Here is a 144,179-nt window from a genome sequence, read left to right on the forward strand (position 1 = left end):
AGAGAGAGACACAGAGGGCGGGGGCGAGAGAGAGAGAGAGAGAGAGAGACAGAGGGCGGGGGCGAGAGAGAGAGAGAGAGAGAGAGAGACAGAGGGCGGGGGCGAGAGAGAGAGAGAGAGAGAGAGAGACACAGAGGGCGGGGGCGAGAGAGAGAGAGAGAGACAGAGGGCGGGGGCGAGAGAGAGAGACAGAGGGCGGGGACGAGAGAGAGAGAGAGAGAGACAGACAGAGGGCGGGGGCGAAAGAGAGAGAGAGAGAGAGAGAGAGAGACAGAGGGCGGGGGCGAGAGAGAGAGAGTGAGACAGAGGGCGGGGGCGAGAGAGAGAGAGAGAGACAGATAGAGGGCGGGGGCGAGAGAGAGAGAGAGAGACAGACAGAGGGCGGGGGCGAGAGAGAGAGAGAGAGACAGACAGAGGGCGGGGGCGAGAGAGAGAGAGAGAGAGAGAGAGAGACAGAGGGCGGGGGGCGAGAGAGAGAGACAGAGGGCGGGGGCGAGAGAGAGAGAGTGAGACAGAGGGCGGGGGCGAGAGAGAGAGAGAGACAGGGGAAGAGGGGCGAGAGAGAGAGAGAGAGACAGGGGAAGGGGGGCGAGAGAGAGAGAGAGAGAGAGAGAGACAGAGGGCGGGGGCGAGAGAGAGAGAGAGACAGGGGAAGGGGGGCGAGAGAGAGAGAGAGAGACAGGGGAAGGGGGGCGAGAGAGAGAGAGAGAGAGAGACAGAGGGCGGGGGCGAGAGAGAGAGAGAGAGACAGGGGAAGGGGGGCGAGAGAGAGAGAGAGAGACAGAGGGCGGGGGCGAGAGAGAGAGAGAGAGACAGAGGGCGGGGGCGAGAGAGAGAGAGTGAGACAGACAGAGGGCGGGGGCGAGAGAGAGAGAGAGAGTGAGACAGACAGAGGGCGGGGGCGAGAGAGAGAGACAGGGGAAGGGGGGCGAGAGAGAGAGAGACAGAGGGCGGGGGCGAGAGAGAGAGAGAGAGACAGGGGAAGGGGGGCGAGAGAGAGAGAGAGAGACAGGGGAAGGGGGGCGAGAGAGAGAGAGAGAGAGAGAGACAGAGGGCGGGGGCGAGAGAGAGAGAGAGAGACGGGGAAGGGGGGCGAGAGAGAGAGAGAGAGACAGGGGAAGGGGGCGAGAGAGAGAGAGAGAGACAGGGGAAGGGGGGCGAGAGAGAGAGAGAGAGAGACAGGGGAAGGGGGGCGAGAGAGAGAGAGAGAGACAGAGGGCGGGGGCGAGAGAGAGAGAGAGAGACAGGGGAAGGGGGGCGAGAGAGAGAGAGAGAGAGACAGGGGAAGGGGGGCGAGAGAGAGAGAGAGAGACAGAGGGCGGGGGCGAGAGAGAGAGAGAGAGACAGGGGAAGGGGGGCGAGAGAGAGAGAGAGAGACAGAGGGCGGGGGCGAGAGAGAGAGAGAGAGACGGGGAAGGGGGGGCGAGAGAGAGAGAGAGAGACAGGGGAAGGGGGCGAGAGAGAGAGAGAGAGAGACAGGGGAAGGGGGGCGAGAGAGAGAGAGAGAGACAGGGGAAGGGGGGCGAGAGAGAGAGAGAGAGACAGAGGGCGGGGGCGAGAGAGAGAGAGAGAGACAGAGGGCGGGGGCGAGAGAGAGAGAGTGAGACAGACAGAGGGCGGGGGCGAGAGAGAGAGAGAGAGTGAGACAGACAGAGGGCGGGGGCGAGAGAGAGAGAGAGAGACAGGGGAAGGGGGGCGAGAGAGAGAGAGACAGAGGGCGGGGGCGAGAGAGAGAGAGAGAGACAGGGGAAGGGGGGCGAGAGAGAGAGAGAGAGACAGGGGAAGGGGGGCGAGAGAGAGAGAGAGAGACAGAGGGCGGGGGCGAGAGAGAGAGAGAGAGACGGGGAAGGGGGGCGAGAGAGAGAGAGAGAGACAGGGGAAGGGGGCGAGAGAGAGAGAGAGAGACAGGGGAAGGGGGGCGAGAGAGAGAGAGAGAGAGACAGGGGAAGGGGGGCGAGAGAGAGAGAGAGAGACAGAGGGCGGGGGCGAGAGAGAGAGAGAGAGACAGGGGAAGGGGGGCGAGAGAGAGAGAGAGAGAGACAGGGGAAGGGGGGCGAGAGAGAGAGAGAGAGACAGAGGGCGGGGGCGAGAGAGAGAGAGAGAGACAGGGGAAGGGGGGCGAGAGAGAGAGAGAGAGACAGGGGAAGGGGGCGAGAGAGAGAGAGAGAGACAGGGGAAGGGGGGCGAGAGAGAGAGAGAGAGAGACAGGGGAAGGGGGGCGAGAGAGAGAGAGAGAGACAGAGGGCGGGGGCGAGAGAGAGAGAGAGAGACAGGGGAAGGGGGGCGAGAGAGAGAGAGAGAGAGACAGGGGAAGGGGGGCGAGAGAGAGAGAGAGAGACAGAGGGCGGGGGCGAGAGAGAGAGAGAGAGACAGGGGAAGGGGGGCGAGAGAGAGAGAGAGAGACAGAGGGCGGGGGCGAGAGAGAGAGAGAGAGACGGGGAAGGGGGGCGAGAGAGAGAGAGAGAGACAGGGGAAGGGGGCGAGAGAGAGAGAGAGAGAGACAGGGGAAGGGGGGCGAGAGAGAGAGAGAGAGAGAGACAGGGGAAGGGGGGCGAGAGAGAGAGAGAGAGAGACAGGGGAAGGGGGGCGAGAGAGAGAGAGAGAGACAGGGGAAGGGGGGCGAGAGAGAGAGAGAGAGACAGGGGAAGGGGGGCGAGAGAGAGAGAGAGACAGGGGAAGGGGGGCGAGAGAGAGAGAGAGAGACAGGGGAAGGGGGGGCGAGAGAGAGAGAGAGAGAGACAGGGGAAGGGGGGGCGAGAGAGAGAGAGAGAGAGACAGGGGAAGGGGGGGCGAGAGAGAGAGAGAGAGAGACAGGGGAAGGGGGGGCGAGAGAGAGAGAGAGAGAGACAGGGGAAGGGGGGCGAGAGAGAGAGAGAGAGAGACAGGGGAAGGGGGGCGAGAGAGAGAGAGAGAGACCGGGGAAGGGGGGCGAGAGAGAGAGAGAGAGAGACAGGGGAAGGGGGGCGAGAGAGAGAGAGAGAGACCGGGGAAGGGGGGCGAGAGAGCGCGCGACGGGGAAGGGGGGCGAGAGAGCGCGCGACGGGGAAGGGGGGCGAGAGAGCGCGCGACGGGGAAGGGGGGCGAGAGAGCGCGCGACGGGGAAGGGGGGCGAGAGAGCGCGCGACGGGGAAGGGGGGCGAGAGAGCGCGCGACGGGGAAGGGGGGCGAGAGAGCGCGCGACGGGGAAGGGGGGCGAGAGAGCGCGCGACGGGGAAGGGGGGCGAGAGAGCGCGCGACGGGGAAGGGGGGCGAGAGAGCGCGCGACGGGGAAGGGGGGCGAGAGAGCGCGCGACGGGGAAGGGGGGCGAGAGAGCGCGCGACGGGGAAGGGGGGCGAGAGAGCGCGCGACGGGGAAGGGGGGCGAGAGAGCGCGCGACGGGGAAGGGGGGCGAGAGAGCGCGCGACGGGGAAGGGGGGCGAGAGAGCGCGCGACGGGGAAGGGGGGCGAGAGAGCGCGCGACGGGGAAGGGGGGCGAGAGAGCGCGCGACGGGGAAGGGGGGCGAGAGAGCGCGCGACGGGGAAGGGGGGCGAGAGAGCGCGCGACGGGGAAGGGGGGCGAGAGAGCGCGCGACGGGGAAGGGGGGCGAGAGAGCGCGCGACGGGGAAGGGGGGCGAGAGAGCGCGCGACGGGGAAGGGGGGCGAGAGAGCGCGCGACGGGGAAGGGGGGAGAGAGTGCGCGCGACGGGGAAGGGGGGAGAGAGCGAGAGACGGGGGGGGGAGAAGAGAGCGAGAGACGGGGGGGGGGGAGAGCGAGCGGGGAGGGAGGCGGAGAGCCAGACCCGGGGTGGGGGGGGGGGGGACAGAGAGGGAAATTGAACATTGGTGTTTTAAAAAGGAATGAAGTTTGCAGCGTAGTATTTGCTAAAAGAGACATTGGCAGCTGCTGAATAACAATATAAGAAACTATGAAGTAAGGGGAGTTGGCCACTCAAGCCTCTCCATTATTCTATAACAGTAGGGCTGATCGGATTGCGACTTTCACTCTAGTTTCCTGCTGTCTGCAGAACTGTTGTATGTGGCTCCTAAAGGGTCGATAGTGAGGAATACAATCAGCAGCACCAAAAAAAGTGTCAGGCAGAAGAGCTTAGGATCCACAAAGAATGAGACTTAACAAGTGTTCCTTCTGTAAAAGTCTCTGCAATAACATCTCAAAGTGCACCATGTTAGGTGCTAACATGTAATGCACTATATCTTGCTAACTACAAAAAAGTAGGAAACTGTTTCCCTCCAACACACTAGATTGAACAGGCCCTGTAGTTTCCTATGGTAGCAGCAGTCCTCACTGTGAGGAGTGGCTCAGACAATGTAGAGAGCTGGAACATCTATACAACTTGCTAGCCAGCAGCAGAGATTTGATTTGGTTTGTTTGCCCTTGCTGCACGGTCAGCCATAGTGTGAAATCTTTAGATCCTGGCTGAAAGTTGCCTGCTCATACAGCCCAATCAGCAGCAGAGAGGGCTGAAGATTTCAGGATGCTCCAGAAGAAATCTCAGCAGCAAATCTCAAGAAGGAAGGTGACAACACCAGTCAATGGAGCAGGCACATGGTAACACGTTAGCACTGCTGCCTCAGCACACTAGGGATGCAAGTTCAATTCCTTGGGTGTCTGTGTGGGGATTACACATTCTTGCCATGTCTGCGTGGATTATCTCCAGTTTCCTCCTGCAGTCCTCAAACATGAAGATGAGGTGGATTGGCCATGCTAAATTGTCCATTGTGTCAAGGGATGTGCAGGCAAGGTGGGTTAGGCATGGAAAATAGTGTTACATGGGATAGGGCAAGGGACTGAGTGGGTGGGTGCTCTGAGGATATGATGGGCTGAATGACCTTTTCCCACAGAGCAGGGTTACTATTAAAGGTAAAAACATTTCAGACTCAGTGAAAGATGTGCAGCAACAGAAGAGTTAGGAATTCCTTACTGAAGGAGATTTAGTAATCTCAAAGCAGATACCGGCTGCATCTTGAGGCAGGTGGTTCACTGATGTCCCAAGTTGAAGCTCAGCAATGAGATGAACAGAGATTAGAGGGACAGTGAGTAAAGCTTAAAATCCCTGGTGAGTCAGGGGACACTTGAAACCTGCACAGTAATCTAGGCTGCATAAGAGAGTTTGCACATTCTCCCAGTGTCTGCGTGGGTTTCCTCTGGATGCTCTGGTTTCCTCCCACAGTCCAAAAGATGTGCAGGTCAGGTGAACTGGCCATTCAAAATTGCCCATAGTGTTAGGTGCATTAGTCAGAGGGAAATGGGTCTGGGTGGGTTACTCTTCGGAGGGTCAGTGTGTACTTGTTGGGCTGAAGGGCCTGTTTCCATACTGTAGGGAATCTAATCCAAACAAATTTTTTTAAAAACTTGCAGCTCAGATTGAGCATTACCACCATTGTGAGCATGCACACAGCATAAATAAAAAGGCCACAAAATAAATATTACTTTAAAAAGATCCAGAGACAGCATAAAGCCAGTAATTAAACAAAAAAAGCAACATACTGTTAATACTGGAAATCTGAAATAAAAATGAAATGATGGAGAAACGCAGCAGATCTGGCAGCTTCGGTGGAGAGAGAGTCAAAGATTTCCAGTGCAGTACGATTCTTCCTCATACAAATTATCAATCCAGATTAATCATTATTTTGTGGAAGGAGGGAAATATCGATGAGGAAATTGTTGGAACTATGAGCTAACAAGTCCGTGGGTCCTGACAGATTTCACCTGGGGCTTTAAAAGAAAGTGGCGAGTGAGATACTGATAGATAATTTTAATTTTCCCAAATTCCCTACATTCAGGGAAAATTTCATTTGATAGCAAAATAGCAAGCAAACTCCTTTATGGAAAATGTTTGGGGGGATACCAAGCATCAAACTAGAGGCCAGTTAGCCTACATCAAATCAGAGGGAACATGTTGGAAGCTATTGTTAAAGAATTTATAGGAGAGCACTTTGGTGGTTCATGGTAATCAGGTGGATTCAATATGGTTCCAAGAAAGGGAACCCATGTTCAACCAGTGTATTAAAATTCTTTTTGAAGTTGTACATGATTTAGATCAAGGGGAAATAGTGGATGCATTGTGCTTAGATTTCTAGAAAGCATTTGATAAAAGATCGCTAAGAAAGGTTATTGCACAAAATAAAAGTTTGTGTGGGTGGGTGGGGTTTAACATATTGGCACGAATAGGAAATTGGTGAGCTAACAGGAAAGAGTAAGCATCTCTGGGTAATTTTCAGATTGGCTCAATGTAATGAATGGTGGACTACAGGATTGGTGCCAAGGCCACGACTTTTTGCAATTTATGCAAGTGATTTAGATGATGGTACTGAAGGCATATTTGCTAAGTTTATTCATGACACAAAGATAGTTTTTAGTTTCCTCCCTGTCGAGAAGATACAAGATTATATTTAGGTAAGCGAGTGGGCATAATGTGGGAGAATATGAACTAGTCCATGTTGAAAACAATACAAAAAGTAATCTAAATGTTAAAAGAGACTGCAGAGAAATTTGATGTCCTCGTGCATCAATCACCAAAAAGGGTCGTTTACAAATATAGCAAGTAATTCAGAAAACTAATGAAACATTATAGCTTATTGAGGTGGGAACCTGAATGTAAAAGTAGGTAGTTATGCTTCAGTTATACAGGACATTGGTAAGAGCACATTCGGGAGTACAATCCCGAGAGCTGGTCTCTTTATTTAAGGAAGGATGTAAATACATTGGAAACAATTCAGAGGACATTTGAGATGAATACCTGCAATACGTCGTTATCTTAGGAGAAGGTTGGACAGATCTGTATCCTGTGGAGTTTTGAAAAAATTGTGATAACTTGATTGAAAAATAAAGATCTGGAGCTGTCCTGAAAAAGGGCGAACACGGAAAAGATGTGGGAGAAACCAGAACAAAGGGTCAGAATAAGGATTGCTCATTTAAAGACTGAGATGTAAGGAAGTATTTTCTCAAAGGGTTGTGATACTTGGGAACCCTGCTTCCACAGTATTTTGAGGAACAGAGTCTTGAAATATTTTTAAAAGGTAGAGGGAGAGAGATTCGTAATAAACAAGGGGATGAAAAGCTAGCAGGAGTAGATGGAAATGTGCAATTGAAGTTATGCTTAAAAATGACACCTTCAAACCAGGCCACTACGGGTTAATTGTTAAGAGTTAATTGATCATGGCAATGTACTAATTTTGATCAAGAACCCATTAGATACTTTCCACTATCAATACAGATCTTGCTGAATAGTGCAGCAGTTTCCTCTTGCTACTGAGATAGATCAGCATACAAACATAAGTTAGGAGCAAGCTCATGTAAATATTTCTTTTTGTCTTCCCAAGGAGTAACCTCAGGAACTGTAACACATCATGCCAAGCCAGAAGCAATGCTAAAATAGCAGAACAAAGGAAGTGAATATATTGGTTTTTACCAATACTGCAATTGCCAGGGAGTCCAAATCAACCTCCAAGTTGAAATAAAAATCTTTACATTCTTCAGCATAATTCTGCAGGCAGATGGAGAATAAAATCTGCTGACACAGACTGAAGACGTGGTGCAGATAATTCCATGGAAGTCAACATTGGGAAGGGAAAGTCATAAGCCGATGATTCAAAGCACCACTTGGCTCAGTGGTTAGCACTGCTACCTCACAGTGCCACAGACCCAGGTTTGATTCCTGCCTCGGGCCACTGTCTCTGTGGAGGTTGCACATTCTCCTAGTGTCTGTGTGGGTTTTCTCTGGGTGCTCCAGTTTCTTCCCAATCCAAAGATGTGCAGGTCAGGTGAATTAGCCATTAGTTAGGGGTAAGTGTAGGGGAATGGGTCGGAGTGTTACTCTTCGGAGGGCCGCCATCGGCTTGTTGGGCCAAATGGCCTGTTTCCACACTGTAGAGAATCTAATCTAATAAATTCAGCAACAAAGACGTTCCACAAAGGAGATCTGTGGTCCCCAGAGTTTAAAAAGGAACCTAATGACCTCAGACTGTCAGGAATAGAATCAGGGTCAATGATCTTCTACCCAGCAAACTACTCACCATCCAAGGTCCAAGAGAGAGTAGTAAAACCTCTTAATTGCTTGAATTGGCAAAGTCTGACACTGGGAGAAATGGAGTAATGGTGAATATGAATATTGTACACTTGTCTATAACTACAAAGATAATAGCTTTTGGTGGAGGGGTCAGAGATGTATGTGGGTCTGAAAGGGTTAATACCGAGGATTGGTATAAGCACGAGCCATTGTAATGAGGTCAAACGGAATTGTGGGCCACACAGATTTGTATCTAGAAGGGTCAAGAGCTAAGAAATGGTCTTCCTCAAAGTCTGGAACAATGTCCATCATATCAAAATAATCTGTGATTACTGATATACAATGGAGCATGCGGTGTTAAATAAAGAGGCTCTCCTAGCTCGAACAGGAAGTGATTTCCTCCACCACGTTAGACCATAGAAGCCTGGGAGTTTCCTACGAGAGGTCAGTAGCAGCAAACCAACTGCTCAGAGTGTAATAAGTTGGGCATGCCCATTCAAAATATAAAGGATCTTCATCTTCAGTGTTCAGTCACTTGTCTATACACCATAAGTGGCAAATGGAAAATAAAAGAGAAAGGTTTAAGAACCTTACAGAAAAAAAAACCCTCATGGCAGTCCTGGGGGCTCATGGAAGAATTAGCAAGTTAATGATAAAAAGCATCTGTTAGGGCATGCTTCAATTAATGAGTTAGCACCTCACTGTAGATGGGCTCTACTCGGAGAACTTGCTTTCCTACAGGTCTTGGTCAGTCAGAAATCTGTCTGCAATATACTCTGTTCCTGCATCCACTTAATTAAAATAGACTACAAATATTGAGGTCGTTGCACCACTAATTCACTAGTTCCCTATTATGAAACCATTGCCAAAAAGTGTGGCGCTGGAAAAGCACAGTCGGTCAGGCAGCATCCAAGGAGCAGGAGAATCGACGTTTTGGGCATAAGCCCTGCATCAGGAATGTATTAGAGGGGGAAAGGAGGGCTGAGAGATTGAGTCATAGAGTCAAAGAGATATACAGCACAGAAACAGACCCTTCGGCCCAACTTGTCCAAGCTGACCAGATATACCAACCTAATCTAGTCCCAGTTGCCAGCACATGGCCCATATCCCTCCAAACCCTTCCTAATCATAGACCCATCCAGATGCCTTTTAAAATGCTGCGATTGTACCTCCAGCACATCCTCTGGCAGCTCATTCCATACACACACCACCCTCTGTGAAAAAGTTGCCCCTTAGGTCTCTTTTATATCCTTTCCCTCTCACCCCAAACCTATGCCCTCTAGTTCTGGACTCACCCACCCCAAGGAAAAGACTGCCTATTTACCCTATCCATGCAAATGATTTTTAAACCTCTCAGCCTCTGATGCTCCAGGGAAAACAGCCCCAGCCTGTTCAGCCTCTCCCTGAAGCTCAAATCCTCCAAGCCTGGCAACATCCTTGTAAATCTTTTCTGAATCCTTTCAAGTTTCAGTACATCCTTCCGATAGGAAGGAGACCACAAGTGCACACAATATTCCAACAGTGGCCCAGCCAATGTCCTGTACAGCCGCAACATGACCTCCCAACTCCTATACTCAATGCTCTGACCAATAATGGAAAGCATACCAAACGCCTTCTTCACTATCCTATCTACCTGTGACTCTATTTTCAAGCAGCGATCAACCTGCACTCCAAGGTCTCTTTGTTCAGCAACACTCCCTAGGACCTTACCATTAAGTGTATAAGTCCTGCTAACATTTGCTTTGCCAATTGATCTAAATTAAACTCCATCTGCCACTTCGCAGCCCCATGACCCATCTGGTCAAGATCCTGTTGTAATCTGAGGTAACCCTCTTTGCTGTCCACTACACCTCCAATTTTGGTGTTATCAGCAAACTTACTAACTATACCTCTTATGCTCACATCCAAATCATTTATATAAATGACGAAAAGTAGTGGACCCAGCACCAATCCTTGTGGCACTCCACTGGTCACAGGCCTCCAGTCTGAAAAACAACCCTCCACCACCACCACCCTCTGTCTTCTACCTTTGAGCCAGTTCTGTATCCATTTGGCTAGTTCTCGCTGTATTCCATGAGATCTAACCTTGCTAACCAGTCTCCCATGGGTCCCTTGTCGAACGCCTTACTGAAGTCCATATAGATCATGTCCACCACTCTGCCTTCATCAATCCTCTTTGTTACTTTTTCAAAAAACTCAGTCAAGTTCCTGATACGTGATTTCCCACGCACAAAGCCATACTGACTATCGATAATCAGTCCTTGCCTTTTCAAATACTTGTAAATCCTGTCTCTCAGGATTCCCTCCACTGATGTCAGGCTCACCGGTCTAAAGTTCCCTGGTTTGTCCTTACCATCTTTCTTAAATAATGGTACCACATTAGATTAGATTAGATTCCCTACAATATGGGAACAGGCCATTTGGCCCAAGTCCACACCGACCCTCTGAAGAGTAACCCATCCAGATCCATTCCCGTACCCTATATTTACCCCATCTAATGTACCTAACACTATGGGCAATTTAGCATGACCAATTCACCTGACCTGCACACCGTTGGATTGTGGCAGGAAACCAGAACACCCGGAGGAAACCCACGCAGACATGGGGAGGATGTGCAAATTCCACACAGTCGCCTGAGACTGGAATCAAACCGGAGTCTCTGGCACTGAGAGACAGCAGTGATGACCACTTAGCCATCATGCCGCCTATTAGCCAACCTCCAGTTTTCTGCCACCTCACCTGTGACTATCGATGATACAAATATCACAGCAAGGTGCAATGCAATCACTTCTTTAGCTTCCCACAGAGTTCTCGGGTACACCTGATCAGGTCCTGGGATTTATCCACCTTTGTGTTTCAAGACATCCAGCACTTCCTTCCCTGTAATACAGACATTTTTCAAGATGTCACCATCTATTTCCCCACACTCCATGTCCTCCACATCCTTCTCCACAGCAAACACTGATGCAAAATACTCATTTAGTATCTCCCCCATCTCCTGCAGCTCCACACAAAGACTGCCTTGCTGATCTTTGAGGAGCCCTATTTGAGTTACCCTTTTGTCCTTAATGTATTTGTAATAACCCTTTGGATTCTCCTTAACCCTATTTGCCAAAGCTATCTCATGTCCTCTTTTTGCCCTCCTGATGTCCCCATTAAATATACTCCTACTGTCTTTATTCTCAAAGGATTCACTCAGTCTTAGCCGGTCTACACCTGACATATGCTTCCTTCTTTTTCTTAACCAAAACCTCAATTTCTCTTGTCATCCAGCATTTCCTACATCTACCAACCTTTCCTTTCACCCTGACAAGAATATACCGTCTTTGGCCTCTCGTTATCTCATTTCTGAAGACTTCCCATTTTCCAGCTGACCCTTTACCTGCACCCAATCAAAATTCCCTTTCCGCTAATTTAGAACTTCAACTGCTAGATTTGGTATACCCTTTTCCATCACTACTTTAAAACTAATAGAATTATAGTCACTGGCCCCAAAGTGCTCCCCCACTGTCACCTCAGTCACCTGCCCTGCCCTGCCTTATTTCCCAAGAGGAGGTCAAGTTTTGCACCTTCTCCAGCAGGTACATCCACATACTGACTCAAAATTTTTTTATGAGTCACAGATGTACAGCACAGAAACAGACCCTTCAATCCAACCAGTCCATGCCGACCAGATATCCCAATCCAATCTAGTCCCACTTACCAGTACCCGGTCCATATCCCTCTAAACCCTTCCTATTCATATACCCACCCAAATGCCTTTTAAATGTTGCAATTGTACTAGCCTCCACCAATTCTTCTAGCAGCTCATTCCATACACGTACCACCCTCTGCATGAAAACATTGCCCCTTAGGTCTCATATCTTTCCCCTCTCACTCTAAACCTATGCCCTCTAGTTCTGGACTCCACCACCCCAGGGAAAAAACGTCTATTTATCCTATCCATGCCGCTCATGATTTTATAAACCTCTATAAAAGGTCACCCCTCAGCCTTTGATGTTCCAGGGAAAACAGCCCCAGCCTGTTCAGCCTCTCCCTACTGGTCAAATCCTCCAACCCTGGCAACATCCTTGTACACTCTTAACAAATTCCTCTCCATCTAAGCCCTTAGCACTATGGCAGTCCCAGTCTATGTTTGAAAAGTTAAAATCCCCTACCATAACCACCCTATTATTCTCATAGATAACAGAAATCTCGTTACAAATTTGTTTCTCAATTTCCAAATGACTATTAGTGGGTCTATAATACAATTCCAATAAGGTGATCATTACGGAGAGTCAGGGGACAGAGTTGAGTATGGTAGCCATTACAAAAGAGGAAGTGCTAGAAAAACTAAATGGTCTAAAAATCGAAAAATCTCCTGGCCCAGATGGGCTACATCCTAGAGCTCAGAAAGAGGTGGCTGAGGAAATAGCGGAGGCGCTGACTGTGATCCTTCAAAAATCACTGGAGTCAGGGAGGCCCAGATAATTGGAAAATTGCTGTTGTAACCCCCTTGTTGAAGAATGGATCAAGACAAAAGATGGAAAATTATAGGCCGATTAGCCTAACCTCGATTGTAAGCAAAAATTCTATAATCCATCATTAAGGATGAGATTTCTAAAGTCTTGGACGTGCAGGATCAGATTAGAACAAGTCAGCATGGATTTAACAAGAGGTCGTGCCTGACAAACCTGCTAGAATTCTTTCAAAAGGTAACAAGTAGGTTAGACCCAGTGGATATTATCTATCTAGACTTCTAAAAGCCCTTTGATAAAGTGCCTCATGGGACACAGCTGAGTAAGGTGAGGGCCCATGGTATTCGAGGTGAGCTACTGGCATGGATTGGGGATTGGCTGTCTGACAGAAGGCAGAAAGTTGGGATAAAAGGTTCTTTTTCGGAATGGCAGCCAGTGACAAGCGGGGTTCCACAAGGTTCAGTGTTGGGGCCGCAGCTGTTCACTTTATATATTAATGATCTGGATGAAGAGACGGGGGTATTCTGGTGAAGTTCACCGATGATATGATGGGCAGACAGGTAGTACTGAGGAGGTGGGGAGGCTGCAGAAAGATTTAGACAGTTTATGAGAGTGACCCACGAAATGGCTGATGAAATTCAAATGTGAGCAAGTGCGAGGTCTTGCACTTCGGAAAAAAAGAATACATGCATGGACTATTTTTTAAAACGGTGAGAAAATTCATAAAGCCAAAGGACAAAAGGACCTGGGAGTGCTAGTCCAGGATATTCTAAAGGTTGGTTTGCAGGTAGAGTCTGCGATTAAGAAATCAAATGTAATGTTGTCATTTATCTCAAGAGAGTTGGAATATAAAAGCAGCGACGTGCTTCTGAGTCTTTATAAAGCTCTAGTTAGGCCCCATTTAGAATACGGTGTCCAATTTTGGGCCCCACACCTCAGGAAGGATATACTGACACTGGAGCATGTCCAGCAGAGATTCACATGGATGATCCCTGGAATGGTAGGCCTAACATATGATGATTGGCTGAGGATCCTGGGATTGTATTCATTAGAGTTTAGAAAGTTATGGAGAGATCTAATAGAAACTTACAAGATAATGCACGGCTTAGAAAGGGTGGACGCTGGGAAGTTGTTTCCATCAGGCGGGGAGACAGGACCCATGGACACAGCCTTAAAATTAGAGGGGGTCAATTTAGAACAGAAATGAGGACATTTCTTCTGCCACAAGTGGTGGGCCTTTGGAATTCATTGCCATGGAGTGCAGTGGAGGCCAGGACATTAAATGCCTTCAAGGCAGAGATTGATAAATTCTTGATTTTGCAAGGAATTTATGGATACCGGGAGAGTGCGGGTAAGTGGAATCGAAACACCCATCAGCCATGATTATATGGCAGAGTGGACTCAACGGGTCAAATGGTCTTGCTTCCACTCCTGTCTCTTATGGTCTTATCATCCCTTTCTTATTTCTCAGTTCCACCCTAATAACTTCCCTGGATATGTTTCCGGGAATATCGTCCCTAAGTACAGCTAAAGTGCTATCCCTTATCAAAAACGCCACTATCCTTTCCTCCTACCTCCTTTGCTATTTTTTGTATCCTGGAACATTAAGCCCTGGCCATCCCTGAGCCATGTTTCTGTAACTGCTATGATATCATAGTCTCATGTCCCTAACCATGCCCGGAGTTCATTGGCCTTCCATGTTAGGCCTCTTGCATTGACATAAATGCAGTTTAATTTATCAGTGCTGCCTTGTTCCTGCCTGCACTGACTTGTTTCTTCTGGCGATGGTAGCTGGGAAGACGATAAAGTAGATGAAGGTCGGGCGGTGGTGGTGATAGGTAGGAAGGAAGATGGACAGTTCAAGAGGGTGGTGCCGAATTGGAGGGTTAGATCTGGGCTGTGTGTGTGTGTGTGTGTGTGTGTGTGGGGGGGGGGGGGGGGGGGGGTGGGGGGGGGGGAAGAAGGGGAGATGACGAAACTGGTGAAATCAACATCGATGCTGGTGTGGTTGAATGGTCCAAGGCGGAAGAGGGGGGGGGGGGGGGGGTTCTTCCTCCAGGCGTCGGGTGGCTTGGATTTGGCAGTGGAGCAGGCCCAGAACTTACATGCCCTTGGCACAGTGAGAGGGGGGGGGGTTGAAGTGGTTGGGCACAGGGCGATGGGGTTGTTTGGTGCATGTACCCCAGAGATGTTCCCTGAAACATTCGCGAGTTGGTGTCCTGCCTCCCCAATGTAGAGAAGACCACATTGAGAGCAACAGAATCATGTTGGCTCAGCTTGATTACAATCTTCTAAGTTGCTGTCTTAATAATGGATTCTAATACTTTCCTAATAAGACAAGAAATAGGAATAGGATTAGGTTGTGGCTGTAGGTTTGTTCACTGAGCTTGAAGGTTCATCTTCAGATATTTCGTCACCATTTTAGGTAACATAGTCAGTGAGCCGCCAAATGAAGCACTGGTGGTGTAGCCAGCTTTCCATTTATATGTTAGCTTCCTTGAGTTGGTGATATCGTCATTTCCTGTGGTGACATCATTCCTATGGTGATGTCATTTCCTGTTTTTTTCTCAGGGGGTGGTAAATGGGATTGGGCTGTTCAGCCCACAAGCCTGCTCCCCAGTTGTAGAGGATCACAGCTGATCAGACCTCATATTCATGTTCCTGCAATTTCTCTATAACCCTCGATTTCTTGACTAATTAAGAATCTATCACAGCCTTAAGGACTTTGCCCCATAGCGCTCTGTGGCAAAAAGTCCCAAAGACACTCAACCTTCAGAAAAAAAAAATTCTCATCTCAGTCTTAAATTAGTGCCCCTTAATTCTGAGACTGTCAAGTCCCTTAAAAATCCTTTGTCTCAGTGAGATCATCTCTCACTCTTTTAAATTCCAGTGAGTAGAATCCCAACCTGCTCAGCCTTAGGTCAAGGGACAAACGTACCATACTGCAGATCATCTTAGTGAATCACGTCTGTACTCCCTTCAATGAAATAATGTCTTTCCTTAAATAAGGGGACCAAAACTGCTCTCAGTACTCCAGATGTGTTCTCACCAGCACCTTGTGCAGTTGCAGTAAGATTTCCCTACTCTTATACTCTAGAGTCCTTGAAAATAAGGGCCAACATTCCATTAGCCTTCCTGATTACCTGCTCCACTTGTGTGCTAGCTTAGCTGTCTGTGTGTTGTGCACAAGTATTCCTAAGTCATTTAGTTATACAGCTTTCCTCCATAGGAGTAATACTGTTCATTTTGGGAGAGGGATAAAAGAACAACTTTACATTTTCCCACATTATGATTTTAGATTCCTTAGTGTGGAAACAGGCCCTTCGGCCCAAACAGTCCACACCGACCCTCTGAAGAGTAACCCACCCAGACCCATTTCCCTCTGACTAATGCACCTAACACTATGGGCAATTTAGCATGACCAATTCACCCGACCTGCACATCTTTGAACTTTGGGAGGAAATAGAGCACCCAGAGGAAACCCATGCAGGCACGGGGAGAATGTGCAAACTCCACACAGACAGTCACCCGAGGCTGGAATCGAACTGTAAATAAAACTGATAACTGTAAATAAAACAGTGCTTCCACTTCAAAAAGCTCTTCATTTGATGGAAAGCACTTTGACACTTTGGGGTTATGAGAGGCACTAGATCATTGCAAGTTCTTTCTTTCTATAGTGTGATGAGGGCTGATAATATTTAGATTTTTTTAGATTCCTTATACTTCATTGGTCAACTTTTTGCCTGTGTGTCAACATTTCTGTAAATGACTTATATCCCTTTTCTAGCTTGTCTTTCCACCTATTATGGTTTTTGCTATTTTGTCTACAATCTACTTCCTAGGAGCAAATATCACCAATGTTCAATCCTGACCCACCCGTGTCGATACTACAGTGAAGAAAGCACACCGATGCCTGTATTTCCTCAGAAGGGGAAGGAAATTTGTCATGTGCACAATGGCTCTTATCCATTTTTATAGATGCACCATAGAAAGCATCTAATCTGGATGCATCACAGCTTGGCATGGCAACTGCTCTGCCCAAGACTACAAGAAATTACAGGAAATCGTAAACACAGCCCAGTCCATCTTAAAAACAGCATTCCTTCCATTGACTTTGTCTTGAGACAGCAAGAAGTGTAGACAATAGCCAGGACATAATTAACGACATGCCCCACCCCGATTATACTCTCTTGCACCTTCCTCTGTCAGGTAGAAGATACCAAAGTTTGAATACCAATCGATTTAAGAACCGCTTCTTCCCCATGGTTATCAGACTTAGGAATGGCCCTCTCATATGTAGTAAGAGTTGATCTTTCTCTGTAGCTATAACACTATATTCTGCATTCTGTTCTATTACCCTGATGTACTTATTCAAGGTTTGATTCATTTGATTAGCATGCAAAACAACACTTGTCACTGTATCTTGTGACAATTATAAATCAAATCAAGCACATTCGCTTTGTTCCACCAAGTGATGAATATGTATGGTCAACAGTTGCAGTCCCCTGTAGAATCCCTTGAGTTTCAGGTTTTCAACTTGAAAACGCTTATCCCTACTTGCTGTCTCTATCCCGATTGCAGTCTAGGAACATTGCACCAACAGGAAGAACAGTGGTTAAGATAAATGTGACAGAAGAGACATGGCCTAATGCAACATTGAAAGACTGGCTCTCCACAGTAGGTGGTTCAAAGCTTGGAGCCTGCATTCAGATCAGGATCAGTGGTCAGTTTTAGTGGACTCCCTTCTCAAAATTATTGACAACAGTGCCCCCAGAAGGAGACAGTGTTTTCCACAAGTGAAATCCCAGCTAAAAACTTTCAGTTGTACTGCCTGAGACAACATGCGTTTTTAGCAAACATCTGCAATTGCTAAGTGCTAGTGGCTATAAGACAAAACAGCAGCATTAACTGTTTAATCCAGGCTGATGTACATCTGGCTGAGGACACCTCCAAATCGTTTCAACAACAGAGACGAGCTAAAATCTTTACTGGAGGAAAATCTGTAATATTACCTCAAGTTCCAAATACACACACAGTCTGTTAAAGGCAAGTTTAGTAACATGGCAATGTTAAAATTTCTTTCAAGTGATTCAATATTAAAATATTTAGGATAATAAAAGTAATAACTGATGCCACACAGATGTCTGAACATTGAAAAACATTCCCTTAGTGTTGTAAACGCGTTAGTGACAACTAACAGATCAGATCTTACACCCACAACACCATTTGGTACCTAGTTTCTATGCTGATTATTAAAGGAAATCTCCAGTTAGTGGCACTTCTTTATCTATAACTCTCCAACTTATGCGTGAATCCTTCCTTTTCAGGAGGTACAACTGAATTGGCTTCTGCCACCCATTCAGGTATTGCACTCAACATGAAACACAAGACATCGCCCCTTCTGGTTCTTCTTTTGGGAGTGGAATAAACAGGCAATGGGGTAAATCCACTACTGAAGCTTACTCCTTGACAAAAGGAAAAAGTGCCAATCAGGATTTGGTGTTCAAATCTAGATGAAAGTGTTGCTGTATGTGGCTTTAAGTGATTTGCATCAACAGTGACCAAGCTACTTTGTCTACAATGAGCAAGTTGGGAAACAAAGAAAGAAACTGTCCACCATTGGATAAGTAGAACTCCTTCTTTGGCAGTCTCCAGGATTGAGGATAACTTGCATCCACTCAGGTTGGGTGGTGCCTGTGGTGGCTGAATCATCCAATCCTGGAACTGCAGACTCCTTCTGCCACAGGGGTAAGACGGTGGTGTCGGAGGTGAGGGGATGGGGTTTTTACTGACCAAAACCTGAATTGGACTCTCTACAATGGCTACAAGAGCAGGTCAGAAGGGTAGGAAGACTGCTATAAGTAACTCACCTCCCAAATCCCCAAAACCATCTACAAGGCACAAGTCAGGAGTGTGATGGAATACTCGCCACTTGCCTGGAGGGATGCAGATTCAACAACATTCAAGCAACTTGAGACCACCTAGGACAAAGCAGCCCACTTGATTGGCACTGTATCCACTCCCTCCATCACGGACGCTCAGTAGCAGCAGAGTGTACTATCGACAAGATGCGCCGCAGAAATAAAAAAAAATGCTTAGACAGCACTTTCCATCTACAAAAGCTCAAGGGCAGCAGATACATGGCAATACCCTGCACCCCCAAGTTCCCCTTCAAGGCTACTCACCATCCTGACCAGGAAATATATCCGGGAGAAACATCATAGAATTCCCTCCCTAATGACATTATGGGTCTACCTACAGCACAAGGACAGGTTGCAGTTAAAAGGGAGCAGCTCACTAACTTCTCAATAAATGCAGGCCAGCCAACGATGCTCACATCTCCTGAGTAATTAAGCAACATCTGGGTTGGTTTGAATGTGGACAACTAAGGTAGACACTGAGTAGGGTCATTATCTTAGTGATACTGAACTAAGGTATATTCCAGTTGATAATGCTAATTAATTTTAAAATCTATACCTTTTCCCAGGTTAGAAAATCATATATAATTTGTGCCAGTCAGTCAGTTGTAGATTATCTTCATTTTGGATGTTTCCTTGTTTCCTCTACGAAAGCCATTCATAAAACTTTGAAGATCAAGACTGCACTTTGACCTGGTTTGTTCCAAGAACTCTTGTCCCAGCTTACCTTTCACCTCGTCAAGAGATGTACAGCACGAAAACAAACCCTTCCATCCAACTTTTCCATGCTGACCAGATATCCTAAATTAATCTAGTACCATTTGCCAGCACCTGGCCCAAAACCCTCTAAACCCTTCCTATTCATATATCCATCCAAATGCCTTTTAAATGCTGCAATTATACCAGCCTCCATCATTCCCTCTGGCAGCTCATTTCATACATGCATTAACTTCTGCTTAGACTGAACTCCCGATATCTAGATATACTTTAAACTAAACAGCAGAGGCAGTCAGCTGTGAAACTTCACTGCCTACTAGTGAATCATTGTTCTTCAGAAGTGTAGAATTTACTCAAAAAGGCAAGTTTAGGCAAAATACTTTCAATATGAATAGAAATAAAGGAGCTCACCTATCTTCAATATAGTCTATATTCCTGCATTTGAACAGATAGGGACAGAACAGACTGAACCTTCAGGGACTCTGCAGCCTCTGCTGAAAATGCAGCTCGTCTGAAATTTGTTGGAAAACTTTTCAAGTTAATGAGGAGGCTGTCTTTTTATGAAAGGTGTGACTTCATCCATTGTTCATTACCAAACAGCTCCCCATAATGGCCTCATTGGGAATTGCAACCTTGGGACGGGAAGACAGAGAGACGGAGAACTTCTCAAATCAATGTTGGATGTATTTTTTTTCTAAGAAATATAGACAAAATGTAAAGATACTTTTTAAAAAAAACCTCGAGTGGGTGTTGGGAACTGGAACTCTCAGCCTAAAAGAAAAAAAGTGGAGGAGGTGAAAACATTATAACATTTAAGATAGGGACAGAACAGACTGAACCTTCAGGGACTCTGCAGCCTCTGCTGAAAATGCAGCTCGTCTGAAATTTGATGGTGCTGAACATTTGAACTTCATAGCATACAAGGCTATGGGTCAAGTACTAGCAAATGGGATCAGCGTAGAGAGGAGTACTTGGTGTCTAGTATGGACACATTGGGTCTCTTTCCGTGCTTTAATACTCAGACCCTATTCCAACTCAGAATTCCTGAGGGAAATGGAGCTCCAATATAATTCTGGCAATAAATTCACAGATGGGTTTGCACGGATTTAGCACTTTCTACAATCTCAGGATGTCACAATCACAAACAGATGGATTTTTTTTTCTCTAAAAAATATAAAAACCTGTTTTTATGGGGCAGTGTCAAATAATATCAACACACTCCATCAGTGGAACATGAACTCACCCACTGAGGCTGAGCACAGATTTGGCACAACGAGTTACTCACTTGACTTGAATCAAAATCAGTACATTCGATAATGAAACCAGGGTCATCTATAATCACATTTCTGGACCGTATGGTCATTGTCATGTCGCAACACAAGTTCTCAGTCTCACTGAGAAGGAGATAGTGACACAATTGGGAAAAATGTTGGAATATGGTATCATTTAATCTGAACTGAAACGGTTTAGTGGATCAGTTTTTCTTCACCCTATCATGAGTGGATTAAGCATTGCCAAAGTCACCTTAAAAACAGCCACACAGATTAAGCATTTGTTAGAAGCAGTGTACCTCTTTCATGTACAACTCTGTCAGTCACATTACACTGGTATGCACACTAGCTGGTAACAATGCAAGTTGTCACTTAAAGGTCTAAGTGGAATGCTTCCCAATTTTTTTTCCTATTTCAACTCCACTTTAGTGCTTGATGCTGGAGACCTGTGAGGTTACAGGGGGGATGCGTGTGTTGTGAAGCTGGAGGATGGTGCAGGGCAGGAAGACACAAAAGGAAATGGTGCTCATGAGAGGATGCAGCACAAGGAGAAAAAAATACAAATGCCTTGGTAGGTTGAGGGTTTTGGTGTTGAGGGGTCTGGAGGCAAGGGGAGTCGAGCAGAATGAGGTAGGGGTCACGGAGTAAGCCAAAAAAAGGGGGTTGAAGCCATGGGATTTTTAAAGAAAGGAAACTCCTTTTCTTCCCATTCGGTGCTTTTAAAGGGAAGGATTTGGGCCTACACAATCATGAGACCACTCCCATGATTAAAAACTGATTTTAGGCAGGGTTAGCATTTTGTCAGAGCTCCCAGCAGGCATTGCTCTATGACACAACCTTTGGCTGCTGATAGTACTGGTAGTCAAGACCCTCATTTTGGGAAGCTCTGGTGATTATTGGAAGTCAATAATCACCAACAAGTTAGCCTTAAACTAGGAAGGTACAAATGGGCACAGTCACCAGACTCAAGTGGCTACTAATCTTAAACAGAACGCACATTACATTTGAATGGTCAAAAGTGATGGCAAAATGAAAGCGCATTTAAAATTATAAAAATTGGCTTACATCTGATTGAAGTCAACTTATTCAAACATTTTATGACTTACCTCAGGAGCAGTTGGGACTTGCATCCAGGTCTTCTGGCCCTGAAATTGGAACACCGCCACTATGCAACAAGAGCCCTAATTCAGCCACGTTGTGCTCGAATGGATTAGTCAGCTGTATACCTTTTTATTGTGCATAATTTAAACATTTGAATGAGTCATACCCAGCATACACAAAATTAGTAGCATAGTTTTCAGTCACTCATGGTCCAGATTAGTTAATTTCTGTTGGGTTTGGGAAATAACTTGCAATATTCTGCATCTATAAAAAGAAAACTATACATTTCCAAGTTTTTTCACGTTTGTTTTTGGAAATTATAATTCAATGAGCTAAAACAGAGTCAAAAAATGTAACTCCTGAATTGCATTTTGTACACCAATGTTTAGGCATTGACTATATGTACATGAACAAAGCCTTTCACACCAGTGACAAAGTAAGGTTAAAATAATTGCTGTAGATACAAGTTGTTTTGGAGCAATCTCCAGGAGGCCTGCATTTGTATAAATAAGGGAGAAAACTCATTAACTACCTGTCCTGTCTCTTTATAATGTCTATCATGTTTGATTCCATTTCTATTTTACAATCCACCACTCCTGGAACGATAGCTGGGAATTCACCAACATTCTTTGCAACTGCACTATCTTTGGAAGTCTGTTATACATCTATACAAACACTATGAGCCTTGAACTGTCCTACATTAAGTTTGACATTTGTTCCAGACAGGGCAGTTTTTGGGGTGCAAGTTAAAATCAGCATCTTGCTGTATGTAGTCTCAGCTATCTGGAGGTTTGCCTAACACTGTGGGAAGGCAGATCAGTCTGCCTGTATAAATGCCATTTTTTACTCTGATACTTCTATTGTGCCCATTCCCCCACTGAGGCTCATGCTTTATCACTCATTCTTACCTGCAACATTTTAGTCAGTCACCCACTCTATTCCTCTGCAACACTAAACCTGCATTGCTGCCTAATCACTCACCTCCCCATCTGCACCAAAAGTAATTACTGTCACCCACTTTCCTTTCCCTCAACATCTACTCCTCTCATATTCCAGGAGGTACAATCCACAATAGGGCAGAAAGATTTGAGATGGGTAGTAGGCTGTTCAGCATTCAGCTCTTCTCCCCACATGTGGGGAGCCTCGTGGTTGACTTGTGCCTAAGCCCTGGACTGGTTTGAAGGTTGCCCTTAACTTACTGTGCTGGGATATGCCAAACAAAGGCTTGACTTGAGGCCTGTTGATGTCTTTGACAAGCTTCCTTCCTTCATTTATCATTAAATGGCAGGGCAAACCAGAAATAATGCAAGCCTGGCATCTGTAAAGGGACATAAAAAGGTAACGCAGGGATGCTATGAGCTCCCTGGTGGATTCAAAGTGAGTGAAATGACAGCAAATGACAAGCTTACTCAAATGAAGTGGACGTGTGAAACCAAAAGAGAAAATGCTAGAAAATCTCAGCAGGTCTGACAGCATCTGTAAGGAGAGAAAAGAGCTGTCATTTCGAGTCTAACTGACCCTTTGTCAAAGCTGACGCAAGTCCGAATAGTGTTCTCGCTATAGCTTTTCTCTGATAGTTACTGCTGTACTTTACTGCACTTCAGGCAGAAGTGCACTGCAAGTGGATTGGAATGTGTCGAGTGGATTTTGAGAGGTAGCACATGGTGGATACCAATACCTACTGACGAAGGGGTCACGTTGCCATGGACTGTGTTTTAGGATGTTGGTGCTGGTGAATTTGTTACATACCTGCTCTGGTTTCTGTGTCAAAATTTCTCAATGTCTAGCTCATTTGGCACGCTTAGTAAGATTGAAAGTGGAGTATTAATGAGGTGAGTTAAGCAATCAATGAGTTTAACAAGCAATAATATCCCTTAAATGGCAATTCAAAGTTGTACATAAAGCGAGATGCTCCCAACAGAGTTCGACCTTGGGACTTCTTGTGTAATTCTTCCACAAATCTCACCATAGCCCAGTGCTCAGATTCAGCCCAATGTATTCTATCGGCATGGAAAGCTGATTTTGTCCAACACGTGCCTTTGGTGACTAATCACAAACACCACCACCATTCTCTCTTCAGTTTCTTGCATTATTGTAATCCTGGGGGCTTCAAAAGCCTTCTTGGTAATTTAGCAGTGGCCGCATTTGTTGTTGTGCGTGTGTGGGCACTAATTCCTATTCCCAAGTACTTTCACTAAGCTGAACACATGTTGAGAAACAATGGTTTCCCCTCCCCCCAGAGTGGAACTTCAATAGGGCTGTTTTCAGACTCCTGTCAAAACGGGCAAGAGATTGCATTTACTTCAATTGGCATCAACCACTTTGTAGTGAGACACAATAGCAGCACACAAGTTCCAGTCACCTCTAAAAATCACCAACGTTGCTGCTTCACATCAACACTGATAAAACAGAGGGGACTGGGAAGAAACTAAAAGGAAAAAGCGAAACAACAAAAGGCAGAAAAAAAATTAGTCATTTCAAAAATCTAAACTTTCTCTGACAGACAGATGTGGTCACACCAGGCTCTGCCATGTTCATAGTGTACAATGTGTTTATTTAAAAATACAAACGAGCACAGTTCATTGCAGTATGTTAAATTTACAGAAATAATCTGTAAAAAAAAAAGAAACCTGGTACACATCAGTCTGTGAATACTAGCCCATCAGTTAAAGCACATACTAAATAGTATTTTAGGCAGGAGGGAAAAAAAAATGTAAAATTTCTCCATTACAATTCAGACTGAATAAGCATCTTTTAATATATATTTATATATATATATATATAATGTTGGCCAGTTTCACAAGTACATGATAAATGTGCTACAACAGTTCAACAATGATTCATAGACATGGAACGGGAATACCTAACTGGATAGCTGAAGCACAGGAACGTGCTAGGATTGGCGTCCAAACAGGTCGTCAACACAGTGGCACACTGTGTAAACACTAAAAGGAACTCCAGTTTAAATTGTAAATTAAAAAGCCCGCATTCTTAAACCAAGCAGCTTAGTTCACGATTGGCTCAATAACTATACTGCTAAGACAGATCAGATCAAAACAGCAACCCATCTTCCCATCCCCTTCCCCAATCAGATCTAAAAGCCATGATAACTTTTAACATTTCATCTCCTATAAGAGAGGAATATTTTGTTACCACCACCCTTTTCCTACTATAATTACAAGTTACATTTTGGGCAAGCATGTCAGTGGGAGAAATTTAAAAAAAAAGGGCAGATAATAAATATTGTATCAGTTTTCAGAAATAGTTTAAAATGGAAGCAGATGGTCAATGAGATACAGCATGATACAGGTTAACCCACAGTTCCATAGCTCTAGTCGAGCCATTAGATAAGGAGTCCTAAAGTAGGACAGGCAGAGATTGTAAAGCAGAGGATAATCTTGTTGCAAATGCATTAAATTTTGTAAACACAGTTCTCTAAAAATCATGATGTGTTCCTGTACCTACTTTGCTCCAACTAGTTGCTTGGCCTCTGTTGAAAGGAGTGGATGGTGATTTAACACAACTTCCTGCTTCCCATCTACATCAAGTAGGCAGTGAAAGAAAATCACACACCACAAATTGGGTAACTCCAATTTCAGGCTTTTACAAAAAAAAAATCAACATCTCCAACGAAAAAAGCGGTCACTGCTTTAGGTACTCTTCAGAGTTCAAGTTATGGGCCATTGTTCCCAAAAGAAAATATCTTAGTAAATAAACAAGATTCATTGTCACCATGAGCCAAATATAACCCAGGTTGCATGCATGGAGCTGTAGCCCCAGTAGTATTTGTTCCCTATCAGTGGATAATAGTAGGGAAAGGAAAGGTAACAAGGTAAAGGAAGGGCATCTATAATTCAATTCAGTTTCAATTTCACTGCTTAGGTTTAATTGTAATTCAGATTAGTTAGAAGATGTTCACTGTGTCTTGATAAGCAAATGCATGGCTTTAAAGCGTTGGTGCAGACCATGGTGATGTACATTAGCAAAGCCCACATGATTTCTCCTCCTGTGTTACAGTTCAAAATGTTGTTGGATTATCCAGAGTCTTGGTCCTGAGCAATTAACACTTCCATCCAGTGTCAGCTTCAAGTATCGTTAGTTCACAAATACCATAAATGAAGATGCAAACTACAGCTTTCTCTACAGTACTCCAAAATAATTGTGCTTTACCTCAAACCCAAAAGATCATCAGTGTCCTCACCCGCATAGATTGTTTTCTCCACACAAGCTATCTCATGGCCTTTCAGTGAGGTTAGCTATCAGTGCAGAACTAGGAGTCATTTGGCAGCTGAGACTGTTTGTCCAGCAGGGAGCTGGTTCAACCTGTCCCAAATTTACTTCACGAGGCTCTCAAGATTAAAAACAAACTTTTGTCCCATCAGTCCAGGATAGGCCCGAGCTCAGGTCCAGATAGCCACATTGAATGTCAGAGAAAGTTTGAGGGGCCTACTCTTGCTCCTAATTCATGAGTTATGTAAAAAGGCAGTCATCTTAAATTGTATGCTTGACCTATCTGCATCCCTTCTGCCCTAGCTAATTTCTCAACTCAAAACCTCTTTAAAGCTATCGTGTGCAAGTAATTCTGTATAAAAAGCTGCTAAACCTGTAGAAAAAAGGGCTCTATTAAAGCTCAGCTTTAAAAACACCCAGTATTCTTAAATTGGGCAGATGAAACACTTCTAAAATTTTGAAATATGAAAATGTCGAAATCCAATACCTCATGGATGTGACACCACACCTGCTACCACAGACATCAGGAACCCACATCGGTAGAAAGCTCACAAAGTGACAGTGAACACTTGCTAGAGAAAGATATATGGAGAGAGCTGGGTGACCAAATGGAAGAAATCTACAGAACACATGATAGGTGTAGTCAGCTAGTTAGTTTTCTTTTGCTTCTGTTGATCTCAAAAGTTGAACAAGCACCACCTTATGTAGACATTTTTAAACCTTCTGGCTTTGACCAATCCTCCCTGCCCAATTAAAGAGAAGTTACATTGCCATAATTTCAGAGGAATAAAAATAAATAAGGACCTCAATTCTGTGTCAGTTACTGGGTCAGCTGTCCAGTTAGGCTATAATGATGTAGAGTTTTTAAAAATGGAAAAGTCACAAATACTGGAATTGTAGGCAAGTTCATTCTGGTACCCTTTCTCTCTCTCTCTCTCGCGCGCGTGCACTCTAACCTGAGTTGAAGCATTAAAAAGTTGCATGTTTCATAAAAACAAAAAAAAAAGGAAAACCATTCACAGTTAAAAAGGAAAAAAAAAATTCAACTTAAACCAGTGGACACATTTAAATCAAGTCCCCTTACTCTTTGGTGACAGGGCCTCTAAACTCGAGTTAACTTGTCTACTCCTGTTTCCCCAAGTCAAGCTGAAATGTTTTTTTAATTTTATAAATACAACAAAATACATATTCACAGCAATAAAGGCCTCATAAGATGTCCTTTTCTCAAAATGGTTCCAAATATCAGATATAATTTAGAGACAACTCAAATAGTTACTTGATGGAGTGCAAGGAGCCTTTTAAATGCACGACAAGGAAGAAAGTACTAATTTAACAGCACACCTTTTAAATTAATTACAATTGTTAATTAAAACAAGCTGTAGATACTTCCTCATCGATAAAAGGTCTAAAAGAAAATTAAACCTACAGCTTACAACTACATGAGCCCCAAAGGGCTTGAAGTTGCTGTTGGATGTTAGTTACTATCCAATAACTCTGTCTAAAAAGGATTTCATCTCAGTCACAGAAAAGGAAACCACTTTTTTTAAAAAAGGGTCAAGAAACAAGCACACACCAGACCAAAGAAAAAAGGTCACTGCTCATCAAATGCTCTGGAAGCTCTATCCAGTACCCCAGCCATTTTGTTTTGATTGCTAGCTACTCTAGCATGAGAGGTGCAGAAAATCAATGACATCAGTACAGTTTCACAGTTTTCAAGTAGTGCTTTGGGGGAGTTCTTGCTTCCCCTCCCTCCCTCAAAAAAAGGAATGTCTTTTTAAAAAAATCTTGATGGTCCATTTACAAACTTCAAAATTTAGAAACAGAAAAAGGTTAACATTTTAAAATTGCTTTTGACCAATTAAATGCTCAAAGACCGAATGGAACCAAGCCAATAGTAGCCATGACAAACATCTCTCTCCTGCTACATTCCACTAAAATAAATCACATTTAAAACTTGCAGGGCAATAACTGGAGATTGAAAGACCATAACTATTCAAAACACATGGCTCGCAAGGCACTAGTCATACAGCAACTGGAGCACTCATTCCCTCCCTCCCACCCACCCACCCCCCTACAAAGTTTAAAATATAAAAAAATCTTTGCATTTCAGTCAATCTTCTAGCTAGTGATCCAAAATTTATTCCAGCGGGAGTTCTTGCAAGCTCAATTTCTTAATCCCCATCTGATAACATTTTATTACTTGCAAGCAGAACCCATTCAAAACAAACAATTAAAAGGTGAATTTTAAAAACAAATTTCAGCATAAGCATTTAAACGGATCACAAGCAATTTTTAAAAAATGCATAATTAATTTACAGTGGTGAGGGAGAGAATGCAATACACATTCCCAGTGGCAGAGCAAGTTAGGTGCAGAAAGGGGCCACCACCATTTCATACAGTGTATTGCTCAATGCAACTGTGGAGGACAAACTGGGTACTTCGTCTGACTGGTCTGCAAATCTACGCAGTTCTTGGTTTTGCCTTCAGATCAAACCAAGGCAACATTCACCAGCTCAAGCCATAAATGCAATGCTTCCCACAGGCCTCAGTTCTCAACTGTCTTCCCCCCACAACATTGTCTATGGTCTCATAAAGAAGTCAGACATATCCCTTAAACAGGGGCAGAAGGGTAGTTGCCAGTGGAGAGCTCTTCAACTACAATTAGTTGAATCAACCAAATCTGGAATTTAATTCATTTCATCCCAAACCATAAACATTTGATGCCAGCTCTGCCACTGCTCCTTTCAAATGAAACACATCTTTATATAAAGAATCCTTTGTTAAAATTAAAACCTCTCTCATGTTAAACCCACGTATACAATCATTTCTGTTAAAAATCAAACCAAACCATTTGTTCGACCTGGATTCACATTCCAGTTTGTTGGTTGAGACCAGAGGTCAGTGACAAATGTTAAAAGATAAAAGCAAAAAACCCCAGAGAAACACAAGATAGTGAGCAGTCTCTAGTTCAGGCTGAACAGTCACCCGATTCTTCCCCATGGTTCAGCAGTGACCAGTTTTGAAGCAGGTGTACTCTGATTTTATTTTTAAAACAGGACTGCAGCTCTCAATTTAAAAAAAGTTATTGCAAGGTTCTAACAGTATAAATGCACCAATCTAATCAGTGCGAATATATATATATATTTGTTTTGCTTTTCTTCCTCTTAAAACAGTAGCTACGGAACCACAGTTTTTCCTTTTTCCTCATTAGATAAAAACGTATCTTCTCCAGCTCAAAGTGGCTTAGGCTGGGTCTCACTCAGCTTCAGCCACACCAATAGTTAAAATTCAAAGTCTTCATCGGCCATATCGATGGCCCAGGCAAACTTCTCACGTTGGGTTTTATTGTAGATCTTCTCGATTGGGATGCCCCATTTCTTACACCTATATTTTTTAAATTAAAAAAAAATGGAAAAGGAAAAATGCACAAGTAGAACAGTCAATAAACACTGGAACAGATACCCATCAGTTCTAAGTCAACCTATTTCACCCCCTGCATTTAACCATTTAATTTCAACCAGGATATTGATTGTCACCCAATACAGTCTGAAGGAATGCTTAAGATCTAATAGAATGAAGGAACAGGTAATAGATATATTAAAGAGTTAATTGGGTTTGAATTGCTTCTATAAACATTGAGTATATATATATCAGTAGGCTGAGAATTTTACAGTGTGGTAAACTGGAATACTGTTCTCACAAAGTGTGGATCTGAATTCTGTTTAAAGACAGTTATCCTTTGGAATATAATGCACTCTGAACAAAAGTTTTTAATCCATGGGTTCTATGCCCAAATTTAAAACATTCAATTCCTTCGGAAGGGTCACTAAACCTGAAATGTTAAGTTTGATTTCTCTCCACAGACACTGCCAGAACTGCTGAGCTTTTCCTGCAACCTGTTTTTGTTTCTGATTTCCAATGTTTGCAGTAATTTTGTTTTTTTAAAAAACAATTCAATTCCTTGTTCTTCTAAACCAAAAACAAACTAATGCTTTTCAATTTTTGCTTTCTTCAATCATAAAACTCTCAATGCAAACAAATTGCCCTTTTTCACTCTCGGAGTTCACTCTTTTGCACACTGGCTGAAAAGTATTTTTTTCTAGGAAAGCTGCCAATTTAATCATTAAATCCCTTCATACACAACTCATATGCCACTAACTCAAAATCCAAATTGTTCTTCTCTTATCTATATAGGTTGGGGAGCTTTGGTCCTGGTATGGAACTTCAAATAATTACGGCAGTACTGAGAAGGAAGAAAGAAAGACTGCTGCACAGTCAAACACCTGGTTTAAATCCAAAGTTCTGCCTGTTGATGTATCTTGATCAAGATTCAGGAAATTATAAATCAATATCAATTAAGATATCTAGAGCAACCTTGTCATAAGGTGCTTTGTGGACAAGATGGTTTTAAGAGTCCTGACACAGTGTAACATGCACTGTAAATAAATAGGAGCCCATTGACACCCTACCTGGATTTTCAGAAGGCATTTGATACGGTATTACTTGGAAGGTAATTACACAAAAGCAATAGCTCATATAGTAGGAAATAACATTAGTACAGACAGAAGACTGACAGACAGAACAGGGTTTTTGCTTGATTGTAAGGCTGTGTCAATAGCTTTCCTGGGATCCATGCTCGAATGTGAATTTTTTTTTGGGGGGGGGGGGGTAATAGTTGCAGCTTTTGCAGTTTACAAGAAAGATAAGTAAGGTAAGCTGCGAAGAAGAAGGAGGCAGATGAATAGAGGGGTTGAGTGAGTGGACAAAACTCTGGCAAATGGAGTATGTGGGAGAATAATGTAAAATTATTCACTTTGATAAGAATAAAGAACAAGCTTTAGATGTTCCAGGTGTCTCCAGTGTGAGTCACAAGAAGTTGGCATAAAGCCCAAGAAAGTAATTCAGAAGACCAATGGCATGCTATCCTTGACTATGAAAGGAATTTAACATAAAAAGGATTATGCTTCAGTTGTACAGTACCTCTTCAATACTGTGGAGAGTTTTGCTCTCCTTATTTAAACAACAATGTTAGTGAGTTGGAGGCATTCAGAAGAGATTCACTAGATTGATAGCTGGAATGTGGGTTGTCTTGTGAGACTAGGTGGGATAGGTTGGACTTGGTCCCACTGGAGTTCAGAAGAGTGCGGGGTGACTTGATTGCAGAATACAAGATCCTGAACAGACTCGAAGTACATATGAAAAGGATATTTCCTCTGGTCAGTGCCCAGTTCCACGGGACACTTAAAATTAGGATTTGATCTTTTAGGACAGAGATGAGGACTTTTTTTTTCCCCGAGGATCGTACCACTTTGGAACTCTGCACTAGAGGCAGAACCACTGAATAATTTTTAAGGCTGAGGTAGACTGCATTCCATATCTATTATAACTCCAGAATAGCTCTTAACCGACAGTGCTTTCCAGGTGCACAACAAGTCTTTAAAGGTGGTGCAGATGCATGTTGCCTCACAGGTCTCTTTACACCATTCTCCTCTCACCTTAAACCTATGCCCTCTAGTTTTGGACTCACCCATTCTAGAGAAAAGACCATTGCTATTCACCTTATCTAAGCAATTGAGTGTTAATTGTTAAGACAAAATTACCTGCAGTCTAGCCAGAGCCAAGGGAAATAAGAAACACAAATCAGTTTAAGTTGGGGGCGATAACCTTTTATTATTTTTCATCTTCAATAAAGCCCCTTTTAGGCCTTTTACCAACCCCTATTTTCTCAACAAGTTTGGGTTTCCATTTTCACTCTATTCGGGAGCCTATTCTTTAATCAATGACTCAAATTTCCTGATGAGCTTTTGATATTCTGTGGACAATTATTACAATGTTCTCTAATTAAGCATCTCAACGTTTGCCCTCTATAATCGTGACCTCTTCAGAAGCGCTGTTGCCATTAGATTAATTAAGTTCCATTCCTTCCCTTCACACTGGTCCTCATCGCTGTTCCAAAAGATCAAATCCTAACTTTAAGTGTCCCATAGCACTGACTAGAGGAAATATCCTTTCCACATGCACCTCAAGACTGTTCAGGGTCTTGTATTCTTCAATCAAGTCACCCCCACTTTTCTGAACTCCAGTGGGAACAAGCCCAACCTATCCCTCCTAGTCTCACAAGACAACCCCCCATATTCCAACTACCAATCTAGTACATCTCTTCTGAATGCCTCCAACTCATTAACATTGTTGTATACTGGTAACCAATTCATTGTCTGGAACCCAAATTTAAATTCTCATGCATGGTATAACAATCAGGGGATTTAACATCCCTGACTGAGAAGGAGTTCTGAAGGAAAGCACAAGAATTGGAATTTCAGGGTCTCAGAAAAGTCTTAAAATAATGACTGGTAGACAAAGCACATGCAGACTCGTGGCTGTGAATGTTCCAGAAAAATTTTCCTTGTTTGAATTTTGAATGCTTTACTACTTTGGAAAGATGGATAAATTCTCCTTGGGGAATTAAAGAAAAAGTTGCAAGAAAAGGTTACTTTGGATACTTTAGATTCTGTCTTAAATAAGGAACTGCCAAATCCCCCTGGGTAATAAAGGTTTGCTTCAGGACTTTTCCAAGATCATCAGCAAGTGAGAGCTGATTGAGGAGATAATTCTTTTTCCTTTAATTGTTAGTTAACCATGTCCATGTGTTTGTTTATTGTGGATAGACAACTGTTTACGCTCTGCTCTCTTACCACACCCTTCATTTGGTTTCACCCTGTACTTAAAGACAAAAAATCTTGTGTTGTTATGAAAGCTTCACTTGGGAGAGCCCAAGTGAGTCAAGTATGAAACAGAATCTCACTTACCAGGCAATGCTGATCCTAGGATCCAGGTAATTGAGTTTGGACGTCCCAAGAGCTATCTGCTTATTTTCTTCTCGGTCAGTAGCCTGAACTTCCAATTTCATTAGTTGATCTTCAAGCCGCTGGAGAGCCTTCTTCTTACTTTCCACAGATCTATGTAGAGAAATAAAGTAATATTAATGTTTATGAGGGGTTCTCTAACAAGACTTCATGAGAAAAAATAACAGTAGTAGAGTTATGTTTTTGCTGTATTAAAAGGCCAGAAAGTAACTCTCACATTTTAGAATTCAGCAGCACAGACACACATACACACACACCAGTAATTTATGGGCTGCTATTTTAATGGCGGGCCATCAAAATTGCAGAGCACAGGCCATCGAAGAGTCTGCATTCTCACATTTCATAACCCGCCTGATTACTGGATTGTCCGGAGTTCAACTTGAAAAGAGATGAAAACCATCTAAATCCATCTGTGGTTTAGTAGAAAGGGCACCCCGACAGGAATTTAATTGCATAACATTAGTTAGGTGCTTTGGGAAAAAAATTGTTAACATATCCCAAGATCATGAACGGCTCTATATAAATGCAAGTTTTTTTCTTTAATGATTCTGTGTAACCTGTAAGACATTATGGATTAAATTACATGACACGAAAAACTGAAGCCTGGATACCTTAAATTGATTATGCCTGTTGTATTAGTAGGAGGACAATGAATGCTTAGATAATTTATGCTGTAATGACGTACTGTGCATGATTGATTTAGATGTTAGATACTGAAACATTTTACTTTTTATTTGCTTGAAGTGTCAAAAATTTGTAGAGAGTGGTTCACATAGCACATGGGACCTTGGGCTTCATATAGGCACAAGTAAGGAGACTCAACTGAAATTGTTTTAAAACTAATTAGGCCACCACGAGTGTATTGCATTCAGTTCTAGTCAAGGAGGATGGGACAGCCTTTCTGAAGAGAGTGCAGAGGAAATTCACCACAGTGGTTTCTGGGTTGAGGGATTAGCTACAGAGATAGGGCTGGAGAAGCTGGAGTTGTGGCCTCACAGCAAAGGAGATTTGAGAGGTGTATAAGATTAGGACAGATTTGGATAAAATGCATATAGCAAGTCTGCCTTTCCATTGGCTAATGGTGCAAATGACTACAGGACATGGATTTAAGTTTATGGCAGAGATCAAAGAAAGAACCTTAGCACAGTAAGTGGTAACGAAATGGAATTTTTCTGCTAAGAGTGGCAGAAACAGAGACAAATTATTTCAAGAGGTAAGTCAGAGGGGCATGCAAGAGAGATAAAATTTATATAGGAGATACAGTGGCACAATGGGATGGACTGAAATTGTTCCAGTGGTGGCATGGGCTAAAATGGGATGCACGGCCTCGCTTTATACCTAGGATCAAATGAGCCTCAATGGAGTAACCAGAGTTACAACCTGACAATGGCAGCTAATTCAGCTTCACCCTTTGTGAAAAATAAAATTGTATAGACTGCTTACTTTCTACATTTTTCATCTTTTCTAACTTTATAGTCAGCTTTGGCACCCTTCAGCTCTCTCCTGGCTAGTCCAATTTGTTCTTTCTTTGCATCGATCTAAAAAACAAAACAAAAGAGAAAATATGAATTTGAAAACCAAAAACTGGATTTCTGAAATTAAATCAAAGAATTGACAAGGTATGTTGATAAAGGGACACTGTAAAAGCTTTTCATTCTGCACTCATCAGGACTGTATGACAAGAATACCAAATCCTGAACAGAATAATAATTCATATTGCATGAGAAGAGAGTGCTGACTGGTTGGAAAACAAATTTTACTTTGTAAGCGGTGTTGCAGCAGAGTTTGGTTAATTTCAAGAGTGGCTTAAATCTACTATTTTCAGACCTGAAAAATGCACACAATCTAACTCAGATTACCCTGGAAGGGCAAGGTGTCTAAAAAAAGAACGAGTCAAGCCCTTTCAAACTGTGACAATACAGCGGCAACATGAGAGGTATTCTCCACTGATGTGATGCTGTCATCAAGCCAAAAAGCCATTCAGCCTACCAGGCAAGTTATAAGGTAATGCAATGAATTTTAGCACTGGTGTGATGTCAAACACGTGAGCGACACATCATGTAGATCCATTAACAATATACACTATTAGATTGTTAAACAAAGAATAAGAAGTCTTCAGAAATGTACACCAAAAGGAGAGTTTAATACACACGAGAAAAGTCAGATGGGTGAAGGTAGCCTAGATCAGAGTTCATAGAATAGCACATCCTGGAACCAGTGATCTCAGCGAAGACACCTCTCAGTTTAGTGAACACAATGAGTAAATTTTACATTCATTTTGAGAGAGAAAAGCAGGCTCATGACTAGTATTTTAAAACTTAAATCAGTGCATGTATGAAAACATTAAAGCAAAGTTAGCCAAAGCTAGCCAAAATAGATGAAAGGATAGGTCAATAGAGCTGTGGTAGCAGACAGTTAAACGGATATTTCAGAATACAATTGGTTAAGTTCCAATAGAAAAGAAAATTTTCAAGGAAATATCACTCATGGTTTACTGAAAATGTTACAAAGTTGGTATCAGGCTGAAGGCTTATAATTATGCAAAAACTGGTGACAGGTCAGAAGAATAGACAAAATAAAAAAAAGTAAAGATTAATAAGAAGAGAAAAATTAAAAGAAGAAAAACAGCCACTTCCAAGAAAATAACTACCAGTTTCTATGAACATTCTAAAAAGTCAGATTAAACATTGTTAAATTCCCTCCTTAGTTTTATAGAAAACAATGGAAAATCAAAGACTTGAATTGAACAAGCATTTTGAAATGGTCTTCACCTTAGAGGATACAAATAACATCACAGAAATAACTGCAAATCTGGAAGTGGAAGGGAATGGAACTCTCGAAAAGTACAACTGAGAAAATTGTTGGACAGAGTGTGTATAGGTAGCATTAGTGGCTAGAGAGAAAATTGATACATTAGTTTTAATTTTCCAAAATTCTTTGAATTAAATATGATTCCACTAAAGTTGAAAATAGCAAATGTAACTCCTTTATTCAAAAAGGGGAGGGAGACAGAAAGTAGCTCCAAGCCAGTTAGCTTAAACGTGTTGTAGGGTATGTGTTAGAAACTAAGAAACTGTAGCAGGGCACTTAGAAATAAAAAGAAGTTAAACAGGCAGAGTCAATACCGTTTTGAAAGGGAAATCATAGTTAACCAATTTATTGAAGATCTTCAAAATAGTAACATATGGTTGAGATATGGGGAAAAACAGAGGATGTACTGTATTGGATTGCAAAAAGCTACAGGATAGTGTGCCACAAAGGCTATTGCAGAAAATAAAAGCTCACAGTAAGTCATAACATGGGAGCTATGAAGCAAAATGCAATTGGACAACAATCGGGCAAACTTAGGACAATGTGGAAAAATGTAAAATTATACATTTTGGCAAGAAGAATTTTTAAAAACCTCTAAAATGGCCAGAAACGGCAGAACTCCACAATGCAGGAGGATCTGGGTATGCTCATATGTGATTTGCAAAAGATTAATACGTGGGTACAGCAAGCATTAGGCAAGTTACTGTGATCATTTACTATGAGGGACACTGAATACGAAAGTAAGGAGATTATCTTTTAATTGTACAGGGCACTGATGAGACCACATTTGGATTCCTGTGTGGAGTACTGGCTTCCTTATTTGAAAGGAAAGCAACTGAATGGGAATCAATTCAAAAAAGGTATATTATTAAGACCAACATCCAGAATGTATGGATTATCTAACAAGAACAAGGTTGGATAGTCTAGGCTTGTATCCACTGCAATGCAGGAAAACAGGTGTTGACTTGATTACAACATTACACCCTTAAGAATGACATGGGAAGATGTATATCCTTGGAGAATCTGCCATACAAATATGTTTTTTCACAGAAGGCTGAAGATGTTCAGAATCCTCTTCCTCAAAAGGCAGTGGAACCAGAGCCTTTGAATATTTCAAAAGACCGAGGCAGATTTTTGATAAGCAAGGGGATAAAAGGTTATCATGTACACAAGAATATGAAGTTAATTAATTCAACCATGATCCTATGGAGTACTGAGCAAGGTCAATGGCTGAGTGGCCTATACCTACTACTAAATCATATGTTCTTATGTACAGTTCCAGGAATATTAAGTATATCATCCTGACTCTTGATATGCACATCATTGTATTGTTTGGCCACCAACTGACAAGAATCAGTTCTCACCAGACATCAACATAGTGAATTACTGGGATACTGATAGGAACAAGACTGTTTTCTTCTTTCTTGACCAGCTGGAGAGTCAATCGTGGTATGAAGTAAGGTCAGTTAACAGTGCAGGGCGAAATCAAACCTTATGGCTTTACAAAACTCCAGCTGGAAAGCAAGATCTTTGAAAACCTACTTTGTTATTTGCACAAGTTTTGGTATGGGAAAATAAAAGTTCATACTCACTTTGGTCTGCAGGTTTTGCATGGACTTTTCAAATGTTTTTGGAGGTGCCCGCTGATGGTTACAAAGGATAGCAACTGCTCTGTTGGCACGATTATAAGAAAGTATTTTCGCTGCAACATTTTCATCCGCTATAAACAGAGAATTTGGATATTAGTTGCTGTGCAGTCACTACAACGTAGAAGGAAGAATGTTGCTACTACAGTGCAATATATAATAAAAAAAATTGTCTGCAGTCATTTTTATCTCAATTCAATGTAGTCTGGGTCCCTTTCAACTTCGGTTATGTGTTACAGAAGTACATGACAGCGACAACAAAATACTCAACAATAGTACTACGGCAATAGCTGAGCCACTTCCCCCACACACTGAATTGTTTAATCAACTTTGGGTTTAACTTGGGCTGAGCAGCAAAATACAACAAAGGTCTGAAAAGTGAGACAATGTTACACAATTTTAACAATTTTTTATGATCTCTCATTAAAAGAAAATGGCTTTGTGTCACTTTAAAAAAAAAACAGGTGAAATTATTAGATTTCAAGTGGATAGACATTAGTTTTTATGTTTGCACAAACTAACTTCCAACACAATGTGGTGTGAACTTAAATTTTTTTATTGCTTGCAAAAGTCCATGACTTCAGTTATGTACATGCAAAGAAAAGCAATGGACTATAACAATGTTTCACAAACCATTATTCAATTCAACACTATATTTAATTCACTGCTACCTGCAAGGCCAATTTGACATCAGATGCTGACTTAGCCATGGATGCTCACTTTCCATGAACTATTAGTGGTCTGGAAACAGAACCTCCTTTATTCTCCTCCAGGACCCATTGAAGGAGCTGCAAAGGCTGAGTGTACTGACAATATTCTGACAAGGGTACTGAAAATGCCAAGCTGGTCTGGTACAGCTGTAACAACGACATTTACCTGACAATGTGAAAAATTGCCCAGGTGCACAAAACACAAGACAAATTCAACCTGACCAACTGCCACCCAAGTCTATTCTGGACCATCAGTGATGAAGGGATCATTGCTTAGCAATAACCTGCTCACTGACAGTCAGTCTGGGTTCTACCAGGACCACACAGCCCTTGACCCCATAACAGCTTTTGTTCAATTATAGGAACAGCACAGCTGAAATCCAGAAGAGAGGGGAGAGTAATTGCCCTCAACATGTGGTATCTGAGCCCTAGCAAAACTGGCGTCAATGTGAATCAGGGAGAAAACTATTCACTGGCTGGAATCAGACCTAGCACAAAAAGGAAATGGCTGTAGTTGTTTGAGGTCAGTCTTCTCAGCTTAAGGACATCTCTGCAGATGTTTCTCAGGATAAATATTCCTCTGGACTCTCCTTCACTTACACAAGGGGAAATGTTTTCCTTATCAATCCGATCAGAAAGGTTTATATACCACTGGAACAGGTGGAAGTTGAATCCAGATCTCCTCGCTCAGAGGCAGGACACCATCACTGTACCACAAGAATTTTCCATATCAACTTGTTCAGATTTTATTACACACCCCTGGAGCAGGTGGGACTTGAACTGAGGCCTCCTGGCTTAGAGGTAGGGATGTTACTATTGTGCCACAAGAGGCCCCAGGTCTAACCATTTTGAGCTGCTTCATCTATGACCTTCCCTCCAATGATAGTACATAGCACTGAACAATTTGCAACTCCTCAGACACTGAAATAGGGCCTAGACAAGAAACTTGGCTGAGAAGTAGTCATAATATTCATTTCACACAAACAGTAGGCAATGCCACCTCATACAAGAGAATCTAAACATTACCCTTCACATTCAATAGCATTACCAATGTTGAAGTCTCTACTATCAACACTGTTACCATTAATGGAAGTGGAACAACCACATCAACAGAAGAGCAGCTCAGTTAAGAGGAATCTTGCAATGTGTAATTCTTACCCTGCTCCCCCTGAAGCCTGTCCATCATCTAAAAAGGCTGAAAATGTGTTGCTGGAAAAGCGCAGCAGGTCAGGCAGCATCCAAGGAACAGGAGAATCGACATTTCGGGCATAAGCCCTTCTTCAGCCCTTCCTGAAGAAGGGCTTATGCCCGAAACGTCGATTCTCCTGTTCCTTGGATGCTGCCTGATCTGCTGCGCTTTTCCAGCAACACATCTTCAGCTGTAATCTCCAGCATCTGCAGTCCTCACTTTTTTCATCATCTAAAAAGGTACCAGTCAGGAGTGTCATGGAATACTCCCCGCTTTTCTGGATGAGTGCCACTCCAGGACTCTATTTAGACGCTAGTGAACGAAACTGCCACTAGATTGGCTGCAGCCCTAAATAAATACTAAAATCTGGTGTGTTTGAAGTACTTCAAACATTTTAAACATTCATTTCTGTTACAGTCAGATTCCCCATATTCCCTGATGACAGGAGATTCATTGAAGCTCCTCTCCCCAGCATCACAATCACTCTTCCCAAATCACCTCCACCCAACATACGTACTTTGCAGCTGCCATTATCAACTACACCCGCAACGTCGTCATTCAGCATTTTCTCTTCCCAAACCCTCACATAACAGATTTTCTATCCAACCCTCCACCCTTCTCTTGACACCCAAGTCAAACAGCAGACCCTCCTCTTGACCCCTAGCAAAACCAAGCCATGCTGAGACTTGTGCTCCACTCCTCCATCCTGTTCCAAGTCATCTGAATCTCTCCACTGGTGCCCCATCACCCCTTGTAATAGATCCTGCTAGAGTGAGGAATTACAGTTAAATCAAGGTTGGCACAAAGCAGAGTGGCATCTCCCCTGCGACATGCTCCCAGTACTTTACTGGAGGACATTATCCAGGTGGAGGTCTTGTCTCCCTCTTCTCAAAGTACTGAAGCAGAGACGGCAAAAAGTCAGGGAGAAAACAAAAAAAGATAGTAAATTCCGTATTTAAAACAGGAGTTTATCAAATGGAAATTTCTCATCCTTGGATTAAATAACCAAGCTGTGCTTTTGCAATTTAGGTCACTTGATTCCTCTGCAAGATTACTGATCTGGCATCATTTCAAAAAGATTCACTATTCTACATGTTAAACATCACCACCCATATTTGACTAGACAACGTTTGAACCTGGTTTTGTCACTTTAGGTTAAAACCAACAGTCAATCATTTTCTCCCCTTCCCAATTCTAACAGCAACATTACTGAACTAGATAGAATGGGTCAGGACGTAGTGAGCAACTCTGACCTCTGGCATGGTGTCAGCATAGACGGCAATGCAACTTATACTTACGGTTGGTCAGTTCCTTCAGTTGCTGCTGCAGGGTGATAGAAGCATTGTAGGTACGGAATACTTTAGCTGTAAGTCCGTCCATTAGTTCCTGGAGATGTTTGTTGAGGATTGAAGTCTATACAAAAAGAAAAACAATATAAAGGAGTCAGTAACAAGTATACAATAACATATTACTCAGAACTATTTGCACAACCTTTATGAACTCCACCGACAACCTCCACTTCCAAAAATGATTTCAGAAAATTTCTCGAATTTTGCCACTCTAGCAAGAGCAACTTGAAAACCATGTCCCATCACAGCCAGGAAGGTGCTTAAATCTGTACACTTTGTAGAAAAGAGAGGAATTGAACATTTAAAACAAAAAAAAAGTGAACACTCAGGATAAAAAGTTCAGCATGTATATCTAACAAAGACAGCATGAAGTCTCCAGATGACGACGAATTGGGTACATTTGTAGTTTTCAATTGCTATGTCATTGATTATGATCAGAAAATCTGCATTATGGATATTACTGAAGCCAGGTCAGTGAAAGCACTAAATGCAGCCCATGTATTTTTCCTTAAGGAGAAATGAGAGACTGGATGCACTTCAAACAACTGCCAATTGCACCACTAAACTTCAATTGGACATCAGAAAGGGAACAAACAACAACTAATATATCCTTCTCTCCTGGTCACACTTCTATTTCGTTCCTGCATTACTGCAATGACTATAATTTGAAAGTATTTCCTTGGTTGTAAAGTGAGTTGGAACAGCTTTAAAGTAGGAAAAGGCAGTTTACGACTAGTATTTCTCATAAAGAGGTCACCGACTACCCCAAAGCTGTTTTTTTGACCAGGGGCAATTATTGCTTTCGCATTAAAATTCTCATTCGAAATCCATCAACCTGATCTGAAAACGTACAACTTTCTTCCTCCTTTTAAGTCTGCACCACAAGACCTCCATTCCCTGTAGTTGAAGCAGTAGTTCTGGAATTAGAATCATGTGATGCTGAAGAGGCCCTTCAGTAATTGAGCCTGTACTGCGAAAGCTATAAAACTCCTATGGTCTTCAATGTTTTGACATTTCAAAGTGCTCATCTAAGTACTTTTAAAAAGGTTGCAAGTTTACATGGCTGAACTACCTCCCAGTCAGTGCACTGCAGACCCCACCACCCTTTATGAAAATATTTTCTTCAAATTCCCTCTAAACCTCCTGGCCTTTCACCTTAAAGTGCACCCTATGTTATTTACCCTTCAACTAGGGGCAACAGCTGCTATCCACATTATGCATGCTCTTAATCAGATCCCTCTCAGTCTTCTCTGCTCTAAAGAAAACAACCCAGCTTATCCAGTCAGACAACATCCTGGTGAATCTCCTCTGCATCCCCTCCAGTACAATCACAATCACATACTTCCTACATTATCAGGACCAGAACAGCACAGTACTCCAAACTACAGCCCAACTGAAGTCCTGTACAACTCCAACATAAGTTCCCTGATCTTAATCTGCACCTCAATTGATAAAGACAATGTCCTGTATGCCTTAACTATCATATTAACCCCTTGTAATGAAGGGACAAGAGACCTTTCTCTGTAGAAAGAGCTACATTTCTGTTAAGTTACACAGCATAAGAAATTGTGCAAGCCAGTAGAATGAGGGGAAAAACAAAGCAAAATATGCAATCCACCAATTTATGTTTTCCCTTGCGAGCATCAGCCATCTCAGCAGTACTACTTACATTGAGTCGGTCAAAAAGGTCATCTTCAGGTTGCTTATTCTCCATAAATAACTGAAGATTCTTGAACACCTAAAAGGGACAAGAATGAGGCATTGCACTTTCCCACCGAAACCAAGTCATTTCAAAAATCAAAACTTGCCAGACCAGCTCCCTCGGAAACCACCGAGGCACACTTTCCTTTCTATGCTTTCCTACTTAGTCACTTACAAGATTAAAGTAAACTTTACAGGATTCTTCAAATTCATATAAATTGATATTGTGCGACACTAGCTTTGATATGGCAGATTTTGCATTTAGGTAACACAGTTTATAATTCCATACAGTAATAATCATACACAACATGCATCCCACACAGCAAATTTCAGAAGAAAATCACTGAAGTTCATTTCAAGTTATGCAACACCAGCCAAAGTGCCATGGCAGAAATTAATTAAATACAGACTGTACTGTGCACTGCAGCACTGGGTGTACTATGGGGGCTGGTAAACAAACATGAAAGCCAAACCTTCAGGGCTACAAGTTTGCTTAAAAACAGACTGACAACACTCGAAAGATCAACCAGACGTAGTCAGGTCAACAACCCTTTTAACTGGCTTTAAAGCTTACATAATATTTGTAGGTATATACAAGATACATACCAAATGTTGAAACACACAAAATCAAGACCAACAACAGTGAATGACAAATAAGCTTCCTTCAGCCTAAAATGAAACCAAACTAAAAACAATTTTTCTAATTTCTCTCCACAGATGCTGCCAGACCTGCTGAGCTTTCCCAGTAATTTAATGGTTTGGTTTCTAATTTCTAACATTTGCAGTTCTTTCGGTTTCAAAAAAGAATTTCAGCTTCACCATAGAACAGTCTAGAGAACCATTTTCAGAGAATTGATTTGTGCCACTAATTTGGCACTGAGAGTGCTAAACATGAACCATTGAGAGTCAGAGGATATGACTAAGGGGCAATTTGCAGAAAATAGCTCCATACCAACCTAGCTGATGAAGACATTCCATCCATATGCAAATGTCTGAATGCCTATAGATATCAAGTCATTGCAATAATATCACCAGGGATCACTTAAATTCAGTCCCAAGTTGTATAATCTTGAAACTACAGATAGTGTACAAAAGTTTAAATAATAAAAGAATGCTTTCCCAAATGGCCCTTCGCCGCACCCCCAAGCCTGGCTCCTTTGTCAGCAGTATTGCATGAAGATGGCCAAATGAGATAACAGAGTAGCAGTGGGCCATTTAATTATCAAAGGCCTCACAATAGAGTGTAATTTTATTTCTCACCCAGTATTCCAAAGTTCGACTTGGAAATGCTGGACAACCATTAAGAGTGGGAGTCTAGCTCTGGTACCCATACAGCTACCTCACCACAAGTCAGTTAATTTGGCACAAACTCAGGCATGGTGGATGGATGAACCTTGGGACCTGGCTGAGCCTGGCTCAATTACACACTGTCACTGACAGTGAGCATATAGTGAAAGTAAATTGGGAAGAAAAATACAACAGCACCAAACCTTACCCTTTTCTCCACTGGCACTTTGTTGTAATATCGAATGGAGTCTTTACCCAAGAAGTCAAATTCAACTACATATTCCTGACCATCAAGCTCAACGTGCAGGTTTATGTGCTCTACTCGAAGCGAGCAGCAACCCACGGTGTCTGCAGTCTCACCTTCTTCTTTCTCATTCCCAGCTCTCAGAGCTAGCTATGAAGTGAGGAGAAAACAAAAAGAGCACAGCAACAGAATGACAGTTAATGATACACAAAAATGTTCCTGTACCTCACCTCATATACAATGATTCTGCAGTTATGAATGATTATGAGAAAACATCCAAAATGTTTCTTTACGACAGACTACACTTTGAAAATGTGCTTCAGTGGTGTACCATAGCTTTGGAACATCCTGAAACTGTGAAAACAATATGCAAATGCAACTTCTTCCTTTCACCTTTCTAAAATATTGAATATAAGCTAATTCTGAGACAGCACATAACACTTCATATACAGAGGTCTAAGGGGGAAAGAAGGGCTTGGTATTAGAGACATTGCAGATAGACAACATCAGTAAGCTAAGCTGACAACTGAGCAGAGGTAGACTGAAGAATGATTACAATGGCAGCTCCATTAAACTTTGCCCTTTCTTCCACGGTTATTTGTAGCAATGTCAGATCAAATCATTAACCATAAAGGCAAATTTAACTGTCTTTCTGCCCATCAAATTCAGGTGTACAGATTGATATTTCCTTTGAATAGAGCGATGATGCAGTAGGCCTGTTGCAGGAATCTAAAATTAAAGCATCAGGTTGTGGTTCACATGCCCTCCATCCCTACTACCCAATTCTACCTCCATAAGAATTGGCACCAGGCACGCAAGAATCTCACTGTTAATTTTATTTAATTATATGCAGTTTGTGGACAATAATCAAGTACTTGCATATGCTTTTATTAAAAAGAACAAATAGCATGTGTTCGGTTTAAGAGGCCTGTGCTGGTGATGCACAAGCTCTTATTAGTTAGATACACAAGAACTCTCTCTCCAAAGCTCATCTAACAACAATATGCTTTACTCACCTTGTCAATAAAATAAAGTGCAACAGCACGCTGCCGGACCTTCATCTCTTTTGACTTCCAGTCCTCCCTGTACTGCGCACGTATCTTGTCCACTAACTTCTTTAACGTCCGAGCAGTTTCATATTTTTGCCAATCCTTCTCACCCTATTTATGCAGAACAATCAGGCAGTTTTTGAAAGCTGTGGTGACAAGCGATGGCTCATTGGCTACTGATTGATATCCAAGGACCTAGGCCCTGGACAGTGATACCAAGTAGTGAAAAAGCTGCTCAAATTATAATTAAATGGCACGCTAACAAAAAGCAATGGCAACAGTATGGCTTCAAAACAGGCTATTCTTCTAATGGAAATGCCTTCTACCCAGATTACATACTGCCACTACATGTAACAAGGCAGGACATGATTTGGATTAACATTCTGAAATTTAAATTTCAACGGATTTATTTTTGAATCCACTGTCTTTTTGCTTGCTGACAAAAGACCTTCACACTATGACAACAACACTTATTGCAAGGATAAATTAAGTGGAGTGTACCAGAAGTGTAATGGCCAACAAAAGACAAAATAAGCTATCTGCATTTGCTGTTCATATTTCTACAGGAGTTGTTTGTCTTGCAAAATGCCAACATGCCCACCACCTATCATTACTAGCCAGCTTCACAGTTCAGCAGCAGCAATATTTTCCAGTTTGTGGCATTGATATTTACAAGATGAGGAAAGTTTGCCTCAGCATTCATGAATTTAATCTTGTGGAATGGCTAAACTCTGCAAAAATATAACTCTTAAAAGAATCACCTAATACAAGAGTTAATCATTACTCCCAGTCTCATGTGCTTGTGATACCTTAATTCTGGAGCTGGGGTTCAACATGATGTATTTGATGGAGCCCTGGATGTTCTCAGTCCATGACACTAGCCAAGTCACTTTGTTGTCATGTCGTACCTCCTTCCACTTCTGGCCTGCAGGGGGTGATGGAATCTTGGAGTCCCTGGAGATTAAAAAAAGAGAGGTTGGAAGTGGGGTGTTTAGACCACTCAGTTATTTGTCAACAAACTGCTGCCATAATTATCTTACTGCATGTTGAAACTTTATTGCTGGAACAGCACAGCAGGTCAGGCAGCATCCAGGGAACAGGAGATTCGACGTTTCGGGCACAGGCCCTTCTTCAGGAATGAGCAGAGAGTGTTCAGCAGGAGAAGATAAAAGGTAGGGAGGAGGGACTTGGAGGAGGGGCGTTGGAAATGTGATAGGTGGAAAGAGGTCAAGGTGAGGGTGATAGGTCGGAGTAGGATGGAGGCGGAGAGGTCAAGAAGAAGACTGCAGGTCAGGAAGGCGGTGCCGGGCTGGAGGGATCCGGCTGAGACAAGGTGGGGGGAGGGGGGATGAAGAAACTGGTGAAGTCCAAGTTCATCCCCTGCGGTTGGAGGGTTCCCAGTCGGAAGATAAGACGCTCCTCCTCCGACCGTCAGGTTGTTGTGGTTTGGCGGTGGATGAGTCCAATGACCTGCATATCCTCGGTGGAGTGGGAGGGGGAGTTGAAATGCTGTGCTACAGGTTGGTTGGGTTGGTTCGTCCGGGTGGCCCAGAGGTGCTCTCTGAATCGCTCCGCAAGTAGGCGGCCTGTCTCCCCAATATAGAGGAGTTTACACCGGCTGCAGCGAATGCAGTAGATGATGTGGGTGGAGGTGCAGGTGAATCTGTGGCGGATATGGAAGTTTCCTTTGGGGCCTTGGAGAGAAGTGAGGGGGGAGGTGTGGGCGCAAGTGTTGCACCTCCTGCGGTTGCAAGGGAAGGTGCCGGGAGTGGAGGTTGGGTCGGTGAGGGGTGTGGATCTGACAAGGGAGTCGCGGAGGGAGTGGTCTCTACGGAAAGCTGATAGGGGAGGGGAGGGAAATATATCCTTGGTGCTGGGGTCTGTTTGGAGGTGGCGGAAGTGACGGCGGATGATGCGCTGTACATGGAGATTGGTGGGGTGGTAGGTGAGGACCAGTGGGGTTCTGTCCTGGTGGCGGTTGGAGGGGCGGGGCTCAAGGGCGGAGGAGCGGGAAGTGGAGGAGATGCGGTGGAGGGCACCGTCGACCACGTCGGGGGGGAAATTGCGGTCCTTGAAGAAGGAGGCCATCTGTGTTGTACGTATTTTGAACTGGTCCTCCTGGGAGCAGATGCGGCGGAGACGAAGGAATTGGGAGAATGGGATGGCGTTTTTACAGGGGGCAGGATGGGAGGAGGTGTAGTCCAGGTAGCTGTGGGAGTCGGTTGGTTTGTAGTAGATGTCCGTGTTGATTCGGTCGCCTGAGATAGAAACAGAAAGGTCTAGGAAGGGGAGGGAGGAGTCCGAGACTGTCCAGGTGAATTTGAGGTTGGGGTGGAAGGTGTTAGTGTAGTGGATGAACTGTTCAACCTCCTCGTGGGAGCACGAGGTAGCGCCGATACAGTCATCAATGTAGCGAAGGAAAAGATGGGGGGTGGGGCCAGTGTAGTTGCGGAAGATGGATTGTTCCACATACCCTACGAAGAGGCAGGCATAGCTGGGAGGACCAGTTCAAAATACGTACAACACAGATGGCCTCCTTCTTCAAGGACCGCAATTTCCCCCCCGACGTGGTCGACGGTGCCCTCCACCGCATCTCCTCCACTTCCCGCTCCTCCGCCCTTGAGCCCCGCCCCTCCAACCGCCACCAGGACAGAACCCCACTGGTCCTCACCTACCACCCCACCAATCTCCATGTACAGCGCATCATCCGCCGTCACTTCCGCCACCTCCAAACAGACCCCAGCACCAAGGATATATTTCCCTCCCCTCCCCTATCAGCTTTCCGTAGAGACCACTCCCTCCGCGACTCCCTTGTCAGATCCACACCCCCCACCGACCCAACCTCCACTCCCGGCACCTTCCCTTGCAACCGCAGGAGGTGCAACACTTGCGCCCACACCTCCCCCCTCACTTCTCTCCAAGGCCCCAAAGGAAACTTCCATATCCGCCACAGATTCACCTGCACCTCCACCCACATCATCTACTGCATTCGCTGCAGCCGGTGTAAACTCCTCTATATTGGGGAGACAGGCCGCCTACTTGCGGAGCGATTCAGAGAGCACCTCTGGGCCACCCGGACGAACCAACCCAACCAACCTGTAGCACAGCATTTCAACTCCCCCTCCCACTCCACCGAGGATATGCAGGTCATTGGACTCATCCACCGCCAAACCACAACAACCCGACGGTCGGAGGAGGAGCGTCTTATCTTCCGACTGGGAACCCTCCAACCGCAGGGGATGAACTTGGACTTCACCAGTTTCTTCATCCCCCCTCCTTGTCTCAGCCGGATCCCTCCAGCCCGGCACCGCCTTCCTGACCTGCAGTCTTCTTCTTGACCTCTCCGCCTCCATCCTACTCCGACCTATCACCCTCACCTTGACCTCTTTCCACCTATCACATTTCCAACGCCCCTCCTCCAAGTCCCTCCTCCCTACCTTTTATCTTCTCCTGCTGAACACTCTCTGCTCATTCCTGAAGAAGGGCCTGTGCCCGAAACGTCGAATCTCCTGTTCCCTGGATGCTGCCTGACCTGCTGTGCTGTTCCAGCAATAAAGTTTCAACTTTGATCTCCCGCATCTGCAGACCTCACTTTCTCCTCTTACTGCATGTTAAAAATTACCATTATCTCTATTAATTCATGTATTGGGGTGTTAGTAAAAATGCTGTTAATAATAACATAAGCAAAAAAATGATGCTTTTCGGCTGACAACTATAGTTGTTTCTTCTAAATTCAGCCATAAACTTCCCCAATCTTATTCTGCAGCAGGGCAGCTCAGCTCCTCAAAGACTCCTGCATACTTTTATTGATTTAAATTCCTGTTCTCTGCTATCCAGAGCAGTATTTCCAAAACAATATATTAAAAAATGGTGAAAATCTCAAATTTGGTCAAGGATTCAAACTGGATGTTGTTTTCTGCTGTATTATGTGTTCTTCACCACTGGAGGGAAGCATCAACATTTATACAACAAGTAAAGACTGTGGAGGGTCTTTTCACTGCAAGCAGCAAGAAGCTAGCCAGTGTCTTCCTATCTGGGAGAATTATGATTGGCAACCAGAACTAGCCAGGAATACCCACCGAGCTTTTCAATGACCGCTCTCTCAGGAGAATCAGCTCAACAGTTAGCACCAAAGCTGATCTGAAATGCTAAGACCAGTCTTGGAAAATTACATAATATGCAATATTCAGAAATGAATAGTCCATTTTATTAATGTAGCCCTCTTTGCCCTACTCTATAAAAGGGGGTGTTTACCTCTTAGTCCAAGTGAGAAATGTTGTATTTCTGCCCATTAACCAACCAACTATGCCTTAAAAATGACTCAGCCTTGGGTTTGTACAACAAATTCTTGGTCTGATATTTTCCATAAAGTTACATAAATGTTGCTGTTAAATAAATGAGATCACTGTCTAACAGAAGTGAATTTAGTTATATTCTGACCAAAACTCAGAAATATCCCCTCACAGTTCCATCTTGTACATTTTAAAATTCTTTCACAGTTTGAGTCTCTCTGGCGTGGCCAGCATTTGTTGTCCATTCCTAAGTGCCCTCAAGACACTGAATTGTGTTCCTAAAGTCCACCTAATGCAAATAATCCCAAGTACTTCCTGTTCAGAGGGGAGTTCCAGGTTTTTGATCTCGTTACAGTGAACAAATGACAACGTAACTTTGACTTGTTTGGAGAAACCAGCTGTTTAGACTTACTCTAAAAGAATGACTAAATGTCAGGGGGGGAAAAAAAAAATCAATTGTAAAGCACTGTGGGACAATTTTGAGATTTTGAAAACACAAATATAAGACTTTGAATCGCCCCTGTGGTCATCTGACATGTACAAGGCTAGAAAGCAATTGTTGGTGACACAACAGATCTTTGTGTTCTCAACCAGAATCCAAGTTTCACAGCTGCAGGAAGTGAATTGAATTTATGAAAGAAAACACTGCCAGATTCAATCTGCCCCCTAGTGCAGGTAATGATGCTTCAGTCAAGGGTAGTTAACTCAGCACAGAACAGGATTGATTCATATACTCTGTTGATCTGTATGGTTTAGCCTCAATTGGGCTCGAACCATAACTTTTGGATGAGCAGTGAAGTCCTGTCACAACGGTACATGCTCAGGCTTCCACTCAGATACTCACTTACTACAGTTGATGATTATGTCCTGTGGCCTTATCCTTCTTTTCAGCATGCCCATCTTTGGGTGGTTACCACGGCCACGGAAGAGTCCTGGTGGCTCAATCCTGAAGTTCGCAATCCGCTCTTTGTGGTTGTCCATTATACAAAACCCGTACTCTTGTAGAAGCTTTTCATTTTCTTCTTTTAGTTTCTAGAAAACAATTGGGAGATTAATACTAATGCTACATTTCTTTACTGGTCTTTTTCCTGAACTAGGCAATTCTTTATATCTGAAGATCAAGAACAATTGTCAAGATAGACCATTTGAAGGTACCATGGTGAAGTCCAAAATCATCGACACAAAAAACTGTATACTTTCCAGCATTCCTCTTTAAGCAGGAAGGCAAATCCAAGGTGTACGTCTCTCTTCCTTAAAGTAGAGCTGAAATTAATTACAGCTGTCCTACTAGCACTCCATGAAATTGTCTAACACAAGAGGAATTAAACATGGTAGCATGCCACACACCAGAACTCAACTCATCTCCTCTAACAAACCTGTTTCTCTTCTTTGGACATCTGCTTTCGAGCCTCAGACTGGGCCTTGAAATATTGGTTTATTTCTTCAAAGTTGCACTTGTTGAGATCCGTTATGATTGCCTTTTCTTCAGGTTTCATTTCCTAGATCAAAGCAGAAACCTTAAATGAGAAACAAATTTGTGGTACAAGCGAAATAAAAAGAGTTTTCAAATATCAAAATCCATGAAAAAATAAACTAATCATAGATGCCTGATTCATCTTGGCAGATTTGAAGTGTGCCAAGGTGATATACACCAATCTAATAAGCAGCACAAACTTCAAGCAGCGTTACTAACTAGGCTCCAGTCTAAGCATCGACCACCACGGCGCGCCAAACCCATCCCAAACAGGATGTCAACTGGTACACCTTAGGTCATTTCTCATACTTTATTGAATCCTCTGATCTTGACCAAAATATTGGAGAGTACAGTAGTCATTTGGTGTACAACCATGTCAGAAAAAGAGTTCTGCTTATAAAGTATAATCTCTATAAGTAGAAAAATAATTCAAACCTCCTCTGTTGAAACTCTAACCAAACTGGGTGTCAGCTGCGGCTGCAGGTAGCAGTCAACTGAATCAGAAGTTGTCTATTTAAGTGTCAAATCAGGAACGTGAGCACACACACAAAAAAAAAAAATCACAAAAAAAAAACACAAACACAGACTGATACGCCAGTGCAGCACTTTGGGACTGTTGCACTGGCATTTTTCAGATTGCATTTTAACCTAAAGCCACATCTACAGCTTAGATGTAAGCACAGCCAGACGCTAAAGTCTAGGATTTCAATACTCCAAGACTGCTTTGAATAAATATCTCCCAAAATCCAAAGCTAGCCCTTTTGAACATACCTTCCGCCAGTCTTTGAAGAAATTCTTCCTAAAGATGTCTTTCGTAGTATACTCATGATCAAGCATTTTACCAAAGAATGTCGCAACCTCTTCAGACTGAGGGCTCAGCTTCATAGGTTTCCCTAAGAAGAAATGTTGAAATTATACACCAAAAGACTGGGAGGATGTATCCAACTGATAATATATTTTAAACACTGCTCCAATCGTTCTCAAGCTTAGTATCTTGAAATGTGGGGTTTTAACCACAAAAATTGAAACTTCATTACATAAAAAAAAAGGACATTCGATCTGCACTGAAACAAAGGAGAGCGTTGCTGAGGTGCCTGAATCAGTACCATGTACACTTTTAGGTTACATTTAGAACAACTCGATGCAGATTAAAAAGATGGGCAATGTTGTTCCAACATGCCCGTCTCATCTGCAGAAAAAGACAGCAGTGGTTACCAGACCAGCATTTCACTTTCAAAACCATAGGGATCTGTGTAAGCAATACTTCCAATTATGGTTTTAAAAAAAATTACAACTATCTTTCACATCCCCTGATCTCAACACTCATCGCCCTGTCCATTCACCTCCAAGATTTTAAATCTCTTCCAATCTACAGCCCCAAAGGTTGGTTCAGTTCTCTCCCAGTAATGGCCCCTTAAACAACTCTAATTTTAGATACTCCACCATTAGCAACTGCCCACAACTTTCAATTGCTTAAGACCAATTTTGGAACTACATGCTTAAACTTCTACATCTGTTTTCATCTTTAAGATGGTCCTTCAAGCTCACCACTTTAACTAAGCTTTTTGTCATCCTCATCTCATCTCGTGCCATATGGTGCAAATATTTTGCTTTGATCACATTCATGTAATGCATCTATTTAATGCAAGTTTTGTCAATATCGTGCTCTGAAGGTAACAAAAAAAGTGGTTCACAACCACTCTAATACTTTTGGTTGCCGCACAGATAGAGGCAAGAAATTGGAGGAAGCTTTCTTATATAGACTCCTGCCTGGTATGAACAGGATTGCTTATGCCCAAAGTTTGTTTGCTATAGAACCATATATTCAGTAATAAGGAAAAAGACTTGCATCCCAGCTGCTTTGGTTGGAAGGTCTAGAGGTGACGACCCCATTACAATTAAGAATTCCCTACACAATTAATACTCTATAAGCCTTTACACAAATCAGTGCACAATTTCAACTTGAATCTTTGTAAAAAAGTATTCCAACATCAGTACAGCTTCTACACAGCACTCACCTTCTTATTCTTCCTGTCAGAGCACATACATGTGCACACCAGATGTGAAAAGGGGAGTTCAGGAAGTACAATAACATGTCCATTGGCAGATGGGAGAAGAAAAAAATACAAAAGAAGAAAAAAAGTCTAGCTGCCTTAAATTTGCTTTAATGTGGTTCACATTGTAGAGCACAGAGCAGCAATGAGGCAATAAGGATCGGTGTCAAAAGCAATTTTGGCGTTTTAAAAAAGGTGTCGCCTTTCCTCTGTATTCACCCTGTACTGCTCCCGTGGCAGGAGTGTGTGAATAGGGATGGTGTCGAGGGAACCTTACCTTCTGTTCAAAAGCGTTGAGGTAATAAGTTTACTGTATCGTGGAATCAAGTTTGCGCTCAAATGATGGGCTATCAATTTACAGTAACAGAAAAACATTGGCGGATGTAAATCTCGTCTTACAAGCTGTAAAAACCTTTATATCTAGTTGGCTACAGATGCTATAACCTTCTACAATATTCATGTGCGGGATCACTGCTTTAAATTCACCAAGAGAATATTTATTACAATGTATTACAGCATTTTTAGTTAATGGTCCCAAAGTTAACATGTTAAAAGAAACTTTCCCAAAAGCAGAACTATACTGCTTAGCAGAAACTCAGATGTACAGCACATAAATAGACCTTTTGCTCCAACTTGTCCAGATATTCTAAATTAATCTAGTCCCGTTTGCCAGCATTTGGCCTATATCCCTCTAAACCCTTCCTGCTTATAAAACACAAGATGCCTTTTAAATTTTGTAAGTATACCAGCCTCTTCCACTTCCTCTGGCAACTCATTCCATACACACACCATCCGCTGCATGAAAACGTTGCCCCTCAGGTACCTTTTACAAATATGTTTCCCCTGTCACCATAAACCTATGCCCTATGCTTCTGGGCTCGCCTCTCCTGATAAAAAGACCTCTGCTATTCATCCTGTCCAGCCCCTCACGATCTTATAAACTTCTAGAAGGTCACCTCTCAGCGTCAAATGGATATACTAACACATGCCATCAGTACCTCTTGGCCCTGGGGACAGGATCCAAAACACAGGAAGAGCTGCTACCCTGGGTTTGAAAGAAGAATTTTCCATCCCTCAGTCATGGCCACTCAATGAACTGGGTTTGTACGAGTGGGCAAAGCTAAGAAGGTAGTAATGATAATCTTTTCTTTACAGTATAGTTTATGTCCAATCCTATAGGTATTACTTTGCCAAGTTTCATGGTGTAGATTTAACATTTGGAATGAAGATATATCTGACAGGCAACCAAAAAAAAAGGTTCTGGTTTATGGCACTGCATCACCAAATCAGCAAGGTCATGGATTCAAAAATCAGTATGGCAAATTGTGCATGATGAGATAAAATAATGAGCACAAAAGATTCAGAATTGTTTTAGAAGTCCAAGGAATTCAAAAGGAACCTGCTAACCTGCCAATTCAAACAAAGTAACAAACATTAATTTTATTCCACTCCAAGACGACAATACCTTTTTCAGTCTTTATTCCAAAGTGGCCACCCGCCCCTTACCTCACACCCTTCTCTGCTCACTCACAGAACAAATCCTTATGTGTTTTGTACTTGTGCCATGGATCTTTCTCTACTGCTAGAAAACAGGTTTCTATCACTGACAAATTTCTAATGTTTTCATCAGCTTGCTATGTCTCCATCTCCACTGGCCTCACGCACCCCAATGAATTGAGTCAACTTCAAACATGTCAATCAGCAGGCTACCTCAAACTGTATTATGTATGCACTCTCAATTTCTCCCACTGTTCACTAACTTCTCCTACTGCTGGAAGAATTTCAGGTATTCACTATATCCATTGCAGCTCCCTTCTTGTGCTATAGGGACAGAAACAGGCCATTTATTGAACGCACCATTCAATTCGATTATAGCTGATCTGAACCTTAACAGCATTTATCCACCTTAGCTCCAAATTCCTGGATATTCTTGCCCAACAATAAGTTAAGATGGAGTAATGTTGAAAATTCCAATAGATTTAACCTTCTGGGGAAAATAATTCCACATTCCAAATTGAATAGTTTCACTACTATCACAACCCCTCTGCCTTTGACCATCTTAAAATCACTGAGGCATTTTGTTCTGTATGAAGGGCAGCTATGTAAGTGAAATTTGTCGCATTATGATAAAAACAAACCAATGGCATTCAGCAAGTCCGAGTTACATGTCAGCCAGCTCATGCCAAGAAGCAGGAATGCACAGGAGCAACATATGGTGACTGAGTGATAAACTTTCCCACAAGCAATGTCAAAACTATGCATGATCCACCTCCCACCACCCCTCATTTCCCAATTTCAGCAGAACAGCACAAACCGCTGTGCATTCACCATGTTTTAAAGATGCTTGAGAGTTGTGCAGGGTGGGCACTGGAAGAGAGGAGAAAAGGGATAAGAGAAATGGAAGAATGCTTCTTGATGAATGGTCGTGAAATGGTTTAAAAATATTGCAAAGTGGAGGAAACAGAGTTGAATATTAGCTTACCACATGAAAGTGACACACCTTTCAACAGATAAAGGTCGATTCATACACCCTACAGCAACTGCGATACTTCTTGCTCATTGATAGAGTGACTCACCAAATCAGGCCTTTCCATGAACATGGCATGAAACAATTCAGATAAATTAGTGTGTTGGGAACAAAGCAGAGTCTGACATAGGTGAGTACTGAATGAGAGTAGATGCTGGTACAACCTGTGACCTCAATATTAAATCCCAGCAGTCATTTGTCTAACTACAGGTTATTCTCCCATTACACATGTTTATTAAACACGATTTGGTTGTAACATGATTTGTGGATTACAGACTTTTTAAAATATAAAGTGAACTCCTCATAAGAGTCAGATGTATAGCACGGAAACAGACCCTTTGGTCCAACCCGTCCATGCCGACCTGATATCCCAACCCAATCTAGTCCCATCTGCCAGCACCCGGCCCATATCTCTCAAAACCCTTCCTATTCATAACCCATCCAAATGCCTTTTCAATGTTGCTATTGTACTAGCTTCCACCACTTCCTCTGGAAGCTCATTCCATACATATATCCTATCCATGCCCCTCATGATTTTATAAACCTGTAAGGTCACTCCTCAGCCTCCGACACTCCAGGGAAAACAGTCCCAGCCTATTTAACTTCTCCTTATAACTCAAATCCTCCAGCCCTGCAACATCCTTGTAAATCTTTTCTGAACCCTTTCAAGGAAGGAGACCAGAATTGCATGGAAAATTCCAAAAGTGGCCTAACCAATGTCCTGTACAGCTGCAACATGACCTCCCAACTGTTTGCTATTATGCAATTTCATCCTGCACTAGCTGAATAGCAAAACTCAGTCTCATGATCTTGTGTTGGCAAAATGCAAATTCAGTGTGTGCAGCTAAATCAGAAATGCAATCAGTTCTGCAAGCCTTGAAACTGGGAACGGTAGTCTACCATTTAGAAGGAACTTTGTTTCCCAAACCGGGGAGAGAATCTCGAAGAGGACTGGACTTCCATATCGACTTCACGTGAGCAGCATTTCTGAAGAGCTTTGTGAAAGGTATAGTGCTGTAGTCAGTGAAGTGTTGAAGTGTTAAATTTACTGCATTATTTCATTAAAACGTGATTGAAAGATTTACTTGGATTGTGCTATCCTTTGTGTTAGGCTAACTACTATTTTTGTTCAAAGTTTGTGTGAAGATTTGTAGCTCGGGTGCTCGTTGTTGTGGTTCTGTTCGCCGAGCTGGAAGTTTTTGTTGCAAACGTTTCGTCCCCTGGCTAGGCGACATCATCAGTGCTTGGGAGCCTCCTGCGAAGCGCTTCTTTGATGTTTCCTCCGGTGTTTATAGTGGTCTGTCCCTGCCGCTTCCGGTTGTCAGTTTCAGCTGTCCGCTGTAGTGGTTGGTATATTGGGTCCAGGTCGATGTGTTTGTTGATGGAGTTTGTGGATGAATGCCATGCCTCTAGGAATTCCCTGGCTGTTCTCTGTCTGGCTTGCCCTATGATAGTAGTGTTGTCCCAGTCGAATTCATGTTGCTTGTTGTCTCCTTGTGTGGCTACTAAGGATAGCTGGTCGTGTCGTTTCGTGGCTAGTTGATGTTCATGTATGCGGATAGTTAGCTGTCTTCCTGTTTGTCCTATATAGTGTTTAGTGCAGTCCTTGCATGGTATTTTGTACACTACATTCGTCTTGCTCATGTTGGGTATCGGGTCCTTCGTTCTGGTGAGTTTTTGTTTCAATTTTTACTGATATTCTTGGTGATTCACCCCAACCCTGTTATTCCCACAGGTCCTATTATTTATATTGCACAATTTTCTGTAACACAGTGTTGCATGGGAAAGCAACTACCACATTATAGGAGAACCACCTGTAGTAATTTAGGAAACTTCAGGCAAAATCATTTCGAAGTGTTCAGCTGCTACTTAGCATCTTGCCTTTTGGACCATGATTAGTTTAACACAAATTGAGGTTTCAATTTAAAATCAAGCAACTATCTTGGGTTAATTGTTTCCCATTACCAAGATCATTATCTGCTCATGAAATTACCATTTTTTTAAAAAATACTCAACTTTGAAAAAGTGAACATGAAGTTCTCCCCTACTCAAGACTGTGGATTTCTCTTTAAAATGCAGGTGTGGCTCCTTCCTGAAAGGCTATAACTTTTAATGTCTCTTTAAACCTCCATGGGAATTAGGTGGGAACGTGCAACAAACCTCAATGTACCAGCCAAGCAAAAATGAAGATTTCAGCCCAACAATAGGGTTCCATGAGTTAGATAGTCAAGCTTATTGCAGCTGTACAGTGACTACAGGGCTGCAACTGCATGTAATGTGACAATAACATGCCTGGAAGGTCCCAGTGTGCCCCTCCTACTTTGTGGTTTATAACTTCACAGGGATAGCAACATAAAGAAGAAGCTGGGAACCAAGTAACACTGAGGAATCACCTATGGCTGCTGCAAGTACAACTGCCTTCACAACAAAAACAAGAGTCATACAGCACGGAAACAGAAACAGACCCTTCAGTCCAACCAGTCATCCCACACTAAACTAGCCCCACCTGCTTGCCCCTGGCCCATATCCCTCCAAACCTTTCCTATTCATGTATCCATCTGAATGTCTCTTACCTTTAAAAAGAATGAGTGCGATGCTGTTAGAACCAGACCATATACTGAGCGAGGTATTAAACTAGCTACCAACAGGAATGCAACACTGCTGTCTATCCAAAGGTAGAGACTTTCAAAACCAACAAGTTTCTCAATTCCCTTCAAGCGCAACCACTGCATTTTCATTTAGTTCCACGAGCCAAAACTGCTCATAAATGTTTATTAATTCAACTGTAAAAGATTTCTCAATTAGGATCTATTTTCTGAAAAGCTCAGACAAGTCACACGTGCTGATCATGGACTCCGAACAGTAAGTACACAATGAGAGACATCCATACTGTTTGGCATTAAATACAACATGGGGCCTCAATACATATCCTACTGTCAACGTTAGGAATGCTTCAGGTGTGTTTCAAGACTCCGTACGTCTAGTGAATAAGTTCACAGATGACAGTAATGGAATGAACAAAAGCGATTGCTCAGCTATGCAAAAATGAAGCCGGATTATTCCTTCAACTAGGTTTTGGCACTACCTTGACATCCTCATTTGGAAGCTGCATCAGAATTAAAGGCCAGGAGAGGGGATGATGCTTGAAGAAAACAAAAGCACCATCATTTAAAACAGACATAAGCAATTAAAAAAAAAGGTGGTGTTCTTGATGAACAAAGATAGTGGCCAACACTATCCATGGGATAGGAGAGATAATCAACAGACTAAGTCACGAGAGGAGGCAAAAATCAACCATTACCTGTAACGAAACAATGCTCTTTGAAGCTTCAATTACTATCCAGTCATTATTCTAGAAAGAAAGGGTATGGGCATTATTTAGAACTAAAACACAGGGGCGGTTACAACCAAATATACTGTGAATTGAAGTTTTATAAGTTGATAATCAAGCATGGTTGTAACGTTATCACCAACTGAATTAGTGACACTTTTGCTTAAACTCATTTTGTTGCTTCTTAGCCACTCCTTCATCCTCGTTTAGAGAGGTGCCAGTATGTACAAAACTGCAAGCTTACCATCATAATAGAAATGAACTTTATCTGGGAGTGGCTCATAGGGTGGAGCAAATACAGGTCCTTTATGTTCCAGGAATTTCCATTTCACACCATCGGTATAACGTTCTTCCTCCCACCTGCATTAGGGAGAGAAAAATCAGAATCAAGCACGTGATCTATCCAGCAATGCAGACCCCATCTAGCAGCCCTACATGAAGCAACAGTTAACTCGCAATCTAATTCTATTTCATTCACTGAAAAGGACCAGTGCAAAATTGCGGTTGGTAAAGAAATTATAGTTAGTTAACCTCCTTTCACAGTCCTACGCTCACTCCTTGCAATGTTCTCCAGCTGTGTGATAAAACACTTTAAACTTAAATGTGGTCAGAAACAAAATACACATCATTCTCCCCCTTACCAACTTAACTCGGGTGAATTTTTCTTAATTTATTAAGATTTTAGATTTAAAAAGGTGGAATAGAAGATCTCGACAGGGTGACAATTTAAAAGATAAAATGTGACCCAGAATGCACTGACTGACAAAGTGGTGAGTTTTAATAACTTTCATGGGAAAGGCAAAAAGCTACCATAATTCTGATGGAGGAGACATTAGATTAATGGTTTAGTTGGCTTTCCATAAAAATTGGAAAGCAGCCACACAGATGACAAAATAAAAAATTTTGTGCAATTATATCAATAAGGTGACGACAAGGCTACTGAGAAAAGCAGGACTACAGGCCAATTGGAAAGCTTAAAAAGCCAGTACAGCCAGAAGTCAGAACGGTCGCCTTCTGGGCTGCATAATTTTGTGATTCTAATACAGTGACAGCTTGTTGTACTGTCAAGATGTTGTATTTGCATTCTCCAAAAAACAAATTGGAAGAACTTTCAAGATCTCAACTGCAGCTTGGAGTAGAAGAACTCTTGACAGACCTACATCAAGCACAAGCAGAGATATGCTCAACAGATGCATTAGAGGTACTGGCAGAAAGCCAACTCAAACCATTGTACAGGGATTTTAAAAATTTCAAAAGCATGCCCTTTTATCCATTTGACATCAGAGTGAAGTTTGCAAAATATCAATGTAACACCAATGTAACATCAGTAGATTCATAAGACCAGCCTTAATTCCAACTGAAGTGGCATTAGATTAATACAGACTATAAAATAAATAGGAGCAGGCCACTCAACGCCATGAGCCTGCTCTGCTATTCAATAAGATCATAACTGATCTGACACTCCTCTCATCCACTTTCTAGCCCTTTCCTCATAACCCTCAATTCCCCATAATCTCTCAGCTTTAATTATACAAAAAAGGATTCTGTTCTTATAGCTCTGTGGCAAGGATCCCAAAGAGACTCAACGCTCAAAAGAAAATTCCTCCATCTCAGTTTTAACTTGGCATCCCTTTATTCTGAGACTATGTCCGGTGGTTTGACACTTTCACGAAGGGAAACATCCTTAGCACTTACGTGGCCAAGTCACTCAAGAAGCCTTTATGTTTCAATGAGGCCATTCACTCTTCTAAACTCCAGGGAGTAGAGTCACAACCTATTTAACCTTCGTTCACAACACAAATCCCTCCATTTCGGGAATCATCCAATAAGCCTTCTTTGAACTACATCCAACAAAATAATATTTTTCTTTAAATAAGGGGACCTAAACTGCAAGTAAGGTAAGGTAAAGCTTTAATAAACCTTTTAGAAATATTTCCCTTGAAAATTGGCAAGTGGCCACACAATTGGCACACTGAATAAATCAGCTAAATGCAATTCTATTCACAAAGTGTGGAAAGCCTAAATATTTCTCAACATTCATTTCCCTCACGTTGGTCACCAAAAATAAGCTGGGGAAGTTAAAACTGATAAAATAGACCATTTTATCCAGGAAAGAAATGTGGCAAAAGCTTCCCCCATGCAGATGCCTCCCGTGATTAAAGCAGCAAGATTATGGCATCACATCACATCAGCAATGCCTAGTGCATCAACACAGAAAGAGGTCACCAACATAGCTAAACAGAACAGTGACCTCAGTTCTAAAGAGCGAGCACTCAAACATTTTAATGCCACCGCCCCCCTCCCACCCCATCCCCTCAGCTCCAAAAGCAAACTGAAGTCTAGTTGTGTCTTTTTAAATACTAAAGCCAAGCTACTTCCTCCTGTTCATGGGATAATCACACCACAAATGGTTCAGTAAACGAAAACAAAACAAGAGGTGTGATTATAAATGGGAGCCTTCAGTAGAGGCAAAGTGTCCCAAGGCCTTTCACAGGAACTTAAACAATAACAACAGCAGAGCCAAAGGAGGAGGCACAAGGGCAGGTGATTCAGAGCTCATTTGTTTTCAAGGAGTATCTTAAAAAGGGAACAGTTTCTTCTAGTTATTTTCTGGATGTGAACAGCATTGATTTGCCCGTTCCCAATTTCCCCAAAAACTATGGTATTGAGTCACTTTATAGATTTCCACTGAGTGACTTCTTCAGCTACTCAGAAGGGAGAGAAGAGCCAATCATACTGAGAGGGGTCTTTAGGGAGGACACTCCAAAGTTTTGAATCCAGAAGGTAAAATTAAAAGTACAGCTATAAATAACAGGCGAGAGATGTACGGATTCAGAACTGAAGGAATGTCAAACTATTATTGAACGACAAACAATTTGGAGGGGTGATCACCTAGTGGTGCTATCAGTAGACTTTTAACTCAGAGACCCAGGTTTGAATCTTGCAATGAAATCTAGAATTAACAATCAAATGATACCATGACCACATTGCCAATTGTTATTTTAAAAAACAGCAGGTTCAGTAATGTCCTAACCTTGTTTCCCTTCATAGGTCTATCTAGCTGATTATGGATAGTCAACTGGCTTTGTGCGTGGGAAATCATGTCTCACAAACTTGATTGAGTTTTTTGAAGAAGTAACAAAGAGGATTGATGAGGGCAGAGCAGTAGATGTGATCTATATGGACTTCAGTAAGGTGTTCGACAAGGTTCCCCATGAAAGACTGATTAGCAAGGTTAGATCTCATGGAATACAGGGAGAACTAGCCATTTGGATACAGAACTGGCTCAAAGGTAGAAGACAGAGGGTGGTGGTGGAGGGTTCTTTTTCAGACTGGAGGCCTGTGACCAGTGGAGTGCTACAAGGATCGCTGCTGGGTCCTCTACTTTTTGTCATTTACATAAATGATTTGGATGCGAGCATAAGAGGTACAGTTAGTAAGTTTGCAGATGACACCAAAATTGGAGGTGTTGTGGACAGCGAAAAGGGTTACCTCAGATTACAACAGGATCTTGACCAGATGGGCCAATGGGCTGAGAAGTGGCAGATGGAGTTTAATTCAGATAAATGCGAGGTGCTGCATTTTGGGAAAGCAAATCTTAGCAGGACTTATACACTTAATGGTAAGGTCCTAGGGAGTGCTGCTGAACAAAGAGACCTTGGAGTGCAGGTTCATAGCTCATTGAAAGTGGGGTAGCAGGTAGATAGGATAGTGAAGGCAACGTTTGGTATGCTTTCCTTTATTGGTCAGAGTATTGAGTACAGGAGTTGGGAGGTCATGTTGCGGCTGTATAGCACATTGGTTAGGCCACTGTTGGAATATTGCGTGCAATTCTGGTCTCCTTCCTATTGGAAGGATGTTGTGAAACTTGAAAGGGTTCAGAAAAGATTTACAAGGATGCTGCCAGGGTTGAAGGATCTGAGATATAGCGAAAAGCTGAACAGGCTGGGGCTGTTTTCTCTGGAGCATCGGAGGCTGATGGGTGACCTTATAGAGGTTTACAAAATTAGGAGGGGCATGGTTAGGATAAATAGACAAAATCTTTTCCCTGGGATCGGGGAGTCCAGAACTAGAGGGCATAGGTTTAGGGTAAGAGGGGAAAGATATAAGAGAGACCTAAGGGGCAACTTTTTCACGCAGAAGGTGGTACGTGTATGGAATGAGTTGCCAGAAGATGTGGTGGAGGCTGGTACAATTGCAACATTTAAGAGGCATTTGGATGGGTATATGAATAGGAAGGGTTTGGAGGGATATGGGCCGGGTGCTGGCAGGTGGGACTAGATTAGGTTGGGATATCTGGTCGGCATGGACAGGTTGGACCGAAGGGTCTGTTTCCATGCTGTACATCTCTATGACTCTAGCTACATGTGACTCTAGATCCACAACAGTGTGGCTGATTCTAAACTGCCCTCTGGGCAACAAATGCTGGCCTAGCCAGTGACACCCACACAATGAATAAAACCAAAACTTGGACGGAATGAGGCTAAGGACAGATTGAACAAAATGAGATTTTAAAAATGCGACCACACTGGAAGCCATCAGTTAGCAGGCCTTGGTGCAACATAAGATGCGGTTTTGTTTATAGAATAAATAAAAACACTGGATCAGAACTGGCATGTGAAACTGCATGGAAGACAAGTGAAAAATCCTGACCACCAACCCTGAAACTAAGGAAGCCCTGATTAATATTGAGACCCAGGAAAATTTCACTGTATTTCTAAACTGGTTCCTATTACTACAGAGTAGGAGGGATAACACACTGATCCTAATTGTGAGAATAAATTGAACACACCAGACTTTTGTTGTGATCCATTCGATGGGCTATAATCTTGTGAAGAATAGAGTTCCAAGAATCAAGAGTAAGAAAGAAAAAGCAGATTCCAGGATTGAATTGGAACGCCAAAAAACTTGGAACAAAACAAACCCAGCGATCATTAAAGAGATTCATAAACAGGTATGTTCTAGGATCCTAAAACATGTACACAACACATATATTAATCCTGAATGTTGGTATCCACATTTTGTTTATTGTCACGTACTCAAAAGTAGAGTGAAAAATTTACAAGATGGTGCTGTAAGTGGCAACTTAAGTGCAGAATATGCCTAGGTAAATGTCCAAGTTAACAAACTGTGGTTGAACTCCACCCACAAAAACTGCACTTTAAGTGGATGATGCAGTCAGATTTGATCCCAATCAGACATTGGCACTACGGGTCATCAAATCTGTCTCCATTGCAAAGGATTCTAATTCTTCACTGAAGATCTAACCTTTGAAACCCAAAAGCGCTGCAACTCAGACTGCCTCATCCACTGTATACATTTTAGTAGTTCTCTTTTTTTTCCCCCCAAAGCCGGGCTCTTGCAGCAGCTTCTGGTATCCAGTCTCCATCACAATTTCTGCCTTTATCAAACAGCTTGTTTCCACTGAATCTTTCTAAGCTCAATTCTTCTCACTTGCATCAAGTAAATACTGTTGTGGGCTTCTTCCATCCCAATATCAGCTGCACTCAACAATCTAATGTATCCCAGTCTTTAGCCCAAATATTATTCCCACAGCACGCTGCCACCACTCCTTTGGGAATTTTCCAAGCTCAACTGGCCTAGAGATTGCCAATAGCAGCATCATATTGCACAGAGAAAACAGATAAATTGAAGCCACATTAGTTTTTCAAGCTCAACCCATCGCTAATGGCAACACAGTAGCAATCCTTAATCCAATGTTTGTGTTTAGTGCCCCTCATTTACAATATTTGACTTCAGATTAAAATTAATAGGTTCATTCTTTTAGCATTCACTGAATGCTTTTTAAACGGATTTAACTTTAGCTTCCAAAACAAAATTTTCATGACTGTTATTGCTGCAGGTAGTGTAGATATCACATCTCCAGCTCTCGAAGACAACAGCTGTTTCGGATCCTATGTTTCTAGCTGTTAACTTCTTAAAAGAAATATGATCTCAACTTATTTAATGTAACAGACTTCAATTGCTTTTCTGCTACTTAATTCTTAAAAGCTAAAAGTTGTGTTCCAACTAGAATACATGAACCATGAACTAGACACAACATAAACAACAATAAAGAATAAGTCTCAATAATGAATAGCCAGCTTACTTTTGATTTCATTCTTCTCATAGTTGAGATTTTGCTTTAAAAACAATGGCAAAATGAAAACATTTCCAACTTTCCAATAAGTATATCCACAGCAACAACTTTAACTGATTGCATATTCCTACAAATGATCTTTGCTTAGCCAAAGAAAATGGGTAAGCACAGAATCAGAGTGGAGTCGTAATATTTGATAGCAATGTGATTTGCCTCTTCAGTTATTTCACAATTTCCCCATCAAGCATCCAGTCATAGAAAAAAAAACTGGATTGGATGGCCATTCATCCTTGTTTGATTAAAGGGGCAAGGAGGAAAACAGCAGAAGCATAATTCAACAATCCACACGAGTTTAAAACAAAAAGTGTTCTAGGTAACCTCACCATTTCCATTTGTCCTCCTCCTCTTTCTTCTTCTTTTTTCCCTGCCCAGAACTTTCCACTTTAACTTTGGACTTTTTGTTCTTTATATCCTATCAAGAAAACAGAAGAGATTCAGTTATGCCATTACACTTCCAGAAGCCTACTGTTAATATATTTGCAGAATCATAAATTCCAACATCTACGCCTGTGGCTTATGATAAACATCTGTAGCATAGTGGAAACTTCAGTACCTGAAGTGGGAAACCACAGCCACTTATTATACAATACAGCAAGAATAGTGTCAAACGTAGTGTTTCAGTGATATCCTGAGAATGACAATTTTTGAAACTTACAATAGATTATTTGAAGTGCAGAATCTGTTGCTGGGGTAAATGTTATTTGCTTCTTCATTGCAGTGAACACTAGTTCAGGTTTGGAGGGATCAGGGAGAGGCAAGACTAAAAAAGGTGTTTAGAGTGAATGTGCATACATGCCCAATAAGTAATACAGGCATAAATGGACACGTTGAATGATGAAAGATGTGGTTGAAATAAAATGAACATTTCACGTTCTTAAGCTATAAAAAGTGTAAGGGAAAAATGGGGGTGGGAAGAAGGGAAGAGGACATTAGATACGATTGTCTGGCATAAGAAAAGGATAATGTACTGAAGTAAATTTGGTTAGAATTAATGAATGGCAGAGGAGCTACTGTAATTTGATGAATAGTATAGATCACCAATAGAAGAAAAGTAGATGCAGATCTGTTGGAAAATTTCAGAAAGACAAAAGGAAATTTAGAATAGTAATAATTGGGTTCTTCAATTATTTCCAAACACACACACATAGCAACTATGTGAGTGGAAAGCAGAAGGAATTCCTGAAAGTGTTCAGATGATCTCTTCAAACAATCAATTTCTAATGGAGTGATGAGGAAGGAAGTACCTAGTTTTAGGGAATGATGTGTAAAGTCAGTTGGAAAATATTTGAAATATCACCAGCACCAATTGTGAAGAGTCATATCAGGCTAGAGATGTTAACTTTTTCTCTCTCTCGCTCCCTCCACAGATCCTGCCAGACTGGAGTTTCTCCAATATTTGAATAAAATGAAAATACTTCAGATGCTGGAAAAAACAAATAAATTTGGAGAAAGGCAAATTCAGATCTCTCTAGATCTGTGGACAGAGAAACAGTTATGTTTGAAGTCTGATACAACTCATGGTTGTTTCTCCAGAACTTTCATCGTTATTTCAGTTTTCAAGCACCTGCAGTATATAGTATTTATTGGAGTCTCATTCTTCTCCCCCCCTTCCTGTGGGGTGAGGGAAGGAAGGAGAATGCAGAGATTAGTAGGTAATAAACAAGCTTGGTCACAATCCTATTACATACCAGAAGAAGGCCCTCTTGTGGTGGAAGATGGGGCAAGTTACAAAAGTAAATTCTTTGCACGGTCATCCCCCAGTATCCCCTCCAAGCTATGTTCACACAGACACCATAAGGTTCCACCTACTAACACTGATCACAGCTTTTACTTCTGCGAGGCCCATGCAGAAGCAAAAAAAAAACTAGGGGGATTATCGGTCTTTGCTGGAAAAAGGATTCTACCAATGTCACAGTAAAACCAAAACTAAAAATATTGTAGAGAATTTAGACAGACAAATATACAGCAATACTTAGGATCAGAAGCACACAAACTAGTGGTTGTTGATGGAAAACAAGAATGGAAAGTGCAAAAATTCTGGCCACGCTGGAGCACTAGTCAGCTCTGAAAACCAGTAGTTTGAACGGATTAAGTTTGGGGATGGAGTGGTGAAGAGGTGGAATGGATTTACAGACATGGTGTCAGTGGTGACAAACTAGAATTGTTTGCTTTTGATAAGAGTTAAGTAGTTTTGATAGATGATGCTTGGAATAAGGATACACATTCAAAGGCAGTAGTCAGAGTCATACAGCACGGTAACACATCCTTCAGTCCAATTTTTCCATGCCAACCAGATATCCCAATCTGACCTAGTCTCATTTGCCAACAATTGGCCTATATCCCTCTAAAAGGTTCGGATTCAATTGGAAACTGACATGTTTAAAAAAGGAATTGGCAAAGAAGAGTCAGATGTGACAAGAGGGGGATAAAAAAGCTACACAAAAGCATATGGAGTGCACTGAAAGAAATGGTGACAAGAAATTCAATAATAAAACTTGGATATATATATATATATATATATGTGTGTGTGTGTATATATATATATATATAGGAATTTTGAAGGATTTCAGGAAAGCAGGGGATGAGACAAACTAAAACCCTCTTTCAAAAGAAAATGCATGAAAGGCCAACTGGCTTTCCTCTGTGCTGCACCATTCCAAGCACAGGTCTCAACAAGCGGTAGTGACTTTGGTTGCGTAACTTAAGGCAGAACAGGTGAAAAAAATCTAACAATCAGGTATTCTTATTCTGATCAATGACAATGACCATCAATACCAAGATCAATAGACAGGCCCCTAGAAAGTAGAAATTCTAGCACAATACTGAGAGACAACTATACTGTTGAGGAATCAAACTCAAGGATGTAGGTTTCCTCACTGAGCTGGAAGGTTTATTTCCAGACGTTTTGTCACCTTACTAGGTAACATCTTTAGTGAGGTAAAAACAATGACTGCAGATGCTGGAAATCAGATTCTGGATCAGTGGTGCTGGAAGAGCACAGCAATTCAGGCAGCATCCGAGGACAGGATTTTGCCTGTCCTCGGATGCTGCCTGAACATCTTTAGTGAGCCTCAGGCGAAGCTTCACTGGAGGCCCGCTGAATATGTTACTTAGTATGGTGACAAAACGTCTGGAAATAAACCTTCCAGCTCAGTGAGCAAACCTACATCCAGAATCTCAACCTGAGCTCCAAATCTTCTCAAAACTCGCTAAGAATCAAACTCAAAATACTGCTCAAGTCAGGGAACAAGACTTTAATCCATTCTCTCTCAGTTAGTAACCATACCCAAGCTGGCTGCATGGCAATATGCATCACCAGCTGATTTTCTTTTAAAATAAAACAAACATTCCATGATAACTTTTCAACAAAAAGTTATGGAAGGTGAAGGGATACTCTATTACTTTAGAAAGAAATGAAGGAACACAGCATTTTATTGTGAGCAAAATGACCTCCAGCAACTGTTTCCTTCAATAAAGGCTGTTTTACTATGTAGACCATAAAATTGGAAACAATTACTTTCAATTCAAAAGTAATCCAAAAAAGAAACCCTCCATTAATAAACCCAATTTTATGAACATGTGCAAACTGTACTCCTTTTAAAATTCTCACTTCATTTATGCATTCTTAGTGCTAAATCAAAATCTTAAGTCATTTTTACACATATACATGCTCATTCCCAAGAGCTGTAACTAATATCACATCCACTCAAAGATCAGGATCCCCACAATGTTGTTGTTGTCTGAATGATCAATGTAGTAAATTCTTTAAAATCAAAGGGAATTTTCTCCTATGTGGAATGCTGTCAAATGTACTGTTTTGTCTGCAGTAGAGGCCCAGGTTCAAGTACCATCAGCTTCAGAGAGGTGTGATAACATCTTTGAACAGATTGAAACAAATTTGATTATTTTATTCTCTAACCAATACTAGTATCTTAAATTTCCTTAATCCCAAACCAGAAACCAAGATTTGAAGTTACTATCTCATTCACAAGTGCAAGAATTCACCAGAACCTGTGAAAGCTTTTCCAACACTTTAAGGACATGTTTCTGCTTTCATCTTCTTCTGTTACCTGACACCACCCCCCACCCCTTCACCATTGTCTCTCCATGAAATAAAGAAAACAAGTTACCTTACCATTTCAGATTTTCTTTTTTTGGCTTTCTTTACATCTTCTGATTTGATCTTCTTCGGTTTGAAATCAACACTAAGGCAGACAGACAGATTAAATTCAAGGAACCATATTTGTATTTCGCTACTACTGCCTGCAGTATAGGCTTAGCAACAAAGCTCAAGGTGTCAATGCAACAAAATCCTATATATTTATGTAGTGTCCTATTTGTTAGGCAGGGTAAAGCTACCATTCTTATTCTAATGTGCAGCTTACATTATACGATCATAGTCCAAAATACTGTGTCAATTTATACATAGCGCAACTATTCTGAATACTGTGAAGAATCAGGTCAGATGTAATTCATCTCCAGATGTTTTGTCTTGTGTACATGCTCTGCTCTTTCTTGCCACCTGTGCTTAAAAACAGCCATTCCTCTTATTTATTGCTACACACAAAGTTCTTCAGGTTTGCACCTGTATTCCTTCATAGCAATCTGACTGTGACTTATATTCTTCCAACACAGATGAAATGAGCATCATACCAATTGCTCTGTTCTATCCCCTCCCACTGGGGCTTTTACGTTTCTCCCAATGACTCCCTTTCCTGACCATCCCATTAGCTATAATAACCCTTTTAAATTTTCTACGCAGTACTTAACTTCAAATTTCACTGGCTGTGAAAGGGAAAACCCATGAGCACTCTACACAGTAACTTTCACAATTGTTCATGGCTACTCATGACTTACAGCGAACATCGACTCGCTTATCAAATATAACGTTTGCTGTAAAGAATAGCAGAGCTTGGGGAAGAAAAAGCTTACTCATCATCTTCACGGGGCCTCTTCATTGGCTTGTTTTCCACTTTAATGGATGGGATATAATCATCGTCTGGCTCTTGCTTTATACGAGGAGGGCTAAAGGAGGAGTGGGAGTAAAGAAAAAAAAATTTAAAAAAACTTTCAGTTGTTGTACAACTGAGTGGTGGATTTGATAGAATCCATTGCCTTAAGTAACAGCCCACCCTTGAGAAACATGACAGGCAGTTCCTAAAATGTAGGCGATGAAACACTGGAATTCAGAGGAATCTCATTTAACCTAGTGTAATTCCACAATTCCAGAAGGCTCCAGTACAGGACATTCACTGGCAGTTATATGGCACTCAACCAGGAGAGCCCAGAATAAATTTGAACAAAATGTACTGTTCAGACATCCTTGGAGCATATCCATTATCAAATGGAATAAGGCTTTCTTCAACTACACAATCTTATTTTTGGAGGGTAGAATTCAAAAAGTAGGAATTAAATAAAACAATGTTGAATGAGATTGCTAACCCTTCATTGCTCATCATCAACTGCAAATAGTTCCTCTTTGCAACTCACTCATTATTTCAAAAGTGTTTCCAAGGATTTCTGCCTTCTTTAAGCAAAGCACATTTAGCAGTGAACATGCATTCCAAAATGCTCAAGCCAAACACTTTTCCCATGACTAATGCCTGACAGATAAAAGGCATCATTACCTTGTGAAACCATTCTCCTTCTTTATTCTATCTCCAGAACCACTACTTGAAGAATGGATCTTATCCTTTTAAAGAAAGAAAACCATTACAAAGTGCACAGGTTACTGCAATTGTTCATAAATATTACTGACAGAATTTGGCCACTCAAAATCATCACTTATTATTCACCCCTTAATGCTAATCAGATACCTTAATTTTTGCAGTACGCACACAGGTTGCTTGCGGACTGTACGTTGGGGGCACAGTTTAATGGTGCTGGGATTCTAACTGGTACAAATCACAGAATGGGAGATGTTGAGTTGCCTTGGTGACTGGTGCAATAAATCCTGTAGATAAACATAATGCTACCACGGTAGAGGGGGTGGAAAATTGCAATTGGTGCTGGAAGGAGTGCTAAATCAGGCACACTGCTTTGTCTGTGATTGGGTCAAGCTTTAGTGTTGCAGGCACTGCTTGCCATTTGTCTGAATGAATGCAAGAGAAGACTGACCCACAGAAACATCCAGTCTGTAATGTCAATATTTGTGGCTGATTCTATCCAGTTTTGAATCAGTGGTGATCCAATGAATTTTGATGGGTGAAATTCAACAATGGCAACGTCACGATTGTTGATAGGTGATATAGATACTTGGTTGGAAATGATCAGTGGCTGGTATGTGTTGTGAACATCATTTGTCATCCTAATTTTGTCCTAAACTTGCTGCATACAAGTGCAGAACGCTTGGCTGTTAGCATGGTTAACAGTATGGAACACTTTCCATTTTTGACTTTACCACAAAGATGGTCACCGATGAAGCAGGTTGAGGACACTACCCTGAAGAACTCCAGTAATGGCAACATTTTGGAGAGGTGATGATTGGTCTCCAACAATGACAGCCATCAATCCTTCATGGTAGATATCAATTCCTCAGGTGGCAAAGCACTCTGTGCTGATATGCTAAATACTGGACAAAATTAAAAGTAAGTGATTTTTGTATTACATGTGTTAAAGTGATGAGACCCAACCAAAGTATCTACCAGGCATCCCTTTATCAGTGGCACTGCCATCATTGAATCTCACCCATTAACAATCGAGAGTCACCATGGACTAAAAACTGGACTGGACCAAAAATACTGAAACTACAAAAACTGATGAGAGGCTGGTACTTCCCAGAGTCATCCAACTCTGCTCGACTAAATGACTGTACAGCAACAACTCTAAGCTGGATACGATCACTGACAAAGCAGCACATTGGTTTGGCACTCGTCAAACCATGCATAATTATTCATTCACTCGTGGAAGGTTTTCCTAATGATTTGATTGATTCAAAAACTTTTCTAGGGCACTGTGATAACACATTTTTAAATACTGCCTGGGGTTTTCATCCACATGGCTCAAGGCTGCAACATAGTTGGACGTCTTGATGAACAAAATTTCCAATGAAGAGTTTTGTTTTTGGATTTGTTCATGGGGTGGCTAGGCTAGCATTTATTGCTTCGCTAATTGCCCAAGGGATAGCACGGTGGCTCAGTGGGTCACACTGCTACCTCACAGCACCACAGACCTGGGTTTGATTCCACCATCATGCGACTCTATGTGGATTTTGCACATGCCTCTTGCACCTGCATGGGTTTTCTCCAGATGCTCCAGTCCAAAGATCTACAGGTTAGTGGTACATGTTAAGCTTGCTCATAGTGTCCAAGGTGTGCAGGCTAGGTGGATTAGCCATGGGAAATGCAGGGTTAGAGGAACAAGTTAGGGGGTGGGACTGGGTGGGATGTTCGGAGGGTTGGCGTGGTCTCAATAGGTCTAATGGCCAGCTTCCACACTGTCAGGATTCTATGATTCACATTGTTATGGATCAGAAATTTCACACAGGCCAGATCAGGCTACGATAACAAATCTACTTCCCAAAAACATTAGTAAACTAGATGGATTCTTACAACAAATCAATAATGCATATATGGTCAAAGAGTTAGCATTTTATTCTAGATTTTTAATTGAATTCAAATTTTCACCATTTCTCAGAGGGATTTGAACAGATGTGCCGAGAATATTAGGCAAAGATTCTAGATTATTACTAAGCAAGTGCCACTTAACACCAGTAATGATTGCCTTCCGGCACTTGGTTGATAATGGAGAGTTGACTGACTGAGCAATGATTTGCCAGTTTGGACTTGTTCTACTTTTTGTGGACTGGGCACCTTTCAGTCTTGGTGCTTAAATACCAAAATGCAAGTGGACTGGAACATAGAGGCAAGATGCATAGCTCATTCGGAGCACAAGCCTTCAATGCGCAGCTATAAAATTGCATGCACTGACAGTGGTGCCTGGACATCACATCACATGCAAAGAACTGAACTTGGAGAGTTTGGGAGGCTGCCATAATGGGGCACCCACACAGCACTTCTAGCTTCCAACTTTCTTAGCATCATATTTTGGATTTGTGCCAAACTTCATCATCACTGAAGGTGGGGGAAGTTTAGGGATCCTCATTTTGTTACTGGTTTTAATTGTTCACTATTGATGATGGGATGTGGCAGTACGGTAGAACTTTGATCTGACCTATCAGTTGTGTAATTGCTGCTCATCCTAGCTAGAGTGGCACCTCATTTTTTAATATAGACTGATGCCGCCCTGGAAAGCTCTCAGAGACTCCTCATTAACCTTTGTTTAATCCTCTAATTTAAATGTGAGGCCTATGTCAGGTATTTGCCATATCTGGAGGACAAACATTGGTGGAACATGGTAGTTGATAACCCACAGTTCCTTATGAATGCCCAGATATAAAGGTGCAATGTCTGTTCTCACTCTGGACAAGTACCACATATCCTAATGACAGAGGGTAGCAAGTGTCAGAGTGTCTCTTCATAATGATACTGCTACTATTACTATCATGGACAGATGTGCAACAGGAAGACTGGGGAGTTTAACTTCAAATAAAAAGTATCGCAAAAAAAGTAGCTGAAATAAATGTAATTGGCTGATGGCCAGCTACCGCCAATTTCAATACCTTCTCCTCCTTCCTTTTCTCCTTGTCCTTATGTTTGTGTTTGTCAGAGCTCCCATCTCTATGTTTTACTTTGTCTTTTTCCCTTTCCTTATCTTTGTGTTTCTTCTCCGAAGAATCTTTGTGCTCACTGCAAGAGAGAGAAGCCTGTGACAGATAGAAACCTCACAAAAGGTCTGCATGTTATAGAAGGTGCATTGCTTCTAACAACTTTCTCCCTCTTCTCCACCACTAAAGAGTGACTGTACCCATAGCTCTCGGAAAGGATACAGATAATCAAAAATGCCATTAGGAACACACTACGTATCTGAGTTGCGCCTGCCTGCTCAGGTGGATATAAGAGGTCCCCTACCACTATTCTGAGAAAGTGCTAGGGAATTATCCCAAGTTTACTCGTCAAACAAACATCACAAGAGAGCCCCTGGATCACAATGGCAAAAGACTGTTAGGGGGTCTCAGCATTGCATGAAGGAATATACTGGCCTTGGAGGGATTCACATTAACTGCTCTACCAGGGTTAAAACAAAATAACAAGGGATTAAACAAACTAGTATTGTAATACTTTCAGTTTAAAAAAAAGGGTTGGTGTAGACTTAGTTGAAGCGCTCAAATGATCAAGCGGAACAAATGGAGTGGACAGAGCCTGAAGAAGAGAGCACAGCTTTCAGAAATGAAGTTAGGATAGAACAGATAGAATAGATACCCACTGATTACTAAAAAAGTTTAGAATACTAATCTACAACAGCAACTGATGCTATATCAAATTTTGTTTTAAAATGTATGAAGGGAGAGGAAGAAAAGGCATGGGCTCAGAATGGTACAAGTGTCTCAACAAGCTGAATAACCATTTCTGTTACTGCAGTACACCCAGCTATTTAATCACGTTAGCCACAATTGGCATTTCAGCTCCATATTACATTGATTTGTGGCCCAGATAAGCTGCTGCAGTCCACGTGGAGAACTGCTTAAGAGAACAGCAGTCATAATTTTTTAGTGGGTCAATGATAGCAGCATAAATTCAGGATTAACTCAGCTCAGTCAGCAGGTACTTGGGAATATAACCCAGCACCAATTTGCTACTTCTTGGAGAAACAAAATTGTCAAAGTCCACACATTAGCTCATTTCCACAAGGTTCAACTTGAGATAAAACAAACATATACAATTATAAAAACAACTGTACCTTGATGCTACTAAAGTATATAACCTACAATATATACCACTCCACTTTCCCCAATGCTTACTCAGCAGCATCGCTATAACCATTACCATGCGGTACAAAGGCAATAGGGGCATGGAAATACCATCCTTCCCATAAGATATAGGAGAGAAGTAGACAATTCAGCACATGGTTGGTGTTTCTCCCCTTTCACCCTATGGTGGCTCAGTGGTTAGTATTGATGCCTCACAGCACCAGGGACCTGGGTTCAATTCCCAGACTCAGATGACTGTCTGTGTGGAGTTTACACATTCCCCCCCATGTCTACGTGAGTTTCCTCCGGTGTCCTCCCACAATGCAAAGATGTGCAGGTTAGGTGAATTGATCATGCTAAACTGCCATAGTGTTCAGGGATGTGTAGGTTAGGTGCATTAGGCAAAATATACAGTGGGGGAATGGGTCTGGGTGGGTTACTCTTCAGAGGATTGTTGTAGACTTGTTGGGTCAAAGGGCCTATTTCCACACTGTAGGGATTCTAACCCTTGATCCCCTGCCAAAGATTCACAACACTGGCTGATGAAATACATCCTCATCTCTGTTCTAAAGGGGTCATCCCTTCGCACTGAGGCCATGCCCTCGGGTCCTACTCTCTCCTATAGTGGAATCAGCTTCTCCACGTGGGCTCTATCCAGGGCTCTCAACATTATGGGTCTCATTGAAACTTGGAGCGAGTACACACCCAGAGTCCTCAATTGCTCCAAACTAAATTTTTCCAAATTGGATCAGAGAATTAAAAATTCTTCAAATCAGACATTGTCCAATACCCCACTCAGTGCCATATGATCTGCAGCAATTCAAAAAGAAAAGTCACCTTCTCCACTAATGAGTACCAAGATATTGGTTTACTCATTGCGCTTACCTCCAAGAAGAATTAGAATAGAATTCAAGGCAGCTACACTGGATAGGTTAAAAAAAGTTAAAACTGTCCAACAGCACAGCGCTTGTTAACAAGTGGATTAGATTAGGGCTCTGGGTTTTAGTTGTTAGCAGGGGTCCACAAGGATCTCTTGGAGTCATTGGTGTTAATTTTCACTCAATGCAAGAGGTGATTTACTAGATTATTGATAGAATGCCAGATCTAATGCATTTAACAGAGGTTGCTTAACGTTGGACACTCATGAACACAACCTGAACAAAAAAAAACAAATTAAAATCTTTTCAAAATAGACTTTCCTCAACAGAAACTGAACTGTTCGTGACACTGATTTAGTTTTTTAGTTACCCAAACCTGTGCGGTTCTGCAGCAACTGTTGAATAATACTTAATCTCTTTCATGAATGATTCAAGAATTGTACTTGCAACTTACATGCAGCGGTAGCAATTCACACCATTAGAGGTAGAGTGAAAAACTCATTGTTGAAATGAGTATGCAACCAAATTCATAAGGCTGGAAATAACTAGACCATTGGCAGTGGGGTAATAGGGAAGGTGAGGGAAAATGTGAAGGGCGGGGGAAAAAAAGAAAAAAAAACAGAAAAGTTTTCTTTGTCATTCAGCATTTCTTGAACCTTTGTCCTCATCTCAATTAAAAATGGTCTAATTGTAAATGGGGTGGCTGTCTATCAGCATCATAAAGACCTGCTTAGTCAAAATTCATTGATATTTAAAAGTTCAAATACTGAATCAAGCTTTCAAAAAAGGATACCTAATACTCACTCAGCATGCTGCTGAGAAGTTTCACACAAGGCAATGCCCTCACTGCTAAGTACCTGAATTCAAAGGTATGTAAATTAACTGATCAAAGTATTTTTGTTGCCCCCAAAATTTCATCAAAGACTATAATCTACAGAAGATACTGGTTTTATAAAGAACTTCACTGCAAGATTGAAAAGTGGTTGCAGCATGTGAGTTTAAAATCAAACTCTGAATGAGTTAAAGCACGCAAGGCCGAGCCAGAAAAAAAGGTAATATAGGCAGACTGTCTTGTTAACTTTGCACCAACAAAGGTGGCCTCAACGTTTGAGCAGTGATCTCAGGCTGGGTGCCATTATTCCCATTTCACAAATTCATCTAAGATTTCAGCCTCGTTGGCAGTCTATTTTGTTGCCAGCTCAGTCAGCTTGTTGCCAAGAGTCCAAACTATGAAAACAGTGTCTCACTGACATTCCACTACCCTCCCAGAATCCACATAACTGTCACAAAAGATTGCCTATCAAACTTACATCCAGAAAGAAAAAAACTGGTTAGGTCCCGAAACCTTAAAAAGACACTATAAAAATGCTGGCAATAAGGAAACCTTTCAGCTGATAAAAACTAGCACTCCTTTAATTTCAACTACCTTATCGGACATCCTCATTTCAGCAGAATCAATGTTCTCACCTTTAGCATTCTGTCCGTTAAAGTTGTTCCAAATATTTATTCACATAATTAAAGAATTAAGCCATCCTTTTCAAGGTTACGTTTTCCTAGCTGACATTCGTATTTTGATTCTGTTCTCCAGTAGCAAACCACATTTACCTTACTGACATCATTTGATATTTTGATATGATTTGGCCTAAATATTTTTATGACTTTGGATTTCTATGGCCTGTTTGAGGAGGTTACCTAGCAATACCATTTGGCTCAGTTGGTTACCCTTTCACCACTACAGTTTCAAAATTCCAAGTTCAAGTTGCAGTTCACAAAAAATTATGGCTGACATTCCCCATGAAATACTGAGGTAACGCTGTACTATTGTATGTACACAGTGTAACATTTCACTCCAACACGAGCATCCCATCAGCCTGCTCAATGGATACAAAAGATAGGGTACTTGTTGCAAGCAAATTTAGCTGCTTGCATTATCATGGCTCTAAAACAACTTCAGAGCTGTCTGGTGGATATAAAGGGTGCAATATAAATGAAAGGTTTATTTAGATGCACAGCCAAACACTGGGTAGAGTTAATTTCCAAAGGAGAGTAAGTAGGACAAGTGGGACAATCTGTAACATTGTCATGAGGGGGAAAAACTGTAAATGAGTACTCAGATTAGAAAACCATACTCACTGATCCCCACTGAACCTTTGGCACCTGCTGTTCACCAGATGCACTGCTGCACTTGAAAGAAATCTTAAAAATCGAGCAAAAATTGATTTTTTTTTGAAGAAACAAAAAACACAAGTGTGGAATAAGTACCATTGGCAAAATCAAATGGAACAGGAAATTAGAAGAGGAAAAATTAAAAGAAAAAGTACTTTAAAGATTCTGGAAAATAAGAACTCAAAACAATGCTAAAAATACTCAACAGGCCAGGCTGCATGTACTTCAGATTGCTATCCTTCAGGAGAAAGAAATTTTCTTCGTGAATACAGTTAAGTTGGAGGAGGAGAATAATGGGGCACATGAAAAATCCAGCAATGGGGTGGAGAGGTGGAGAAGAAAGCACAAACGTGAGATGGCAAAGCAATTATTGGTTAGGGTTCCAATGATAGCGGAGGTATGTTCAAAATTTGAGCATTAGTCAATGCGCTATCCATTTAGTCACAATCAGAGTTGTACAGCACAGAAACAGACCCTTTGGTCCAACTCATTCATGCTGACGAGATATCCTAAACTAATCTATTCCCTTTTGCCACAAATTTAATCCATATCCCTCAACCCTTCTTATTCATGTACCTATCCAGATGCCTTTTAAATGTTGGAATTATACCAGCCTCCATTACCTCCTCTGGCAGCTCATTCCATACACGCACCACCCATTGCATGAAAGGATTGTCCATTAGATTCCTTTTAAAAGCTTTCCCCTCTCACCTTGAATCAATGCCCTCTAATTTTGGGCTCCCCTACTCTGGGGAAAAGACCTTGCCTATTTATCATGTTCATGCCCATCACGATTTTATAAACCTCTATAAAAGGTCACCCTTCAGCCTCAGATGCTTCAGGGAAAACAGCCTCTCCCTTTCGTTCAAACTCTCCAACCCTGGAAATGTCCTTGTAAGAGTTTTCTGAACCCTTTCAAGTTTAACAAATTTTTTCCTGTAGCAGTGGGACCAGAATTGAATGCAGTATTCTACAAGTGGCCAAACCAATGGCCTGCACAGCCACTACATGACCTCCCATACTCAGTGTTCTGACCAATAAAGGCAAGCATACCAAATGCCCACTTTACTACTGGTCTTCCTGCAACTCCACTTTCAGGGAATTATGAACCTGCACCCCAAGGTCTCTGTTCAGCAACATGAAAAGACAACAGAACTGATATGGACAACAGCAGTTTAAAAGTTAGTAATAGAAGTCTTTCAATAATATGAGTTAATTATCTCAATATAGAAATAATGAAAAGGACAATGCAATGATGTGGGGATATTCACCCAAACCACTGATAGAGCCAAGATACAGGAAACAAGATTAAGAATGAAGATGGAATAAACTGAACGCAGTTGTAAATTGGATTAAAAGTGATTAGAAGAGGAGTGGAACAAAATTAGAGTCAGGGACAATCTCTCCCAATTATTCAAAGCTAGTAGCAATGTCTCACAGGATGCTATTCTAGGATCTATTCACATATTCAAATTATACATAGCAAAACGTTAAACATTCAGTACAAATTTGGACAAATGTTCTGTTGTTCACTGTTTGATACAAGAAATGAATTACTGATGTGAATGTATCTTTATTCAGTTTGAACAACTGAATTCGACAACAGATGCTTGGAACCACATTTTCACAAGCCTGCAAAGCAATGGCATCTGTGTAGGTCATCGAAACTAGCAGATGCAGCTGAGGAAGAAGAATCACAAGTCCAGACACAACTGCATACAATATAAGAACTTTAGATACCAGAGAATCAGCACATACTTAGTATCGCAAAACAAAAGAACAAATACTTATTGACTGGATATCAAAGACTGTGTAGAAAAACAAAGAGTACTTGGTGGGGTTCAGCAATCTTCCATTCTATGCCCATTGCCATCTCCTTACTTCACCTGAAGTATTACTGTACCACCAAATGCCTTTCCCAAAAGTCGCATGCCAAAGAGTAAGCAGAGAAATACTGTAGTGTGGGCTACATGATGGATACACATGAATCACTGATGAAATTATACCATCTTCTCATCGCACAATGAGCCAATGTGGAGCTAAAATTAGCACGTCTACATCAGCATACCTGCCTACACTCTTGGCTGTACTTTTAAGTGGAGCTGAAGAAGGATATAATAGATGAAAAAGAAATAAAAACTTTCATAAAAATGAAGATTGTTATTTGAAATGCAACAGCAGAAAACACCTTTCACTTCATTATTCTGACAGATTTCCAGTTTTCAGTTATTACTAAACAACACCAACAAAAAATTAGGAGCAGAGTCCACAGCTTAATGGCCCAACTCTTTACAGTATTCATCGTTATTTGAAGTCTAGGAGAAGCAAGGTTCAAATGCCATACCAATTTTCAACAAGCCTAAAAGAATTAATCAGTGAAAAGTGAAAATGAAAAGTGTTATTTTCCATTCAGCCCAGTCAATCAAGTCAGAGCAATCAAACTACAACCCTTACCCTCACGGTAACCCTTCAATTTTCACAGCACACCACCACCATCACTTTTAGTAAAGCTGACTTTAGATCAATTTAATTGAAAGAGTATACTGAAATGACAACTGGGTGTTTGGTAAATCTGGTTTTCAGCACTTGGTGCCAACAGTTATATGGGAGGATCAGAAGTAGTAGCGGTCTCAACTCAGTTGACAAATAAACAGACAAACTCAAATAGTTTAGTTTCGGAATGACGGCAGGTAAGTTGGCCTTGCGCACTATTTGCACTTCTGAGCTAACTTCCTTCTGGAATGAATAATACTTCATTCAAAATTACCTTAGAGATGAGCTGCATGAGAAGGAACATTCATGGATTCTTATCACTGATCAAATCAAGTCATACAGAGGACTTTGGAAATTAAGAAACTTTCCTTATTCATTGGATATATTTAAAGAATACAGAATATTTCCATCCAAGCTATCAGGGATACCTCACTTCCTGAGTAAATCAAGGACTTTAACACACCATATGGCATACTCTGTTTAAACAGTATTCAACATGCTTTATTTTTAATCCAAGTAGCACTACATAAAAAAAAAGGTCACCACAGTGAGAAACATCATCGCTTCCTCTACTAAAGGAAAAGGTATGGATTTTAAAATACCCATCATTCAATAAATACATTATACTTCTAATTTTGTTGTGTTAACCTGATAAAATTGTTGAAAGAACTTTTCTGATTACCCAAGCAATAGCTGGCCTGTTTCTTAGGCACTGCCATCTTTTCATACCTCATCCAAGTGGCCATTTCTACAAGAATAACAACAGACTGTAATAGTCAGCAAGCTATTCAAGTTTAGGAGAAAGAGGTAAGTTAGTCCACAACAAAGCTCAGAGCTATCCAGCTAACGAAGCAATCACAGTGAAGTACTTCCCTTACTTAGGCAACTACTATTCAAACCTTGGAAGAAGTTAGACAAGTGTTTTTTAAAGAACGATATTAATGTACAAGTGGGAAATTTAGATTGTGAGCAAACTACAGGATAAACCACTAGAGTCTCGCGCTCTCCAACCAGTACAGATTTGGTCATGGTACCAAATTACAATCAAACACATACATGTTTTGAAGGCGGAGGGAGAGAACAGGAAGCTGAATTTGAACATCCATGTTTGGAACCTGCTACCTTAAACCTTCCAAAGTGGATCCAGCCAGTACATAAGCTAGAGACTAACAAACTGAGTCATTGTTGGGGCTACTCCACTTATTGCCTGCCTCTCTGTCATAAACGTTGAGAAAATAATACAATGAAGTCTTTACAAATTGAAAACCATAGTGAAGTAAGGAAGTTAATTTCTTAAGAAGAACTCTGGGACACATTTTAAGAAGACCTGAATCAACGTCAAATTATAAAATCTAACACCTCTTAGCCTTTCTATAGAAAAATGAAGAGAATATTCCATACCAGCTAGTTCTACTAAACCTTGAGATTGAGGGGCAGATCTATAGCAAATATCAACACCACAGGATGGTAACCTGTGACCATACTCTTGCCGAACAAATATATTTTACAGTTAATAAATACAAAAATATTATAGATGCTGTAAATCTTAAATAAGAAAAAGGAGCAAGGTCTGTATGAATGCTCAGTGTGGACTGCTCTACATTGGGGAGGCCAAGCAGAGAGGTGCCAGCATTGTGCAACAATTCTGCTAAGATTACAAGTACCACCTAAAGTGTGGGGTCACACGTTATTTTAATACTTCATCTTGCTCACATACTGACCTTTCTATTCAGTGTTTGCTATTCTATTCAGTGATCTTACTGATCATTAACCTGCTTACGGACTCAACATGGTATATAACAATTTTAGATTATAACCCCTGCCTCCATCTTGTTCCAGGTCTTCTTTCTTTCCTTTTGCTGGGTCAGTGTTCATTATGTTTCTCTCCTTCCCATTTAAACGTTGCATTCAGTTTTAAAAGTAGAATTTAATGCCTCCTTCAGACACAATCTTTTGTTTCTTCATTATAGTTGTTGCATCATGAAATCTTTCTTCCCTGACCTCTACCATATCGAAGACTTGTATTGTTTTTCATGCATTCTTTCCACTGGCTCAGAACTCTCATCAATATTCAGCTGTGATGAACGTAATCTACTTGAAATGTTAACTCCACTTCTTTCCAGATGCTGTCTGACCCATCCTTTCCAATACTTTTCTTAAAAAGCTTGTTGATTTACAAAATATACAGCTTTTAGGCAGAAGTGATTCCTGATTTCACTTTGAATGGTTTCTGATAGAGGATCAGCCATGCTCTGGTTGAATGGTAAAGCAGACTTAAACGGGCCAAATGCCTATTCTGGCTCCTATATTTTGATGTTCCTTATGACAGCACACATGAACAATACTACTCTAATTTTAAGGTTTGGCCCCTGAGAAAACAATTTTTTTGACCTACGTCAATTTCTTTTAATCATCTCAAACACCATAATTCGATTATTCTGTAACCATTTTCATTCATGGAATTACAAACTCAGTCTATGCACAATTTAACCCCTTACCCAAGGCATAAAGTGGTTTATTCACCCATAAAACAAAACTATTATTTCCCAGTATACCACATCCTCTTCCTAGACAGAATTTAAGAACTGCGGTTTCTTAAAAGTGCAACCCCAACACCATAGCCCGAATAATCGATGTTAACAATTGCATTTCTACACAGCACAGAGTCAGGGAGCCTCAACTGGAACTCCACACACACACACAAAAAGTAAATTTCAATCAGTTTCTCAGTCTCTATTTTGCAGCCACCGTTTTTTTCTGTCAGGATAACTGATATGCCAAAGCCTTCTTTGCCAATCACCAAAACACTTTAATAATGATGCAAGCTACAATGAGTATTAGCTTTATTAATTTCACATTACAATCAAGTTAACTGTCTGAACTCTGGATACGTATCACTCTCTCAATTAGCCAGTTTGAAAGGAAATGGGCATACAGCTCTTCACACAACCCAAATGGTGTAATAAATGGAGTTTCCTTTGCTGTCAAGAGGCTATTGGTGCAACTGGAATCATTATAAATCTAAAAGGTAGTACATTCACCTCAAGGGGAAAGTTTTGTGACTTTCCAAGGACTATTACGAACTCTTGAGAATGAATGACAGTATAAATTTCAAAGTTAGGATATCCTGGTACCAAGTATTCTCTGACAGAAAAACAACAAACACTGAGACACTTCAAATGTAGACTGCTGTTGATTTCAGTGTTCTGAGGGGGATAGCATGCTGACAAGAACTACAGACTCAATTCCCAGTTTGTGCTGTGTTAACGCATCTCATCAGCAGTAGAGCTATTTCAATTTACCTTGGTGTTTGTGAATGACAGGATTAAGAAAAAACAGCAATAACCCCCACCACAGTGATCAACTGCAGATAGGATTACACTTGGCTTTCCTGCTCACATGCTAAATAGCTGGTGGGCATTCACTAGCATGATGTGTGGCCCATATGAAGTAACAGAGCTGTCAGTGTGCCCACAAAAGCATACCCTGATAAGACCTGGCATGTACAGGAAATCAGAGGAGAATAATTCACGACTCTGCAGTGAACTGATGTTTTAACAATTAGGCCATCAAGAGTTTTGACGATCAAATTCAGGCCATAATGTGTATACAAAAAACAGGGGTAAAACAACAAGTGGATTTAAATTGCTTAGAAATGCTGATTATTGATGTGCACAGGAGACAAGAGACAAGTTACAGGCATTGCTTAGAACGCACTTACACAAAATATTAAGTGCAGTTCCTCCCCATAGGCAGCATCTTTCAGCTAGTCATCAGGAGAACTTAGCAGCTTTGGGAATCATTTGCTGCAACTGGATTATCAGACTTTGAGATTATAGGCCATTATAACCACAACTGCAAAAATGTGAGTGGGGCCAACTGGTCTAACTTCAGCATAAACGACTATCTTATAGTTAGTTATTGAGCATTTTAGCATAATACAACATCTCAAGGTGCTTCCCCGGAGCATCACAAAATGAAATGAGCTTCACACAGGGTTACGGCAGATGATCAAACCAAACATGGAAAACGTAGAGATTCCAGATTGGCATCTGGAGAGAAGGCAACTGATAGTGAAGCAAAAAACAAACCCAACAACAACAAACATATCAGGAATGCTCAACGGGGCAGAATCAGAAGCACAGATATCGGAGGGCTGTGGAGCAGAAGATTACAGAGATATTGAGGGGAATGGCCAGAGGGATTTAACAAAATTGAGTATTCTAAAATGGAGGAATAGCTTGATAAGAAACCAAAATAGAGAGAGTAGAAAACACCAGGAAGATAGGCAAAAGGGACTTTGTGCACCTCAGTCATAAGTCTGCCTGTGGCCTATCTCAAATTTAGAGGATCAAATGCAACAGACCAGCCAACACCACTTCGGAAATATTCAAGTATGAAAAAGGCTTCAAATGAGGGACGTTCAGCAGATAGACTGATGCAGGGACAAAGGCGGCAATTCTTCAGAGGTAAACAGGTACACATGAATATGGATCAGGAAGTAGTTGCCCACTGGCTTTGAGCCTGCTCTGCCATTTAGTAAGATAACAGTCAATCAGATCGTAACCTCAAACCAATATTTCTGCCTAGTCCTGATATCACCCCGTTGCATATTTAGAATCTACCCACTTCGACCTTAAAAATATCCAAAGACCATATATATGAGAAGAAAGAAGTTTTAAATGAGCAATTTTTGTATATTTCTTTTTAAAAAAAATGGATCCCTGCTTCAAGATTCACCCATAAGACATATCTTCTCCATATCTAGCCTGTCAAGACCTTTCAGCATCTCCTATATTTCAATCAAACCTTAATGATAGAATGAACGTGTGGTTGGAAACTCATCAAATAAAGATGAAGGTTGTGAACAGTTTAGTTTAGCACCAGACATTGCCATGGAGCCAACAGCTAGAGAATCGGGTTTAGTCTTTGGATCAAAAGAAACAGACCTTCCTATTGATAATAGAAGATAATTTCTCTTTATCCAGTACAGGATGCTGGATAAAGATTCTGATAATTCAGCGAAAGTGGATGGGTCAGGAGAGGAACGATGCCAGACAGAGCTAGAAGAATGCATGTGGAATCTAATGCTGTTCTTCAGAAGGCATCACTAAGTGGCAGCATGTGGATGAGAAACAGAAATGGACTGAAAAAATGCACAGGAATAGATGCAGTTGTAAATAATACTCTGGCGACAATACAGAAGATTAGCCCCATCCAGCTGGATGATGCTGGAAGGGGAGGAGCCTGCCATGATCACCCACAAAGGCAGTATAGGTTGAGGTGGTTGAGGAGGGCATGTTTACTTGTCACAACACAGAAAAGTCATTTAGTTCATTATATCTGCAAGCTCTCCAAATTATCGTTACCACTAAGTTCCACTCTCCTGCCTTTAACTCTGCACATGGTCATCTGAAAAGGATGAATGTAACTCCATTTTGAACCTGCCTTCAAGCACTGCATTCCAGATCCTAATCATGCAAACATTTTCTTCATGCCCATTTTGCTTCTTTTACTAAAAAATAAAATCTATGCTCTCTCATTTACAATCCTCACGTGTGGGAACCTTTTATTCCCATTTACTCCAAATAGCCTCTCATGATTTTGAACACTTCAGTTAGATCCTGTGAGCCTTCCCTTCTGCAAGAGAACAGTCCCATGTTCTCCAATCTATTTTCAAAACTGACAGCTCTCATACCTGGAACTAATCTCAGAAACCTGTACTTTCTCCAATGCCTTCACATCCTTCCCAATGTGCGCCATCCAAATACAGAAAGTGATAATTGCTAAGGCTGAATTAGCACCTTATACGAGTTGAACATTAACTTCTTTTCTCTCGTTCTCTATGCCCTATTGATAAAGCCCAGAATATTGCATGCTTAATTAACTGTTCTCAACTGTCCTGTTTTTACGACTTGTGCACATATATAGCTAGAACCCTCAGATTCTGCATCCCCTTCAAATTGTACTCTATTTTAAATTGCTGCTCTACATTCTACCTGCCAAAATGTATCAACTCACTCTGTTTGCATTGTACGGCTTACGAACCTACTCCAATAACTTGTCTTATGTCCTTTTGAAGTTCCAGACTATGCTCCTCACAATTTACATGGAATGATATTTGAGAGTTTGGAGAAGACCAGGCTCGGTGCTGTAACAGAATAATGAGAGGGATTCCAACGAGAGAGTTATGGGCAAGATGGGTACAGATTGAAGCAGCATTTAGAAGAATTTTTTTTAAAAAAAAGAGATAGGTAAAATATTATCAAGGAATTGAGAGGTGAAGACAGAGGATCTAAAAGACAAGAAAGGGACAACACCTGGAGAAACAGAACCACTAACAATATTGCCAGGATGGGGATCAGAGGTAAATGTTAGGTTGTCAGTGGTTTAAGTGACAATAGGATCGAGTGAGCAGAGGATGGGTCTCATGGATTGGCTTGGGAAGTGGACGGAAGAGAGATAATAGAGAAAGAGAAAGACAAAAAGGTCAGGAGGAGCAGGGAAAACCATTAAAAAATTGGTTTGATCACGGTCTGGCAGAAGAGGAGATATGGCAAATGCAGTTAAATCTGAATATCTTAGTATCAAAGAATTTCATAAGCTTCTTGCACATATTTCCTCCACCCTCATTTCCTTCTATGACAAATTTAAGGCAACAGTTGGTCTACAGAAAGCATTTTAAAATTACCACTTTTTTCATTTCCCTGACTAGAACACAGCTTGCAATTGGTTTCATTCTAAGCCACTACCCCCAAACAAACAATAAGAAACTTTTGAAATAGGTTTAGAGCATTATAGAAACTTTCCACCCAAACTAAATGGTGGAAGTTACACGGGCACTCTCTGCCAAATTCCAAACATTACACAAATTTTCCCCCGAACCATAAACCCTTTGCCAATGTTTGGCAGTAAGAAGGTACACATCTGAAAGCATGTAAATAGTTAATCAATAGTTAACTTGTAAGTCACAAAACAATGCGTCTGAGTGTAACTACAAAGCATATTTCAAATTGTCATACTCCACTCAACCCCAAAGACATCCCTATTTCTTTGCAAATTCACGGAGGCATGCAATTACCTATTCAACTGGGGAGGCCATCACAACCAAGACCAATTCAATTGCCAGTTCACAAAATGTACGACTGCAACTTTAGATCGTGTCGAAAACAAAAAAAAGAAGCCAGGCACCATATTTTTTTGTTAATTGTCATTCAAGGATCCTTATATGTTAATAGTTATTAGTTAAGGGAAGACAAAACTGGCTGAGATCTCAAAATGGGCATTCCAACATTCATTGCACATTCAAAGAAAGAAAATATATTCAATGCTTGGATTGAATTTTCTTCGCATTTCTTTTCAGATGTTGAGGAACAAACTTCTGCCCTTCAAAATTACTCCTTCCTCAGCCTCATCTTTTCCCTCAACTCCATCATACACAAACATACAAATTAAGAGTAGACCACTCAGCCCCTCAAGCACACTGCATCATTCAAACAGGATTGCAGCTGATGCAATTGTGTTTTCAACATTACTTTCTCATCTACCCCTCATAACCTTTGACAAGAGAGAATAAATCTGCCAAATAAAAATATTCAGTGCCCTACTGCCACAGCACTCTGGAGAGTTCGAAAGATTTTCAATCCTCAAAGCAAATTCCTTCTCATTACTCGTAAACACACTGATGGCAAAGTGTCTTCCATTTAATAAGGCACTGACTGTTGCTTAAGCAATATAGAAGCCTGATGAGTCCTATTCTGTACCATGTGCCAAATTGGCAGTGGAAGCATTATTAGTCCCAGCTGCCCTTAAAGCAGGAAGGAAACAAAGAAAAAACACAAGACAACACAAACCAGAGAGCAATGATGTCATTATTGAACAAAGACAAAAATCAGACTAACAGCAATTCTTATAGCTTACATTCTGCAGATATTTGTTGACACCATACAAAGTTAACACTGGCCATTTGATTGGCCAAATGGCCTCTTCTATAACTTTGGTCAGGCACTGACAAGAAAGACAGGAAGGAGAGGAAAATAAGGTGCAAGTGTCACTTGCCAATGACAATACTGTGGGTAGCCACCAAACGAGCCAATTTACGCTCAAAAGAAACAAAGCTGTTGGTCACTCAAGAAGCAATGGTGCTTTAAATATACATGTAAGTGCAGCTGTGCATCAATCTGGAATATTCTATGCAATGCAACAAGTTGAACATTCGATTCTGGGGAAGAAAACAGTACCCATGAGACACCTCTACACTCTCAGTCAACTGATTTTTAGGTCTTTCAATACATTACCAAAGTGAGGCAAGTGTTGACTCAAACATGTCACACTAGAATTTCAATTCAGGTCCACAAACAAGTACTACTTCACAACAGACTGAAAAGAAAAAAAAATATGTACAAATGATCAACATTACCTGTTGCTATGATTCTTGGAACTGGAGGAGCTGTGCTTGGATTTCTCACGATCCTTGTCTCGATCTTTTGACTTGTGCTCCTTGTGTTTGTGCTCTTTAGGTTTGTGTTTCTCTTCACTTTTACTGGACTTATGGGAATCTGGAAGTATACAGAGAAGAAACAATCACCTGGTATTATTTCTTTCCCTTCCTTCTACAACAATGATGTTATCAATCTTGGAACTTCAACGCAAATTGAAGATCAGACAAATAGTGATTTTTGTAATTCTCTTACTTTAAAAACATATGGCGATGCATTTTTGACATTATATATTCTGGCCTTGCCACAATCTAAATAGCTGTCACACCAATATGATTACTGCTCCTCCAAAAGGTGTCAGCTTTTGCACAGGCTGTCACACTTTCAGCCGGATTCAGCAGCCATCAGTTTCCTTCTGTGACCATTGTAGCTCATGTATTGAAAGCTGTGAAATCAATACAATTAGTGATTGAAGCCATCACAAGAATAAAAAAAAGCTTTTTTTTTTAAACAGATAATAGCAACATACCGATGGAATGACAACAATGGACAATTACTGAGCTTTTTTAACCATGAGAAGAGGCACTCACATGGAAGACACGATTTAATACAGAAATGATAGATCTAGAAAGAAGCAGAGCAATAAAATAAAGGAGAAATAAACAATCATTCAAACCAGTAAAGGGCAAGTTTAGGCTAGACATAAGGAAGCTCTTCATGCTCTGATTAGGGAGATTAAAAATTCTTGGAATCAAACTGCTGAAGGGATCTGGGGAATTTTCAAAATAGATAAGCGTAAAAACTAACTGAAATGGTCTTCTTTGTTTGTAGATTCTTGTTTTCAGGTGGTAATCATCTAACGCAGTAGGTTCTTTGCTAGACTGTGCTTGGAGTTATGGAGGAAAGGAAACCATTAAATTGAGTCCAGGGTTAACTAAAGGCTACATAGTCTAGACACTATACTGAGGACATCAAACTGACTCAGGAAGCTTTCTCAACCCAACTTACTATACCTACAGTCAACATAGAACATAGAACAATACAGCACAGAACAGGCCCTTCGGCCCACGATGTCGTGCCGAACATTTGTCCTAGCTTAAGCACCCATCCATGTACCTATCCAATTGCCGCTTAAAGGTCACCAAAGATTCTGACTCTACCACTCCCACAGGCAGTGCATTCCATGCCCCCACCACTCTCTGGGTAAAGAACCCACCCCTGACATCTCCCCTATACCTTCCACCCTTCACCTTAAATTTATGTCCGCTTGTAACACTCTGTTGTACCCGGGGAAAAAGTTTCTGACTGTCTACTCTATCTATTCCTCTGACCATCTTATAAACCTCTATCAAGTCACCCCTCATCCTTCGCCGTTCCAACGAGAAAAGGCCTAGCACTCTCAACCTATCCTCGTACGACCTATTCTCCATTCCAGGCAACATCCTGGTAAATCTTCTCTGCACCCTCTCCAAAGCTTCCACATCTTTCCTAAAGTGAGGCGACCAGAACTGCACACAGTACTCCAAATGTGGCCTAACCAAAGTCCTGTACAGTTGCAACATCACTTCACGACTCTTGAATTCAATCCCTCTGCTAATGAACGCTAATACACCACAGGCCTTCTTACAAGCTCTATCCACCTGAGTGGCAACTTTCAAAGATCTATGAACATAGACCCCAAGATCCCTCTGTTCCTCCACCTCACTAAGAACCCTACCGTTAACCCTGTATTCCGCATTCTTATTTGTCTTTCCAAAATGGACAACCTCACACTTGGCAGGGTTGAACTCCATATGCCACTCCTCAGCCCAGCTCTGCATCATATCCAAGTCTCTTTGCAGCCGACAACAGCCCCCCTCACTATCCACAACTCCACCAATCTTCGTATCATCTGCAAATTTACTGACCCACCCTTCGACTCCCTCATCCAAGTCATTAATAAAAATTACAAACAGCAGAGGACCCAGAACTGATCCCTGCGGAACTCCACTTGTAACTGGGCTCTAGGCTGAATATTTGCCATCTACCACCACTCTCTGACTTCGACCGGTTAGCCAGTTTTCTATCCAATTGGCCAAATTTCCCTCTATCCCATGCCTCCTGACTTTCCGCATAAGCCTACCATGGGGAACCTTATCAAATGCCTTACTAAAATCCATGTATACTACATCCACTGCTCTACCCTCATCCACATGCTTGGTCACCTCCTCAAAGAATTCAATAAGACTTGTAAGGCAAGATCTACCCTTCACAAATCCAAATCTTGCACAACGTTTACATATTATCCCATTCCAATTGTGAAAACAGGTCTTATTCCCATTGTTCATTGCACTATGGAGAAAAAGGGAGGTTGAAACTGGCAAGTACTGAAAGAAAACATAAACTCGCCTTTTATGTATCAAAGCACAGGACTAGGAGGGAAAACAACACAAGTAATTCACACAGCAGATACAGACCAAATATATTCTCCTGAATTCAGAAACCATTCCTGATTAAATCAACCTTTGCATCATACGAGAGTGATATCAGGTCAAATCAAGGTCAGTACCATTTTGTTGCAAGCACACAAAAAGGTTTTACTCAAATAAAGCAGGAATTATGGTCACATAACAATCTCACCACATGCATTGTGCTCCTCGTTCGTATTTTAAAATTTTACTGTGACAGTCTTTGCTGTGTGGCACTCGCTTTAACACAGACTGAAATGAAACTAGTTTGTCTGCTTCCATTAATTTTTTTTTTAAAAAGGAATTTAAAGAAAAGCATGATCTACTGGTCAAAGCTTGTAGATTTTCAGGAATAGTCTAGTCATTTATCGCCAGCCCAGATCAAAGTTCCAAATACCCAGAGGATGTAACTGTCACTGCCTAAATGCTGGCCTCATGAGAAAAACTTGCAACAACCTGTGAGAAACTAAGCTGTGTGGTCTGGCCCACCTAACTTTTGGGGCTTTCTGTACTGGGCCAAGAAATGGGAGGTTGTGGGGGAACAAGAAGAAAAAAAATAGTTTTATGATTAAACCTCAACCATTGCAAGTCTTAAGTCAGTAGAAAAACTGGACAAAAAAAACATACAAGGATAAACTAAACAGAATTGATAATGAAAGACTAGCGTCACAAACTTTAGATGGTCTCAAATTCTGCATTTGGTTTTCATTTTTAAATGCAGGAATTAATAAATTGTCAAAACAGGATTTTGCTCAACCACTGCTGGCATCCACTTATAGAATTGGGCAATACGCGGAAGGAAATTTTTAAGAGATAATCCTTTTAAGAGGAAGGAGGAACAAGAGAGAAACCCTTCAGTCAGAATTGCCAGCAATCACTATTCATCTAGTCAGAAATGCAACAGAGAAAGGAACAGGGACAGAAATGGAGCATACAATACATAAGTTTGTTCTAACGCACAATTTTCCACCCAAGAGTTAAAAGAAAAACCAAGGGTAGTGAATGTGTTCCTATACCAGCTCATTTCAACGAAGATCAAAGATAGGGGTTCACAGCTCTCACTTCTGCATACTCCCTTCCACATCCTTGTTTGTTAAAAGGGCCAATTTATTATGCCCTGTCTTTCAGTTTTAAAGTTACTAACTCATCGCTGGCATAGACAACAGGCTAAATGGCCCACTTTTGTGCTGCAACAGTTTATCATTCTGTAATCCAAGTACAAGCAAGTGATAAGGAGAACCATCCTGATTTGATGATCCTCAGGTTCTATTCAAAATTCCACACAGAGATAAAAGAACTCAGTTTGGCCAGCTAAAACTGACTACAAATCGCTTTGCCGAGCTCATAAGACATAGGAGTGGAAGTAAGGCCATTCAGCCCATCGAGTCCATTCTGCCATTTGATCATGGCTGATGGACATTTCAACTCTACCTGAACACATATTCCCCGTAGCCCGTAATTCCTTGCAAAATCAAGAGTTTATCAATCCCTGCCTTGAAAACATTTAACATCCCGGTTTGCACTGCACTCCGTGGCAATGAATTCCCAGGCCCACTACTCACTGGCTTAAGAATGGTGTCTTTATTTCTGTTCTAAATTGACCCCCTCTAATTTTAAGGCTCCATTATGAAATACAGAATCATTAAACCAGAATCTGATGAAGTACAAATAATTCAAAGATCTAAGCACAGAACTTCACGTTATCTAACCAGTGACTGGACTCCACTTAAAGACACAATTCATTCCTCTTCCCCCAAAGACTTGTACTAAATGTGGCAACTCCATGTCTTCAGTTACGATAATGATGACAATCAAAGCCTCTAACTCAACAGGCAAATAAATCAGTTACAAAAGTGGCACCACATCTATCGAGCCAGTCTGCAACAGGAAGGGAAAATGCAATAATGTCCAATCTCGCCTTTCAAGGTGTCTCCAGTGGTTGTTCTTCCTTGGCATTTATGTAACTGGGCCTTTATATTTGATGAGTAAAGTGTTGGAATTTCTCCTCAGAGGCCAGTGAATCATTGGAATTCTCCTTATGTATATTAAAAGGCCAAGAGACAGATTTTTTAAGCATTAAGGGAATCACGGGTTTATAGGAATAAGGGTAGAAAATTGGAGCCGAGTATCATCAGATCAATCATGATCTCAATAAATGGCAGAGCAGACTCAATGGGCTAAATAGACTTCTTCTGCTCCTAGGTCTTATGGTCTTGAAATGCCCAGAACAGGAAGCAAAGTTCAGAACTACAATACAAAGACATAAAGGAAACCCATTGATGTAATGCATCCGACAGTGACTAATCAGGGCAGATAGTGTAGAGGATTACAGAATAAATCATAAATCAAGTTTACCCAGATCACTGAAACTTCAAAGTACATACAGCAGGCAAGTTACACAACCAAACTCCTGAAACAAGAACAGAAAATACTCAACAGTTCATGCAGCATCTGTGCTGAGAGAAATAACTCATCAGTGCAGACTCTTTGTCACCTTTATGTTTCTTCGTGAACTTTTGGAATTGATTTACTGAAAGATTGGCTAATGATTAGAAAGCAGACTTCTGTAGATACTATCTATCTGAAATTTAAAAAATGATGGAAATAGTCACCGGGATAGGCAGCACGGCACGGTGGGCGGCACGGTGGCACAGTGGTTAGCACTGCTGCCTCGCAGCGCCAGAGACCCGGGTTCAATTCCTGACTCAGGCGACTGACTGTGTGGAGTTTGCACGTTCTCCCCGTGTCTGCGTGGGTTTCCTCCGGGTGCTCCGGTTTCCTCCCACAGTCCAAAGATGTGCAGGTCAGGTGAATTGGCCATGCTAAATTGCCCATAGTGTTAGGTATAGGGGTAAATGTAGGGGTATGGGTGGGTTGCGCTTCGGCGGGTCGGTGTGGACTTGTTGGGCCGAAGGGCCTGTTTCCATACTGTAATGTAATCTAATCTAAACTAATGTATGCCCCTCCATAAGTGCTGCCTATCCCGGTGACTATTTCCATCATTTTTTAAATTTCAGATAGATAGTATCTACAGAAGTCTGCTTTCTAATCATTAGCCAATCTTTCAGTAAATCAATTCCAAAAGTTCACGAAGAAACATAAAGGTGACAAAGAGTCTGCACTGATGAGCACTCAACACTACATGAAAGAAAACTAATTTGACTCCCAAGTCCATACTGGTATATAGACATTTGAAGTCAACCAAGGTAATTTGATATTTCTCAAACACCAAAGAGCGAACTACTCACTCATTACCATACAAGTTCAAACATTTCAACTTTATTGACAATCAGAACAATTTAAGTCCTCAAATTTCATTAATTTCAGTTTCTTGTCATTTAAAAGTATAAGCTATTTGAAAAAATCAAGAATTTTGCAGAGGATCCTGCAAAAAGCCATCAGGGTCTCATTTCAATCACTGCAATTCATCTTTGGTAGTACAGAACTTGAATGTTGCCAAAAAAAGGGACATCTTTCACTCTTCAGCACAATTCACAATCGATACTAAACAAAGGGAAAACAACAACAAAGGAAAAGGGGTAAGCAATGGCCTATTAGTATTATGAACAGGCTATTAATCCAGAGAAAGTGAGGACTGCAGATCTGGAGATCAGAGCTGAAAATGTGTTGCTGGAAAAGCGCAGCAGGTCAGGCAGCATCCAAGGAACAGGAGAATCGACGTTTCAGGCATAAGCCCTTCTTCAGAGCTTATGCCCGAAACGTCGATTCTCCTGTTCCTTGGATGCTGCCTGACCTGCTGTGCTTTTCCAGCAACACATTTTCAGTATTAATCCAGAGACTCATGCAATATTCTGGGACCTGGGCTTGTATCCTGCCACAACAGATGGCAGAATTTGAATTCAATAATAATCTGGAAACGCGATTCTAATAGCAACCATGAAGTCATTGCTGATTGTCAGGAAAAACTCATCTGATTCACTAATGTCCTTTAGGGAAGGAAATCTGCCATCCCTAACTGGTCTGGCCTACATGTGACTCCGGACACAGCAGTGTGGTTGACTCTTAGCTGCCCCCTGGGCAATTAGGGATGGACAATCACTGCTAGCCGCCCTAGGTAGTTATGCCCACATCCCATGAAATGAATAAAACATTACACTGTACAAGGGGAGTGCGCTAATTGGTTGGGAAATGCAGTCTGACAGGCAGAGGCTTGGCAGTTAACCGCTGCATTCCTCAAGGTAACATGCTCTCATGCCCGAAACGTCGATTCTCCTGCTCCTTGGATGCTGCCTGACCTGCTGGGCTTTTCCAGCAACACATTTTCAGCTCTGATCTCCAGCATCTGCAGTCCTCACTTTCTCCTTGAGCACTAATCACTTACTTAATATCATTAGCTGGAAAACAAGCAGATCACATTAGAAGCGAGGGAGGGCAATGCACTGCATCATGTGAAAACTTGATATCAAGCTAGGCTTTAAGACATGTATATTGGCTAGTATTGTTCTCTGTACAGCACCACACCTAGACAATACTATGTAGGTGCATTAACAAACACCTAGTGACACAAGATATTAGTTATATAGGCTTAACTTAAATACTGACACCAAACCTAACTAGATCAAGCTTGCTACCAATCCAAACTATCAATGAAATTGCACATAAACCTGGACAACAATCCACAAATACAAAACACTGTGCGGGAAAGAGATGAGAATTCTCGAATTTCTAAATATCCAGTGAAACACCCTCAACCCATATGAGCAGAGCTGCCTGCTGTCAAGGCACCAGCAAACAGGAGACCAATAATCTGGTTCCCTAAATTCACTGGGGTATGAATGGTGTTGGCCTGCTCTATTCCCAATTACAGTTTGACGCTGCTTCAGCAAGACCACAAAAAATAAAGGGCCATCCTTATGGAAAGTACCAATAGCACAAATCAGTGAGTGTAAAGGAAGGATTCTATTTATATTCAAGTCACTCTTCTCTGAAGAAGACTGTCACAAACTGAGCATGTTCACCAAATCAATACGGAAAAAAAGAACAGCTCAAGCAAGGAAATATAGGAACAAAAGCAAGCCATGTAATCCCTTGAGCATGTCCCATCACTGAATGAGATCATGATTTGTGACCCAGATCCTTTTAAATGTTTGGTTAACAATCTTTCTTAAATATCACTTTGAAAAGTACCAGCTTTTTGGAATAAAATTGCTCTTTGCAGAGTAGAATTCCAAATATGTACCAACACCCACTAATTTCACTCTTGGAGAGATTGGCTCAAAATGTTTTGAACTCTGCAACTACTACCCACCTCCAAATGGTTGACCCACCAACTGGCAGAACAGTTTATCTGTCTAGCCTAACTTTTTTTTTCCAGGCAATTTATCAAAATCATCCCTGAAACTTCAAAATTCCAGGGAATAAAAAACTAATTTGCGTAACTGCTGCTTGTCATTTAACACTTGTAAGTCCTACATTTCTGGTACAGTTACACTGCACATCCTCCAAATACAGCAAATCCTACCAAGGCGAGATATCTAGAACGTCTCAATACCCCAACTGCTAGCTAACCAATGCTATGTAGAGTTGAAGTAGGACTTCTACCCCCTTGTATTCTTATCCTCCAGATCCAAAAAAGGAGAGTGTTACCTATGCAATTGATTATTTTATGTATTTAAACAGACCCTTCGGTCCAACTCCTCAAAGCCAACCAGATGTCCAAAACTATTCTCATCCCATATTCCTCTAAATCCTTCCTATTCATATACCCATCCAGATGCCTTTAAATGTTGTTATTGTACCAGGTTCCACCACTTCCTCTGGCAGCTGTTTTCATACACCACCCTGTGCGAAACAGTTGCCCCCTAGGCCCCTTTTAAATCTTTCCCCTATCACCTTAAACCTATGCCCTCCAGTTCTGGACTCCCCCACCTGAAGGAAATGTCTATTTAGCTTATCCATACCCCCTCATGATTTTATAAAGGTCACCCCTCAGCCTCCGATGCTCAGGGAAAATGTTTGCTCTTTTCACTTTGTTACCAAATCTGTTTGGACTACCACCTTTGTAGTATTTTAGCATCTAGCATGTAGCCCATTTCATCAGTGGATGACTGCACATTAAAAATCAATTTGCCAGAGGAGTTTTACCCATTTACTTTACCAATCTTTAATTTTACATTTTCACCTACACTGCTTAAAAGTGCTTCCTGTCTTGGGACATTGCAAAATGTAGTCATATAGCTTTGCATCCCATCAGTGAATTTGCTATGGCAAATAGTTCAGGCCCTAATACAGATCCTTGAAGGTCATATCCTATCAATTAAGAGCACAAGCCCATTATCTCTACTTTGGCTGAACAGAAAGAGACAATCTCCTGTGACAATATATTGTGCTCAGTTTCAAGGGCTTCAACTTTAATGAATATCTCTTATGAGGGACTTTATAAATCAAAACTGTTTTGGAAGCCTGTAGTAGATAACATGCATAGACATTACTCTGTGCATGATTTTCATTACTTCATAAAAAGTAATTGGTTATAGTAGACATGCTACCATCTTTACAGGTGTATTCTAGTTCTTTGATCAGCTGAAAATTTTAAAAAGGTGTTCATTCACGCTCTGCTTAATTGTAGGTTAGCAATTTCCTGACATTAGGCTCACAATTCTATCACCCCCTGAGTTTCCTCTGTGGAATTTACAATAGATGCTCAAGCATTCTTAGGTAACTGACCAAATTCACCAGTGCAAATGGAGTAACTTAATACCAAATTAAATATTTTTCTTGAAAAGAATTTAAATAATGTTCCAGATTTGATTTCTGCCCTTACACTGGGTTGATTTCACCTGAGCAAAGTAGATTCATCCCATTTCTCAACGCAGAATAATTGTCAGTGAACCCTGTTTGGAAACTGTGCATGTGCAAAGACTGTATGTTATTATGATGATTTAGCAGTCCAGGCTTGTGGGGCAAAAACAGCTTCTTCAGGATGGTAGTGGAAGACTATAGCGTCATTGGAATCACGTCAAGATATGACTCACTGATTTAAAAGACAAACTGAATAAACTTTTATGATATGTTAGTTCATTCTTTAGTATGGTTTCCAAGTTGACAGCCTGGCAGGAACTGTACCAAAGCCAACACAGTAGATCCCAGCTCTGATCTTTGGCGCTTGCTCAGTTAGCTGGACTGAACCAGAACAACTCCGAATATTATAACCAACATTTATTTCCCCAAGGGCTAAATCTGGACAGACTGCACAGCTTATTATTCAGTGATTCCAATTGAGAGGGTACTCTGGTCAGATCAGTCTTTGCTGTGCACTTCCCAGGAATACAGACTCATTCATGAAGAATGGTCACTTGAGTGTAAATCCCCATGACCTCACAACTCACATGAGCCTGCAACTCCATGAAGCAAAAAGCCCTTCAAAATACAGTTAAAGTATTGGAAAAAGTTAGTTGCAGTACATGGTTCTGTTTTCCACCTGTTGAGCACATGTACTATCAGTGAGGTGGGCTCCAGGAAAAAGGATCAAGGATGTAGAAGAATGATTTGAAGGTTAACAGATAAAAGAACCACATTTCCTCAGCTTTCACAATGATTTTGTCACTGCAGATTATTGGTCAGTGAACACAACATCACAAAGGAATTCCAGCTAAAACCAGAAATACTAGTCACCCATGATCGTTGTGGTAAAGAATGAATGGATGCTGGACAGACTAAATTCATCCCACAGCCAGTGCTCAGTTTGGGAGAAGAGGTCAGAGTTCCTGCTTCTGATCTCCCTGATCTGCTCAAACTTGCCCCCAAGACAAGACTGAATGGGCCTTCCCCTCGTACTAGATTAGATCTTGCCTAAGGTAAATGCCTGAATGGCCACATTAAATGCTAAAAAGCATCAGAAATATGGAACCATATTACGAGTTACAGCTTTAACAAGAATATTTGAGAGTAGTCTTGAGCTGGGATGCTAACTCCCAATTTATTAGAGTGATATCCATATTCAGAGAAGCAGCTTCTTAAACTACACCTCGTTCTTAAAATGAAATCTGGAGTAAAATCCAATGCATCACTGAGATACAGTATCCCACTGATCTGCAGAATTAAACCTTGTGTTTCTTTCTGAAAATGTATTCTAGCTTTAATCTTTACTAATATCCTATAACAGAACTCACCAAGGAAAATCTAATAGCACAACTCCACTCTCCGTTCATTTTAAACCCATTAAGTTCAGTACAGTTTCTTCAACTAAACTTAATTCAGAAATACTCCACCTCCTCAAAACCTCATTTCCTTTTGAAGCATTCAATAATGCATGCTCGCACAGGAGCTTATCATTTGACAGAATGGAATCAACATGTTGAAACAAATTAAAATGTAGTTGCCATTGGGCAATTTGAATCTTAAAAGGAAGATGTCATACTCCAATGCACATTTGATAGATCCTTTTATGCTTCAAATATGCAAAACGATAATATAAAATCAGTTGGATTTTGCAGATCATTTTGAATCGCAGGGAATAATTAAAAATTGGGGATTTCTACTAATGTTAAGTTACTTCAAATTACATACAAGTTTTCATTTTTGCATCCTGTATCATCATCTGCAGTTCTAATGAAAGCAAATCTTTCCAAAGAGAAAATTTTTAGCTGGATCAATTCCTGAAATCATTGTACAGTTTTAAGCCTCATTCAGAAAAGATCTACACCAATGTCTGTAGATTAGAGTTGCAAAATGGAACATAATTGATCATAAAGTTATTTATGAATTACCTTCCTCCAACCAACCCAGTAATGCCCTTAAGTCTCACCAAACTTTGGGAAAGATTAGTGCTTTTTTAAAAATATACATAAACAACTTAAAGTATGGAAAATTTCTGAAACAATATCACCACTTGCTTACATCTCACATGTTTGGTGACATGACAATCACAATCCCAGCACCGATTTCTTTTCAAAAAGATTACGCATATAACCCATATTTTCCTTACAAATAAAAACACCTTTAGAAATATCGAAAACCTGAACCTACGAACAAACCTAAAGAAAAAAAAAATCATGCGAACCGGTAAAGTCATTTTTTTTTAAACTTGGGGCAGGCAAGAACAGAAAGGAAAAATATAACATGCAATGCAATCTTAAAAATAAGAGGGAACCTTTAAAATGTTGCAATTTTTAAAAAATCTATAAAAATACATCATAATCTTCACGGTGCTGCCGCCATGTGAGTGGAGGCATTGCTACTCCATGAAATATAAAAAAATGTAAACTGCATTTAAAAAAAACAAGTTGCACCACCTCTTTTGTTTGCCCACCTCAAATCCAGGATTTAAACCTTTATTTCTCCTGCCCTCTAGTTTAAAAATGCCCGGCACACATTGATTTAAACATAATAATAAAAAAGAGGGGGAAGAGAGAGCGTGAAGGGTGCCTCGCTCCTACAACATGCACGAAGCAACCGACACACACACACACACAGAGTCAGGAAAATAAAATGGCGCAGAGACTAAGTCCTAACGGCCGAAAAGCCGGCTTTTCGCTCGCGCTGCCCGCCCGCCCGAAGCCCCCAACGGCCATCGGGCAGCCGCGCGCCAGACTCCGCGGATAGCGGCGGCGCTCGGCGGGGGTAAGGGCTCGCTGGGGAGCGGGTAAGGCGGTTATTTCGGAGGCTGATTTGAACAATAGGGCTTGTGGGCACGTAGACGGGACTTAGTCTCTGGACGCCATGTCTGATCCTCTTGTTCTTCCCTCAGAGAGACAGGGAGGGAAGAGGGGCGAAAAACCCTGACAAATTTCAACAAAAAAAAATAATAATTCACCTCAAAATACTCACCGTTCAAGCGGGAATCCGTATTGAGCTGTGAACACAAGGGGGAAAAAAAATCTACGTTAGTACTTTGCTTCCTTTCCAACCAAAGGGGCCATGAACCATCACACAGATGGAAATTTTACACAAGTTTCAAATCACCAAATTTATGGGTTTTTTTTTAGGGAGGGGGTTAAAAGGACACAGGATTTCACGATCTGCATGCTCGTTCCACCTACCTGAGTGAGGTGATCAACGCTCATTTTCGAGGATGTCTCTCTCTCCTGATTATTCTGTAGATTTTTTTTTGTGTGACTGTGTGTGGACTTAGTAGAGTTCTATCCACACCAAAGACCTGCCTCAGATTGAGCTGCTCCAGCCCCCTGTGCAACGTCTAAGTCCCAGTTTCGACGTACTGCGCATGCACTTGGATTCAACTTAGAGGCGAATTTACATTTCAATTGCCTTTCCCTCACAATTGGTGGCTTCAGCTGCACCAAAGCGCTGATTTAAATAGCGCAGACACGCCCCCCTCTTTGCCCACATTCTCCCCAGTCCACCCAAGCACTCTTTATGATTCAGCCCCCCTGAGTACCTTTCCCTGGGGGCATCAGACTCCTTCCTCCCAGTGTGAGAGGGGATAAACTTTTCTCTTGCTTTGCAAGTTGTTGGAAAGTTAAGGCAATTCCTCTCAACAGAAGCTGAGCACCCCCCCCCCCCACACACACACAAACACCCACACACACCTACCCTTCCTCTCCCACACCCACCTCCAATACAGACTTCACCTAATGGACCCACCTCCCCACCCCCCCCACCCTTTTCAAAAACTCATTGGGCCATCTACTATAGAAAAGTTAACACAGGAACACCACTCACCAAGCCAAATGATGTCACAGTGGTTCCTGCTGATGTCAGGGTTTCACCATGATAGCAGCGGATCAAATTACTCCAGAGCTTTTGCAACAACTTACATTAATTGATGTGGCACCTTTGAATTTGCAAATAGTCCAAATGCACTTTGCAGGGACGTTATCAAGTGGAAGGAATGAACAACAACTTCTGTTTCTGTGGACACAATCCACAAACTTACACAGCAACATTTGTACACCAACTTTAACACCATGCCACTTAATGAGGACAGCTGATCAAAAGCTTAGCCATGTTCCTAGATTTTAAGGAATGGCTTGGAAGAGGAGAGAAAGAAACAGAGACCATTTGGGAGATAATTCCAGACCTTCAGTCCTTGACAGACAAACATACTGAAATAACTCCACAGAGGCTGGTACTCTGTCATCAAGTTACCCTTTATTTACATGTGCCTAGTATTTGAAACGTGTCCGGTTTCCTTAGAGCCAGCTGTCAGAACCTCTGACATTCCCGTTTACATCGGTCAGCCAGGTCTCCCTGATTGGGGCTGTAAACCTGGTCCAATCACTGAATTCATATCCTGTGAGGTCCACTGGGCTCACCACATTACAATCATTACATTCCTCCCACTTGAAGTCCAGGATCAAAATCTGTTCTTTTTCTTGTAGCTTCTCCTGGGCTGTTTTCCCACTGGATCCAGTTCCTCTAATTCAGCCTCTGATACAAGTGGTGTGTACCAGATTGTTGCCTGCCAGTTGAGCCCAGAGCTTCTTGAAAGAAATTCATTCTCTTCTTCGGGTGGTAAAGGCATCAAAGTTGCAACATCTGCTGCATCCATCAAAGATGTTTCTTTGACACTAGATGGAGAGGGAGAACCTACAGGTTCTGACAGCCTTTCCAGTGGTTCTGAGAAGCTGGGTATGTTTTACTCCTGCACCGTTTACGAGTTTGTTGCTTTCATGTTATCCAAGTGTTTGTTCAGTACCGCCTCACCTACCTGAACTTTGTGTATCACAGGACCTGACCTTGCATCAACCATTGCCTCTTATCCATGCAGGCAAAAGTGAGGACTGCAGATGCTGGAAACCAGAGTTTAGATCAGAGTGGTGCTGGAAAAGCACAGCAGGTCAGGCAGCATCCGAGGAGCAGGAAAATCGACGAAGGGCTTTTGCCCGAAGCGTCGATTTTCCTACTCCTCGGATGCTGCCTGACCCGCTGTGCTTTTCCAGCACCACTCTGATCTAAACTCTTATCCATGCAGGGCCTTTTCTGTGGATCCTACAATATACTTTGTCCCCAAAGTAAACTGTCTCTCTTGCTTGGTGTCCCTGATGCATTTCACCTCCTCCTCAATCCAGGAAGATCAGATTTAACCTGGTGTGGAGTTTTTTTCCACATTTGCAACTCTACTGGAACTATCCCTGTAGTTGCATGAGGGATGGTCTGATAATCAAATAGAAACTGGGACAGTTTGGCATCAAGTTAAGCTGTATGCTGTTCTTTAAGGCTGCCTTCAAATTTTGGACTGCTCTTTCTCCCAGACCATTGGACAATGATGTTATGGAGCTAAATGCTGAATGCCATTCCAGTTTAGGAAATACCAATAGAGTCATAGAGTCGTACAGCACAGAAATTGAACTTTGGTCAAAACAGTCCATGCCAAACATAATCCCAAACTAAACTAGTCCTACCTGCCTTCACTTGTCCCATATCCCTCCAAACATTTTTTTATTCATGTACTTATTGAAATGTTGTTTAAATATTATAACTGTACTCACATCCACAACTTCTTCTGGAAGTTAATTTCACACACGAAGTACTCTCTGTGAAAAAAAACTGTCCCTTGTGTCTTTTTAAAATTTTTCTCCTCTCACCTTAAAAATATGCTTCCGAGTCTTGAAATTCCCTACCCTAGGGAAAAGGCACCTGCCATTCACTTTATCTATGCCCCTCATGATTTTATAAACATCTATAAAGGTCATACCTCAAACTCCTACTCCAATGAAAAAAGTCCCAGCCTGTCCAGTCTCTCCCCATAACCCAAACCTTCCGTTCCCGGCAACATCCTAGTAAATCGTTTCTGAATCCTCTCCAGCCAAATAATATCCTTTTTACAGCACAGTTATCAGAACTAGACACAGTATTTCAGAAGAAGCCTCATCAATATTCTGTATAACCTTAAAATAACGTCCTAACTTCTATACTTAAAGGTCTGAGCAATGAAAGCAAGTGTGCTAAATGCCTTTTTAATGATCCTCCCTATATGTGTTGCAAAGTTCAAAGAATTATGTACCTGAACCCCTAAGTCTCTCTGTTCTACAACACTACCCAAGGCCCTACTTCTAATTGTGTAAATCCTGCCCTTGTTTGTTTTACCAAAATGCAATACCTCTCATTTATCTAAATTAAAATCTATCTGCCATTCTTCAGCCAACTGATTCAATTGATCAAGATTTTGTTGCAATCTTAGACAACCTTCTTCACTGTCTACTATATCACTAGTTTTGGTGTCATCCAAAAACTTACTAACCATACTCAAATTCCCTGTTGGTAAATATTAGCCCATTGCCTGTGATTAATGTTTCTGGGACCCAATGTATTACAAAATATGCCCGCAGCTTTTCTTTCATCGTCCCCGTGTTTGACGAATGAACTTAATTATGTCCGACCACTTTGAGTGAACATTCACAATGACGAAGAACTTTGAGCCCATAGAAGGGCCAGAATAGTTAACATTTACCCAGCCATTCTGAGAAATGTGGGCAAGCTGCTAGGGATAATTTTTGTCTTTGCTGGCACACTGGGCACTGCTACAACACGGCTATGTCTGCATCCACTCCTGGTCACCAGACATAATGCCTCACTGAAATCTTCATTTTGGACACCGCTGGATGATCCTAGTGGAGTTCAGCCAGTATCTGACTGCAACATTTGCTCGCGTCAAACACTCTTGCTCCCCATAGTAACATGTGTTCATCTATGGTGATCTGGTCTCGCTGAATCCAGGTTTCAAAACTGGTTTTGAGGCCATTGTTTATCCCCCATTACTACCAGCTGTTTTAGTTTTGCCAGGTCCAGATTGTTTTGCATCCACATTCTGATGTTGTGAGTGGTGACTGGAAGGGTGTTGGGAAAGTTTAAAACCTGAACGGACTCTTCCAGTGGTGACTCCAGCAGTGGTGTATCTTTCAGTGAGAAGTGGCTTAAGGCATCTGCATTTGCTACTTGGCTTCTTGGATGGTGTTCCAACTTGTATGCTCTTAAATGAAAGCCCAGTACTGAATTCAACCTTAAACTATGGGTGGCATGGCCTTTTCCTCTTTGAGTAGCCCTAGCAGGGGTAGCGGTCAGTTACTATTACAAATTTATGTTTGTAAAGTTATTGGTGGAACTTTCCTTCTCTATCTGGGAGTATTTATGCTCTGCATCATCCAAAGTCTGGGAAGCACACACTATTGGGCATTCCTCTCCATTGGGCCATCTGTGAGCCAACACTACTTCGATACCACATGGGGAGGTATCGCACGACATCACCAGATCTCGCTTGTGATTGTAGTATTTCAACACCTTAAACGATGATAACTACATTTCCATTTCCCTAATGGCTATGTCTTGGTGACGAGACCATTTCAAAGGCTGACGTTTTTCAATAGTGTGTTAGGATGGAGGCCAGGCTATGTGTGAACTCTCTGTAATAATTCACCAATCTAAGGAAAGACCTAAGCACTGATACAGATGTGGGAACCGGGGCATCTTTGATTGAACTCATTTTATCTTCTAGCTGGTGTAATCCAGTTTTGTCAACTCTAACCAAAGTAGGTCACTTGGTGTGCCTAGAACACGCATTTTACATTTCTAAGGCTTCTCCTGCCAAGAATGTCCAAGTTCTCCACATGCTCTTGTTTGATCTACCCAATTATTAGAATCCCTACAGTGTGGAAACAGGTGCTTCAGCCTAACAAGTCCACACCGACCCTCCGAGGAGTAACCCACCCAGACCCATTTCCCTCTAACTAAAGCACCTAACACTATGGGCAACTTAGCATAACCAATTTACCTAGCCTGGGGGAGGAAGCCAGAGCACCCAGAGGAAACCCGCACAGACACGGGGAGAATGTGCAAACTCCACACAGACAGTCGCCCAAGGCTGGAATCGAACCCGGCCTCTGTCGCTGTGAGGCAACTGTGCTAACCACTGACCCACCATGTCGCCCCTATATTATTCTATTATTAGTCCGTCATTCAGATAAATGGTGACCTGGGGTAGACCTTATAAAATGTTCTTCATTGTGCGCTGAAAAATGGGGTACAGCCTGATGATACCCCAGATGGCAGTCTCGTACGTTGGTACAAACCCTTATGGGTATTAATTGTTGCATGCTTGTATGAATCCTCATCTAACTGCAATTGTGGGTACACATGGCTCATGTCCAGCTTCATGAAGGACAGCTCCCCTGCCAGCTTTGCATAGAAGTCCTTTATGCGAGGGATTGGGTATTAATCCAGCTGCAAAAAGTAGTTCACCATTTGTTTAAAATTCCCACAAAGGTGCACTGATTCATTGGGCTTCACAATCAGTACGATTGGTGATGCCGTTCTGCAAACTGGACTAGTTTGATGATTCCTTTGCTTTCCAGCCTCAGGATTTCCACCTCTACTTTTGCCCATAAGGCAAATGATATTGGATGTGGCTTGCAGAATCATGGAGTGGTTTCCTGGTCAACATCCAGAGTGGCCTTGGCTCCTGAAAAACCTCAGTGAATTTAATTAGGACTTCACTCCGGCAGCCATTTTCTATTTGAAAAATATTAAACCAATCAAGGTGAATCTTACTCAATCTATTTTGCTCCATCATGGCTTGGGCATGAGCCTTTTACTACAATCAGTGAAACTGAACCAGCTGCTTTTCATATGAGACCGGAACCGAAATTTACCTTAATCTGTAAAGGTTCCCTGGTATAGGTTCTCTGCCTAGTTGAGGTCTTACACAAACTTAAGGGTTCGAGTCCAGAGCAGATTTTGTTAAAGACTAATTCCGCAATCACTGAAGTGCCAGTATCAGCCTTCATTAGAATCGGGTGACCATTTAACCAGATGTTTACTTTGATTGGTTCTGTTTTGGATGTTGTTAAGCAATTTAATTGTTCCAAACCAGATGTAGATAGACTTTCCAGGGTGTGCACTTTCCTAGATTTTGGCCAATGAGTTCTCATCCTCAGTTCAGGCCCTAATGGGACTCTTTTGCTGAATCAAGTCCACAGCAACTACAATGGCTTTCTGGCTCAGATCCTGAAGGAAATCCTGAAGGTTTGGCCGTTGAAGACTCCGTGTGAGACCCACCTTTTCACTAAGAAGATCCTGAGTGCCCTGCCAATGGAGTTCAGTGAATGGAATGCAGCGGCCCCAACAAGTTCTCCAGAGCAGGTAGTATATGCATTTTTCAGGTAGTCAGCCCAGTTTGGAGAAAAGTTAACAATTTGTTGTGAGATTTTCTTTAACTTGCGAATGTTTTCATAAAACTAAGTTTGATGAGGTAGTCCTAGTATTGACTCTTGGCTGCTAGGTAAAGGGCAATTCAGGTTCTCAGCAAGCATGTGCGTCCAGTGCAGATTCATGGAGGTGGTGGTGGAAGTGAGTTTGGGCCTTGTACAAAACTCCAAGGCATCTGCAGTGGCTGCATTGCAAAGTGTGCCCAGAGCGGATTCATGGCAGTGGTGGACTTGAGTTTGGATTGGGGCGGTCCCAACGGTATCAGTGGTGTTTGCTTTGGCGATGTCCATCGAGGAGTCACAGTGTGAAGGCATCAGTAGAGGTGTGATGGCACCAAAGAGTGGTGACTTTGATTCCAGCAGTGGCATAGTGAAGGGACTTGTACCTGAATACCAGGACCATGGCCCATGGCAGAGCACACAAGAAGGATTGTAAACGTGAATATTTTTTATTTCTTTCTTTAATCTTTTGCCTTTATATTTTATGTTTTAGTTTATTTTTCTGTGTTATAAGATGGCGCCAAGAGTGGTGACACTATACAACACCTTTCATTGTATTTTGTAACAAAATACATGTGACAATAAATACATAAAATCAAATCAAATCAAATCAAAATGTTAACTATGTTGGCTTTGTTTTGGGGTTTTGCTGTGGGCTGACCTAGACTCCCTCTGTTCAGAAGATTCTTTCTCTCATGTGGTGTCCCCCAAGGTCTGTTGGCCTGACAAGGGTGTCTACTTACATCAGTACACATTAACTCATATACTTCACTTTCCAAATTTTCTAATGTTAAAGTCAGTTGTAGTGCCTGCCTGAAGTTGTTGGGCTTCAGCTAGTAGGTGCTTTTGTGTAGTTGCATCATTAATTCCACATACCAAATGGTGTCTCAGCATCTCATTAAGGGTTAAACCAAAGTCACATGTCTCTGCCAGTTGTCTCAACCTAGTCAAAAATTCTGACGGATTCCCCAGTTCTTGAACTGAGTAGGTTACAGAAATGGGGCAAGATGAAATCATGCAGTAATTCAACCAGGAGGATGGGTGTTTTAAATATGGGTCAACAATTACAACTTGTAGAGTCATAGAGTCATAGAGACGTACAGCACGGAAACAGATCCTTTGTCGCATTGTTAATGTCAAAGAAAAGTAGGTCTTATGTGTCACAGTGCAATGTACACCTACTTCTGGGCCAGAAACTTCAGCATCAAGTGCTATTATAGTCCTCAGACCACAGAATTTGAACTGCAGTCAAACAGGTCGATTGTCAACCTGAAATCCTTCTCTTACACCGACAATAGCAAGGCTCCTGATCAATTCTGCTTAATGCAGAATTTCATCAATCAAGCTGTATTTCAATCAATTTTTGAATCAATCAGGCTTATTCCAGGAGAAACCAGCTATAGAAATAGATGTAGGGATGGTATTTTCTGCCTCATATATCTCTAGATGCAGGAAAGTCCAAATCAAATAGAATAAATTGTACCAATGTGCTTTGCATTACAAAAGAAACTATGATACAAAGCCACATAGGATATATTAGGTCAAATGACCAGTAAATTATTCAAAGAAGTAGGCTTTAAAGAGTGTCTTAAAGAAAAAAATATGAGGGAAGGAAAAAGTGTTGGGAGGGAATTCCAGGCCTGGAGACAACTGGAGGCATGACTAACAATGGTGGAAAGATTAAAATTTAAGAAGTACAAGGGCCTAAAGTTAGAAGAACTCAAGGATCGCAGAAGGTTATGAGGCTAAAGGAAACTGCTGAGACAGGGAGTGGCAATGCCAGGGAGGGAATAGAAAAAAAATTTAAGATCAATGCATTGTTTGACTGGGAGCAATTGAAGGTCAGGGAGAACAGAGACAATCAGGGTATAGGAACTGGTGCAAATTAAGTAGCAAGTTTCAGATGGCTTTAAGGTTACAAAGGCTAAAATGTGGGCGACCAGCCAGGAGTACTTTGGAATTATTAAGTCTAGAAGTAAACAACCTTGAATGAAGTTAGCAAATATAAGCACAATGTGCAAAATGTGACCGTGTGAGTGATGATGTAGGGAGACGAGCTTTGATGAGCTCATGTTCATCCACGATAGCAGAGTGGTCTGGACAGCATTGAATGGCACTTTTAGCAGAATACGGGTTGAGGCAAAGCTGGGGATGAGTGATATTACAAAGGTCAAAGTCAACTGTCTTGAGAACGAGGAGTATATAGAATCAGAAACTCATCTGAGAGTGAAATACGACAATGAGCTTGCAAACAGTCACTGTGATTTTGAATGATATTGCTGCGGGTCTGTACTGTAGATAAGCAAGAAGGGAGTGTGGATAAATACTTCGGAGACTCCACAGGTACAGATTTAATACATCACATACCCTAATCTACATTTTCAAACAAAAAAAAACATCGAGTAGATCAATTTGAAATGGTCTTGTTCAATATATATTAAATAATACACAGATTTGTTCAAGATGAGTCAGATTAAATCCTAATTTATGCTTTTCAATGTAGAAGATATAATTAGATCATTGATCTCTGATGATCATCATAATTAAAAATCACTCAACACCAGGTTATAGTGCAACAGGTATAGTCTGGTGTTGTGTGAATTTTTTTAACTTTGTGAACCCCAGTCCAACACTGGCACTTCCACATCATGATCATCATAATATAATTTCAATGTGGACTTTTTTATGATAGCTCAAAGGATTCAAAGGAAGATAGCAGGAAAAATTGCAGATTAGCAGAAGGGTGAAGACAGATTGCATCCATGAATACTCGAAGAGGGTGTGCAGGAAATTTTTAAAAAGTGTGCATTTGTAAAATTCTATAAAGTCATTCAAACTGGAGGATAAGCTGAAACAGATAGAATTAATCCAAAATAATTATAATTATAGCCCTGTTAGCTTAATGGTAGTGAAAGGAAAAATATTAGAATCTTTGCTAAAAGACGTGATGTTGAAAAATTTAGAGATCGAATATAATGAAATAATCAGCATGGAGTGCTAAAAGGAGGGTCAAGCTTATTAACCTTATTGAATTTTCTGAATCAGTAACAGATAGGGTAGACAACGCCACTGTAGTAAACGCAGTACACATAGACTTTCAGAGGGTTATTTACAAGGTGTCAATTAAGAGATTCTTTGCAAAGGTTAGAGCATGTGGAGTCAGGGGCAGGTAGCAGCATGGATTGAAAGGTAACAGCAAATAGAAGATGAATTCTCTGAGACTCACAGGCTCCTGCACTGGGACCATTATTACTTGTGTGCACATAAATGATCAAATCTCATAAATTGGAGGTATGGTGTTCAAATTTACAGTTGATCCTGAATTGTTGGTGGGGCTGAGCAGGGAGAAAGAAGGACAATATAGTTAATAATGACGAGAACTGTGCAAAGTATAGGAAAAAATAAATAGATTATCAGAGTAGCAGATGAGCATCAAATGGAGCATAAGTTGACTAGTTTTAGGAGTGGAATTAAGGATCACTTTTTTCCTGAGGGTAAGAAATTAATCAGGGTAGAGTAATAAAAAAGGTTTGAGAATAAAGATAGATAACTCATTAAAATGAGCAGCACAAGTTGATAAGACCATAATGTGTACAAAGTACTGACATTCATTTCCGATGGCTAGAATACGATTGCACAGCAAGTCATTTTAACTATACATAAAACTTTGTTTCAATCATACTTAGAATATTGTGTATAGTTCTAGTCTCTACATTACAAAGATGATATTGAAGCACTGGAGCAGAGATTTACAAGAGTATTGCCAGAATCATGAAGACCGATGTCAGATTCAGCAACGAATTGAATGGTCTGCAGAAACCTTTTGGAAAAACAAGATTGCGTACACTCACAGGAAGTGTTTATAATGGTGGAATGAATTCAATAAAGTGCACATGGAGAGATTATTTCAATTGCGGTAAGTGTAAAATAAAGGGCACACAAATATAAAGTAGACACAAAAAAGCAAAATAAAAGAATTTAGTCAGAACTCTTTAAACCAAATGCAATGATTAGATTCCCTACAGCGTGGAAACAGGCCCTTTTTGGCCCAACAGGTCCACACTGACCCTATGAAGAGTAACCCACCCAGACTCATTTCCCTCTGACTAATGCACCTAACACTATGGGCAATTTAGCAGTCTTTGGACTGTGGGAGGAAACTGGAGCACCCAGAGGAAAACCACACAGACAGTCAAGTGAGGCTGGAATTGAACCTGGGACCCTAGTGCTGTGAGGCAGCAAATTGTGCTGTACCAGAAACCAAGTGATCTTACAGATAAATCCTGAGAGGAGAAGAATAAACTCGGTACATGCAGCCAACAGAAGCCAGCCACTTTCTAAGGCATAAACCCTCTCTAGGCATTTGTGATAAGTCAATATCAAGAGGAGGCCCAACAGCAGATAATTACAGTCAGCACCAGTGCTGTGGAGGAACAAAGCTTCACAGACAAAAACCTGAAAAATGCCACATCTATAAAGGTTTAGGTCACAATAGGAAAACATGCAGAAGTCGGAACACAGTTTCAGAACAGTTAGAGTTAATTCATATCAGAAGGTCAAAGTGGGAGAACCTTCTCCTTTAGAAAAGATGGACCTCCATTGGAAGCGATACCTTGGAGAAATTGGTGATCCAACTGTTTCAAATTTGACAGAACTTCTTTTCCATGAATCTTAATCTTGACGTGGAGATGCCAGTGTTGGATTGGAGTGGACAGAACTTTTAAAAATCACACAGCACCAGATTGTAGTCCAAAAGGTTTATTTGGAAGTACTAGCTTTTGGAGGTTGCTGACGAAGGAGCAACGATCTGAAAGCTTGTACTTCCAATTAAACTTGTTGGACTATAACCTGGTGTCATGTGATCTTTATTTTAACCTTGAGGCAGTTGTAAGTGTCACTGTCCTAGCTGGTCAAATAACATGGCTGAAGGATCTAAATTTACTGCCCACAGGCATGAAACTACAGGGCACAAGTGGAGTAATTCGCAAGAGCAAGGGAAGCTATAACACAAAGAGCATAAGAAAGTTGAAAATGTGCACGGAATTTGCAAGCAATACTTCTCACTTTTCCATGCATGTCTTCACTTCAACAATCTTGTGTTTGCAAAAAGAGTTCATGTAACATCTTCTGTCATCCAACTGGTCAAGGTGCAGCTGGTAGAAGATTTTATTGGGCCTGTTAGATACATAGCATTTTAAAAAAAGAGTATATTGAGGTAACCAATGTTGTCATGAGGAAACTTTCATAACATCAATAGGAAAGAAATTACAGTCTTTACAGCACAGTGAAAATATTTTCTATTCCTCTCATCCCTGAAGAAAATTAAGAAAACAAACATAAACAAGATTTGCTAATAGAATCAATATGCAGAACAAGAATGGCCTTAATTAAAGAAAAAACTCAAAGCCATATCACTTTGTTGTACTCAGGTAAAATTGGATAACCAAATAAAGAAAGTGATATGAGGAAAGGTGGATTGAGGAAGTGAGTTTAAAACGTGTCTTGAGCAGGGTTGTCGAGAACGGGAAGTGGGGGTTGGGCTGGTTGGCAGGAGTTTAGTTGGGAATTCTTGACAGTCTTCTTTATTCTTGCTGGGATTTTTTTTAATGCAGCATTTCCATAATTACAATTTGCTGAGATAGAGAGGGAGCAAGCTATCTGATTGTCACCAGATGGGAGAATGAGGCAGTTGGTGCCCAAGGGCTCAATCCTGAGACCACTACTGTTTGTAATTTATATCAATGACTTGGATTCAAAAACTCAATGCAAAGTAATCATATGTGCAAATGCTAAAGGGAGCACTGAAAAAGGAGAAGAAATGTTTGCACTTATAGAGCACTGCGTATCCCAAGTACTTTACAGTCCTTGAAGTATTTTTGGAGTGTAGTCACGACTGTAAAATATGAAAGTACAGGAGTGCTTTCTGACCCCAGCAACTGCAAGCAACTATGTATATGCACTCATTGGGGAATGCTTGGCTTCAAGCACTGATGTCATCATGTAGACTTTATGTGTAATATCATGTGTAAATGCATTACTGCACCCGGAAGTGTATGCAGATGTAAATGGGAAAGGACTGGACAAGGAGAGAACAAATCAAGTTGAGATAGGAAGAGATGAGTTCTATGGGGCAAGAGCAGGCAGAAGCAATGGGTTTGCCAAGGCAGTCCTGTTTGTGGATTTTGGGTAGGAGGTAAAAGCCAGCAATGTGGGGTTGGGGGTCTATGACCTTGGAAACAGTGGGTTGGAGATCACATGATGAAATGTGATTAGTGATCATTGAGGAAACAATAACTTGATGTTTGATGGTGTTGTCACGGTCCGTGAAAGATAGGAGGAGGTGTCTGAGAGCTGACGCTCAGCCTCTGCAATGTACAAGGAGGAGGTGTCTGAGAGCTGACGCTCAGCCTCCGCAATGTACAAGTCGGGACACCAGGCGACACAGCTCTACCCCTGTTGGTAGGGGGTATATTCTGGAGTAGAGTGGTGCTGGAAAAGCACAGCAGTTCAGTCAGCATCCAAGGAGCAGTAAAATCGACATTTTGGGTAAAAGCCCTTTACCTAGTTTTACCCTTGTTGGTAGGCTTGATTACAAAATTAGAGAGAATTACAGAATTGTGGATGCTGGAAACCTGAAACAAAAATATAACTTTTTATTATGTTATAATTTTGTAGAATAGAAATTTTTGAAATCCAAGAATGTTGATAATAGAGAATTCAGTGATAGTGGGTGATGCCATTGAATGTCAAGGGGCAATGGTTAGATTGTCTGTCTGTTATTGGAGATGGTCATTCTATATTCAAGGCAATGCATGCCTGTTCAGTTCTGGTCACCCAGAAACAAGAGAGACTTTCAAGCGCCAAAAGAAGTGAAGAGAGGAGCCAATAGACCTGATTCCAGATGATAAGGAAAGGAAACATGGGACTGCAGATGAGAGATAATCCGAAAGCTGTTGTAGATAGTTAAGAGAATGGAAAATACAAATCTCAAAATTCACTTTCAAATAAATGCAAACATAAGATGGGGTCAGGGTTAGGAGGCAAGTTTGAGTTAGTAAAGTATAAAGTTAAGAATGATATCAAGACATTTTCTTCATTGAGTGAGTAACACATGACATAGACTTCTAGCTAAGAGGTGCTGCATTGAATATTGGGGTACCTGGAAAAGATCCTGAATGGATGAATTAAACAGTTCCTGTAATTATTTTGGTAAACCTGACCATGCCTTTTGGTGGCGTGGCAGCTAGGACTGTCTGAAAGCAGTTGCTTCTCCACTGCACAAGTCTCTTCCAACTGACAACTCTTGTCAACACTCTAGGTGGTAATACTCTTTCTATTCCCCTTGGAAGAAATGAAGGTTAAAAAACTGAGCAAAATCCATGAATCTTTTCTCCTCCAGCACTCAATGATCTATACAGGTTTTAAATACCTTGTTTCAAATTATAGACAATACGTCCTTGAGATGTATTACTGTATACAATTAACCTAGTTGAGAACAGCACTTAAATCCTAGAAACTTTCAGAAGCAGTTCCTAGAAGAGTCAAGCTGTGAAACAAAATTTACAATTACAAATACATAGTTAAATAAAACTAGCTTTCTGAGGAAACCTGCTGACCATTGAGACACATTATAATAACCATTAGCCCAAACGATGCAGCACAAAACAAATCCAAAGAATAAAAAAAGCTCAAGAATTTTCTCCACCTGAAATATCAATTAGCTCAGTAGCTAAACACAATACATGTTGTTCACTGTGTCTCACAGGATTCAGAACATCTCATAGTTAAAAATCACATAACACCAGGTTATAGTCCAACAGGTTTATTTGGAATAGTCATCACCAGCATGGTAAAAGGTGTTAAAATTGGTCTTAGATGTACTGGCTTGAGGAGGAATAGATAAAACATCTCCCAGCGTCCGTTCATGGTTGCCACCCAGTGACTGCTGCTGGTCATGAACAGGAAGCAACTGGGTTTGTTACATTGATGCCATTAATCGTCCATTCTCAAATTTGAAGTGTCAGAGGTGCTGTCATCTATGGAACCCCTGTCTTCGTATTATAATGCATCGGTCAAGGGGTCAATTGTCACTTTAGAGAGTTGAGTACATAATCGAGGCTGACACTCCAATGTTGTGCTGAGTGCCGCACTGTCAGCCATGCAGTCTTTCCTCTCTCGGTTAAATGAAAATAATTTCCAGGGCATGTTCACACACAGGCAAGACCATTCATTTGATATTCTAGCTCACACTGATCCTTCAAACAACATCACTAAATCACATTTTCTGGTCATTGTGACACTGCTGTTTGTTGGAACTTGCTGTGCATGGATTGGCTGTGGCATCATAATAATGATTACACTTCAAATGTTCTCTATTGGCTGTAAAGTGCATTTGGACAATTTGAGGTTGTGAAAGGTGCTATATAAATATAATCACATTTTTTTTTTCTAAGGAGAGCAGAGGAAAATAAAAGTGAATTCATTCAAGAAGAATTAGGCAAAGCTTGCAGCCCCAAAGAAATCGTGTTGAATACTTCATTTTTTAAAATCAATATTTAACTAATCAACCTGTTCAGAGATGTTTTCAAACACCTCTGGAGTAGGTGAGACCTGAACCCAGGCTCAGAGGTAGGCATTACACCACTGTGCCACAAGAGCACACTATAAATGATTCTATTTTCTTTCCCCTACATTACCAATTTTTACATAATAAACTCTCACCCATTAGTGCTCACAATGAGCCTCTTGAAGCCATTTATCTCTGTGCTCATGGGAATTTAGTGGTAGCCCAGGGATTTGCACTGGTCTCCCTTGGCTCCTGATTTCCATCCCTCAAAGCCTGTCAAGGTGGTCTTCAACCTTGTAGGCTTTCCTCTCGATCAAGAGGCCTGGTCTCAGGATGTACAGGATAACTCTGAACATAACAGCCTTGCCCTTGCATCTGACATTCCCTCTCTTTAATTCCTTGCTTTCTTCCTGTCCAATTCCTCAATCTTCAGGAATCCAGCAATGATCATCAGTGTAGACCATGGATCATGGCCACAGTTAGGAGCTTGCTCCATTTAGAGAGCCAAAGCAGAGCAATGCAATAGAGGCAAAGGTTCTTTGTCACAGATTTTTGTGGCTGAAAATTGATTGTTTGTTTGAGTTCACGGAGGGCAGCAACCAAGCAAATCTGTTCCAGCAGTTCCATAACTGACCAATTACCATACCATACAATTTTGTATCTCTTAAAGAGACCACGGCGCAGTTTTCAGCAGGTGGTTATGGGAATTTTAATGTAAAGTGATCATGCAACCAGCTCTTTCAAAAGAAAATCCTTTTCCTCTGCATAGTTTTAAAAATAGAAAATGCTCAGAGCTTTGTAATTTGAACCAGGAGACATCTCAAGTTGCATTAAAGTCTACCTGTTTTTGGAACAAGTGTTTTCATACTTTCAGTTTATATTTTATTTTCACAATTTCAGCCAGTTTTCTCCCAAAATTAGACTCAAACAATCAACTTAATATCAATCAAAGAGAAAGAGAAAATGGAAGCAAAAGTGCTGTGCTAACAGGAAGTAAAGGAAATCTGAGACAAATAAAACAACAGACTCATACGTCATGACCAAGAAAGCCATCCCACTTACAAACAGTCCCAGTAACTTGTTGTCTGCCATAGCAAACACAAAGCTGACGGTAGAGAGTATATTGAGATGATCTTGTGTTTGCAGGTATGAACTTGCTCTAGTCTGCCTGTGTAATAGTCAACAACCTAATTGCAGGCAATACACTATTCATCAGAATTAACTAAGCATATACAGAGCCGCCTAACAAAATATTATAAAGTAAAGCACAAAAGCAGGTCCAACTGCTCCACATGAGCCTTTTCTAAATGACAGTTAGAAGGTGACAATTAGGAAAGTGATGGCCTCGTGTTGCTATTGTTAATCAATTAATTCAGAGATCCAGGTCATATTCTGGGGATTGGGTTCAAATCCTGCCAAGAGATTCTAGATTCGAGTGGTGCTGGAAAAGCTGATGAAGGGCTTTTGCCCGAAACGTTGATTTTCCTGCTCCTCGGATGCTGCCTGAACTGCTGTGCTTTTGGTGCTCTGGTTTCCAGCATCTGCAGTCATTGTTTATATCTAGTTCAAATCCTGCCAAGACAGATGATACCAATGAATTTAATAAGAACCTACAATTACCTTCGGGTGAATGTCTATGCGGAGTTTGCACATTCTCCCCATATCTGTCTGGGTTTCCTCCTGGTGCTCTGATTTCCCCCAATAGTCCAAAGATGTGCAGGTTAAGTGGATTGGCCATGCTAAATTGCACATAGTGCCCAGAGTTGTGCAGGCTTGCTATGGGAAATGCAGGGTTACAGGGTTCAGGTAGGGGTTGGGTATGAGTGGGATGCTCTTTGGACGGTCAGTGTGCACTCAATGGGCTGAATGGCCTGTTTCCACACTGTAGGGATTCTATGATTCTAGGACTCATAACCATGAAACCGTTGTCAATGGTCAAAAGCCCATCTGGTTCACTAAGTTACAGATGGAAACCTACCATACTCACCTGGTCTGGCTAACATGACTTCAGAACATAGGGATGTGGTTGACTTTTAACTGCCCTGTGGGAAATTAGGGATAGGTACGCCCAATGATGCCCATGTCCTGAGAGCAAATAAAAAAATGGATTTAATAAAAGGATTAACTGACATCACAAGACAAGCCCCAGCTATCTTGAGCCACGAGACCTAGGTTCAGCTCTTACCTGGTCCATAATGTCTCTGATTAGTGAATATCGATAGCCCACTGTTTCTGAGGCAAGCTAACCAGCGTCCAAAGGAGTACTCGATTGAGAATTCTCCACGTGCTCACCAGAATGTGTATACTGTTCCTGTGATTGTCCTTATTGTTAGGAGCATGTAGCAAAAGTGGTAAAGTATATTAACTCTTAGGTTGATTTTTGACATATCACAAGAAACAAACAGGTATCGCAGTAGCAATGTAACTAGCTACTGGGTAAAATTAAGAGAAAATCTAACATTTATCAAGTAACACCCCCGTTTCAGAAGGGAGGGAGGCAGAAAGCAGAAAGATATAGGCCGGTTAGCCTGACTTTGGTCATTAGTAAGATTTTATAGTCCATTATTAAGGATGAGATTGTGGAAGTATTTGGTAAAATAGGGTTGAGTCAGCACAGCTTCATCAAAGAGAGACATCTGTGACAAACCTATTACAGTTCTTTAGGGAAGCAACAAATACATTTGACAAAGGAAGACCAGTGAGCATAATCTATTTACATTTCCAGAAGGCCTTTGACAAAGTGCCACATCAGAGACTGCTAAACAAAATAGTGTTAGGGGCAAGTACTGGCATGGATAGAGAGTTGGCTGATTGACAAAGGCAGAGTAGAGATAATAGGGTCTAACTCAGGATAGCAGCCAGTGACTAGTAAAATTCTGCACAAGTCAGTGTTGGGATCACAACTACATTTCAAGAGGACTATATGTATGGAATGAGCTGCCAGAGGAAGTGGTGGAGGTTGGTACAACTGCAACATTTAAAAGGCATTGGATGGATATAAGAATAGGAAGGGTTTGGAGGGATATGGGCTGGGTGCAGGCAGGTGGGACTAGATTGAGTTGGGATATCTGGTCGGCATGGACGGATTGGATCGAAGGGTCTGTTTCCATGCTGTACATCTCTATGAATCTATGGCTCTATGATTAGAATATAAGAATGGAGATGTTCTTCCAAGGCTCTGGTTAGTCTGCATTTGGAATACTGCGAGCAGTTTTGAGTCTTGTATCTCCTGTAAGGAAGGATGTGCTGGCCTTGGAGGAGGTCCACGAGAGGTTTATAAGAATGATTCTGGGGATGAAGAGTTTGTCATATGAGGAGCGGTTGAGAATTCTGGGTCTGTATTCGATGGAGTTTAGAAGGATGAGGGATTATCTGAATGAAACTTACAGAATACTGAGAGGCCTGGATTGAGAGGATGTGGAGATAATGTCTCCACTAGTTAGAGAGACTAGGACTCAAGGGCAGGGCCTGAGGGTGAAGGGACGACCCTTTAGAACTGAGATGAGGAGGCAGTTCTTCAGCCAGAGGGTGTTTAATCTGTGGAACACATTGCTGTAAAGGACTGTGAAGGCCAAGTCATTGAAAGTATTTAAGACAGAAATAGGTTCTTGTTTGTTCAGGGATCAAAGGTTAGGGAGCAAAGGCAGGAGAATGGTGACGAGAAACTTGTCAGTCTTGATTGAATGGTGGAGCAGGCTTGAAGGGCCAAAGGGCCTAATTCTGGTCCTATATATTATGGTCTTATGGTCTAATGAGTGGGGATATGAAGTTTTCATTCAGCATCACTGTGCACAACTTCAAGAAAGAAGATGAAAATCCCAGTCAGAAAACTGTGTCTATCTTTAAATTTTCAGCAGTTTAAAAACATAGAGTTAGTCAGCTTCTGTGAAAGTGGAAGCCCGCAGTAAAAGGCTGCAGGAGCTAAAGCAAAATGAAGCTTGCCTCTAAAAGATCAATTCACCTTGAAACAAAGAAACGTATTTGAGAAAGCTGGTGAAGACCAAACACTGTCTTACCAATGCTTTAAAGGTAGAAATCCAAATCATAACCCAAGAATGCAAATAGACCACCAGTGTTTCAAGAAGGCAGCTCACCATCACTTTCTTAAGGGTGACTAGGGACAGGCAATAAATTCTTGGGCCCAACCAGCAAAGCTCACGAATGAGTAAAAGATAAAAGCTATCAATATCAAACTCCTGGTGTGAATCCTCTAAGAAAGGGTGAAAAACATGGCATGTAGAAATAAAATTCTTGCCTGAAGAGCAAAAAGAAGGATAAAACTGATATTTTACGCAAGCAAGCATTATTATAACCAGAGTCATAGAGTCATACAGCATGGAAACGCACCTAGTGGAGATTTTGGGGACAAAACAAATAGAATAGATGATATTTGGATTTTCAGAAAGCTTTTAATAAGGTCCCACATAAGAGGTTAGTGTGCAAAATCAAAGCACATAGTATTGGTGATAGATTTGAGAATTAGGTAGCAGATATGAAACAACAATAGGAAGAAATGAATCTTTTTTAGAGTGGAAGTGGTGATAAGTGATGTAGCACAAGAATCAGTGCATAGGCCCCAGTTATTCACAACATACATCAATGATTTGGTAGGGGGAATGTGATATTCCCAAGTTCTCTGCAATACAAACTGGAATTCTGAGTGATGATTAGGATCATCAAGCCTCAATTTAGATAAGTTGAATGGGTGTTAGATGCAATACAACATGGATAAGTGTGAAGCTCCACTTTGGTGTATCAGTTAAATGGTCATTAATTGTGAAATGTCAATGTAAAGAGGGACCCTTGTATCCTTGAACACTGGTTATTGAAAGCAAGCATGTAGGTGCAACAAACAAGTAGGAAGGCAATTGCTATGTTCGTATTCATTGCAAGAATGATTGAGTGTGCGAGCAAGGAAGCCTTACAGGGCCTTGGTGCGACTACATCAGGAATGTTTTGTGTAGTTTTGGTCTCCTTACTTAAGAAAATAATTACTTGCCATAGAGAAAATGCAGGGAATGTTCACCAAACTGATTCTTGAGATTACAGGTTTATCGCATGAGGATGGATTGAGTTGACTGGGCCTGCATTTTTTTGGACTTCATAAACATAAAAGGGGATTTAATTGAAATGTATAACATTCTGATAGCTGAATAGATTGGATGCAGGGATGATGATTCCTGGCTGGATGCTGGGGGGTGCGGGCAGGGGGCTGGTGCAGTTTGCAGTCCAGAACACAGAAACATCAGACTGAGATGAGGAGAAATGTCTCCACTCAGAGGATAATGAAACAATGGAGTTCAAAACCATAGAGTGTTGTGGAGGTGAAGTCACTACATATCTTTCAGATTATTTTATATTTAGAGAAGGTGATGGCTTAGTGGGCATTATTGCCAAAGTAATAATCCAGAGACCCCAGGTAATGTTCTGGGGACCTGGCTTCAAATCCTGCCATGGAATTTACATTCAATTTTTTAAAAATCTTGAATTAAAAATCTACTGATGACCATGAAATTATTATTGATTGTCGGAAAAACTCATCTGGTTCACTAATGTCCTTCATAGAAGGAAATCTGCCATTCTCACCTGGTCTGGCTTACATGTGACTGCAGAGCCACAGCAATGTGGTTAACTCCCAATTGCCTCCAAAATGGCCTAACAAGCCATTCAGTTGTATTCATCACTACAAAGTTTCAAAGAAATAAAATTGGAGGGATCACCTGGCATCAACCTAGGCATTGGAAAAGCCAATGGCAGAAACAGCCCTGTCAACTCTGCAAAGTCCTCCTCACTAACATCTGGGGGCTGATGTCAAAATTGGGAGAGCTGTCTCACAGACTAGTCAAGCAACAGCCTGACATAGTCATACTGATGAATTCATACCTTACAGAAAATGTCCCAATCACCACCATCACCATCACTGGATATGTCCTATCCCCTCAGCAGGACAGACCCAGCAGAGATGGTGGCTCAGTGGGATACAGTCAGGAGGGAGTTGCCCTGGGAGTCGTGAACATTGACTCAGGATCCCATAAAGTCTCATGGCTTCAGGTTAAATATAAGCAAGGAAATCTCCTTCTGATTACCATGTGTCTTTCTCCCTCAGCTGATGATTCAATACTCTTCCATATTGAAGAACACATGGAAGAAGCACTGAGGATGGCAAAGGCACAAAATATACACTCTGTGGGGATTTCAATGTCCACCATGAAGAGTAGCTCTGTGGCAGTATGACTGCTTGAGCTGGTCGGATCCTGAAGGACATAGCTGCTGGACTGCCTCTGCAGTAGGTGGTGAGGGAACCAACAAGAGGGAAAAATATATTTGACTTCATCCTTGCCAATCTGCCAGCTGCAGATACATCTGTCCATGACAGTTTTGGTAATAGCGACCACTGCAGAGTCCTTGTGGAGATGTCGTCCTGCTTTCACATTGAGAATAACTTCCATTCATGTTGTGTGGCACTGTCCCCGTGCTAAATGGGACAGACGTCAAACAGTTCTAGCAACTTAAGACAGGGTATCCATGAGACACTGTGGGCCATCAACAGCAGCCGAATTGTACATCAGCACACTTTTTTAATGCTAAGATCTTTTCAAATTGACTTACATCCATATAGCTTTGTTTGTTTTCTTTTCTTTGGTGTAATAAACATATGCTGTTGCGTTAAAGAGACATTGGCAGCCTCATGTGCATAAGTGCAGTGAATAACTGTCATGTAATCATGTGCAGAAATTAACCTTACAATTTATCAACCCATATTTCATTTTGATATCTGACTTATCTAGTATTCCCATCAGCTGGGACCATAACATTATCTGTTTTAAGGTGTATTATTCTTGGTGGCCAAGCACTTCAAGTGGAATTATGCCACTCCACCTCTCTCCTTCAAAGCACTCCATAACATGTTTCCCTTTGATCAAGCTTTTGTCCTCAAATGTCCTTTTGTGATTTGGCGTCAAATGTTATTTTATGACACCCCTGAGAAGCTCCTTGAGCTGTTTTACCATAATTAAAGACACTTTATATGTATATTGTTGCACATACACCAATGTAAACAGATTGTTCAGGAACCTCTCTGGACCCACACTCCTAAGTTGTGTTCTGTCCTTGCATTTCACCCTTTAAGAAGCTTCATGTTTTGTAAAACTTATAAATACGCACCTGGGAGCCACTGGCACTAGATTCTGGAAGGGCTACTTCAAGGGATATTTTCATCTGTAAACGATCAAGTCATAAATAGAAGCGACATGTGGTTATCATTAGGAACACAGCAGTACCATTACAACTGGCTCCTTGCTTTTTCATTTCCCCCATTATCTCTCAGACAACTTTGCTTATACCCCTAGCATAATGATTCATTCTGGTCTGTAGCTGAGCAGTTAGTTCCTTCGCTGTTAGCTGCATGACGTGGAAACCCTTGCTAGGTCATTGCAGGAAACGTTCATTATTCCTTGAATGGAGCTGCATAATTTGTAATGTCCCCTTGATCCACTTTCAAGTCCAGTATGACTCTTCTCCAGAACTCCCAGTTCAGACAAAAGAGTCAGACCAGATCACAACATTAATACTGTTTCTCTGTTCACATAAGCTATCAGTCTTGCTGAGTTTCTACAGCACTTCCTGTTTTAGTTTAACTGGAACATTAGCCTGGTGTTTGGTGGCGTAATGTGATAATAGGAATGTCATGATACTTCTGCCAGTTGCCTTGAGTTAGTAGCATGTTTTTCTTTGTAACGGCAATTTAAATTTAGAAACTTTGAGAAAGCTAGTCTTGTGCAACAGGAATTGCATTTAAAGGAATACACTTGATTGGCATCAGGATAAACACCATAGGACCATGTGTCAAGGAGAATGACTGCTCAATATAATGCTCATTGTGGCAGTGATTTCCATCTCAGTGAGCCAGAGTATTGAGCAGGATGCAACATGCTTGACGTACTGACTTTAGCTCTTCTGAACTTGATACAGAAGTTATACATATCTCTTTTATGCGCATATACTATACAATCTGAAAGACTTGCTTTCTGTACATCTCGCAACTATTTTAATGCCCTTAAGCTTTCCAAAAAGTTGCAGCTTCCTTGAATTTGCAGTCCTTGACAAGCAGTAATAATTATTGGTAATCAAGACAGATTTCATCCTTGGAAACACAGCGTGTCTAAACAAACTCTTATCTCTCAATCCTGAGAAAGCTGGCTGCTGGAATTGGACCTCAGTGCTGCTTATTTTAATGGTGGTTGAAGTGGGTAATTCTGTGGCCATTTTCTCTCCTTTCTCGAGGATGCTGACATTTTGTAGGGCGACAATACATTTCTTTCACTGTACGCATTGACCTCATTTGCAGAATAATGAGTGAGAGTACGAAAGCGAGTTGGCTTTTCATCTTAATCCTAGTTTCGTGAGTCAGAGTTAGATAGTGCTGAAGAGTCACTACATTTTTTGGAGATCATCTCCTTGTTGTGATGCTGCCCCAACTGCAAGACAATCTAGTTTGAGAGTTGAAAATCTTCAGCGTTACATGACTCTGATAGTAGAAGCCAATCTAGGAGGTAAAGAATCCCTACAGTGTGGGAACAGGCCATTTGGTCAAACAAGTCCACACATTGGCACAAAACTTTCTCTTAAAATCATATCAGAGGACATTGAGTTCCTCTGACCAAAGTTGAAATGTTGACATTTTAAAATATAAATCTGTATAAATCTCTAGCAGACCAGGAATAAAGTTCCAACCTGTATTTATATAATACATTTCCCTAACTCCAGGTATAGTCACTATTCTAATGGAGGAAAGAGAATTTCTGCGTAGCATGATCTCCAAACAGCAATCAGATCACAATCTACTTATGAGATATTCACTTTGATAGATAGTTAAATATTGGCAAGCATGTTGGTGAGGTCATTGATGCTCAAATCCATATCTAAGCGAACAGGTACTTCAGGATCACAATGTTGATGAATAGGTAGCTTTGCTTTTAAAAGTGCTCACCTTTATGGACTCACTTTAAGGACACTGTGCTGTGTGCATATACAACGTTGTCTCTTTACCTGCCGATTCATCTGTTGTGGGTCTGCATACTGCACAACAAAAATCTGTTATTTCCTGTAATGTCTGTTTCATATCTCCATAGTTTAACTTCACGTTAGAAAGTTGACAGATCGGATAATACAGTGCTCCTTCAGCATAGATTTTAGGCTCATCTCAGAGGAGTGCAATTTAGGATTTGGGTTCAGGCTGGGGTTAAGGTTAGCCTTCTGAATCAGTTAAAGTTGACCTACCAAGGAGACCATGAGTGATACTTGGACAATAGTTATTGTGGAGACCATATTAGCTGAGATCACTTTTATTGAACACCATCTTGCATTCTGGCCCAGTTCAGAGTCTGAGTGCCTTGCTACTTCGCAATTTGATACCAATATAAATTTGACCATTTTTAAAGTTAATCTGCTGTAGCAGTTTTCTATTTTGAAATAAAGAGACAAGACTATCAGACCCAGGGTAGTCATTGCATTAATTATCAACTCGAAGGTGAGATTACAAACTCAGTGGGCAAATTATGCCCCAACTCCTTTACAAGTTTGCTGACGATGCTGCCATTGTAGGTCGAATCTCAAACAACAACGAAACAGAATACAGGAAAGTGATTGAGTGCTTAGTGGTGTAGTGTAAAGACAAAAATCTCTCAGCAAAAGGAGCTGGTATTGACTTCAGGAAGCAGAGTAGAGGTCACACCCCTGTCTGCATCAATGGTGCTGAGGTGGAGATGATTGAGAGCATCTAGTTCCTGGGAGTGACAATCACCAACAATCTCTCTGAGGGAGAGGTGGGCAAAAGGTGATAAAACTGTGGTTTGGTATCCTCCGCTGTCCATGTAAAAAGCACAGTTGCCAGTTCTTCCACATGTTCACTTGTGCCACAAGATGTACTCTGAGGCGTCAATTTAACTGATATTTCCACACTGTAGTTCTGAAAAGTATAAAATATTGTTTCAAGACAATCATTAGTAACTGTTATAATACACTCACAGAATCTATGTCAGAGGAAGCAGTGAATTGCAGAATAGGATAGAGTCTCTAAGAGGATAAAGAGACCCAGTAAAGTAACATTATTCGCACAATGTCTTTAATATAAAGAAACACTGGAAGGATATAAAACAAGTGAATGACAATCTTGTATATGAGAGATTTGGATGTTGGGCAGGAGAGGGGTGTTACGTGTGTGTGTGTGTGGATGGAGGGAGTGCAGATGGGAGAGGATAGGAGAGACTAAACATTAGATTATAGACATGGTTTTTCAAAAAAGATTTTAAAGGTTTAAAATAACCAGAGGTTCCATGAGAGGGTTCCTAGGTGGCTGAAGACTGTGCCATCAATATTGTGGTAGAACAGAAAAAGGAAAAAGAAGTGACAGAAACAACTTTGCATTGATGTCTTGTCATTCATTATCTTAATGTATCCAAAGCCAATGGGATACTATTGGAGTGATGTCATTGTTGGAATGTAGACAACTCAGCCAAATGCACAGCAAGCTCCCACAAGTAGCAAAGAAGCAATTACCAGAGAATCCGTTTCTAAGAGTTAGGGGAAGGACAAGTATTGGCCGGAATAGTATAGATAGGCAGGACAAGCTCATGGAACTATCTAAAAAAGAAAGGATTTAAACTCAATGCATTGAGGCAGCCATGGAGACCAGGGTGGATGGATGAGAAGAGCGTTGTTTTGGACATGTATGTGAGACAGTGCAATGTAGAGAAAATGGGTGAGGAAAGACTGAAGGGCAGTAGGAAATAATGGAGTGTTTGAAAAGTGGGTGGGAATGTGGCAACATTGCAGAACTGGAAGTATTTGACATTGGATAGGATATGAGGATTACATTTTAGTTTTAGATTGAATATACTGGCCAGACTGAGGGCAGATGTTGGGAGAGGGATGTGTGGAATCAGTGGCAATTGTCCAGAATTCACCGTAGGGCCTGAAATCTATGACTTTTGCCAAATATACTGATCTGTATTTACCCCTCAATCAACATTATAAAAACAGATAATGTAGACTGTTAGGCCATAAGACATAGGAGCAGAATTAGGCCATTCAACCCATCAATCGACTCTGCCATTCCATCATGGATGATGTGGTTCTCAAACCCATTCTGTTGCTTTCTCCCTGTAATCCTTGATCTCCTTATTAATCAACAACTATCTATTTCTGTTTGAAATGACTTCTGTGGTTGTGAGTTCCACAGATTAACCTCCCTCTGGCTGGTGAAATTCTTCCTCGTCTCAGTTCTAAAGGGTTGTCCCTTCACTCTGAGGCTGTGCCCTTAGGTTCTAGTCTCTCCTATTCGTGGAAACATCTTTCCCACACCTACTCGATGCAGGTCTCTCTGTATTCTGTTTCAATCTGATCCCCTTCATCCTTCTAAACTCTATTGAGAGTCCTCAACTGCTCCTCATATGACGAGTCCTTCATCATTCTTGTAAATCTCCTCCACACCCCCTCCAATGTCAGCACCTCCTTCCTTAGATAGGGGCCTAAAATTACTCTCAATATTCCAAATGCTGTCTGACCAGAAGCTTATACAGTCTCAGCTGTATATCTTCGCTCTTGTATTCTAGCCCTCTTGAAATTAATGTTAACATTGCATTTGACTTCCTAACTGCCAACTGAACTTGCATATTAACCCTAAGAGAATTCTGAACTAGACTCCCAACTCTTAGTACTTCTGATTTCCAAAGTATTTCCTCATTTCGACTATAGCCTGGCCTCGCTTCTTCCTATCAAAGTGCACAGCCTCATACTTTCCAACATTGTGTTCCATCTGTCACTTCTTTGCCAACTCTCCTAGCCTGTCCAAGTCATTCTATAGCCTTCCTGCTTCCTCAATACTACTTGTCCCTCCATTTACCTTTGTGTCATCGGGAAACTTAGCAACAACGTCCTCAGTTCCTTTCTCGAGATTGTGAATGTATAGTGTGAATAATTGTGATCTCAACGCTGACTTCAGTAAAACTCTACTAGTCACCAGCTGCTATCCTGAGACAGACCCCTTTATCCCTACTCTCTGCCTTTGCCAATCAGCCAATCCTCTAACCTTACCAGTACCTTGTCCCTAACCAATGGGTTATTATCTTATTTAGCAACCTTCTGTGCAGCACCTTGTCAAAAGCCTTCTGGAAGTTTAAATAGATCATGTCCACCTGTTCTTCTTTGTCAAACTTGCTTGTTGCCTCCTCAAAGAATTCTAATAGGTTTGTCACGCGTGACCTCCCCTTGATGGAGCTGTGCTGACTCGGGCTTATTTTACCATGCATTTGCAAGTAATCCACAATCTCATCCTTAAAAATGGACTCTAAAATCTTACCAATGATCAAGGTCAGGCTATTCGTTTTCTGTTTTCTGTCTGCCTTGCTACTTAAACAGAAGTATTACATTACCCATTTTCCAGTTCTCTGGGACCCTCCCTAACTCCAGTGATTTCTGAATGATCACCATCAATGCTTCTACAATCTTCTCAGCTATCCACCTTACACCCTGGGGGAGATAGTTCGTCCAGTTCTGGTGATTCATTCACCTTCAGACCTTTCAGCTTCCCCAGTACCTTCTCCTTAGTGATGGCCATTATACTCACCTCTGCCCCCTGACTTTCTTAAAAGTGGGGTATGCTATTGGTGTCTTCCACCCTGAAGGCTGTTGCAATATATCTATTCAGTACTGCTGCCATTTCTTCGTTCGCCGTTACTACTTCTCCAGCTTCATTTACGAGTAGTCTAATTTCCACTCTTGCGTCTTTCAAGTATCTAAAAGAATTCTTGCAATCTTCTTTTATAGTATTAGTTAACTTGTTGTCATATTTCCTCTCTTCCACATTACTTTTTTTTAGTTATCCTCTGTTGGTTTTTAAAGGCTTCCCAACTCTCTGGCTTCCTACCAATTTTCGCCATATTGTATGCTATTTCTTTTGCTTTTAAGCTGTCCCTGACTTCCATTGTCAGCCATGGCTGCCTTGTCCCCTCTAAGCATGTTTCTTCTTCCTTGGGATGAATTGCTGTTGTCTCCTGAATTACCCCCAGAAACTCTTGCCATTGCTGCTCCTCTGTTTTCCCTGTTCAGCTCACCTTCCAATCAACTCTGGCCAACTCCTCCCTCGTGTCTCTGTAGTTGCCTTTACTCAATTGTAATATCATTTTTCAGCTTCTCATTCTCAAATTGCAGAGTGAATTCATCATATTATGATCACTGTTCCCAAGGGGTTCCTTTACCTGATGCTGCCTAATCAACACTACTTCATTACACATCAGCAAATCCAGCATTATCTGTTCCCTAGTGGGCTCAAGCTGCTCCATAAGCTGCTCCAAAAAAACCATCTCATAGACATCCCACCAAATCCTTTTCTTGATATTTGACACCAACATGATTTTCCCAGTCGACCTACACATTGACGTCCCCCATGATTATTGTAATCGTGCTTTTCTTGCATGTCTTTTCTATCTCCTGATTTATTCTCTACCCTACATCCCAATTACTGCTACAAGGCCTGTACTCAACTTTCATCAGGGTCTTTCTTCCTTTGCGGTTTATCAAATCTACCCGTACAGATTCTATGCCTTCTGACTCTATATCACTTCCTGCTACTGATTTAATTTCATTTCTTAGTAACAAAGCCATTTGCAGCCCCTCTGCTCATCTGCCCATCCTTTTGACAGAATGTGTATCCTTTGATGTTTAGTTCAGCCACATCTCTGTGATAGCCACATCGTACCCACCAATTTCAATCTGTGCTACAAGCTCATATTTTGCAGGCATATAAGTACAACATCCTCAGTCTGCATTGACTATTCCCCCCATTCTCATAGTAATACCCTAAACTGCTGGGCCTGAAGTTGGATTGCTGACATTTTCCATGCTCTCTGTCCTATGTCTTCTCTGGTGAGCCAATTCCTGAAGAAGGGCTTATGCCCGAAACGTCGATTCTCCTGTTCCCTGGAGGCTGCCTGACCTGCTGTGCTGTTCCAGCAATACATTTTATTCTCTGGTGAGCCCTCTACTGAACCCTCTCCCCCTTTTAACTTGTTTCATAATTTTCCATGCAACTGGAACCCATTCCCCCAACCCCTCCACTATTTAGTTTAACGCCGTATCCACAGCCCTAGTAATACAACTTCGAGAAAGTGAGGACTGCAGATGCTGGAGATCAGAGTCGAGAGTGTAATGCTGGAAAAACAGCAGGTCAGGCAGCATCTGAGGAGCAGGAGAATTGATGTTTTGGGCATAAGCCCTTCATCAAGAATAGCTGATTCTCCTGCTCCTCGGATGCTGCCTGACCTGTTGTGCTTTTCCAGCACTACACTTTCAACTAGTAATGTAACTTGCCAGGGTCTGGTCTCAAAGATTCAGAAGGAATCTGAGCCATCGGAACAGCTCCCTTCTTCCCCAGAACTCGTGTCAATGTCCCACGAATTCAAACCTATTTCTATATAGATCATAAAATCCCTACAGTGTGGAAACAGGCCCTTTGCCCAACAAGTCCACGCCGCCCCTCCGACGAATATCCCACTCAAACCCATTCCCCACTAGTCTGCATTTACCCCTGACTAATGCATCTAACCTACACATCCCTGAACACTACGTGCAATTTAGTATGGCCAATTCACCCAACCTCTCACTAATCTTTGAGCCACGCGTTCACCGCAAGTGTGATCATTACCACAATGGGAGCTTGCTATGCACAAATTTGGCACAATGCTTTTTACAGTACAACAGGTCTCTGCACAAGTATTTCAATGCCGACAAGGGACTTTGTGAGGACATGTGGTTTGGAAGAGTGCTATTTTGTTCCTTTCTCATTGAATCTGAGCCAAACCAAATAGACAATGTGTCTTGCCGATTGACTAAAATTTACACAACAGTTTGTGTTAGACGATAAGTTTTAACTGGAAATTTGAGTCAATCAGAAAGTGTCATTGACTGCTTTTGAATTACCAAGACGTTGAAAATGTGACGGGCCAGGTGCAATGCTTTAGCTCTTGTTCTCGCCGATTTCCTGTGATACAGCTCATGCCCAACCTGATGTTCCCTCACATCACAAATCCTGATTGCTTCAAACAGGGTGCTCTGAGGTCAATAGGAAGCCAGTTTCTGATGGTGAAACTGAAACTGCCTCAGCATTACTCTGTGATTTTACACTTTGTATGGGTCAGTCACGACTGTGTGTGTTACAGCACCACCTCCTGGCAATTGTGATGCTGAACAGATTTCCTATTCCCTTGTCTGTTGAAGCAAAGAGTAAGGAAATGAAACATTTTGCAGTCTGATTTCACTCCGTCTCTGCCTATTCAACTGCTCACCAAGTGAATCCCACTCACTGGGAGCCTTTTATAAACATTCGCTGGGAAGGGAGTGGAGGGAGAAATGGGAAGAAATCTGGAGGATGACGAGAGTGCCACTTACAGTCAGTGGACAAGCGTGTGGCACTGGATAGTGATCCAGATACATCCTCTTGAGAGGTTGTCTGTGGGGAACAATGTGATGGATTATAATTTCTCTCATCTGATTCTGGGGGCAGCATTCCATACTGAAGAGCTGATCAACCAGCTTGATGGTTTAAGTAGGCGGTAATTCTACAAGTGACGGCTGTGAGTAGTCATTCTAGTGAGAGAGCATGTGTCAGAAGTTATTTTTGTCTTCAAGCAATAGCAGCCATGCTCCCACTCTTGTTACAATCACATCTGACTCAAATGACACAACAGGTTTTGTGATAGTGTTTTGTGCTGTTTAAAAATAGAACTTACTCAAGCATAAAATTTTCTTTCGGAAATAGGGGTATAGGCCCCAGAATCTTAAGAGACTTGAGGAGCCCACAGAAGAGAATGGATAGACACACCGCAGATGGAATTATATATGAAGAGATCTACTTTGAAATGCAGAATTCTAAAAAGTAATATGTTTCCTCTGTCTAGGTGGGTTAGACTGCACCTGGATTACTGTGTGCAGTTGTGGTCTCCTTATCTTAATGAAATTATTGCCATAGAGTAAATGAAATGAAGGTTCACCAAACTTGTTCTTGACGGTGGGAATGTCCACTGAAGAGAAATTGGGCAAACTGGACCTGTATTCTTTAGAGTTTCAAAGAATGAGAGGTGTTCTCATTGAAACTTGCAAAATGCTTAAAGAGATAGACATTGTAGGTGCAGGGAAGATGTTTCCCCTGTTTGGGGAGTCTAGCACCAAGGGACACAATTTAACAATAAAGCGATGCCACATAGACCTGAAATGAGAAGAAATGTTCTTATTCAAAGGCTTTTGAACCTTTGAAATTCTCTACCAGAAAGGTCTGTGGAGGCTCAGTCTTTGAATATGTTTAAGGGAGAGATTATGGATTTCTGATTATCAGTATTGTACAGAGTTATGGGAATGGAATGGATAAACTCATTGAAGTGTTTGATCTTCATGATTGTATTGATTGATAGGGCAGGCTTAGTGGACTGAATGGCCTACTCCTGTCCCTATGTTCTGATGCACTAAACATCACAATTTTAAAGGAGGCAGAGAAACATAAAAGCAGGAGTAGGCCATACAGTAAGCGTTTAACCATGCTATGGCTGATCATCCACTTCAATGCTGTTTCCCATGTTATCCCCATATCTATCTAGAGCTTAAGTGGCTCTGATTTCTGTTGCTTCTTCCCAAATACCACCATCAGCTCACTCATCATTCCAAAGGAATTGAATTTATCAATCTTCAAAATAATTACTGAGTTCCCACCGCCTCGAGCATAGAAGATTCCAAGACTGGGAGGGGGAATGAGTGGGGTGGGAGGTGGATTTAAGAAACATTTAAGTGTGCCATGACAAATTGATGAATGTACTGCAGTAAATCATACTGAATTCTTGGCGTCATAGAATCATAGGATCTGATACATACTGAAACCATGTGGAGGTTGCTGGAAATGGCTGAAGAATTTGGCAAGGCTGGGAACGCTGCATCTCAATATCAGCTCTTTCTTCTGTTTCCCTCCTGTCTACCAGTTGGGACAAACTACGTCAGGGCACTGTAACCAGGAAGCCCTGGAGTGATAGCTCAGCACATCATGAATCATAGGAGCAGACGTGTGCCATTCGATCACTGAATCTGCTGTATCTTTCAATGAGTTCATGTCTGATATGATAATCCTCAACTCCACTTTCCAACCTGTTCATTATAATCTTCGATTCTCTTACTGATAACCTGTCTATTTCAGTCTTGAATATACTCATTGACCTAGCCTCAACAGCCCTCTGCTCCTGATGAAGAGCTTATATGCGAAACGTCGACTCTCCTGCTCCTGGGGTGCTGCCTGACCAGCTGTGCTTTCCCAGCACCACACTTTTTGACTCAACAGCCCTCTGCAGTAAAGAATTCCACAGATTTACTGTCCTTTAAGAGCAAAAAATTGTCCTTCTCATCTCTATCTTAAACAGGTGACTCCTTATTCTGAGATTTTGCCCTCTGATCCGAGATTCACCCAAAAGGGGAAACAACCTATCTACCCTATCAAGCTCCCTTAAAATCTTATACATTTTATTAAGGTCTCCTGTCACTCTCCTAAATTCAAAGAATAAGTCCAACTTACTCAACCTCTTCTCATAAGAAAATCCCAACATACCCAGGACCAACCTAGTGCATCTTCTCTGGACTGCCACCAAGGCTAGGAGAAGGCCCACTCACCAGTGACTGAGCTTTGGGAATAGTAAGGAGCAGTGCTCCAAAAGTTTGTATTTTCAAATAAACCTGTTAAACTATAACTTGGTGTTGTGTGATTTTTAACTTTGATTTGGAGGTGCCAGTGTTGGACTGGGGTGGACAAAGTTGAAAATCACACAACAGCAGGTTATAGTCCAACAGGTTTATTTGAAAGTACAAGCTTTTTGAGTGCTGTTACCTGATGAGGGAGCAATGCTCCGAAAGCTTGAACTTCCAAATAAACCTATTGGACTATAACCTGGTGTTGTGTGGTTTTTAGCATTTTTAACTTTGCCCACCCCAGTCCAGCACCAACACCTTCACGTTCTAGGAATGATATTATTTGGGCTTCTGAGTCCAGAAGGAGGTACAGTCCGCTCTGCCATAATGTGGTAGTTCTCGTGCAAACCTATCGTATAAGGAAATTGTGTAATAGCAGCACCATTGAAAATAATGGGGCCGGAATCGCATTATTACCAGCACATGCTTTAAAAGATCCCACTTTAGAAACAGTATCCCCAATTCGTTAATCGCGGTACCGCGAATTTGCATTGATGAAACACACGTTATAGCAGAATGACCTACAATCGGGCAGGAAACCTGGTTAGCTTTTCATTATCTAATCCCAAAGGGTCTGAGATCAAACATGGTGCCTCGGACCTTCTTCAATCTGGTACAGATTGATCATACATTTCCTTCAAGGTTAGTAGCATCCAGCATAGGGCCTTGGGTCTGCAGCCAGATTTCTAAACAGACAAAGCAAATTTTCAAGAATCACGAGGCACACTAATGACTTCCAGGGCAGGAAATCTGCCATCCTTACCTGGTCTGGCCAACATGTGACTCCAGACCTGCAACAATGTGGTTGACTCTCAACTGTCCTCTGAAATGGCCTAGCAAGCCACTCAGTTCCGTCAATCGCTGCAAAGTCTCAACAAAGAAATGAAACCGGATGGACCACCTGGCATTGACCTTGGCTCTGGAAAAGACAATGGCAGAACAGCTCTGTCAATCCTCTTTATTAACATCTGGGGGCCAGTGCCAAAATTGGAACATGTGTCTCATGGATTAGTCAAACAACAGCCTGTAGTCATACCCACAGAATCATACCTTACTACGTCCCAGACCCCTATCACCATTCCTGGATATGTCCTGTCCCACTGGCAGGACAATCCCAACAGAGCTAGCACAGCTATTCAGTTGCGAGGGATTTGCCCTAAGAGACCTCAACATTGACTCTGGACCTCATGAAGTCTCATGACTTCAGGGTGAAGCTGGGCAAGGAAGCCTCCTGCTGATTAACCTTCCTCCATTGGCTGATGAAACAGTACTCCTCCATGTTGAACAGCACTTGGAGGAAGCACTGAAGGTAACAAGAGCTCAAAACACACTCTGGGTGGAGGTTACAATGCCCACCATTAAGAGTGGCTCAGCAGCAACACTGCTGACTGAATGAAGATTGGTCCTGTCAGTCCTACTCACCCTATTTGAATTCTAATGTTTGTTTCTGTGTTGTCCTGGATACCTTATCTTTTTAAGTAGCAGCGCAGCGATTGTTCTGGAATAGTTCCAGGCATAACAGCAGGGTTCACTTAGAAGCAGCCTCTTCAGGATATGACCAGGAGATTACAATTCAGGGCCCAAAGGCCTTCAATTGAAATGTCATTCTCTGGTCCTCACCAGATCAATGTAGTAGAGTTAGGTGAGCAAATCATAATAAAGTAGTTGGCCAAAATGAATGGGCCTTTAATACCTAAGACGATAAACTGAAAAATTGCTTCAAAGAAACTAATCCAACAACAACCTAGCTTTTAGAGTGTAAAGTCAGTACTGTTTATTAGTGGTATGGGACTGATTTGCCCAAATGAACAGCACATTTTTGTAATTGTGCCAACGCTGGGTACCTCTGCTAGGACATGTAATAGAGAACAGATTGAGGTTAAAGGAGTTCATTACTATACAATTGAAAAACCCCATTGTCTCTCCGGTGTAGAGCTATACTCTGAGAGTGAATGCATGTGGCTCTGTGTTGACTGGGAGTGTAGTAGTGGTTAAACATATAACACTCTCAATGGCTCAGGTGACGAAAGCATCATTCATTGTGGAAGTGAACCGGACAAAGCTGCCAAGTTAAATTCAGTTCCTTTGGAATACTGAGTTAGCTCATGGTGGTGTTTGGGAAGAAACAACAGAAATCAGAGCCGCTTAAGCTAAAGGGAGCCCCAATTACTGTCATGTAACTCCTGTATTCAGATAGAATAGAATGGAAAGGGCTCTTGTGACACAGTGTAGTGTCTTCACCTCTGAACTAGGAGTCGAAGAGTGTGGTCCTGGAAAAGCACAGCTGGCCAGGCAGTATCCGAGGAGCAGGAGAATCAACTTTTCAGGCATAAGCCTTCATCAGGCATACCCAGGGTCAGGTCCCATCTGCTCCAGAGATGTGTCATAACGTTCCTGACACAGTTTAATTAGAGAAATGTTTAGAATAAAATTGGGATTGGTTACGATAGTCCCTCATGGCCAGATAAGCTGCAGACACACATCTGACATGGTTCATTGTTGTAGAGTGGTCTCACAAATATGAGGTATGTAGTGGATCCAGTTTGCTCAAGTATATGATGGTTGAATGAGTGTTAATTCCACTGGCCATTTATGCATCGACTGATATGCAGTGGGTATCATGTCCCTGGGCCTTTACTTTGCAAGCTGGAGATAGAACGCCCAGGTTATCCAGTTTTTTGGACAAGACCCTTCATCGAGGTCTAAGCATAAAATTACATGCAGCCTGGCACTCTGATATAAAAAACAAAATAGAAGTCACTGGAAAAGTTCAGTAGGTCTGGCAGCATCTGTGGAGAGAAATCAAAGTTAATGTTTTGGATCCAGTGACCTTTCCTCAACTTTTATGATAAAACTTTCTTCTATTTGTTCCAAATGTATATTTTGCTAGTTTACTTTTGTGACTTAGAGTCATAGAAATATACAGCATGGAAACAGACCCTTCAGTCCAACCCGTCCATGCCGACCAGATATCCCAACCCAATCTAATCCCACTGTCAGCACCCGGCCCATATCCCTCCAAACCCTTCCTATTCATATACCCATCCAAATGCCTCTTAAATGTTGCAATTGTACCAGCTTCCACCACTTCCTCTGGCAGCTCATTCCATACCCGTACCACCCTCTGTGTGAAAAAGTTGCCCCTTAGGTCTCTTTTATATCTTTTCCCTCTCACCCTAAACCTATGCCTTCTAGTTCTGGACTCCCCCACCCCAGGGAAAAGACTTTGCCTATTTACCCTATCCATGCCTCTCATAATTTTGTAAACCTCTATAAGGTCATCCCTCAGCCTCCGACGCTCCAGGGAAAACAGCCTCAGCCTGTTCAGCCTCTCCGTATAGCTCAAATCCTCCAACCCTGGCAACATCCATGTAAATTTTTTCTGAACCCTTTCAAGTTTCACAACATCTTTCCGATAGGAAGGAGACCAGAATTGCACGTAATATTCCAACAGTGGCCTAACCAATGTCCTGTACAGCCGCAACATGACCTCCCAACTCCTGTACTCAATACCATGACTAATAAAAGAAAGCATTCCAAACGCCTTCTTCACTATCCTATCTATCTGCGACTCCACTTTCAAGGAGCTATGAACCTGCACTCCAAGGTCTCTTTGTTCAGCAACACTCCCGAGGACCTTGCCATTAAGTGTATAAGTCCTGCTAAGATTTGCTTTCCCAAAATGCAGCACCTCGCATTTATCTGAATTAAACTCCATCTGCCACTTCTCAGCCCATTGACTCATCTGGTCAATATCCTGTTGTAATCTGACGTAACCCTCTTTGCTGTCCACTACACCTCCAATTTTGATGTCATCTGCAAACTTACTAACTGTACCTCTTATGCTCGCATCCAAATCATTTGTGTAAATGACAAAAAGTAGAGGGCCCAGCACTGCTCCTTGTAGCACTCCACTGGTCACAGGCCTCCAGTCTGAAAAACAACCCTCCACCACCACCCTCTGTCTTCTACCTTTGAGCCAGTTCTGTATCCAAATGGCTAGTTCTCCCTGTATTCTATGCGATCTAACCTTGCTAATCAATCTCCCATGGGGAACCTTGTTGAACGCCTTATTGAAGTCCATATAGATCACATCTACCGCTCTGCCTCATCAATCCTCTTTGTCACTTCTTCAAAAAACTCAATCAAGTTTGTGAGACATGATTTCCAACGCACAAAGCCATGTTGACTATCCCTAATCAGTCCTTACCTTTCCAAATACATGTACATCCTGTCCCTCAGGATTCCCTCCAACAACTTGTCCACCACTGAGGTCAGGCTCACTGGTCTATAGTTCCCTGGCTTGTCCTTACCAACCTTCTTAAACAATGGCACCACGTTTGCCAACCTCCAGTCTTCTGGCACCTCACCTGTGGCTATCGATGATACAAATATCTCAGCAAGAGGCCCAGCAATCACTTCTCTAGTTTCCCACAGAGTTCTCGTGGGATCAGTTCCTGGGGATTTATCCACCTTTACCAGTTTCAAGACATCCAGCACTTCCTCCTCTGTAAATCTGGACATTTTGCAAGGTGTCACCATCTATTTCCCTATGGTCTATATTTTCCATATTCTTTTCCACTGGTTTGATTTTCCTCTCTTTTTAAATCAATATTTAAGAATGATCTTAAGTATCTGCTAATGTTTTATTTATTTTACTGAGGTACATGAATCATTTTCATCGTGGAACTATCAATGATTTTGCTGGTATCGAGGTGGAGCTGTCCTAACCTTTTCCTTATAGCTCACCCCCCTCTACATTTGGAACCATTCTTGCTATTCTTCACTGTTGCTTCCTTATGCTGTCTTTTAGAGAGTAGTAACCAAAGCTATACACAATACTCCAATTGTTGTCTAGTCAATGCATGGCACAGCCTCAGCATAACCTCATTCAACAGTTCTGACTACGTATTCTAGCCTTTTGTTAACATTTTAATTCCTCACAACATTTCGCAGATGTTGCCAGAGAAAAATCTACCCTCCTCCAAGGTCCTTTGTACTTGTTCTATGACTTAATCTGGTGAGGTTATACACATAACATAATTGATTTTGAATCAATGTTGGAACTCTAGAATGGCAAACTACAGCGTGGAGATAATCAGATCATCTGTGTTAGTGTGCGAGAAATAAATGATGACTTTGACAACTACATAGAATTTACAGACCAGGAACTGGCTATACCTACCACATCTATACTGGTGTCCATCCCATTGCTGTTTGTCCTTCCATTTGACATCATCACGGTTGAAAAATATAAAACTAGAAAGGCTGGCAATATCAACCAGCTTCTGAAAGAACACAACAGGATAATCCCTGCTACTTTCAAGAAAGTCAACAAGGATGCATAACCTTCCAAATGGGAATCCTTTTAAAAGCTGTTTTGATGATGCTTTTTTGTTGTGAGCCTAATGCTCAATTTCATTTTTATTCTCTGTTTATTGCACATCCTGACTGGATCAAATAGTCTGAAATCAAAATCTCTCCCTTTCCAGTCTGGACTTTGTATATTCCAGAGTATTTTAGGCAATGCTGATGGAGTCCTGCAAATTGATGAGAGTGTAACCTCATAATTTTGGATGGTGTTGTGTGCTTTGTTTGTTATGACATTTAATAAATATTTAAATGGCCTTGCACTGTTTCCCTTCATGCCACTTAATTATCACAGCTTGTCCCCGCTAAATACCCCAGGGAGTTGCTCTGATTTGTTAATAAAGAAAACACCGATTAATAATTCAGATCAGTGGTCATTGCTATATGCACAATCTTAATAATGAGAAAAGGTTTACCGCGGATACAGATCATCAAGCCAACCTTTCTGGACCAGGATAAAATATCTATTCTAAGTGCAGGTCAAAATAAAGTTGGTCTCTGTCTTTTGCTGGGTTTCTGGGGAGCTAGGGGTAGGGGTTGCTGATGAGTGGAGGGTGAGTGGAGAGGTTGTTTCACTGACCTGCATCAGCTTCCAATAGGCAATGCCTTCATTTTTGATATGATCATTCTTGTATTCAAATTGCTTTATCACCTCAACCCTTCCTACGTCTAATATCTCCAACAGCCTTATTAACTTTTAAGGTCCATACTCCTCCAATTTCTGCCAGATGAAAACCCTCATTTGCATCGTCCTCCTGTTCACAGACCATATTAGTAACAAAGTAAATTATATTACAATATTCAAGCTTAAATGTAATTTGTTTTTTTTTGATACCAAGGCCGGAGAAGGCCTTGTATTTGATAAGTATTTTATGTGATATGTGCTTAATGGCTGTCACAGACTGCATATACAGGTACTTATGGCAAAAGTGACTGTAGCATGCCAATCAGTACAATAAAGGTACAATTGCATTTCTTCAAACATCCTGATTCCATATTGAAAAAACCCACTATAATTTGCAAATACAAATTATGCACATTGCTCATCATACATGGTCAGAAAGAAAATTACCATTCATTAGAAACCAGAATGTTAACACTAGTCAGTTCTTTTGTTTGTGTCTGCAAATGTATTGCATACATACTCTTTAAAGCATGCTAGTCTCCTAATGACAGGTTTGAACAGTGTCACTGGCTGTTCTTTTGGTATCTGTTCATTCCTAGCACAATGTTCCTTCCCCGGGTATATCATTGCTGTGGTGAATGCTGTAACGTTGGTAACCATTGTTGCTAAACCATTTCTTTGCTGGGGGACAGTGGACCTCTGGGAGTGAAGGTCACTCTGTACTCTGTGCAGGTGCTGAGATCACTTCTTCTTGGTCTGCTGCCTAGAGTCAAGGGACAGCTTCTTTATTGTAAGAGGATGTCTGCAACTGTTGTGATATATCTGATTATTCACATTATTGTGACCCCAGATGATGCCATCTCTGAACAAGTCAGTTCCTAGACAGAGGTCTGGCTTGATAGATCATAGTTTGATTTATTTTGGTTTTAACACAATGGTCTCTCACTGAAACACATGCTGCCCATTTTTCTTTAACAACAAAATAGAGTTTATTAACAAAAGAAAGAAGATAAAATAGGATAAACCAAACCACTTATAATTTAAATCCAAAGAGTTTTAAACACACAGTCGGCAAAATCCCATTAATCATAAAACAGTCCTCGATAAATTGAAAAGGAAAATAAGACATGCATTTGTATATTACCTAAAATATATCACTGGTACAGTACCCCAAAACACAAAATCACCACTCATACCATGGTTGTACCAGAGTCCCTGTCTCTAATCCCTCAATAGGTTTAACTGTGACTTTAACCCCTCAACTGAAAATGCTGATAACTTCTTCTTGGAGCTATAATACACTTTAGTTTAAATGTGCTCAGCCCTAACTAACCTCTTCAGGGTTTTATCCCAACAATTATGATCTGGAAATAACACTTTTTATTCTAAGGTATGGCGCACTATATGCTTCCCTTCCCAGAATTGTTGGTCTATACAGGCACCTTCAGCCAAGGATAGAAGTGCACAAATTTCAAGATAAGATGAAAAGAAGCTTCATTGTTCTCTGAGCTAATAGTGTTCCCCTTAAACTTAAAAAGTTTGATCTAAATTGGAGCTTGTTTATCTTGCTTAGTCATAAAACCCTATCAATACTCACAAAAAAACCCTCCCATTCAAAAACTAGGCTTCTAAACTTGTTTTAAGTGAAGTCAGCATGGCTATAGCTGAAAATGTGTTGCTGGAAAAGCGCAGCAGGTCAGGCAGCATCCAAGGAACAGCAGAATCAACGTTTCGGGCATAAGCCCTTCTTCAGGAATGAGAAAAGTGTGTCCAGCAGGCTAAGATAAAAGGTAGGGAGGAGGGACTTGGGGGAGGGGCGTTGGAATTGCGATAGGTGGAGGGAGGTCAAGGTGAGGGTGATAGGCCGGAGTGGGGTGGGGGCGGAGAGGTCAAGAAGAAGATTGCAGGTTAGGAAAGCGGTGCTGAGTTCGAGGGATTTGACTGAGACAAGATGGGGGGAGGGGAAATGAGGAAACTGGAGAAATCTGAGTTCATCCCTTGTGGATGGAGAGTTCCCAGGCAGAAGATGAGGCGCTCTTCCTCCAACCGTTGTGTTGCCATGGTCTGGCGATGGAGGAGTCCAAGGACCTGCATGTCCTTGGTGGAGTGGGAGGGGGAGTTAAAGTGTTGGGCTACGGGGTGGTTGGGTTGGTTGGTCCGGGTGTCCCAGAAGTGTTCTCTGAAACGTTCCGCAAGAAGGCGGCCTGTCTCCCCAATATAGAGGAGGCCACATCGGGTGCAGTGGATGCAATAGATGATGTGTGTGGAGGTACAGGTGAATTTGTGGCGGATATGGAAGTGTCCCTTGGGGCCTTGGAGGGAAGTAAGGGGGAAGGTGCCGGGCGTGGAGGTTGGGTTGGTGGGGGGTGTGGACCTGACGAGGGAGTCATGGAGGGAGTGGTCTTTTCGAAACGCTGATAGGGGAGGGGAGGGAAATATATCCCTGGTGGTGGGGGTGGCTGAAATGACGGCGGATGATACGTTGTACATGGAGGTTGGTGGGGTGGTAGGTGAGGACCAATGGGGTTCTGTCCTGGTGGCGGTTGGAGGGGCGGGGCTCAAGGGCGGAGGAGCGGGAAGTGGAAGAGATGCGGTGGAGGGCATTGTCGACTACGTCTGGCGGGAAATTGCGGTCCTTGAAGAAGGAGGCCATCTGGGTTGTGTGGTTTTGGAACTGGTCCTCCTGGGACCAAATGCGGCGGAGACGAAGGAAGTGCGAATATGGGATGGTGTTTTTACAGGGGGCAGGGTGGGAGGAAGTGTAGTCCAGGTGGCTGTGGGAGTCGGTCGATTTATAATAAATGTCCGTGTCGATTTGGTCACCCGAGATAGAAAGCATGGCTATAGTAATACAAAGACACTGGGAGAACTCAACTTGTTGCTGCCACAAGATGAATGCACCTTTTAAAACGAGGGGCCCAGACCACTCATAAATATCAATACATCTGGCCATAAGAATTCTGACTTTATCAATAACGTAACTTCTGAACTAGCTTGAGAAAAGCATCTGATACATTATACCCTTCCAATTGCTAGCATCCTAATATCCAGATCCCAAGCATTCGGAATTCCTCTTTTGAACCTCAGATGCTGATTGCATGAGATTTCTGAATGCTTGGGATCTGGATAATGGGGTCTTTACTATATATAACACAGTCTATGTCACAATGTTCATTTAATACAAATGATGTCATAACTGCTCGACGCAGGTCCCAAGTTTTCAGGTGTGCTAATGTTTTGAAAATGTTTATAGTTTGCACGATGCCTGACTTTCCAGTAATCAGCCTGGAAATAACTTGCCAAGTTCTGTCATAGTGAAATTTTGCTTTCTGTCATCTTCCTTTGATTTTGTCACTCAAGTCTGTTGCTAGTTTTGGCTTTAGCGTTTTCAATATTGGAACATAGATTATGTACAGCGTGACGTTAGTCTTTGGATTGGGCTACTTTCCATCTCTTCAATAGGTATAGTTGAGGATTGCTTTGTACAAGTTTGTGCTGGATTTGCTCAATTTCTTTATGATCTCTTTGGCAATTTTTGCTGACACCTTGGCCTTTCTGTTCGACTGGTTGAGATGATGTATGATCTTGGATAACCCAATCCTTTATGAAACACTGAATTTGTCTCCTGTGAATTTAGTGCCACTGTCAATCACTACAATGTTTTGAATACTGTAATGATTGAGGTGTACTTTCAGGGATTCTACAATCTCACTGGTAGTTATTGACTGGTCTAATTCCAAGTACTGAGGTCCAGAGGTGAGGTGAGGGGGATTGCCCTTGGCATCAAGGCAGGGCTTGACTGAGAAGAATTAATAGGATAAAAACAAATTACTATGAATGCTGGAAATCTGAAACAAACAGGAAGAACCAGTCTCTAACTGATACTTCGCATTCACTTGATGCTCTCGTTTGCATTTAACATTCCAATAGACATAAACATTTAGCTCAGCATTTGTGTACAAAGTAATTCATGCTTCTTGCACTTAGAACTCTGCCATACCCATTCTAGACATGTTTTCCTTTCTTTTGTATGATACAACTCCTTGGACTTGTTTTTTCCCGCTGGCTTCTCTGCAAATATTTATTCCTATTCTCTAATATGTTGTTCTCACTCAGGCTGGAACATGCTTCACCATAATGCGAAACCTCACGAGTTTTGTCATTAATATGCCTTAGCTGATGAGTGCGAATCTCAGAGCTTCTGCACATACCAATAGCTTACTTGAGTGTATGTTTCTCCTCCCTTAACAAACATGCTCTCAACCCAGGATCTCTTAAACTTGAGACAATCCAATCTCTGATGAGATTAGTTTACAGCTGTCCAAACTCACAAGATTCAACTAGATGTATTGTTGTCACGCAATGATCAATAGCCTCTCTCTCTCCTTGAGCTTTAATGGTGAACTAATCTGTTTACAAGTAACATTAATATGTGATTTAAAATGTGTCTTCAAAGCCTGGAAAATCTCTTGTATCTGGCTTTAGGTTTCTCAGTGAGATGAAGGTTACAATACAGCTTGTGCCACTCATCCCTCAACACTGATAGTACAGTTACAATACTTCCATGCTCAGATTAAAAATAAATTCTGTTGCCATTTAATAGTTTTGTTATTCAAAGTGGAAAGAATCTCCAATTCTGCCTCATACCTTCTTTAATTTCCACAGCAGCAGAGAATGGGAAATGCAGTCATTTTATCAATCCAGTAATTGAAAAGAAAGATGGTTGCAAGCTTGAAATGATAACTCTGTTTTTTTCCCTCCACAGAAGCTGCTGTGTTTCTCCAGCACTTTCTGTTTTTATTCCTTTGGTCCTATGGATCTGTTAGAGTCAATCTTACAGAGATCAGTACTTGGAATGAAGGTACTTTTGACTTCCTCCAATACTTGTGGATTCCTGGGTCTGGATCTGAACAGTATGCCTTCATGTCCTAGCCACAGAACCATTCACAGTAATTTGCAAAGCTGGCAAAAGCTGATAAGCACATTCAAAGTCTGACACAATGATAAGAATCCTGAATTTAGGTCCACAATATGCAGTTACATAATAAATGCAAATGTCACTGTCTGAACGCAACATAAGCTCCAGGTAGATCCCAGCACCTC

At 41.6% G+C, this 144,179-nt stretch overlaps 1 protein-coding gene across 2 annotated transcripts; it reads right to left on the reverse strand.

Annotated features, from left to right (window-relative positions):
• Positions 1-24,000: 24,000 nt before the first annotated feature.
• On the reverse strand, positions 24,001-100,759 carry top1a (DNA topoisomerase Ia). Of its 2 annotated transcripts, XM_043710714.2 has the most exons (21): positions 100,621-100,759; positions 100,409-100,433; positions 88,154-88,292; positions 73,010-73,136; positions 70,017-70,081; positions 69,322-69,414; positions 68,525-68,594; positions 64,713-64,801; positions 58,474-58,589; positions 51,089-51,210; positions 50,220-50,342; positions 49,688-49,875; positions 45,361-45,505; positions 44,519-44,662; positions 43,467-43,652; positions 41,940-42,008; positions 40,220-40,334; positions 36,969-37,096; positions 34,009-34,103; positions 32,509-32,658; positions 24,001-29,086 (listed from the first exon to the last, which is right to left on the reverse strand). In XM_043710714.2, the coding sequence occupies exons 1-21, from the start codon at positions 100,642-100,644 to the stop codon at positions 28,984-28,986; spliced, it is 2,316 nt and encodes a 771-aa protein (XP_043566649.1). In that variant the 5' UTR covers positions 100,645-100,759; the 3' UTR covers positions 24,001-28,983. The 2 variants fall into 2 exon arrangements, with proteins under 2 accessions (XP_043566649.1, XP_087850903.1); XM_087994777.1 differs by lacking the exons at positions 70,017-70,081; positions 73,010-73,136 and having other exon boundaries at positions 100,621-100,755.
• Positions 100,760-144,179: the final 43,420 nt, after the last annotated feature.

The sequence above is a fragment of the Chiloscyllium plagiosum genome, unplaced genomic scaffold, assembly GCF_037043375.1.
Source record: "Chiloscyllium plagiosum isolate Xiang-an unplaced genomic scaffold, Cpla_swu_hap1 HiC_scaffold_15, whole genome shotgun sequence".
In the NCBI taxonomy this organism is placed as follows: domain Eukaryota; kingdom Metazoa; phylum Chordata; class Chondrichthyes; order Orectolobiformes; family Hemiscylliidae; genus Chiloscyllium; species Chiloscyllium plagiosum.

What these genes read in the sequence shown, in the direction of transcription:
- top1a (XM_043710714.2), bottom strand. Translation starts at nt 100,644, where the DNA reads ATGAGCGTTGATCACCTCACTCAG. An exon ending in GCGTTGATCACCTCACTCAG is followed by an intron (nt 100,434 to 100,620) that starts GTAGGTGGAACG and finishes TTGTGTTCACAG; the next exon opens with CTCAATACGGATTCCCGCTT. An exon ending in ACCTTTTTGACCGACTCAAT is followed by an intron (nt 40,335 to 41,939) that starts GTAAGTAGTACT and finishes CTTTTTGTATAG; the next exon opens with ACTTCAATCCTCAACAAACA.